Source organism: Spermophilus citellus (assembly GCF_964194105.1).
Source record: "Spermophilus citellus genome assembly, chromosome: X".
Taxonomy (NCBI): domain Eukaryota; kingdom Metazoa; phylum Chordata; class Mammalia; order Rodentia; family Sciuridae; genus Spermophilus; species Spermophilus citellus.
Window position 1 is genome coordinate 11,715,162 of NC_138190.1, and position 144,179 is coordinate 11,859,340.

Below are 144,179 nucleotides of genomic sequence, written 5' to 3' on the forward strand. Positions count from 1 at the left end.
TTCTAAATCTTTCCATGTCTGCCAGAAATGTGGACATCTATAGCAATTGGCCAAATTCCTATAAGGAGTAAAAATAGGGTTAGCAAGGAAAAATAATTGGGTAATCAAACAATAAGCCCTTTGTTGTATGAAAAGGCTAATAGTCCTTTCATTATCTACAACCCCAATAGTATAACATAACAAAAATAAAATTCAACTTTTTTTTTTTTGGTACTGAGGATACAACCCAGGGCCTCTTAACCACTAAGCCATCTCCCCAGCCCTTTTTTAATTTTATTTTTTTATTTTGAGACAGGGTCTTGCCAAGTTGCTGAGATTGGCTTTGAACTTGGCATCCTCCTGCTTCAATCTCCCCTGTAGCTGGGATTACAGGCATGCATTATCACATCCAGTTATATGCTCCATTTTTAATAAAATGCTCAGTAGGTGCTCAGTAAATGTTCTGTTTTTTATGGTCCCAAGGACCTTGTGCAAGCTAAACCCCTGAGCCATGTCCCCAGCGCTCAGTAAAACTTTAATTGATGAACTAAAACTCTGATTCCACTAAGTTTATCCTGGGTTAATCTTGGTCCGCAGGCTGCCTGAACTCTTCACAGTGTTGCAGAGGTCCATCTGTCCTGAGCAAGCTATGACATTAACACAGACCAAACACTTTTGTCTTTCCACAATGTCAGAATTGATTAATCAATTAACAATAAATTTACAAACTGTATCACTTTCATCAGCTGTAAATCACTTGAGTACTGGTGGATCATAAACTGGGCAATCATAAGTTCTTTTATTTCAGTCTTAACTACTAATATCTATAATACTCAAGTCACAGGTCCTGCTTTACATAAGTTTATATTTGCATATCTATATATACATATTATATATTAACCCTTTCTTAGCCTTTCTGTAATATATGCATTTATATTTATATATTTATTATATATAAATAATATCTTAACATTATTTATAAATAATATGTTTGTTATTTATATTATACATTTATGTATATATATTATAGAAAGGCTAAGAAAGGGTTAAGGCAGCCTGAGGGATTCTGAAAGTTGATTGGAGAGCCCTGGGGAGAGCAGATAGAAATGCAAAAGAGTCTCTGCAGGTGGTCAGATGAGGGTTTAGAACCTGCCAAGTGCTGGTGCTGTGGAGCAGGGCTGTAATCCCAGGGACTCAGGAGGCTGAGGCAAGAGCATAGAGTTCCAGGCCAGCCTCTGCAATTTAGGAAGACTCTTGCTCAAAAAGGGCTGGAGATGTAGCTCAATGGTAGAGCGCTCTGGGTTCAGTCCCCAGAACCACACATACAAAATAAGAACCAAAGAACTTGTTCAGGATGTGCAGTTGTCAGAGCTCAGAATTTATTCTAGGCTAGACAGAGAGTTGGAAGAGTTCAGAGGTTCATCCCTTGTCAACTCCCTTCACAGCATGGTCTGATGACCTCCTTCACAGGATAGTCTGATGACAGGTTGGTGTGTCTCTGTAAAGTCTTGGGGTGCTTCTCCTCTTATGGGTTTCAGATGAGGGAGGAACATCCAGAGAGGTTGCTAAACCCACCACCAGCCTGGTTTCTCTGACATGGACCAACACACCCACACAGCCACGTGCTTCTGATTTAATTTGGTAAGCGCACAATTAATTTATCAATGTGAGCCTTATGGTTGTGCTGTGCAGATGGTGGTTGTTTACTTGTACAAACAAGGTATAGAGTCATTCAACCTTGGTACTTGTACTCAAAATGGAATAACTCATGGCAGATTAGTGCTTCACAGAATGAAATAACTCAGAGCTAGGCACAGTCTGATAACTGCTGTTCTATTCATCATGGAGTAACTCAGGGCAGGGCACAGCCTGCTCTCAACTTCACTTCCAGAAGGTTCTTCAAGAGGTCACAGGAAGGGATATCACCTTGGGGAATTGAGGGTTTGGTCCTCACCTGAACAGACTCAGAAAACAGATTACCAATGCATTTTATCTCTTTGGTGGATCTTTCCTCTTTCACAGAGCTTTCTCTGTGCCTGGCATTTTGCTAAGCACCTGTGTTCCAGTCCTCACTTTGTTTACCACATGGCTGGGGACAGAGTCAATTAGACAAGCCACTGTATTGAGGAGTGGGATTGGCCTGGTACAAGAAGTACAGTATATATGATATGTCAAGAGCTTTGTAATGTTGTGAACAACCAATAAAAAAAATAAAATTAAAAAAAAAATAAGTACAGTATGCTCAGTATGCATAACATAGGGTACTTTGGGGGCCTGTGGGGCTTCTTAGAGGATAAATTCAGGTTATGCTTGTCTCCCAAGAGCAGGTGTTCATTACCCAAGCACTCAGGCCTGAAATATAAAATCAAAATGTTCCTTTAGTAACAAAGAGCATGTAGCCAGTACACACCTGTAATCTCAGCATCCCAGTGTCCCAGGGTCTCAGAGACTGAGGCTGAGGCAGGAGGATCACAAGTTCAAGGCCAGCCTCAGCAACTTAGTGAGGCTCTAACTTAGTAAGACCCTGTCTCAAAATAACAAATAAAAAGGTCTGGGGATGTGGCTCAGTGGTTAAGTGTCTCTGGGTTCAATTCCCAGTACCAAAGAAACAAAAACAAAAACAACAAACAAATAAACAACAACAACAAAAAACAATGATCAATGTAACTGTCTCACAAAATAAACACACTCATCTCTACATTTTCTATGGTCAAATCCACACAGGGAGCCTGATGGTAATGCACAGATTGATAAGTACAAAATCAAAACAAATTTTACTGATCAAAGGCATTCAATTAGTATAACCAGATCCCCCACCCCGACACTAGGGATACCTTTGCAAATGAGGCCATGACTATTTTTCTTTTTATTTTTTTAATTGTTCTAATTAGTTGAGGCCATTTTTTTGTGTGTGTGTGTGGGGGGGCACTGGGGATTGAATTTAGAGGCACTCGACCACTGAGCCACATCCCTAGCCCTATTTGTATTTTACTTAGAAACAGAGTCTCACTCAGTTGTCTAGCACCTTGCTTTTTGCTGAGGCTGGCTTTGAATTTGGGATTCTACTGCCTTAGTCTCCTGAGACACTGGGATTACAGGTGTGCCCCACAGTGACTGATTGAGGTCATTATTTTTTGTTGTTCTCTTTTTGACCAATGTTATCTATTTTCCAAACAATGTTTGGATGGACTCTGGCAGCCTGGCCTCCCTGTCTTGTTATGTTTCTAGATTTCTTCTCTTTTGATGGCCACATTGCTTCTTTAGATATGCCAACCTCTTTGATCATATTCTAGGATATGATGAGGTCTATAATTTACTGCCAGCAAAGACAGAATAAGAGGGTGAAGAGCAGTGTGTTGTGTTGAGGGTTACAGCCTGGTGTGGTGGCACACTCCCATAATCCCAGCTACTCAGGAGCCTGAGGCAGGAGATTGCAAGTTCGAGGACAGCCTGGGTAATTTTGCAAGTACCTGTCTCAAAATAATATAAATAGCTAGGCGAGGTGGTGCAAGCCTGCAATCCCAGCAGGGAGGTGGAGGCAGGAGGATTGCGAGTTCAAAGCCAGCCTTAGCAAAGCAACAGTGAGGTGCTTAGCAACTCAGTGTCTCACACATGCTTGGCAAGTTCTCTGCCACTGGGCTACAGCCCCAGTACTCCCAGTCCTTTTTATTTTGAAAAAGGGTCTTACCACATTGCTGAGGCTGGCCTCAAACTTGCCATCCTCCTGCTTCAGCCTACTGAGTCATTGGGATTACAGGTATGCCCCACTAAACCTGTGAAGAAATGGGTTTTCATTGGTGAAATAATTAGCTTGTTGGCCAGTAAACTGGGCATAAGAAATGGGCTCATATTGATGAAATTGGTGATATTCAAGATTATGTCACTTACCCTTGCTTTAATAAGGTGTAAGAGCCTAGAAAGTTTGAAGCCTGTTCCCTTTGGGCTAATATTCTAAACTAAAGCTTTCAATGGTCCTGTGTCCAGTTTTCATTTCTGTGGTTTACATTTCCCCAATACTGGCCAAAAGGCCACAGAATCTTTTCTCTGTAATATCGGTGAGTCTCTCATGAGTGCCTTGTATTTTATTAAAATGATGGTTAGACCATCTAAAAGGCCAAAGAAGCTCAGTGGGGTGGTGCACACCTGTAATCCCATTGGCTCAGGAAGCTGAGGCAGGAGGATCTGAGTTCAAAGCCAGCCTTAGCAACTTAACAAGGCCCTAAGCAACTCAGTGAGACCCTGTCTCTAATAAAATATAAAAAGGGGCTGGGGATATGGCTGAGTGGTGAAGTGCCCCTGGGTTCAATCCATAATACCAAATAAATAAATAAAAGGCCAGAGAGCTGGGACATCACTGGGCTTTTATTCACACAAATTACTTTGTGCCTGTTTGCTCAAGACTTTAGTAAACATCTGAGCATATGAATGGATATTCAGACCCCTACCCATAGCCCTTAGGGAGCCTGGAGAGAATGCCCCGCTACCCAAGAGGAACTGTTGTTCTAGTGGCCTTTACCCTACTGGCAAGGGCAATTCTTAACAGATAATAAGGACTTCCTGGAGCAAAGGTGAGAATAATCAGTGTGGACAGAACACAGTTTCCTTTAAAGACTTGGAAATTAAAAAAAAAAAAAAAAGGTAGCCTTTTGGGCTGGGGTTGTGGCTTCAGTTCCCTGGAGAATTGCACTGCTGATAGATTTATTCTGTTTCTTGCTGGGGCTTTTTCCTTAAGAAGATGAGACACAGTGGCTGAGGCACCACATATAAAAACAAATAAATGAAATAAAGGTCCATCAACAACTAAAAAAAATTTTTTTTTAAAAAAAGTGGTAGCCATTCAAGACCTAAAAAGCAACCCCAACAATGGATCCCAGCATAGATAAACAAAGTGCTTTACAAAGCCTTGGGCTAAGGTTTGACAGAATGCCTAATCTCTCTGAAGGCACTTGAGATAAAAATCTAAAGAAAATTAGTGAGACCTTGTCTCAAAATAAAGAGGGGCTGAGGATGTAGCTTAGTGGTAAAGTGCCCCTGGATTAAGTGATTAAATTCTCAGTGCACACACACACACACACAAATGTAGGGCTGGGGCTGTAACTCAGCTGTAGAGCACTTGCCTGGCGTGTGTGAGGCACTGGGTTCCATCCTCAGCACCACATAAAAATAAATAAATAACCCCACCAAAAAAAAAATATCTAAAGAAAAATGGGTTGGTCTATCAAAAATCAGTTTAGGGCTGGGGATGTGGCTCAAGCGGTAGCGCGCTCGCCTGGCACGCGTGCGGCCCGGGTTCCATCCTCAGCACCACATACCAACAAAGATGTTGTGTCCGCCGAGAACTAAAAAATAAATATTAAAAATTCTCTCTCTCTCTCCTCTCTCACTCTCTCTAAAAAAAAAAAAAAATCAGTTTAGTCTGACAGTCTGTCCTGGGAAAGAAGAGAGTGATCTAAGACTAGAGAACCAGGCAGTACCCAGGGTACATCTCATTTCTGCCTGAATATTCTTTAGAAGAAAAATCACTAACTTCCACCCACATTCAAGAGAGGAAGAGACTCACATTGCACCTTTGGAAGTTGGAAAAACTTGTGGGCAGATCGAAAAACCACCAGATCGTACGTTAAAGATGTTTGAGAAATAGTCTTCATATTTCTGGCAGGACCAGTAATAGCTATGTTTCTCTTGAGCAACCAGTTTGTTTTCATTTTGTGATGTTGTGAATCAATCTGTAAATTTTGTTTTTCTCAGCTGTTGAGAAGCTCAAAATAAAAATTTGGCTCACCTCCCACTTGTGTAAGTCTTTTTTTTTTTTTTTTGTACTGGTGATTGAACCCAGGGGTGGGTTTACCTTTGAGCTACATTCCCAGTCTTTTTTTATTTTTTGAGACAGGGGTCTCACTAAGTTGCTGAGGCTGGCCTTGAACCTGTGATCCTCCTGCCTCAGCCTCCCAAGTTGCTGAGATTATAGATGTGTACCACTATACCTGGCTCAGGCTTCTGTGGAAGGAATGCAAGAAACAAAGATGTTTGGCATGTGTTTTACAGATTCAACTCACTATGACCTCACCTTATTTTCCTGTTCTTTCATTTTAGTATCATTTCTGTGTGTGTATTTACACATCATACATATGGCAGAATTTCTATCAATACATCTACATATGTTATAGTATATTATGCATGTGATTCACACCATATCCCTTCTGAGATGTGAATGTGTGTAAATAAATACAATGAAACAATGAAAAACTTTTAATTTTGCTTAAGACTTGAGGTCACTGACATAGGTTTATATATATATATATATATATATATATATAATATACATATGTGAAATTATATATATATACTTATATACATATACATATATATGTGAAATTAAAGACTGAATTCTTTTTTTTTTTTTTGTAGTGCTGGGGATCGAACCCAGGGCCTTATGAATACAAGGCAAACACTTTACCAACTGACCTATATCCCCAGCCCTGAATTCTTTATTTGGAATGAAATATTCTTGTCTTACAAATAGGTAATAAAAGGAATAATTCATACATATTATTAACCAAAACGAAAAGGGAAAGGTTGTGCAAAATGCAGCAGACAACACATCTCTAACATTGCAAAGGCTGACTCCAGGACAACAAAATAGTTCAGAAAGGTGCAGCAAAATGGTGTATGTGTGAAAACTGAAAAATATCGAGCTTACAGGGTGCAGAATGTTTCCCCAAATCTGACGGAGTCCATACATCTCTGCACTCAGAATACTGTTAAAATAATTCAACCATGACTATAAGGACTACAGAAAATAGTATTCTGTGTATATACCTGGCCTTCTAATTGCTTCCTTATGTGTTGTTTCCTTTTTTTTGTTTTTGGTACTGGGGATTGAACCCAGAGGCACTTACCACTGAGCCATATCCCTAGTCCTTTTTTAAATTTTTATTTTGAGGCAGGGCCTTGCTACCTTGCTGAGACTGGCCTCAAACTTGCTATCCTCCTACCTCAGCCTCCTGGGTGTAACTGAGATTACAGTCATGTGCTAGCCTGCCCAGCGTTCTAAGGTAATTTTAAATAATGCTTATAATTTTAGTAGCTACCCGGTATTCTATTGTACTGTAATTTAACTACAGTGCATTTGTCCCTCAGTTCCCTGGATAATTGCACTGCTGATACATTTATTCTGTTTCTCCCTGGGGCTTTTTCCTTAAGAAGATGAGACAGGGTGGCTGAGGCCATCAGCTTTATATAGTCTGAAAATGGGTTCATTTTCAGCTGGCACCTATGTCTCAAAGTATGCTTTCGTTTTGAAATCTCAAAGCTGAACTGAGCTGTTCTGCCCATGAAATGAAATAATGGTCCTTATTTCAAATTAAAAAACAATTTAAATTAATGGATGGAATTTTCCCAAATTTAAATTTACTCTCATGCATGTTATTAAATTTCTGACGCCTGCTACCACTGTCTTGTGTTCAACTCTAATAAAAAAAATGGCATAGGATTTACACAAATTTTCATAACGAATTATTTGAGACAATATGTCAGGATCTCATGATGATCGGTGACTTTCAGCTCAGCCATTGGAGACCTTGTTCCATCAGAGGGAAACGGAATATTCCTGAGGTACATCCCCCCCATCATATCAATAAAAATAACTGATTCAGCAAACCGAGTCTGTTGAGAAATTAAGAAATGAAACGGATGGCGGAGAAAGCAGAATGCATTCAACATGAATTAAGCTGCATCGAAGTACAGGAACTATGCTAGAAGTAGGGGCGGTTCAGTCAAGGTGTACAGAATGCGGCTCCCACCCCAAAGGAGCTCGGTACTGGTAAACCGTCGTGAGAACTCTGGTGGAGGGGCTGGGCTCGCAGCAAATATCCGAGCCTAGAGCCTCTAATTCTGAAGCCATTACATCTCCCGCCTTGAAAATCGCGAAGTATCCCCCTTATCCCCAAATCATTCGCACTTAATTTCGAAGAATAGCAACAAAATAAAAAACACAACCAGGTGTCCCTGACTCTATCCCTTCTCAACACTGGAATATTTTAAAACTTTTCCTGTAGGATAATAACGAATACTTTCCGGTACCGAGACATTACCCCTAGAAACTACAAGTCCCAGTAGGCTGCACATGGAGCAGAGTGGGCGTTCCTTTCTTCTCAGAACACCGCATTATGCTCCAATCGCGATCCAGGCCTGACAGCCGTGGCCGCGCAGCCTGCTAAGACTCGTAGTCAGCTGCGAAGTCCCTTTTCCAGTCCGCGCACCCGCGCGCGGCCTCCGTCCGCCCTTCGGCCCTAGCAGAAGCCCAGCCCAGGATTCGGTGCACCCCACCCCCATCTCACTGCTTTCCCTCGGGGGCCAACCTCCTCCGGTCACGTGGCAACCTTCCCACGCGGCAATTGGCCGTGGCGTTCGGGGGCGGGGCTCAAGGCCCTGCGAGGTTCCGTGCCCCTTGTCGGGCCGCTTGTTTGGCTGCTGCCGTCACCTCATGGCGACGCGGTTGGAGGAGGCAGCGCGGGGAAGAGGCGGAGGCGCCGAGGAGGCTATTGAGGCCGGACGGGGCGGACGGCGACGTAGCCCGCGGCAGAAGGTCAGTCAGGGGGACGCCCTCGTTGTTGATGGGCCAGGGGGATCCTCGGTTATTTGGGTCTACCGCTTCACTCTCCTTGGTTACCTTTAGCCATGGGACGAACATCCGGCTCTTTTCCCTCTTGGGGGTGACGACAGTGGGAGCAGGTGGGGGGGTGGGACCGGGATGGATGGGGTGGGAAGAGACGATGGTTGGGATTTGGGGACGCACCGCGGGAGGGATGAGGGAGGACAGGGTTCACCCGGGTCTGAGGGGGAAGGGGTGCGAGGCGGGGGCGCGCCAGGTGTGACAGCCACGTGCGGCCGGCACCCTGGGGCCCCAAGCGCCAGGTGTTTTCTCTCCCAGCCCTTGCGGTCACAGTGCTCCTAGCTCTGGGCGCCGCCGTCCGGGGGCTCTGTGTGGTTGCGGGCTCGCCCTCTTTGCGTCCGGCAGGTGCGCAGGGGCGCGCTGCGGGGTGTTCTCGGGCCGCTCAAGCGAGGCTGTTGCGCAGTAAGATAACCGCGCGGGAGCCGGGGCTGCGCTTCGCCCCCCTTCCCCCGCCCCCCTGCGCTCCCCGCCACTGCGCGGGCGGGCGGGCGGGCGGTGAGTACCGCGGGGCTTGTGAGGAAGGGGGGGCGCCTGGTCTCTGGGACCCAGGGCACGGGGCTAGCCTCTGGGCACCACCGGCCTGGCGGCTGCACGTGGGGGCAAAAATGGGGAGGTGATGCTAGAGGACCTGGGTCCTGCGGAGTTGGAAGCAAGCATCGTCTGATAGCCTTCCCAGTCCTGCTATTCACCCCCCCCCCCGCGCCAACCCCAGTTTCTTTTTTTCTTTTCTTTTTCTTTTAATTTGGTAAGCGGAAACTTGAGCGCCTCCCTGACCCTGGCCTTCGGTCTTTCTTAATCTGGGAGACAGGCTGGACCGTTCTTGCCTTACTTGACTCACGTCAAGGAGTTTTCAATGTCTCCCTGGATACAAGAAAATCTAGACCTCTTTCAGAATGGGAGAATTCCACTTGTTCTGGAGCTTAGTGGGTGGAGTTTGAAAAACATTGCACAACGAATAGGGTACAGGGCTTTCAGGACCCAGGAACGGAGAATTGCGTGGAATGGGGCTGGGAAGGTGGAAACCCCTTCTCTTTTTCTATGCAGGTGAACATATTGAAACGTTCAACTTGTTGGACGTCCTGCTTGATCACTCAGGGCTATTTAATATGACATAATTATGTATTTGACTAATCTTAAAAATCACTCCTCTATGAAATTTCGTAATAATATTTTTCTAATGCGATTCATGAACTTCAAAAGGGAGAACAAAGGTCCGGTTTACATTTGAGCAGAGTGTCGAGGATTGGCTTTTTGGGGCCTGTTTTCTAAGGTCGGGTATTTTCATGTCTTTGCGTGAGGGTGTTACTCCTTCTCAATTTCCTCTCTCTTTGTATTCTAAAAGAAAGATCCAGTGCTTGGCTTGTAGGATTGAGAATGAAGCTGTGGATTCAGTGTACTTTAGGGATTCTACACTGTCACTTTGGACACTTGACTTATTCCCTGAGGGTGGGAAGCCAGTCTCAGTGTTTGATTTCATAGGTTCCCAGGGGAGAATTCTGATAAAAAGCCACTGCAATTGAGGACATAAGTGCCCTTTTATACCACTAGGTTAAGGACAAAAAGTCATTGAATTAGGATCTGAGGCTTAATCAGCTAGCGTATTAAACGACAAAGATGGGAGGTAATGACTCTTTGAGGTACTGAGCTCTGGTTAACAGCTAGATATGAAAAGTCATGTATTTCTACTGTCTTATTTTTGTTTTGCTGTAGTCCTTTCTTTGCTCATCCTTTTCTGGGAAACTTGTCCTTTTCGTTTTTTCAACTGACTATAACGTGGAATTGAGATTCATGGTTAAATATTAATTTTCATAAAAAATGGGTGACTATCTTTTGTCTGCAGAAATCATTTTTAGTTAGTCCTTATGATCCTTTAAAAAATTTTTCTCTAGGTCACTAACTTGGGAAAATATTCCTTAATTCTGATTTAACCTCTACCCTCTTTTTCAGGAAGCAGAAATGAATTGAGTTGTTTTAAAACACTGAAGAAATGAAAAGAAAAATGATTGTTTTGTCATTATTTGGTTATGTCTTGAAATGAGAAAAATTGGACATGGGCTTTATTGATTCCTGGTAGTTTGAACCCTTTACCTGCTCACTCTTTTTTGGTGGTGGTGGTAGGGGGGGGCAGTTTGGTTGCTAGGGCAGCCTTGAACTGCTGGGTTCCAGTGCCTATTCACTCTTGACCCGGGCAGTTAATTTTGGCATTGTTTCATAACTACATCTATTTGAATGGTCTCTTGATATAACTAGGGGTTTATTGGGGAATTGTCTTAAACTATGCTGGTATGGTAGCTGCTAGCCACATGTGACTATTTAAATTTGTTAGTTAAATAAAATTTAAAAATTGTGTTCCTCAGTCATACTAGTCAAATTTCAGGTGTTCCACTAGCCAGTGTGGCTAGTAGCTATTGTATTAGAGCAGATCTAGAATAATTTCCATCCAATTAAGTTCTGTTGGGCAGCATTGGTCTAAAAAAAAAAGGGTGTATGTTATCAAGCATTGCAGGCATTTTATTTATTTAGTTTTAACTTATTTTTATTTTTTGGCACTGGGGATTGAACTCAGGGGCACTTAATCACTAAGCCACATCCCCAGCCCTATTTTGTATTTTATTTAGAGATAGGGTCTCACTGAGTTGCTTAGTGCCTCGCTTTTGCTAAGGCTGACTTTGAACTTGTGATCCTCCTGCCTCAGCATCCTGAGCCACTGGGATTACAGGCATGTGCCTGGCTTATTATTTTTATTTTTTGCAGTTCTGGGGATTGAACCCAGGGGCATTGTACCAATGAACTACATCCCCAACTGTTTTTATTTTTTTAGTTCTTATTATTTTTTTTTTAATTTTGATAAAAGATCTCAAGTTGCTCAGGCTGGCCTTGAACTTGTGATCCTCTTGTCTCAGTCTCCTGAGTATCTGGGATTACAGGCATGTGCCACCATGTCCGGCACCACATTAACTCTTTTTTTTTTTTTTTTTTTTTTTTTTTTTTAAGAGAGAGGAGAGAGGGGAGAGAGAGAGAGAATTTTTTTTTTTAATATTTATTTTTTAGTTTTCGGCGGACACAACATCTTTGTGTATGTGGTGCTGAGGATCGAACCTGGGCCGCATGCATGCCAGGCGAGCGTGCTACCGCTTGAGCCACATCCCCAGCCCACCACATTAACTCTTTAAGCATCACTCAGATGCTATGGAGAAGGCTGGGTAGTTGTCATTGCCCTCATTTACTGATGACAAACTGCTCAGCAAGGTCAAGTGATTTGCCCAAGGGGTAAAGCCGAGTCTGGAACCCAATACCCTTTCATCTATAACACAGTAATAAGTAGTGTTGCAGTGGGTAAATAGTATGGATTTTAGAGTCAAGACTCTTGGCTCTCTGCCACTTACTAGCTGTGCAACCTTGGGCAGGTTGCTCAATCTGTAAGCCTCATTTGTATCATCTATAAAGTGGGGATGATGCTAATATTTACCACATTAAGCTTTTTTAAAATATTTTATTAGTTGTTGGTGGCCCTTGATTTATTTTTTTATGTGGTGCTGAGAATCGAACCCAGTGCCTCACACATGCCTGGCAAGTGCTCTACCACTGAGTCACAACCCCAGCCTCCACATTAAGATTATTGTAAAGAATAAGTCATCCCCCCGCCCCAAGTATTGGGGATTGAACCCAGGGCCTTGTGAATAATAAGAGTTGATCTGACATTTGGCACAGTGCAGGGCATGTAGACTTTTGCATGGTTTGGAGGGGAAAATATATGAAAGGTTTCTTTCTCTCAGGGTGCTGTTAATTTTGTAAATTCATCTTCTAACCTTTGTATTCTTCCCTCTTCCTAGAATCTCTGTATGATTAACATAATGAGGAGAAATTAGGGTTGGACAAGAATACGAGGTAGGAAGAAACCATTTTATTAATCTTGTTTTTTTCCTCATTTGTCAACTTGATGAACTTCCACTTTTCTGGCACAAATATTAAGTAATAAGAAGTAAAGTGACCTTCTATTTACAACATTGTTTATAACTATATTACCAAGCTTTGGTAAATTTCATTTTTTATAGGATTCCAACTGGAAAAGCAAAGAGACCAGATACAGCACAGTCTTCTAGTAATAAAACATTTTTGTATTGTAATAATGTCATATTTATTTGTTATGTTATTGGAAATTTTTTATCATTAATATCGGTCTTGACTAGAGAAGTTTTATTTAGGAAACTGTATGCCAAATACAGATGACATAAAATGGTGTGTATGATTTGCTTTTATGGAATTTCTTTGTCTTCCCCCCCTTCCCCGTTGGAGATTGGACCGAGGGTGTCGCACATGCTGGGCAATTACTCTATCACTGACCTAAATACCCAGCCCCTTTTGTGGGATTCTTTACAGGATTCACTATAAGAGGTTTCTTTTAAATAGATATACTGTTCATATTTTATACTTTTCAGATTTATATTTCAAAGGAAAGAAATTTGCTCAAATTTCATTTGTTTCATGCACTGTTAGGCAATTTAAATGTGCCTAACTCGGCAGAGTAGGTGGTACTCCGGGTATAGATAAGGCATCTGAAGCTCAGCCAAAAGCAGATTTGCTTAAATAATAGTTCATAAGGCTGGGGATGTGGCTCGAGCGGTAGCGCGCTCCCCTGGCATGCGCGCCGCTCGGGTTCGATCCTCAGCACCACATACAAACAAAGATGTTGTGTCTGCCGAAAACTAAAAAATAAATATTAAAAAATTCTCTCTTCTCTCTCTCTCTTTAAAAAAAATAATAGTTCATAGTCAGTGAAGTTTGTCTGGAGTTGATATATAATTGTGTAATTGATAGTGCAATAGACGGCCCCTCCTACAAGGGCAGTTTCTGCCTACCTAGTAAGTTTCAATCAAATAGTCCCAAGAAATCCCTTTGCCTCTTCTTTTCCTTCCTGACTTCTTCCCAGTTTCTTTTTTTGTTAGGTTCTAATATGATATGAGTAACATTTAGTTAATATAATGAATGTGTCCATATTTTAAAATTTGTGAAACTGAGCTGGCTATGTGGCCCAGTGGTAGAGTACTTAGCTAGCTTCCATGAGGCCTGGGTTCCATCTCCAGCCCCACAAAAACAAACAAAAAATGTGTAATATATACAAGTATAATATAGAAGTTATTTACTTGTTGATGGTGTTGGGAATGGAACCCAGAGCCTTGCACATGGTAGGCCAGTGCTGTACCGCTGGGCCACACCCCCAGCCAAGTTTAATGTAGTATTCATCAACATTGAGAATTAAATACATTTAAGTTTTTCCAGGTGGGACATTTCCAGAAGAAGCTAAAAATAGGTCAGTGACCTTTAAGATCCATTCAGACACAGAGAGTATATTTTTATGATTTTATTTACTTACTAGTTGAAATTCTCTTGGCACTTAGAACTACTTAAATTTTATTACCTGAAGAAGAAGATAAATAAAATGACCAGTGATGTCCTTCTATACTATTAAAATAATTTATTAGCTTTTATTGCTTTGAGTGTTGATTTGTATTTTCTCTTTTGGGCGGTGCTAGGATTGAACCCAGGGCTGTGTACATGCTAGGCAAGCACTCTGCCACTGAGCTAAGCACCCTCAGTCCCTGTTGATTTGTATTCTATTTCATTTTCAAAGTGTCCCCAGAATGACCTTCATTATCCTCCACTTCACACCCTTTAGTCTGCTATGGGTAATGTTTACTTTTAAAACCACCACTTTTTCATTTTTATTGTTTCTCTACTCTTAGAAAGGTCAAGGTAGAATGACTTGGTGAGAAGATATGCTAATAGTTTAGATTAACATTTCTTTTTTTAAAAAAAAATTTAGTTGTAGATGAACACAATACCTGTATTTATTTATTTTAATGTGGTGCTGAGAATCGAACTCAGTACTTCCCATGTGCCAGGCAGGTGCTCTAGCACTGAGCTACAACCCCAGTCCCTAGATGGACATTTCCTTAATAGGATCCTTTGGACTGAAATGTGGGCCATGTTAAAAGTTTAAAAAAAAGATGCCTTTTGTAAAATATTTGTATTAAAATATCATAATAGATCTTTGGTGCAGCTGTAGTGTATATTCATTATGTCTGATCTTCTTGCAACTATAGAACGTAGCTACTGTATATCCCTAATTTACAGGTAAAGAAACTTAAGAAGTTGACTTCCCTGTGGCTACACAGGTAGTGATAAGTGATATATTAAAGTTTGGGTTCTTTGGGCTCTAAAGGTATCATCCATATTCCCTATATTTTATGCTCTCTTCACACTTTTTTTTAATGGTGCTGGGGATGGAACTCAGGGCCTCCTGTGTGTGTGTGTGTGTGCATGTGTGTGTCTATGTGTGTCTGCCACTAAACTGTGTCCCCAGCCCAAGACATTTATTGAAGATAGTAAAGGTCAAACTTTTTCATGTGGGCAAAACTTTGTGGTAGGTAAAACAAGTAAGTTTTTGGTAAATGAAAAGAAATTATGAAGGGTGGGGTTGGGTGATTGGGGGTATGGAACATCTGTTGTGATCCAGAGACCAGGGAAATTTTGAGCCTAATAGGCTTCATACCTCTTGTTCCATTCACCTATAACCTAGGTTGACCAGATCTGCTTTGCAGGTAACTTCCTGCAAAGGTACCTTCAAATGTAATTTGGATAAATTAAAAGGTTAAGAGACCCTTTTTAACCTCTCCAAAGTCTACATAGCCTGGTGTTAACAAAGAGTTGAAGTGGTCTGGGTAAGTAGAATAAGTAAAAAGAAGGTTTGGGAGCTGGGCGTTATGGCTCAGTGGTAGAGTGCTTGCCTGGCATGTGGAAGGCACTGGGTTCAATTCTCAGCACCACATAAAAATAAATAAGATAAAGGTATTGTGTCCATCTACAACTAAAAAATATTAAAAAAAAAAAAAGAAGGCTTGGTGTTTGTTTCAAACATGCATTGGGATTGGCCCACATGGAGCTGGAGAAGTGTGACTTCATAAAATTGGGACAAGGATGTTCCATTTAGGTAACCCATAAAAGTAAAGGACCATTTTACATCTAGTAGTCTGTGACTTGAAGATGCTACTTGTGTGACTCAGCCCCTGCCCCTCTGCAAAATAGGTCAGGCCCAAGCATATTTGGACATTCAAATCTTTGGATTTCCTGTTCCTTTTGCTGTCAGGATAGGTGTTTGGACTAAAACAGCTATCTCCCAGTTTGCAGAGAATCATCAGATTACAATTTTAGAGCTAGAAAGTGATTTCTCAATTCACAGAGTCCAGCACCCTTAATTCCAAAAAAGAAATAGCCACAGAAGTTAAATGTGAAGTTAATGCAGTCATCCTCTTATTAAAAGGCAAATGATGTATGCAGTCTAATATAGATATTACCAGCAAACCCAGAATATTAGCACCTGCTACTACCAGAGAGATCATGAGAATCAAGAAGCTGTGTCCTGACTAGACCTTTTCCAGACTGTTGCTCCTTCTTGCCTTCTTCACTAGTAGGGGAAATTAGGTTCCCTCATTCGTTGCTTTAGTACTGATTTGCTCCTCTTTTCTTATTTACCCGTTAATACTTCCTCCCATGTTTTTGGACCCTTTGCTGCCAACAGTTCTGGGACCACTAGAACTTATCTTGCCTCCAGTTTAGGTCCCTCCTCAGAAATCCCATCATTGTGTTGGCATCACTCATTTTTTAAAATATATTTTTTAGTTGTACACAATATCTTTAGTTGTACACAATATTTTATTTATTTGTGTGGTGCTGGGGATTGAACCCAGGGTCTTGCACATGCTAGATGAGTGCTCTACCTCTGAGCCACAACTCCATCCCAGCTTCATTCATTTGTTTATTTTTATAGTAACAAATTTTTTTTGAGAAATAATTCAGATACCATACAGTTGACTCACTGAAAGTATATCATTCATTGGTTTTTATTTTTATTTTTGCTGTACTGTGGATTAAACCCCAGGGGTGCTCTACCTCCTCAGCCATTTCAAAGTTAAATTTTTTATTTTTTTATTTTTTGGGGTGGGGTTCCTAAGGATTTAACCCAAGGGCAACTTACCACTGAGCTATATCCCCAACCCTTTTTATGTTTTATTTTGAGACAGAGTCTCACTAAGGGCCTTGCTAAGTTGTTGAGGCTGGCCTTGAATTTGTGATCTCAGCCTCCCAAGCTGCTGGGATTATAGGCATGTGCCATCACACCTGGTTATTTTTTTTTTTAAAGACAGGGTCTATAAAAAAAGACCATTTGTTGGGGCTGAGGCTGTGACTCAGTGGTAGAGTGCTTGCCTAGCATGTGTGAGGTACTGGGTTCGATTTTCGGCACCAAATATAAATAAATATTAAAGACCAATTGTCCAGGCTGGCTTCAAAGTTGGAATCCTCCTGCCCTAGCCTCTTGAGTAGCTATCTGGGATTACAGGAATGCACCACCACACCTGGTACACTTATTTTTAACATAACTTGTGGAAGATCATTCTCTGAAAGATGAAAATTCAGTTTCTAATTTCCCTATTTTGGGTCCATGACGATGAGACATAGTATAGTATTTAAAACTACCTGACAGCTGAGGCTATCATACTTGCCTAGAAGGTAGTTTTGAGGATTGAGGAAGTATATCAAGCTTTGTTACAGAGGCTTCTGGATGAGCCAGAGAAATGTAGGTGGAGGATAATGTTTATACCAGTTCTCCCTCATTACACTGATTGGTACACCTGTCACTTAAGGAGGTTTGTTCATTAAATGTAGTTGGGGAGTAAGGAAGTGACAATCTTCTCCCTGTTCTCCCATTTAAAGTATACAGTGGCCCTAGGGCACATACCCTAGGGATGGATCTGCCTGGTTATTGCTGTCATGATGAGGACTCCTCTGTGGTCATGGTTTGACTAAGCTGGGCTTCTAGTTTTCATCCTTGTTCCCCCCACAACTAGGATAATAGCAATTCCCAAACTTTTTGGTTTGGGGATCATTTTATAAACTAAAAATTATTGAGAATCCTGAGGAACTTTTGTTCCTGTGGGCTAAACCTAATAATGTATGCCATTTTAGAAATCAAGGCAAAAAATTCAAAGTTGTTATTCATATTTAAAAGAAACTGATGTTGACTAGTTATCTATTGCTATGTAACAAATCACTCCAAAACATAGTGGCTCGAAACGTGTGATCTGAGTTTCCCATAGCTCAGGAATATGGGTATGGCTTGCTTGGGTTCTCTGCTTCGGGGTCTCATGGGCTGTAGTCATCTGAAGGCTTGACTGGGAAGGATCCACTTCCTAGCTCACTCATGTGGTTGTTGGCAGGATCCAGTTCCCTGTGGTCTATTGGACTGAGGCCTCAGTTCCTCATGAGCTGTTGGCCAGAGGCCTTCCTTGGTTCTTTGCCACATGGACCTTTCCATAAGCCTCTCACAACATGGCAACTGACTTCAATAGAGTAAGCAAAAGAGAGTGCCAGCATGAACAGAGGAGGAAGTTACAGTCTTTTCTTTTTTTGTACTGGGATTGAACCCAGGACTTTACCACTGAGCTACATCCTCAGCCCTTTTTTTATTTTGAGATGGGGTCTTGTTAAAGTTTGCCCAGGCTGGCCTTGAACTTGGGGTCTTCCTACCTCAGCCTCTAGAGCTGCTGGGATTACAGGCCTACACCATTGCACCTGGCAGTCTTTAATATTATAATCACAAAAGTATGATATCCCTTTACTTTTGCCTAATTTTCTCTGTTTTCATTTGTTGTTGTTGTTTTTGAGATAGGGTTTCATCATGTTGCACAAGCTGGCCTGGATTTTGTGATCCTTCTGCCTCAACTTCCCAAGTAGCTGGGATTTATAGGCATGTGTCACCATACCCAGCTAATTATTTCTTCATTGGAAAACACTTATTATGTTCAGACCGCATTCAAGGGAAAGGAGGATCATTGAGATCATTGAGTACCATGACAGAAGCTGCCTACCATACATGTTACCATAAGTAACTTTAAAAATAAAACAGCAAGGGCTGGGGTTGTGGCTCAGAGGTAGAGCACTCACCTAGCATGTGTGAGGCATTGTGTTCAATCCTCAGCACCACATAAAGTAAAATAAAGATATTGTATCCACCTATAACTAAAAAATAAACATTTTTATTTTATTTATTTTTAAATTTTTTTTTAGTTGTAGATGAACAGAAGACCTTTATTTTGTTTTATTTTTATGTGGTGCCAGGGATCGAACCCAGTGCCTCACGCATGCTAGGCAAGCGTTCTACCACTGAGCCATCACCCCAGCCCCTAAAAAATAAATATTTTTTAAAAATAAATAAAACAGCGAATATTCTAAAATAAAAGTAGTGTTCTTTTACATTTTTTACATTTTTGTAGTTCTCTTTAATAGAAGATAGCTGAATTCTCATATCTGTATCTGCATTTAATCTGTTGTAATATGCCATTAAAGTATATGAAGACAATCTAGACTCAAGTGTATATGTAGTCGAAATAGGGAGCATTATTGTAATAGCATTTTTTCATAATTGTGGGAATTCTTTGATTGGTTTCTCTTGTACAGTTCCTTATTTTGTATTGCTGGAGATGGAACCCAGGACCTCATGTATGCCAAACATGTGCTCAACCACTGAGATACACCCCCAGCCCTGTCTTATACATTTAATGGGTCTTTTTTTCCATGTATTATTTTGTAATACTCATTAGTCATTTGGAAAATACTAGTGTACTGAATTGTGTTGATCTTCCAAATGTTAACACATTTTGTTAAACAGTATTTAAAAAAATCACATTAATCAGTCATCACTGATCTCATCAGAAAAGTGTTTTTAAGAATTGGGAAGCTAGGGCTAGGGATGTGGCTCAAGCGGTAGCGCGCTCGCCTGGCATGCGTGCGGCCCGGGTTCGATCCTCAGCACCACATACCAACAAAGATGTTGTGTCCGCCGAAAACTAAAAAATAAATATTAAAAATTCTCTCTCTCTCTCTCTCTCTCTCTCCTCTCTCACTCTCTCTAAAAAAAAAAAAAAAAAAAAAAGAATTGGGAAGCTAGCCAGGCATGGTGGTGCAGGCCTGTAATCCCAGTGATGTGGCAGGCTGAGGCAGGAGGATCACAAATTAAAGGCCAGCCTGAGCAACGTAGACCCTATCTCAACATAAAACTAAGAAAAGGACTGGCAGTGTAACTCAGTGGTAGAGCACACCTGGGTTCAACCTATACTGCCATGAAAAATAAAGGATGTCATCAAGCACCTGGTGGAACATAGTTTTCAAAAAATTGTGTTTTTTTTTTCTTGAAAGCTAAAATTTATTATTGGCAACAAATATGGTTGGTTGGTTGCCTCAAAGTGATAGGCTCTCTTTGTATACTTTGGAGAAAATGTCTGCCAAATGCCCAAGCCTGAACAAACAACCATAGTTTGTCTTTAAAACATAACAACAACAAAAGCACAAGATGTTACTTGAAGAGTGGCTAGTTGGCTCCTCATTCAAACAACTGCACTCGTGCCTTTCCTACAGACCACTAGCGTACTTTGGTGTACAATAGAATTTGTGTGGGGGGCTCGGGATGTGGCTCAAACGGTAGCGCGCTCGCCTGGCATGCGTGCAGCCTGGGTTCGATCCTCAGCACCACATACCAACAAAGATGTTGTGTCCGCCGAAAACTAAAAAAAAAAATAAATATTAAAATTTTCTCTCTCTCTCTCTCTCCCCCTCCCCGCCGAAAAATAAATAAATATTAAAATTCTGTCTCTCTTTCTCTCTCTTAAAAAAATAGAATTTGTGTATGTTTCTATTCCTTCACACAGAACTAAAACATAGCTACTTAAGGGCTGAGGTTTTAATTTATGTGTGTATTTATTTATAGCATTGGGGATTAAACCCAGGGGTAGTTGAGCACTGAGCCACATTCCCAGTCCTTTTTGTTTTTTATTTTGAGATAGGGTTTCACTAAGTTGCTGAGGCTGGACTCCAACTTGTGATCCTCTTGCCTCAGCGTCCTGAGTTGCTGGGATTATAGGTGTGCTCCATCATCCATAATACTTTTATGTGGCTTAATCATGGGCATTTTAAAGTGAAAATGACTTTTTCTCCCTGTGAGTACATGGTTGTGGGGAAGACCAGTACTTTTATTGTAGTTTAGTGCCACTGCCATGATTTGTTCTAAGGAGCCGGCAGGTTTCTCATTACAACTTTTGCACCATCAGTGCAATTCTCAACACTGAAAAATACAAGTGATATTTATTATTATTATTCTATTATTAGTTGTAGGTGGACACAATACCTTTGCTTTATTTATTTATTTTTATGTGGTGCTAAGGATCGAACCCAGTACCTCTCGTGGGCTAGGCAAGTTCTTTGCCACTGAGCCACAACCCCAGCCCACATTTTATTATTATTATAAAAATAGTTTTTGATCTTGAAGAATACCTGGAAGAGTCCAGCAACAATACTTTGAGAACCACTGTCAGGTCCCCATGGCCCCTAGGTTTTTTCAGAAGTGGGGTCTGCTTTTCCCTGTTTTCTCCTTCCATAGGCTATTTTATTATAGAATAGGCTGATTTTTCTTGGACCTATTCAACACTTGTTTTTAACTTTAAAATGTGGTTCTTTAGGACATCCCCTGTAGAAGCATCTGTCTCCATGCAAGGCTCCATAAATATAGGTCTCAATGTCTTTTTCCTCTTATTTCCTACTCTGCTACCTAGTTTTTTTTTTGGGGGGGGTGGTACTAGAGATTGAACTCAGGGGCACTCAACCACTGAGCCACATTCCCAGCCCTGTTTTGTATTTTATTTAGAGACAGGGTCTGATCTAGTGGTTTGGCAACTCGATTTTGCTGAGGCTGGCTTTGAACTTGCCATCTTCCTGCCTCAGCCTCCCAAGCTACTGGGATTACAGGCGTGTGCCACTGCGTTCAGCCCCTAGTATCTTTGTCTACATAGCAAGGTCATATTCTCACCATCTTGGAATTGTAAGGCAAAATTAATGTATTTAAAATATCTGGTAAATAGCAATTAGTGATGTTAGGTTTTGTTTTCCTTTTTTTCTTTCACTCAAAACTTAAGTCTTGGGCTGGGATTGTGGCTCAGTGGTAGAGCATTTGCCTTGAATGTATGAGGCACTGGGTTCAATTCTCAGCACCACATATAAATTAAAAAAAATAAAGGTCTGTCAATAGCTTAAAAAATAAATAAATAAAATTGAAAAAAACACCTCAGTCTTGTGCAAGGTGTGGTGGTTCATGCCTGTAATCCCAATGACTCAGGAGGCTGAGACTGGAGAATTGCAAGTTGGAGGTCAGCCTCAGCAATTTAGAGGCCCTGAGCAACTTAGTGGGATTATAGTCACGTGCCACTATGCCCAGCCAGCTAACTAATTTATAGGCAGCCCACCTTTTCCCCAAAGATAATGTCATTTTAGAGCTGTGACGGCTTGTCTCAAATTTGTGATACTCCTGCCTCTCCAGTAGATGGGATCACAGGTGTGCACTACTTCTCCCAGCTATGGTTGTTATTTTAATTTCTTTTAAAAAATCTGGTAGGTAAAAGATGATACCTTAATTTGATTTGCATTTTGATTTGTATTGTTTTCATTATGAGCAAGGTTGAAAATGTTTTTCTATAGTAGGCATTTTTAGTTCTTTAATTGTGACTTGCTTGTTCATAAACCCTTGAAAATGGGGTCTCTGTCTCATTTGTCAGGACTTCCTGTGCTATTTGGGCTAATTTGGAGTTTTCAGTTATTATTTACCATCGATCTTCCTCTTCTTTTCTTTTTTCTCATTATGCTTCCTCACATTTTGCTTTCCTTAGAGAGGCCCTTCCCATGCCAAGTTTGTGGAAAATTTATTTATTTATTTTTTCTTTTTTTTTGCAATACTGAGGATTGAACCCAGGGCCTCCCACATGCTAGGAAGCACTCTACCACTGAGCTATACCCAAACCCATTTAAAATTTTAATTTATTTTTTTAGGTACTGGGGATTGAACCCAAGGGTGCTTTACTACTGAGTGACATCCCTAGCCCTTTTTATTTTTAATTTTGAGACAGGGGAGAGCCTCACTAAGTTGCTGAGACTGCCCTCGACCTTGGGATGTTTCCTTCTGCCTCAGCCTCCTGAGTAGCTGGAATTATCAGTGTGTACCACCATGCCTGTCTATTTAGTATTACTTCTAGTTCTTTGTGATTTTCATTTTCATGTTTCAATCTTGATACATTTTGGAGGGGTGAGACAGATAGGGTACCATTTTTTCCTCTCTCCTATGCTTTAGTAGATACTGCAAATCATTTCCTATACAAATTTGAAATGTCACCATTTTCGATGTAGAAAATTCCCATGAATGGGTCTGTGAGGTCTGCTTTTGAAAACAGTGCTATATAATTAGGATGTCTCAGACAAGTATTTCATGACTGAGAATAAATAAGATCTCACCTTTGGGAGTTCATATTTTAAGACATGAAGAATTTATCTTAAAGAATATAGGCATATTGTAGAAACATGTACACCAGAATCTAATTATATGTTACTTTACAGTAATGTATCATTTTATCTGTTAAAAATAAAAACCCTTTAATTTCATTTTATTCCTTTGTCCTAACAGTAAAATAGTCTACTATTTAAGGATGCATAATAAGCATTTTAAAGACTTTGATCTAAAATGGTTAAAAAAGATTTTGAGATTAATGTTTGATAAAGTATTAACTGTGGGGAAAACTTTGCTGTCTAGAATAATTCTTTGTAAGATTAAAATAGCTTTATTATATAAACTTCTAAATGACATATAAAGCTAGACATTTTTCTAATTTAAGTACATGAGAATGTAATTTTCTTAATAGGATTGTTTATAAAACTTTCAATGTTCTGGAAGAGTTTGGGGGGAGGTTTATATTAAAAATAATAGTAATAAGGGCTGGGGTTGTGGCTCAGTGGTAGAGCACTCAGCATGTGTGAGACATTGGGTTCAATTCTCAGCACCACATATAAATAAATAAATTAATTGAATAAAGGTCCATTGACAACTAAAAAATATTAAAAAAAAACAATAATAAGACCTGAGGATTATAGGGTATTTTTGGTATCTTTCACTATTTCCTGGTCTGGTTCTGCCTTCTCTGGCCCCCAACAGGCATGCAAATATGGTTGCACATATGTTCTTGTCTTTACTTTCCCAGTTAGTTGTTAACAGCTGTTATGGTAAATTACTTGAAACAGGGTTGGAGGAGTTTTTAGAGATAATTTAGTTTATCCTAAAACACAAATTTAAAAAAAGCCCCTCAATCCTTTAAATAATTACTTCAAATTATTTAAAGACATTCCTACCCCAAAATTAGGCCTGTCTTGCCTCCTTAAATCTCCCAGAGTTAATCACTGCTAAAAATTCTACAGTAATTCCCCAATTTTTTTCTAAATGTATACTGGTATATATAGCATGCCATATATTTTTAGACATTTCATTTCTTAGATTTATTTTGTAACTGCATTAGTGATCTGTTAGACTTTGGACTTTCATTTCTTTCATTTTCCAAGTTTTTTTTTTTTTGTTGGTACCTGGGATTAAACCCACATTTCCAGCCCTTTTTATGTATTTATTTATTTTTTTATTTTGATACAGGGTCTTGCTAAGTTGCTTAGAGCATTGCTAAATTGCTGAGGTTGGCCTTGAACTTGCAATCCTCCAGCATCAGCTTCCCAAGCTGCTGGGATTACATTCATGCGCCACCACACCTGTCTCCTGTAGTCTTTTTATTTCCATGCAATCTTAGTTTTGAGAAGATATTATAAGTAGTCTAGGAATAGAATACTTCTTTATGTTTATTTGCAAAAGTTTCCATGATAGTTCCTCTTTGCTCCTACAATTTATTGTTGATAAACTAGTGGCTACCCATTTTGAAGGCATTTCTTGGTAAGATAGTGAGTCATTTTACCTCCAAGTATTGAGAGAGTGGAAGGAAGATTGTGAAATGTATCCTTTGACCAGAGGTAGAAGCTGGGCTGTGGATGTGTTGAAGGCTCTAGTAAACACAATGCAATGGTGTCTTTCTCTAGTGTTTTTAAAACTTCTGCTACTGACAAGTACAGACTTGACAAACAAAAAATTGATAGTTCTATTTCATGATTTTGTCTACAAAAGGTTTCTATAATAAATCCAAACTGGCCGGGGACTGTGGCATTGCTTGCCCATAATCCCAGCTACTCGGGAGACTGAGGCAGGAGGATGGCAAGTCTTCCTTAGCAACTTGACAAGACCCTGTCTCAAAATAAAAATAAATAAATGAATAAATAAAATATAAAATAATTTTTTAAGGGTCTGGGGATGCAGCTCTGTGGCAGAATTGCTTACCAGGTGTGTTCAAGATTCTGGATTTAATCCCCAGTACCACACAATAAGTAAATAAAATTTAAAAGCTCTTGTAAAGGTAACCTGTATTACCTAACTTAAAAGGTAAAGTCAGGCATGTTGTGAAAGTCCTTCCCGCTCCTGGCCACCACCCATTTAGTTTCTCTCCAGTAGTATGTTTCTCTTTGTATGCTGCAAGAGATTCTGTGTGCTTCTTTGCTCATAAATTCATACAGCTTCACCATCAGCACCTACCCCAAAAATCATGGCATATGGTGCCTATGGTACTTTTCTTTTTTCCTTTTCATCCTGTCCTTACACACCAGTAATTACGCAAGTGCTTCATTCTTTTTTAACAGATGCTGTAGTACTCCATTGGGTGGATATACCACAATTTACTCATTGAGTCCATTATTAATTGACATTTAGGGTACTTCTGATTTTTTGCTACCACAAATAATGCTGCATATATATCCTTATATCCTTTTACAAGTATACTGGCTAATCTGTAGGAAAAATTGATAAGAAGTGAATTTATTTTGTCAAAGCATATGTGACTTGATGATTTTCCCACAACATATTATTATGAAAAAATTTCAGACAGACAGCAAAGTTGAAAGAATTTCATAGTAATTATCCATTTTGCCACCACCCAGATTCTACCATTGATGTTTTTTTTTTTTGAGAGAGAGAGAGAGAATTTTTTAATATTTATTTTTTAGTTTTTGGCAGACACAACATCTTTATTTGTATGTGGTGCTGAGGATTGAACCCAGCGCCGCACGCATGCCAGGCGAGCACACTACCGCTTGAGCCACATCCCCAGCCCTACCATTGATGTTTTACTGTACTTTTTCAGTTATCCATCTGTCTGTCCCTTCACCCAGAAGCATTTTAAGTGTATGAATGCTGAGGTTTACAAATACATGGAGTTCTGTAACCTATACCACTATAAAGATGTTACCCAATGTTGCCTTGTAGAACATAGAACATTCCCTTGTGCCTTTTCCCAGACAGTCCCTCCCCTATTGGACTCCTTAAGTGATTAAGCCAACTTTTCCTTCCACCAGGAATGCTTGAGAGTCCCACACCCTCGCCTACACTGTCCCAAGTTTTTTTGGTGTATGAAAAATGATATTTCTCTTACTTTGAGAAAAATTTGGCATGTTTATAAGTTGTTTGTGTTTAATTTTTATGAATTCTTGCTTTATATCCTTTGCATATTTGGGGGAGGTTGTAGGTCTTACCATTCTTTATTGCATTTGGGTATCAATTTATGATAATAAAAAGTTAATTTCAGAGCCGAACACAGTGGCATATGCCTGTAATCCCAGCCATTGGGGAAGCTGAAGCAGAAGGAACACAAGTTGGAAGGCGGCAGCATGGGCAACTTAGAGATCCTGTCTCAAAATAAAAAATAAGAAGGACTGCAGGTATATATCAGTGGTAGGATACATGAAGCCTAGGATATATGAGGCCTAGGATACATGAGGCCCTGGGTTCAGTCCTCAGTACTAGGAGAAAAAGGTTAATTTTTATCCACATGCTTAGAACTGTCAATAAAATGTACACATGATATGTTCTATGGTGCTTTTCAAGTGGCTTGTTATTAGTGCAAGTAATTTTCTTTTTGGATTTTTTTATTGTAGGCATAATAAAAATTAATTGTAATAAAACTAGAAAATATAGCAAAACAAAAGGAAGTACCACCTATAAAATTATACCATTTTAAGATAACCATTATTATCTAGATATATTTCCTTCCAACATTTTTCTTGTGTATGTGTATAAAATATATTACACATACTATTGTGTTTATTCTTATATGCATATTTTGGAAGCATCTTTCCCTATTATTAAATAGACTTTGATAAGATGGCTGGGCCAGGGCAAGGATGTTTATACAGAAGTAGACAAAGGGTGGTTATGAAGCAGTAGACTGTTGTGGTTAGGAGTGTGAACTTGGAAGCTTAAATTGTGAGGGTTCAGATCTTTGCCCTACAATTTAGTGTGACCTTTGGCCGTACACTTTATGTTGCCGTAGTTTATTTGTGAAGTGGAGATCATAATAGTACCTACTTCATGGCGTTGAGAATTACGTTAGCTAATGTAGGAAAAAGCTTACAGTGGTTGTCTGTATGTGGTATTTGCTGCGCAAACGTTAGCTGCTACTGTTGTTGTCCATATGAGATTGTCCTGAAGAAAAGGCATATAGAATGCATATTGGAGAGGGAGGACAAAGTAGGAAATTTTATTGGCCATATGACACAGAATTCTCTGAAGAGATGAGGGCTGAGAAATCATTTCTAATTTAAATACATTTAATGAAGTTTTTGGCGTAAAAATTTGCTTCATATCCAATAGCCCAGGACAGGGTCTCAAGTAGATTAAAAATGAATAGTCCTTGCATTAGAAAAATTGGAGCCCCTCCCTTCCTTCCTTCCTTCCTTCCTTCCTTCCTTCCTTCCTTCCTTCCTTCCTTCCTTCCTTCCTTCTTCGTTCCTTCGTTCCTTCGTTCCTTCGTTCCTTCTTTCTTGCTACTAGGAATTGAACTGAAGTGTCCTTTACCACTGAACCACTTTCCCTGTCTTTTTTATTTTTTTATTTTGAGACACAGTCTTGTGTGTTTTCCAGGCTGGCCTTGAACTTGTGATTCTTCTGCCTCAGCCTTCACAGTTGCTATGATTACAGGTGTGCACCACCATGCCTGGGTGGGGCCTGCTATTTCAAACATATTTGTACATTATGGTTTGAATCAAGCCCAGCTAGAATTGGGCTCATTCAAAAACAAAGATTTTTTTATAGAGCCAAAGGCTTTCATTAGCAAATGTAAAAAATACCACACAATACTACTGCATCAAAATTAGTTGCATGGGAAAGAATACTGTTTGCGTTAATGATAGAATAATAATAGTGGTGTTTTCTATAACATGTGTGTTAGGGGTTCAGAGGTAGAAGGAATGTCTGGAAAAACTAAACAGTAAGAAATATTAAGTATAAACAGGAAATGGTGACATTAAGTTAGAAAGAAAACATGAAATGTGATGTTGGTGCACTGTTCAGATTAATATCCTTTTTTAAAGATGGACACAATATCTTTATTTATTTAATTTATTTTTTGTATGGTGCTGAGGATCAAAGCCAGTGCCTCACATGTGTGAGGCAAGTGCTCTACTGCTGAGGTATAACCCCAACCCCTTATATTCTTATTTATGCTAAATGCCACCAGGTATAATTTTGAGTTATATCATTTGGGTCTTTCTCAAATCTTTTAAAACTGTATTTATTCTTCATATGATAATAGTAACTAACTTTATATACCTTTAATCTGATATCAAGAGTAGCTTTTAATTAAATCTTAAGGCATTTTGAGATAGGCGTATATATCGTGCCTTTTCTCTGAGGGGATGGAAAATCAGTAATGGGAAAAAATATTTGCCAACCATGTGTCTGATAAGAGACTAGTAACATAAAGAACTCTCACAACTCACTAGCAAAATAACAACCCAGTTAAAAAATAGGCAGTAGTACTCTTGACTAGTGTGTAAATTGCAATTCATACATTCAGAAAAACATACAAATCAAAAATATTTGGGCTTCTTAATAAGTTTTCATAATGTGAGTAGCTGAATATGTGTGTTTCCTCTCTAGATCAAGAAATCGAATATTGGGGGCCAGGGTTGTAGTTCAGTGGAGGAGTGCTTGCCTAGCATGTGTGAGGCACTGGGTTCGATTCTCAGCACCACATATAAGTAAATAAAGGTCCATTGATAACTTAAAAAAAAGAAAAGAAAAAGAAATAGAATATTACCAAGCACCCAGAAGGCCCTGCCTATTTTTATATGTAAGTGGCTTTCTGTAGAACATACTCTTCTGTTACCTTTCTCACAAGTTTAGGTCTGTGAGACTCATGTGTTACTGAATCTCATTCTCATTGCTGGATAGTGTAAATGTATTGCAATTTATCCATTTTCTGTTGATAGAAATTTGGGTTGGTTCCATCTTAGGGCCATTATGAATAGTGTTGCTTTAAATATTGTTGGCCTTTGGGCACACGTATGTACACACTTGGGTAGAATCCTGGGAGTAAAGTTAAATAGGTTAGAAGGTATTCATATTGCCTAAGAGTTTTTCAGTTGACGGTGCCAGTTTGTTCTTCCAAAAGCATAGAACTTGATTCATCAAACTAAGAAAGTTAAGGTTTTAGTTTCTTTGACCCCTCCCTTCTTTCTATCCCCTCCTACTCTAATACTTTAAATTATTTTTAGTTCTTCAATTGGATATGTTACAGCTTGAAATAACAAATCTCTGCTGCTATTATTATTATTATTATTATTACTATTATTATTTTTGGTACCGGGGATTGAAGTCAGGGGCACTCAACCACTGAGCCACACCCCCAGCCCTATTTTGTATTTTACTTAGACACAGTTTCACCGAGTTGCTTAGCACCTCGCCATTGCTGAGGCTGGCTTTGAACTCGAACTCATGATCCTCCTGCCTCAACCTCCTAAGCTGCTGGATTACAGGTGTGTACCACCAGTCCAGCTCATTAATTTTTGTTTATTTGTGATGCTGGGCATTGAACCCATGGCCTTGTGCATGTGAGGCAAGCACTCTACCAGCTGAGTTATATCCCCCCCAGTCCCTCATTAATTGTTGAAAATAACTTTTGTCCTTGGGCTGGGGATGTGGCTCAAGCGGTAGCACGCTTGCCTGGCATGCGTGCGGCCCAGGTTTGATCCTCAGCACCACATACCAACGAAGATGTTGTGTCCGCCGAGAACTAAAAAAAATAAATATTAAAAAAATTCTCTCTCTCTCCCTCTCCCCCCCCCCCCTCTCTCACTCTCCTCTCTCACTCTCTCTTAAAAAAAAAAAAAAAAAAAAGAACTTTTGTCCAGCTTTGGCAAGAGATGGATATTAGATACCAACTACTTCAGTGGTATTAAAATGTACCAAATTTACATTTGTGTCACATCACATGACCAAGGAGTGCTAACAAGTGGGAAAGCCTACATAAACCAATAGTGTTGACAATATGATAGAATAGAGAATAAGGTAAAATAACTGATTCAAAGAGGAAAAAAATCCCTGGAATAAAGATATCTTAACATATTATGTGTATGTATTATTTAGGGCAGGGAAAGAGGATTGAAATACCCCCTAAAATTTTTTCCTTCTTTCAGTTTTTAATCCCAAATAGTGGGGTTTAAACCCAGTGTACTCTACCACTGAGTCACATCCCCAGCCCTTTTTGTTTTGAGACAGGATCTCACTAAGCGGCTTATGGCCTGGCTAAGTTGCTGAGGTTAGTCTTGAACTTGTGATTTTTCTGTCTCAGCCTCTTGAGCTGCTGGGAATACAGGTGTGTGCCAGTACTACTACACCTAAGCTCCTTTTTTTTTTTTTTTTAATTTTAAGACAGGGTCTCACTAAGTTGCCTAGGCTGTCTTTGAATTTGCAGTCCTCCTGCCTTACTCTTGCAAGTAACTAGGATTATAGGTGCACACCACCACACCCAACCAGCCTCAAAAATTCTATGGCTGGCCAGGCACAGTGGTGCACAACTGTAATCCCAGCAACTCAGGAGGCTGAGGCAGGAGGATCACAAGTTCAAAGCCAGCCTCAGCAATGTGGAGTCCTAAGCAACCTAGCGAGAATCTGTCTCCAAAAAGGCTGGCAATGTGGCTTAGTGGTTGTGGGCCCCTGGGTTCAATCCCTGGCACCCCCCCCCCCACCACCACCAGTTTTTTTCCTATGGCTTAACATGAGAGAAGTTTATTACTTGTTCACCTATTAGTCCAGTTGTGGGTTTTCTTTGCAGGGAGGTTGACTTTCCTGTGTGGGATTTAGGGGTCCACACTGCTTTCATTTTTTGGCTTTGCCATCCTGTACCATGTTGGAGACCTGCATTCATCCAGAGAAGGGAAGGAGGGATGGTAGAGAAAGAATATGTGCTTTTGAGAATGAAAGTCTGGTTGCAGAAGTGACAGTCATTACCTTTGTTCACATTCTCTCAGTGAGAGCTTCACACGGGAGCCCCATCTAGAAAGTGAGTGGCTGGTATGTGTCCCACAGTGGCAGCTCCAGAGGATGGTATAGGAGCTAGCTTTTGGTGGATAGTTAGCTAGTTATCTCTGCCATCCTGTCTTAAGGATAAGACCAGAATAATTAATGTTCATTGACTTGGAGACAATTTCACTTCTGTTAAGGTGTTCTGGTTATTTTTAAATGACTTTTTATAGTGAAATAACTAAAGATTTATAACCAAATGGTATTTTTTAAACCTCTTTTGGTACAACTTAGTTGTGTGATTTGTTTTAACTTTATTATTTTGTTTAATTTAATCTGGGTTCAGGGATCCAAACCAAGACATGCTACACATGCACTTTATCACTTAGCTATACACCCCCATCCCTTTTTAAATATTTTTTTTATATTCAGGATTGAGCCCAGGGACTCTTAACTACTGAAATACATCCTCAGTCCTTTTTTAAAAAAAATATTTTTTAGTTATGGATGAGCCTTAATTTTTTAAAAAATATTTTTATTTTAGTTGTAGATGGACACAATATCTTTATTTTTATTTTTTTTTATATGCTGCTGAGGATTAAACCCAGGGCCTCATGCATGCAAGGCAAGCACTGTACCACTGAGCTACAACCCCAGCCCGATGAACCTTTATTTTTATTTATTTATTTATATGCAGTGCTGAGAATCAATCCCAGTGCCTCACACATTCTAGGCAAGCGCTCTTAGCACTGAGTCACAACCCTAGCCCAGTCTTTTTTATTTTTTTATTTTGAAGCAGAGTCTCACCATGTTACTGAGGGTCTCATTAAGTTGCTAAGGTTGGCCTTGAACTTGTGATTCTTCTGTCTCAGTCTCCTGAGTCATTGGGATAACAGTTATGTATCACCACAACTGGCCTTTTTTAACTTGTAATTTATCTCAGTGAAACTTAGAAAGTGCTTATTTACTTTGATTTTACAAACCACTAAGAAAAAAAAGCTGTCAAGCTATGGTGTATCTGTCATTGGTTATAAATATGGATTGCATTTAATTTAACTTTTTCCATCTGTTTTCTTCTCCGTCCACTTTCCTCTAGTTTGAAATTAGCACAATGGAAGAAACTGGAATTTGTGGGCTAGGGGTGAAAGCTGATATGTTGTGTAACTCTCAATCAAATGATATTCTTCAACATCAAGACTCCAAATGTGGTGGCACAAGTAACAAGCATTCACTGGAAGAGGATGAAGGTAGCAGTGATTTTATAACAAAGAACAGGAATTTGGTGAGCTCAGCCTACCGGGCCCAGGAGTCAAGAGAGGAAATTCCTGGACGAGAAGCTCGAACAGATCCCCCTGATGGTCAGCAAGATTCAGAGTGCACCAGGAACAAAGAAAAAACCTTAGGTAATAATCTCTGCTCAGTGGTTGCACATTTTCACATACTGCTCATTTTACTCATATTTTCTGCAGCACAGTGGCCATGAACTTGACCTGTTTGGAGGTGTTTAGCTAATATACCTACTGGTGAGGTCAGTCTGCATGTCTGCTGCAGTTATGTTTAGGAGGCAAAAATAGCAGAGGAGGAAGCGTAGTTATTTCTCTCTAAAAAAATCAAAAGAGTTCGGGCTGGGGTTGTGGTGCTCACCTAGCATGAGCAAGTTTGATCCTCAGCACCACATAAAAATAAATAAATAAAGGTATTGTGTCCAACTACAACTAAAAAAAATATTAAAAAAAATCAAGAGTTCACTTTTTGGGGCTGCAGTTGTAGCTTGGTGGTAGAGTGCTGGCCTAGCACATGTGAGGCACTGGGTTCCATCCTCAGTACCACATAAAAATAAATAAATAAAATGAAGGTATTGTGTCCATCTACAACAACAACAACAAAAAAGAGTTTTCTTGAAAAAATTAGGGGCCACCTTGACTGAAGTGGTATATGACTTGTTACATCTTTAATGTAGTCTGACCAAAAATATGTATTTATTTGACCAGTTTCTTTAAAGATAAGGAACAAAACTCAAGAGACAACATAATGTTATCTGTAGTTCAGAAAGCGGGTCGACTAGCTTTCAGGGTATATTTTCTCTCCTTTGCTATGTAGCTTGCAGTTTAGATCAAGAATGTGACAGGCTAAATCTCATGAAGGAAATTTGAAAACCTATTTTATTTTAGTCTTATTGGTTGTCCCTCAGTTATTCTTGTTGTTTGAACCCAGGAGTACTTTGCCTCTGACCTATATCCCTTGTCCTTTTTTATTTTTTTATTTTGAGACAGAGTCTCAAAGGGTCTTGCTAAGTTGCTAAGTCTTGCCTTGAACTTGGAATCCTCCTACCTCAGACTCCCGAGTTGCTGGGATTACAGGCTTGTGCCACTTTGTCTGGCAGGAATATGAAAATAATTTTAATTCCTTACAAACAAGACATAATTTCTTAAATTGATAGCCCTAATTACATGTGTAAAAGCATGTAAGAGTTCCAGATAATGTAATCATAACCAAGCAATTCTGCATCTAGATATGTAGCCAAGAGGACTGAAAACGTGCATACAAGCTTTTATACAAATGTTCAGAGCAGCATTATTCATAACAGCCAAGAAGTGGGAATAATAAATATATAAATAATAAATATCGAATAATAAACAGATAAACAAAATGTGGTCTGTCTGCATTATGGAATATTACTCAGCCATAAAAATGAACGAAGCATTGATACATCATACTACACAAATGAACTTAAAAACATTTTGTAAAGTGAAGTAAGTCAGACACACAAAAAAATCCACAATTGTGTAACTCCATTTTATATGTAATGTCCAGAATTGACAAATCCATGGAGACAGGGAAATAGATTTGTGATTGCCAGAGCTGGGGAGGATAGAAGAATGAGGAGTGACTGCTAATAGGTGTAAGTTTCTTTTTAAGGTAATGAAAGTGTTCTGGAGTTAAGATAGTGGAGATGGTTATACAACCTTGTGAATATACTAAATTGTACACCTAAAAAGTGAATTGTACCTGGGCACTGTGGCAAGAGCCTGTAGTCCCAGCTAATCTGGAGGCTGAGGCAGGAGGATCGCTTAAGCCTGGGAGTTCAAGGCTAGCCTGGAACTTTACAGATCTCATCTCTAAAAATAAATAAATAAATAAACAAAATGAACTTTATGGTATGCAACTTATCTAAAAAAGATGGAATTTTCAATTCTTCATAATAGTATAAGTGACATTATGATTATTTCTGATCATACTCAATAGTCATGTTTTATTGCCTCAGTGGGCTCAGGGAATCCTCCCACCTCATCTTCCTGATTAGCTGGGATCAGAAGCCCTTGCCAGCACCCCTGGTCTGAAAAATATTCTTTTTTTCCTTTTCCTTTCATTCGTTCTTTTTTTTTTTTTTTTTACATTTATTTTTTAGTTGTAAGTGGACACAATACCTTTATTTTATTTTTATGTGGTGCTGAGGATCGAACCCAGCACCTCACGCACTCTACTTCTGAGCCACAACCCCAACTCCTCCTTTCCCTTTATTTATTTATTTTTTTGTGATGCTGAGGATTAAACCTGGACTTCTGCATGGTGGTTCAGTGCTATACCACTGATGTATACCTCAGCCCAGAAGTATTCTTTCTTGAAATCGGCCTGCTTTTCCTCCATACTAGATGCCAAAGTTAGTTTGTTTGTTCTTTCTTTCTCAGTCCTGGGGATCGAACCCATGAATGTGTACTGCTGATCTACATCCCCAGCCCATTTTTTGTTTGAAGACAGGGTCTCACTACATTGCTGAGGCTGGCCTTATTATGAACCTCCTTCCTCAGCCTCTGGAATTGCTGGGATTATAGGCGTGCCCCACTGTGCATGGCACCAAAGTCATTTTAAGATATATATATATATATTTTAAACTTTGTTTATTTTTCTAATGTGGTGCCGGGGATTGAACCTGGTGCTTCATACATGCTAGGCAAGCGCTCTACCACTGAGCCACAACCCTGGCCCTAAGATATATATTTTAATGAAATATATTACATGTAAAAATAAACATTAAAAAAATAAAAATGGTACCTACCACTCAGCTTGAGAAATAATATGTTATCACTTATCTTGAAGCACCATTTTTCTGTGTCCATACTACCCTGAACATGCCTGATCTCTTCTGAGACACCACTTGTCCCCTCCTGTCTCAGCTAACTGCCTCTCCCTGCCAAAGTCCTTAAAATACTCTTGTTAAGCTCTTTGTCCCAAGGGAAGAGCTATCTTGTGCTTTTATTTGTACTGACCTTGGCTAACACAAGGAATATGCTTAGTACATCACTAAAAGATAAGTTATTTAATTGCTCACAGGAAAAAATATGGGTCACCAGTGATTGTATACATTTTGGATAGACAAGGCATAGTACCAACTGAAACTCCCTTTGAACTTGTTTCTGTAGTTGTACTTGGTTAGGAGGAAGCTTTTAAAAATATTCTGTGCCCTTTGTAATTTGCCCTTTGTCTTAACTTGGACATCAGTGGTAGGCAAGGGAATTTTCAACAAGTGTTCTTAGAAATAGCAGTGTTAATGAGTGAGTGAAGAAATTTGGGGTGTGGATGGTAGCCTGCTAATCCAGAATTTAAAAATAGCTTTTCTTTCTTTTCTTTTCTTTTCTTTTCTTTCTTTTTTGTTGGTACCACGGTTTAAACCCAGTGTATCGTGCTTGCTGGGCAATTGCTTAACCACTGAGCCACACCCCTAGTCCCCAAAATAATTTTCTTAGTTAAGCTTATTTCCAGTTGTAGATATGTTACTTTATTTTCAATATGAAAACATGGCAAGTGTTGGTAGAATTAGTAGATTGGTTAGATTCAATCATCTTCTTCTTCGGGGACTTATTTCTTATCTTGTTAATTATCAGGAAAAGAAGTTTTATTACTGATGCAAGCCCTAAACACCCTTTCAACCCCAGAGGAGAAGCTGGCAGCTCTCTGTAAGAAATATGCTGATCTTGTGAGTATTAAATCAAGGATGTGAGGGCCATATGAAATACAGCAAAATGTATGCCTTGATAATACCAATTTTTAAACTATAATTTTGCTTTAGCTTTAAATTATATTTTATTCTAAAATGGAAGGGGAGAGTTGGATTTCTTGGGGCTTTTTGTTGATTGCCTAATTTCAGTTTGCCAGGTAATAGATTGAGAACATTATAGTGCTGAGCTGTGGCATAGATTTTCTGGGGTTTGTTTGTTTGTTTGTGTTGAGATGGGGGGTCTCATTACTGTTTCCTAGGCTGGTCTCAAATTCCTGGGCTTAAGTGATTGTTTTGCCTCAGCTTCCCATAGAACTGGGACTACAGGCCTATCTATGTCACCATACCCAGCTGGCATAGATTTTTTAAAGCTCGGTTTTAGAGTTCTGAGTCAGCCTTTTCATTGCTGTGTTGAAGTTGGGGGTATAGTGGTTCCTGTATTTAACTTTTCCTAAGGGAATTCTAGAGACAAAGGCTATAACCATTTGGATTGAAATTGTGGGTTAGATGAAATGGCCTCAGGAATATCTCAAGGAATTTATTTAGCATCTACTCTGTGTCACTTGTTCATTTTTCCATCTTCCAAAGAAATCAACCTCATCAAAGAGTTTGTTCTGCATTTGTTGTTTTAATTAGCATTAATATCGTTTTGGAATTGTGAAAGCAGTCTCAATATGGAAACCCTGCCGTCCTATTTTAATTGAAGAATTGGAAAGGCATAGAGTCCTTTGATAGAAGGGTTGTGGGAAACTTTTACAATGAATGTAAATGGTAAAATTGTTGCCTTTTGTGAAATATTTAGGTGAATTATCATTAAATATTTTTATGTATTTTAATCTCTTGTTAGCAGCTATTCCATATTATAAATTATTACTTTTTGTCAATGACCAGCTCAAAGAAATTAATTTTTTATTGGCACATAACAGTTGTACATAAGGGTGGGATTTGTTGTTATATATTCATACATGCATACCATATGATGATATGATTTGGCCAACATCATTCCTCAATATTTACCCTTTCCTTCCTTCCTCCCTCGCCTGGTCCCTTTACTCTATTCTGGTCTCCCTTCAATTTTCATGAGATTCCCCCATCCACCTTAAAGAAATGAATTCTGTTTATTGATTACTCAAAGAATGACTTCCTTTCCCTTAGTTTACAGAGTGGTCCAGGCCTACTCTGCTTGGCTGATATTCCGTAGTCTGGCACCTTCTACTATTTGGAGCAGTAGGAAATCCTGTGCATCATTGAAAGTGACCCTGCAAAGTTGGCAGAAAACACAATGTAGTGGATTGCTGGCTTCAGGAAGGGATTGCTTCCATTTGCTGTGGAAGCTAGTCCCCATTATCACCATTCACATGAGAAGAACCATGCAAGAAGTGGTAGAAAAAGACAAAGACAAAAAAGGCAAAAGAAAGAAATGGGTAGAAGGATAAAAATCAGAAAAAGCAGTATAGAAGTGTAGCTGTTTGACCCAGTGTCATGAGAATAGCAGACAACCATGAGTGGATTCAGAGAAAAAAGAGCAGATAGTCATCTAGGGTATTTCTTTTCTTTTTAGTAGGAGGGATTGAACCCCGGGGCACTTAAGCACTGAGCCACACCCCCAGCCATTTAAAAAAATATTTTAACTAGAGGCAAGTTCTCACTGAGTTGATAAGTTGCTGAGGCTGGCTTTGAACTCATGATCCTCCTGCCTCAGCCTCCTGAGCCACTGGGATTACAGGTATGCACCACCATGCTTGGCTGGGATATTTCTTTGCAAGTGCACACAAATGTCTATAGCCTTACCACCTTCAGTGCACACAAATCATTGGAATTTTCATTAAAATACACACTGTGATTCACTAGGTCTGGGTCAGGCCTGAGAATCTGCACTGTAACAAGCTCCAGGGTGACGTGATGCTGCCAGACCTTGACTCATAACTTTTAAGTAGCAAGATTCTGGTCCTAGGGTGTTTTTGTGTGTGGCTTTTGTTGTCACCCCTTTTTTTGGGGGAGGGGGGCAGGTACCAAGGATTGAACTCAGGGTCACTCAGACCCCTGAGCTCCATCCCCAGCCCTTTTTTGTATTTTATTTAGAGACGGGGTCTCACTGAGTTGCTTAGTGCCTTGCTTTTACTGAGGCTGGCTTTGAACTTGTGATCTTCCTGCCTCAGCCTCCCAAGCCAGTAAGATTACAGGCATGCACTACCGGCTCGGCTGTTGTCATCATTTGTGCGCATATGGTTATTGTTAAGCACTGGTATTAATTGCTGCATTCATTTTAGGATGTGGCACATTGAAGACTTGCCTAGTGAGTAATCTCTTTTTCTCGTAGGTTTGTGCTGAACGTATGAAAGATGAATATGTGCCATTTTCAGAAAAACCCTAAAGCTTTATTTTTTAAAACACTTCATTTAAAAGGTAGAGTGTACACGTTACATAGTAGTGAGACCACTTAAGGGATTAGCCTTTTCTCAAGGATTATTCCAACAGTTTCCCATTTGCCATGACTATCCCTGTCCTTTGGTGATGGAGTCATCTTGTATCATCACTGCTCATTACACTGGTGCATAGAATTGTTCTGTGGAGCAGCTAAAATGGAGTTTTTGCTCTATAATTGGGATAGTCCATTGGGGGGACCTGGTGACCAACCATGTTCACCAGATTTCATGGGCTCCAGAAATCTCATTATTTTGCTTTTAAGTGTGGATACCATTAACTTGATCCCTAAGTACTTTGTAATGCTATTCTTTTATATTCAACAGTTTATATAGATTAATATAGTGTAATAATAAATGAAATTGGGTAGGTATATCATTTTGTTATTCTTTTAGTCAGAGTATTTTGGCTATTCTTGGCCCTTTACTTTCTGCAAATTTTGAATTCATCTTAGTAGTTCCATTGGAGGATTTTTTTTTCCTGATGGTGTATTGCTATGTGACTGGGGCTTGTTTTGAATTCCTGGGCTCAGGTGATCTTCCATTTGGGATTTTGGAGAGCATTTCATGGGATCAGCAAATGCATTTTGGGGGAGTCTTGTTATCCCTAACTGGTTTTTGTTTGTTTTGTTTTGTTTATTGGCAGTAGTAGGGGTTGAACCAACCCTTTTTAATTTCAAGACGGGGTCTCACTAAATTGCTGAGGGTGTCTTTGAACTTGTGATCTTCCTTCCTTAGCCCCCTGAGTAGCTGGGATCCTTATGATGTTAATGGAAAGTTAAAAGGCATTATCCTTATGGGGAAATGAAAGTGGTTCCTTATGTACTATATTACAATTTCCAATTTTATTTATTTTTTTTTTAAAGAGAGAGTGAGAGAGAGAATTTTTTAATCTTTATTTTTTAGTTTTCGGCGGGCACAACATCTTTGTTTGTATGTGGTGCTGAGAATCGAACCCGGGCCACACGCATGCCAGGCAAGCGCGCTACCACTTGAGCCACATCCCCAGCCCAACAATTTCCAATTTTAAATGTTAAAAGTAAGGTTTTAAAAGTTTAGATATTATTTAGATTTATTAGTAGGTAAATATTTTCCCAGTCTTAGGTAAAGAAATGATTCCTCACTACATGGAAAGTACTGTCAGAGAAAAGATTGCACAAATTGGCTTTATTGAAATTAAGACTTCTCATCAGAAGACACCTAACAAAGAAGTTCCAAAGTGAGGATAACATATCTCCAATAAATATAATACCAGCAGAAGACTTAGTATCAAGAATACCCAAAAGGATACCTACAAATAACCCAGATGATATGAAAGAGGCATTTTATAAAAGTGGAAAAACAAAGATGCATAGATAACTTAAAGTCACATAAACATGAAGAAATGTTTTACCTTCTATAGTGATCAGGGAGATGCAGATCAAGATCACAATGAGATGCCAGTTTATGTTTATTGTAGTGGCATAAATTAAAAATCTGATGGTACTATGATTTGGATAGGATGTAGAGATCTGCATGATATCTTACATATTGCTTGGGGGAATATAAATTTGTCAGCCATTCTGGAAAATAATTTGGTGATGTCATGTGAAACTGAACATTTAGAAATCATTGCCTAGCAACCCTGCTTCTCGTTTTGCACCCAAAAGAAATTCCTGCATGTGTATATGAGGAAACACATCTGAGAGCGTTCATACTGCTGTGACTGATAACGAAACCTGAACACAGTACTAATGCCCATTAATTAGAGGAAGGATCGATGAAGTACTGAAGTGTGTGCTGGTGGGAGGGGGGTGGCTTTTTGTGTGTATGTGTGTGGTGGTGCTGGGGATTGAACCTAGGGCCTTGTGCATTCTAGGAAGAGCTCTTCCATGAGCTAAAAGTGGAGATTTTACAACCTGTGGGCCAAATCCAGCCTAAAGCCTATTTTTACACTACCCACAAGTTAAGAATGGTTTTACATTTTGGGGGGGATATTGGAGGTTGAACCCAGGGGTGTTGAACCATCACTGAACTACATCCCCATCTGGTTTTATGTTTTGAGATAGGGTTTTGCTGAATTGCTTAGGGCCTTGCTAAATTGCTGAGGCTGGCTTTGAACTTGCAATCTTCCTGTCTTAGCCTCCCAGGCCACTGGGATTATAGGTGTGCACCACTATGCCTGGCTTGATTTTGCATTTTTAAAGTGTTTTAATATATGGCCTGCCTTAAATATTTGCTTTGTGGCCCTTTGTAAAAAAATTTGCTAATTCCCTGTCTATAGCTACATGCCAACAATATGGACCTGTTTTAGAAGTAGTTGAGACATGTGCTAAGGCAGTCACCATTGGCCATGTGTGACTACTTAACTTTATTTTTTATTTTTTTAGAGAGAGTGAGAGAGAGAGAATTTTAATATTTATTTTTTAGTTTTCGGCGGACACAACATCTTTGTTTGTATGTGGTGCTGAGGATCGAACCCAGGCCGCATGCATGCCAGGCGAGCACGCTACTGCTTGAGCCACATCCCCAGCCCCACTACTTAACTTTAATACAAATTAAGAATGATAAAATTCAGTTCCTCAGTTCTACTAGTCACCACAAAGTCAAAACAACTAAAACCAAAAAAGATATTTTTTAGTAGTATATATGATAAAATGAAGTAACATTAAAAAGGGAAGCAAAGGAGCTCGGCGCTATGGCACACGCCTGTAAATCCCAGTGCTTGGGAGGCTGAGACAGGAGAATTGTGAGTTCAAAGACACCCTCAGCAATTTTGAGGTGCTAAGCAACTCAGTGAGACCCTGTCTCTAAATAACATACAAAAAAAGGACTGGGGATGTGGCTCAGTAGTCGAGTACCCCTAAGTTCAATCCCCAGTATCCCCCCCACAAAAAAAGGAAGCAAAGGAATATAACATAGTATTTAGGATTGGGGTGTCATTTTCAGGGTGGGCTGGGGAGCTATATACCCAGGGGCCGTTGTAGGCACTGTGAGCTGAACCTGCACTGCCACTCACAGTCCATGGGAAGATGACTTTTCACCTTTATTATTCAAGAGCAGTGATTTTCCTACAGAAATTTCAGCAAAGTTGTTTTTAATATCCGTAAGCTTAATGCTGGTGAAGATGCTAGATGTTTTGATAGACCACAAGATGGCACTCTTGCCCTTGAAATTGTGACTCAGCATCATTTCCTTCTTCAGTAAAAGCTGTACAGAAAGGTCAGTGAGGCTGCCATCTTATCTGCTAGTGTTGATTTAACCTTGAAATAGATTCATTTGCCTCAAACCTAAAATTGCAGCAATTCTTCTTGCTCATAGAGTGCTACTTTTATCGAGTTCCAAATTCTGATGATCATTTCAGTACAATAGTCTGTGGGTATTCTTTTAGAATAACTCAGTGTTGGTTCCTAAAACATCAGCTTTTTTAAAAAAAATAAAAGAATAAAGAGATAACATGGTGTGGTGCTGCACATCTGTCATTCCGGCTACTCAGGAGGTTAAGGCAGAAACATTGCAAGTTCCAAGCCAGCCTGGCCAACTTACCTGCCCTGAAATAAAATTTTTATAAAAGACTTGCAATCCTCCTGCCTCAGCCTCTATAGAGTTGCTGGTATTACAGGTATGTGCCACTGTGCCTGGTGGAATTTGGGGCAATTTAATATCTCTGACAGCTCAGGTAATTCTTTTATAAAGCTTAGATAATAAAGCTGAACAGGATAATAAAATGTCATTGTAAAAATTAAGTATATCTAATGCCCTCCTCCCCCCAAAAAAAGATTAAGATCATTTTTTCTGACCAATCTAAATTTGCTTACTTTCCCATTGCAATTGGAAAAGAAATGAGGCTGGGAATGTTGTGTGGCATGAAACAATTTATATAAGATAACTATACTACAGTTTGTGACATTTTGGGGTGGGGGATTACTGGGGATCTAACCTAGGGCTTCACACGTTGGGCAGGTGCTCTACAGCTGAGCTACATCCCCAGCCCTCCGTATGTGGCTTTTTGAAGAGTACATAGCCCTCACTATGATTCTCCAAGCCATAATGGTAAGGTTTTTGCTGTACTTCCTAAACATCAAGTCTTTGTTAATTTTAGCTGGAGGAAAGCAGGAATGTTCAGAAGCAAATGAAGATTCTGCAGAAGAAGCAAGCCCAGATCGTGAAAGAGAAAGTTCACTTGCAGAGTGAACACAGCAAGGCTATCTTGGCAAGAAGCAAACTGGAGTCTCTTTGCAGGGAACTTCAGCGTCACAATAAGACCTTAAAGGTTAGTTGGTTCATTTTCCTGTCTTTCAGGAGGGACTTAACTCTGCTGGTTTTATAATCACATTGTACCTATTTGAAATAAGTCCAGGTTTCTGCTTGGAGATAGAAATACTACCTTCCTTCTGCTTTGCTTGGACTGATGCCATGTGTGAGGTCAGTCAAATACCCCTTCCTGCAGCAGCTCCCCAAGTCCCTAGGCATAGGAGCACACAAAAAATGGACTTTCCACTGGGGGCCTTGGCGAACGCCTGTAATCCCAGTGGCTTGGGAGGCTGAGGCAGGAGGATCCCAAGGTCAAAGCCAGCCTCAGCAACTTATCGAGGCCCTAAACAACTCAAGAGACCCTGTCTCTAAATAAAATACAAAAAAGGGCTGGGGATGTGGCTCAGTGGTTAAGTGCCCCTGGGTTCAATCCTCAGTACCAAAAAAAAAAAAAAAAAAAAGAGGATCTTCTGATGTGGGAGCCATTGATTTCTTCTTTGCTTTCAAACCCCTGGATTTAGATCTTAATTAAGATAAGTGGTATCTTTTTCTCTACAACATATCATTTTGAAGCTGGGCACAGTGGTGTTTGTAATCTCAGTGACCTGGGAGGCTGAAGCAGGAGAATGGTGAGTTGGGGTCAGCCTCAGCAACTTAGCAAGACCTTGTCTCAAAATAAAGTTAAAATGGGGGCTGTGGCTCAGTGGTAGAGGGTCGCTGGGTTTAGTCTCCAGTACAAAAAGAACAAAAGCATTTTGGTAACTGTTTAGGCATGTAAAGGTCTTTTGACACCTGTATCCTACCAAGAGTTGAAAGTAAGCTATTATTTTATTTTATTTTTTGCAGTGTGAGGGATTGAACCCAGGGCCTTGGGCATGATAGACAAGCGCTCTACCTCTGAACCATAACCCCAGTTCTAAAGTAGTCTTTATTTTTAATTTTTTGTGTTCATTATAGTTTTACATAATAACAGGATTCATTGTGATGTATTTATACATGTACAGTTTACAGTTTGGTCTATTTCATTCCTTCTTACCCCTCTCCTCTCCCCTCCTCCTTCCCCAGATCCCCTTCTTCTCATCTACTAGTCTCTTTTCTGTTTTGATGAGGTCCCTTTTCTTTTTTCTCACTAGCTTTCACACACAAAGTTATAACTCTTGGCTTTCTGAGTCTGGCTAATCTCACTTAGCATAATATTCTCTGCTTTCATCCATTTTCCTGCAAATAACATCATTTCATTCTTTATAGCTGTGTATATGTACTACATTTTCTTTATTCAGTCTTCTGTTGATGGGCACCTAGTTTGGTTCCATAATTTAGCTATTGTGAATTGTGCTGCTGTAAACACAGGATGCATGTAATGCTATAGTATGCTTACTTTAATTCAGATTTAGGGTAAATACTGAGGAGTGGTATAATTGGGTCATATGATGACACCATGCCTAGTATTTTGAGGAACATCCATACTGGTTATAGTCCATAGTGGTTATACTAATTTATAAATTATACTAATTTATAATCCACCAGCAGTGTATAAATGTTCTTTTCCCTTGCATCTTCACCAGCATTTATTTGTATTATTTTTGGGGAGAAGGTACCAGACATTGAACCCAGGGGCACTAAACTACTGAGCCACACCCTAAGCCCTTTTTATATTTTATATTTTTACATTGGAACAGGGTCTCACTAAGTTGCTTAGGGCCTTGCTAAGTTGCTGAAACTGGCTGTGAACTTGCGATCCTCCTGCTTCAGCATCCCTAGCTGCTGGGATTACAGGTATAGACCACTGCACCTGGCGACTATTTGTATTCTTGTTGATTGTCATTCTACTGGTGTGAGATTAAACCTTAGTGTAGTTTTGTTTGCATTTCCCTCATTCCTAAAGAGATCAAACGTTTTTCATTTATTTGTTGGCCATTTTCTTTTGAGAAATGTTGATTCAGTTCATTTGCCCATTTATTGATTGGGCTTTTTTTTATTTGCTTTAACTTTTGTGTAGGTGGAGTAGTGGGGATTGAATCCAGGGATGCTTTTACCATTGAGCTATATACCCCCACTCCCCGCCTTTTTGAGACAGGGTCTTGCTTAGTTGCTGATGGTGGGCTCAAACTTGTGATCCTCCTGCCTCCTAAGCTACCACACTCAACTTGAGTTCTTTATATGTTCTGGATATTAATCCTTTTAGAAGAGTCCTGGCAAAGATGTTTTTTTCTATTCTCTAGGCTTTCTCTTCACTTTTTTTTTTTTTTTTTTTTTTTTTTTTTTTTTTTGCTCATGGTTGAGATTGAACCCAGGGCCCTGCACACCCTACCACTGAGCCCCATCTCTAGCCCAATAAGTAATCTGTTTTTGAGTTTTTTAATATTTGTTTTTTAGTTTTTGGTGGACCCAACATCTTTATTTTATTTTTATGTGGTGCCGAGGATCTAACCCAGCACCCCACGTATGCCAGGCTTAAGCCACATCCCCAGCCCAATAAGTAATCTTTTAAAAATAAGGATTCCATTTGTCCTTTTAACTCCTCCAGAAGTAGAATGTGTGACCCAGTGAGTAAGCTACAAGAGGAGGTCTTATCTCCAGGTTGATGTAAGATGATGCCCTAAATACCCAGTGAGGCAGGAGAAGCTCCTCTCTTATATTTTGTCACAGTGGATTTTTGATGTTATATTGTACTTATAACAGGACAGATTTGAATCTCATGTTACCATTTACTTTGTAAAATTATCTTGCCCTGTTTTTTATGGGGGGGGGTACGGGGAATTTAGAACCCAGGGTGCTTAACCATTGAGCCACATCACCAGCCCTTTTTTATATTTTATTTAGAGACAGGGTCTCGCTAAGTTGCTTTAGGGCTTTGCTAAGTTGCTGAGGCTGGTTTTGAACTTGTGATCCTCCTGCCTCAGCCTCTCAAGCTGCTGGGATTTCAGGCATGCTCCACTGTGCCCAGTGTATCTTGCTTTTAAATGAGAATCTTCTGGTCATAAGTAAGGGGGTGGACTTGTAGCTCAGAAGCAACATTTCAGAGAAGCAAAAATGAAGCCACATCAGGAGCTTTTTGTGAGTATTTTATCTATAGGTCTATTAACAGAAATTATTTTGAATACTAAGGAGGAAAATATGCAGCAGGCACGAGAGGAAGAAGAACGACGTAAAGAAGCAACGGCACATTTCCAGATTACTTTAAATGAAATCCAGGCCCAGCTGGAACAACATGACATACACAATGCCAAACTCCGCCAGGAGAACATCGAACTGGGAGAGAAGCTGAAGAAGCTCATTGAGCAGTACGCATTGAGGGAAGAGGTAAAAAGGCACACTTGGTTTATTTAGACAGCTTGTCACAAATATCACCATTCACAACTACAGAAAAACTACTATCACAGAATGTTTTACGACTTATAGTGGAAGTTATTTATTTACTAGTAAAAGATCAGGCATTATTCAGCCTGGAGGGTTAATTAGGATTACTCAATACCCAGAAGCCCTTGGATTTGGTGATTTTTTAAGGAAACATTAAATAATATTTATCTTCCACATAATACTGAAAGATGGCAATTTTCACATAAAGATGATTTTCCTTATCCAAATGAATAATGAATAAATATTTGGCCCCCTAAATGGCCTGTATCCCAGATAGTTGTGATAATCTGTATACTATCTGTACGTGGTCCTATGTTTCAGAATTTTTTTAAAAAAATTATTTATTTATTTGTATGTGGTGCTGAGAATCGAACCCAGTGCCTCATGTATGCTAGGTGAGTGCTCTACCCCTGAGCCACAATCCCAGCCCCACGTTTCAGATTTTTTATTTTTTAAGTCATGGTCTTGCTATGTTGGCTTGGCTGATCTTGAACTCCCAGGCTCAAGTGATCCTCCTGCCTTAGCCTCCCAACCAGGAGGGACTACAGGCCTGCACCACCATGTCCAGTTTCAGATTTTTAAAAAAAGTTCTAGGTTGTTTTTTTTGTGGTTTTTTTTTTTTTGAGATTGAACCCAAGTCCTTGCATATACTAGGGAAGTACTCTTCTACTAAGTTATCCCCCAAGCCCTTTTTTATTTTTGGTGCTGGGATCTACCCAGGGCTTTGTGCATGCTAAGCCGGTGCTTTACCATTGATCTCTATCTCCAGCCTCATGATTTTTTTTTAATGAGGGTTTTTATATATATAAGTAGTTGGACACAATATACCTTTATTTATTTTTATGTGGTGCTGAGGATCAAACCTAGTGCCTCACACATGGTAGGCGAGAGCACTACCCCCAGCCCCTAAATGAGGGTTTTTATACTGTTTGGGAGAAAAAGGGAACCTACTTCTAAGCCCTCACACATACATTCATTGAAGTAATGTTTACTGGAATGATCCAGGCTATAGAACTTGCTCATTGACTTCCACTTCAGACACCTGCAGTCATTTTATGTTAGTCTAGAAGTTCATGGTGGTAGCCAGATTAGTTCATGGTGCATTCTGTGCTTTTAAAATTAGTAAAATGATGTGCCTTTATAGGTTATATCCTTTACACAAATAAATTCAAATAGCTGATTCAGATTGAAAAAATAGAGATTGTGTTATCTTTGTCACTTTTTCCAGTATTGAACTACATTTCATATTAATTTATAGTTTTACTTCAGTCTTTCGAAAACTGTTAGTCATGGAATTGGACATGGTACCACACACCTGTTATCCCAGCGACTCAGAATGCAGAAGGATCACAAGTTCAAGGCCAGCCTTGGCTACTTTATCTAAAATAAAACAAATAGGGCTAGGGATGTAGCTCAGCAGTAAAGTACCCCTGAGTTCAAATCCCAGTACCAAATGAAACAAAACAAAAAATCTCACAAAAACTTGTTAGTTTTGTTAAAAGATTTTATTATTATTTTCATTGTTTTGCCATATTAGGGATTGAACCCAGGGCTTTGCACATGCTAAGCAAGCACTCTGACACTTGAGCTATGTCCCCATCTCATTTTTTAAAAACATATATTTTTAACTGTTGATGGATATTTATTTATTTATTTATATGTGGTGCTGAGATTTGAACCCAGTGCCCGACAAGCACTCTACCACTGAGCTACAATCCCAGGCCCCCATTTTATTTTTGACAGGGCCTCACTTATTTGACCAGGCTAGTGTTTAACATGTAATCTTCCTGCCTCATCCTCCCTCATATCTGGGATTACAGGCAGGCACTACCATATCTGAAAAAAAAAATTTTCATTTTGATCATTCTCACCAAATTTTACTTTTTAAAAAAATACTTTTATGGAAAATTGAAAACTTTAAAAGACAGAATATATTACCTGGCTTGAGCATATGGAACTACTCTCCTATGTTGTTCTGAAGCAAATCTAAGTTGTCTTACCATTATTTGTAGCTCATTTTGTGTGTGTGACTACTAGGGATCAGCCCCAGGGAGGGTCTTTTGATGCTGAGCAGGCACTCTGCCACTCAGCTACATCCTCAACCTTAGGATTCTTTTTAAGCATAACCACAATATTGTTTTGTTTTGTTTTGGTACCAGGGATTGAACTCAGGGGCACCATTGAGCCACATCCCCAGCCCTATTTTGTATTTTATTTAGAGACAGAGTCTCACTGAGTTGCCGAGTACCTTGCTATTGCTGAGGCTGGCTTTGAACTCACGATCCTCCTGCCTCAGCCTCCTGAGCCACTGGGATTATAGGCATGTACCACCACGCCTGGCCACAATATTATTTTGACAACTAAAAAATTATCAGTCATTTAATATGATATATTTAGTCACTGTTCAGAGTTTTCTGCTTATTTTTTTATTATTCCCCCAAAATTATTTGAATCAAGATCTAAATAATGTCCATCTATTTCACTGGCTCATATGTCTCAAGTTTCTAAAATATCTTTTTTATTTATGTATGGTGTTTATTGAAGATAGTTTTTTTTTTTTTTTTTTTGGTCTGAGAGGTTAAATTTTCTCTTGCTGAATGCCATGATATATTTTAAATGAATTTTTTGTTGTTTAATATGATAGACTTGTAGAAAATTTTAAAATCACATGTTTAAATTGTATTTTATGTCTTATTTATTTTGAATATTATCAGATGCTTCCTTTGCTCGGGATATAATTAATAGTGATTAAATCATTTGTAGGTGATGATAAATCATCTTCTGTGTTCTTCTCATTACTTAGGCTGCCTTACTACCAACTAGCATTTCCTTTCTCGCATAGAGTATTACAACTGAAAGAGTACTATTTTTGATGACTTTGTTGTAGATAAATGATATTAAGTGACAGTTCTGTTTGGAAATGCTAATGAGTTTGAACCAAATGTCTAATATGTTTTGGGCACCAACGTGTTATATGATTTGACCATTGCAGTTACTGTCACAGGTGTGCAAGATGATCATGGTTATCTTGAAGCTCAGATGTGGGTAAATTCAGAGGAACAGGAATTTGCCCAGGGCCACACATCACCCAGACTTTGACCTTGACCATACATGCTGCCTCCATCTGAGAAGTCTGGAAAAACTTAATGGATATAAAAAAGGAATTATGTGCATGATGTATAGATTTAGTAGTTTGATCTCCTTATCTGTCTTTGTCTTGATGCAGTCCAAGTTTTATTTTCAGGGTTGGGCAGAACAGGAAGTACAAAGGTGGTGATGGGGATGGCCCAGGTCCCACAGGGCTGGCTACGGGGCAGCGCTTCTGTAGGTGAGGGACCATTTGCAAGGTATGTTGAGCAGTGCTTCTTCAAGCACAGGGACTGAAAGTCCTCTAGGGTCATATGAGGAAGACAGCAGGGTGTTGTAAGTGGTGGTACAGGTCCTCCTCATTGTGTTCATTTCTTCATGAAGTGATAGAAGGAATTTTACTTTTCCTGTAGCATATTGATAAAGTATTCAAACATAAGGAACTGCAACAACAGCTTGTGGACGCCAAACTTCAGCAAACAACACAGCTGATAAAAGAAGCTGATGAAAAGCATCAGAGAGAGAGAGAGTTTGTAAGTTCTGTTTCTTAAAAAAACTCATTGCCAAAATTGTAACCAAAGCCATTTAAAACATTTATACTTAACAATGCATTTAATGTTGTACTTGGGCCATGTTAGTTGTTTTTTTTTTTCTTCTAGAAATTTTCTGTGTGTGTGTGTGTGTGTGTGTGTGTGTTTGTGGTTACTGTGGTTCTAACCCAGGGCTTCACACATGCTAGGCAAGAGCTGTACCACTGAGCCACATCTCCAGCCCTTTTTATTTTTTATTTTGAGCAAAGATCTCACTAAGTTGCTGAGGTTGGCCTCCAACTTGTGATTCTCTTGCCTCAACCTTCCGAGTAGGTGGGATTACAAGCATTGGCCACTGCACCTGCTTTCTTTTTCACTTTTTATACCAAAAACATACTAGAGAGATCAGACCAAGTTATTGGAAAGACCTGTACTTGTTTGATTTTTCTGTACTTAAAATATTTATTTCATTTCTTTTTAAAAATTTTTTAAAAAAAATTTTTAGTTGTAGGTGGACACAATATCTTTATTTTTATTTTTATGTGGTACTGAGGATCGAACCCAGGGCCTCACACATGCCAGATGAGCACACTACCACCTGAGCTACATCCCCAGCCCCCTTATTTCATTTCTTATCAGGTTTAAGAATTGTGGTAATGTTTAACACATGATAATTTGTAATTTTATTGAAATCAAACAGGTCTTCTGTCTACAGTCACATTTTGTTTTTAAATAAGCAGTTTGAATCTAGAGAAACCATTTGTTTACTTACTCATCCGAAATTTTTAGTAGTATAGACTTGGCATTATTCTGAGTGTATGCTCACATTATTGTAGCCTGTCGATACTTATACTGAATATGGTGGCATTTCATTGGTATATATTGATCATATGCAAATTCAATAAAATGTGCTTATACAAAAAAGTAATAAATGTGGACTGTGCATTCAGCATTCACTCAAGTAGCCCAGGCTCCAAAGGTAAGTGTGTTATGAAGACCTTTCTCTAGTGGCCCTCATGACATTAGTACGGAATGCTGAGCACAAGTCTAGGGTTCACAGACACATTTTTAACATGGCTTGGTTTTTCCACGTTAATTGACAATAGTATAGCCAATGCTATGTTTAAGAAATGTTTATCGTTTCCAAAGTTGGGGTGTAAAATTTTACACATATTATAAGTATGTGCTGTCTGGTTGATTCAATAGGACTTTTCAAGGCTTCTTTGACATTTTACTTTAACATTTTACTTCACTGAATTTTACACTGAGCACTATATAATTGTCTTAAAATCTCAAGTATAGAAATTAAAGGTCCTGTTCTTTTCTCCCCTGTGTATTAAAAATATGCTTAGAAACCAGGTCTCAGATTTCTTTGTTGTACTCTACACTTTTTTTTTTTTTTTAAGAGAGATTGTGAGAGAGGAGAGAGAGAGAGAGAGAGAGAGAGAGAGAGAATTTTTTTTAATATAGTTCTCGGTGGACACAACATCTTTGTTGGTATGTGGTGCTGAGGATCGAACCCGGGCCGCACGCATGCCAGGCAAGCGCGCTACCGCTTGAGCCACATCCCCAGCCCCTACTCTACACTTTTTTATCAGGTCTCATCTGTCCTCTTGGAATTAGATGGGCTTTCTTAATCTTGAGAATAATGTTGAGAACTCCTAGTTGTGTTTTCTGCTAATATTAGATGTAATTATTTTCACCTAAAACAAAAGGGTTTTTTTTATAAATTTTTTTAGTTGTAGATGGACACAGTATCTTTATTTTTATTTATTTTTTATGTGGTGCTGAGGATCGAACCCAGTCTCTATTACATGCTAGGCAAGTGCTCCACCACTGAGCCCCAGCCCCTAAAACAAAGTTTAACCTGGAGTTTTGTAAATCTTTTCAGGCCTCCAGGGTACTTTTTCTTTCTTCTTCTTCTTCTTCTTTTTTTTTTTTTTTTTTTTTTTTTTTTTGGTACTGGGGATTGAATTCAGGGGCACTTGGCTACTGAGGCACAGCCCCAGCTCTATTTTGTGTTTTATTTAGAGATAGGGTCTCACTGAGTAGTTCAGTGCCTTGCTGTTGTTAAGACTGGCTTTGAACTTGTGATCCTCTTGCCTCAGCTTCCCAAGCTGCTGGGATTATAGGCATGTACCACCATGCCTGGCTTGAGGTACTTTTTCTACTCATACAGTAAAAGCTAACAAGTGGAACAAATGGAAGATATAGGTAAATGGCAACTGATTGAACAAAATGTTCCTTGTTGGTTTGTACTAATATGTGAGAACAAGGATGAGACCTGCCTGACCAGTATAGTCATTTGTAGTTACTATTAGTGTTTTGCCAGAATGTTTTTGTTTTCTAGTTATTAAAAGAAGCAACAGAATCGAGGCACAAATACGAACAAATGAAACAGCAAGAAGTACAACTGAAACAGCAGGTAACTTGACAGCAGGGGATAGGATTTCTAAGAAAAATCTGTGGTTTGTTTCATACATACCTTGAATCACCTCTAAGATCATTTGCTTGTTCCTAGCCAGAGCTACCAAAACTGAGGAATAGGTCACATGTCCTTGAAACTTTCCTCCCCACTTAGGGTTACCAGGATCATCTCTAGTACTAAGGACTTGCCTGGTTTTAGTCCTGAAAACCCATGTTCCATTACCTCCTGACCTATATCCACTATCTCAGGTCAACTGGTATGGCTGGCTACCCTATCTTGTGTCCCCTTTCCAAGATTCCAGATACTTGTCTCCCTTTCTCAGTCTGCTCCCATGTGTGTTCTTCTAATTCCCACTAAAGAAATATTGATAAACTTCCATATTTTACTTTTTTTGTACCAAGTTGAATTATAAAATGTCAATTTCATAGACTTTAATCTTTTTGTGCAGTGAGCATGTATGCTGTTTTACAAACCATTTCTAACCACGTAGTTCCCTCCCAGGTAGTCTTACAGTGGTGGTTTTAATCAGGGCCCTTCTTCCTTTTTCAGTCCAGACCCTGTAAATGTGTTGTATTATAAACTCTATGTGGTTGTTTTGTGGCATCAGTGTAGCAGATGCCATCTCCTTACCCCAAGAAGAGGAATAAGGAAGGCTTTCTGTGTCTTCATAGACAGTTGAAATTAGGTATATCTATAATTCACCCCTTTTCTGTTAACTGGATTATATTCTGTTGAAAAAAGTATTGTTTATTATATAGATTTCTTGGATGTAACACTCTAGTACTAAAATACACTGATCATTAAAACTGGGATAAGTCCATGACCATCTCTTTTAGGTGGTATTTTTCTTTGGGAACATTTTATAATGTTGGTGGCATTAACTTCCTCTCAATTTTTTGGGGGGAGTGCCATGGATTGAATGCAGGGGTGCTTAACCACTATATCCCCAGACCTTTTTTTTCATTTTGAAGCATGGTCTCATCAAGCTGCTTAGGGCCCCACCAAAAGTTGATGAGGTTAGCCTCAAACTTGGTGATCCTCCTGTTCAGCTTCCTGAGTCACTAGGTTTATAGATATGGGCCACTGCACCTAGCAAGCTAACACTTTTTGGGGAGGGTACCAGGGATTGAGCCCAGAGGCACTCAACCAGTGAGCCACATCCCCAACCCTATTTTGTATTTTATTTAGAGACAGGGTCTGAATTGCTTAGCGTCTTGCCATGCTGAGGCTGGCTTGGAACTCACGATCCTCCTGTCTAAGCCTCCCAAGCTGCTGGGATTACAGGTGTGTGCCACTGTGCCCGGCAAGCTAACATATTTTAAGAGTAAAAATTCAAGAGGTGTCAGATACAAGTCTTTAGAACATTTCGTTCTCAGTTACAATCATGCCAGAATGCTGCCAGGAGATTGGAACCCCTTATTTACCAACCCTATCCTTTTATTTGTCTGTGTAAATTGAGCCAAGAAGTAACACAGAGAAAAGGTATGGCCTCCGAAGATGTTCTTGAATTTAGGAGTCACAGATAATGAGTCACCTGAGGGCCCCTTCACTAAGGCCATAGGCCAGCTCTGATTCTTTTATAGTCACCAGTATAGCCTCTGTTGTCTGTGATCTGTGCTTCAAAGTCCTCTTTCCCAATTGTTATTTTCTTTTGCCATCCTTCTTTTTCATTTTTTCTTTTTGCTACTTATAAATATAACTGTCCTTCCCAAGTCTGTCTTTTCTGTTCTTACCATGTCATCTCACGACATTTGCTGAAGACACTCAGTCTTGTTGCTGTGCTTTGGCCCACTGTTTTGGAATCTAGCCATGTAAGCCCAGGTGTGACGGTAGTTGCCCTTTATTCACTGTTCACTGTGGGCCAGCATTGCACTCTAGGTTGGAACAGCCATTACCTGGATGTTCCACTTTAAATCATGGGCCATACAGCTTTGAATCTCCTTCAAGGCCAGTACTGCTCCTTAGCAAGAGCACCACTGTTATTTGTGACTCCAGGTCTCAGTGTTTGCTTCTTTTACCTCTGCTCTGCATTCCATTCCTTCCTCTCCTGGCCCAGGGACTTGCCTTTTTACAGGCCTGCCTGGTTTGCTTGTCTTCCTCTTGGAGCTTTAGCCGTACTAGAACCAAGTTTTCAAAGTTTGCTGCTGCCTCCCACATCCAGCAGCTCCTGTTTCCAAGTGCTTCCCATGTGGCCCACCCTACCTGGCAACTGTGGGTGGGCTGGGTTCCATCATATTCTACTGCCTGCCCCCCACATCCTGTGAGTTGGTGCTCTTTAGTATTCCTAATACAGTGCTGCTTATGAGATTTCTTGGCCTCTGATGAACTTTTTGATTTCTCTGCTTATGTGTATTTTGTGATCTTCATTAAAACACTATTCCTCTGGGTCTGTTTCCTCATCCTGAAAATGATGCATTGACATTAGACAGTCTTGAGTTCTCTCCTGGTCTATAGTAAGTCCTTCAGTGCACCCTTGAGGCCTCGCCCAGGCCTCTTCCACATGAGGTTTTCCTTCTCTTTCTGACCTATGCTGTGTGCCTTTCCTTCCTGTAGCTCTGAATGCGTATTCTAGGGGGAGAAAAAGGTGACTGCATTTTATATTCTGCTCCCTTGCTTTTTCTCAGCTTGAATACGAATTCTTTGAAGGTAGGAGTTAAAGAAAAAAATTGGTGTTTCAATCTTGGGTTTCTTTTTCTCTTAACTGTACTCCAACCAAACCAATTCTTGGACTTCTGTTGCATTTTCCTGCATGCATTCAGGAAAGAGAGATCCTTGAGAGCAAGCTACAAACTATGCAGGTGGTATTCTAAGAGAACACTCTTTTCTCAAAAACAGTTTTCAAATGTCAGGAGAGGAGGATTCATAAAGCATTACAGGTGTATGAAATTTATAGCTATATGACATTCTTTAGGTTTTATCATTGATGGGATGGAGGTAGTAAATGTTTCTGTATTTTAAACAAATTATAATAATGTCAACACAATTTCTTGAGTTTTAATGCATTTCTGAGAGTTGTTAGAGCTTTAGCTGTCTATATCTAGTGCCCAAGGATTGGCTGTGCATTTGTTCACATGTAACAAGTAACTTGACATTTAACCACATAGTTTTAGAAGTTTGAGGATTTGTATTTTTTACCTAGGACCATATTTACCTGATTTTATTTTATTTTCTGTAGCTTTCTCTTTATATGGATAAGTTTGAAGAATTCCAGACTACTATGGCAAAAAGCAATGAACTGTTTACAACCTTCAGACAGGAAATGGAAAAGGTATTTGTATATTTTTAGTAGACTGTTACATCAAATGGAATTTATATAAGCTCTTTGAAGCATGAGTACTGCTACTTGGGTGGGTTTGTGTTATTATGGTACTCTCTTTGGCGGGGGGGGGTACTGGGGATTGAACTCGGGGACACTCAACCATTGAGCCACAACCCCAGCCCTATTTTGTATTTTATTTAGAGATAGGGTCTCACTGAGTTGCTTTGGGCCTCCCCAAATTGCTGAGGCTGGCTTTGAACTCGCAATCTTCCTGTCTCAGCCTCCCAAGCTGCTGGCATCACAGGCGTGTGCCACCATGCCCGGTGGTACTCTTTTCATTTTATTTTATCTTTCCTGATATTCCAGTGGCATATTTGGTCATTTTGCACTCAGTGAGTGGTACTCCAAGAAGCTAATGATCTCTCCACTCTTGGAATTCTTGGTTACAATGAATTTTTCTTTTTTTTTTTTAATACAATTTGTCATTATAAATAAGGGGGGGAATCTTTGTTTTTATCACTTGAGAGGATTGCTCCCAGGTCCTTGCGGAAAGTTCTGTCCTTAGAAATTAGACATCTGTGCCCAGAAAAGAAATTATGTATTTTGGTTTGTTGAGAATTCTCTCTCTCTCTCTCTCTCTCTCTCTCTCTCTCACACACACACACACACACACACACACACACACCCCACACGTCTTTCTATTTTAAGCTTCTCTTTTTGTCTTAACTTTAATTCTTTCTCTGATCAAACAAATTCTTTGGCTTCTATTGCATTGTCCTGCCTGCATTAAGGAAAGAGAGACCCTTGATATCAAGCTAAGGATTAGTATATTTAAATAACTATGTCCATATATATCCCTACGTCCTCATTTTGGCAAGTTTCCCTTAAATTGGGAGGGTTTTTTGTTATTTTTCTTTTTTAAGGTACGGTTTGCCATGTAGCCCAGGCTAGCTTTGAATTCCTGAACTCAAAACAGTCCTGCTGCCTCCACCTTCTGGGTAGCTGGTGCTACCAGTGCACACTACCATACTTGGCTAAATTTGGGGGGGTTTAATTTTTTAAATTTTTGTGATGCTGTGGATTGAACCCCAGGCCTCGCAAATGCTATGCAAGTGCTCTACCACTGAGTTACATCGCCAACCCCTACATTGGGGTTTTTAAAAATATTTAGAAGATACACGGCACTTTGTAAGCATTCAACAGATGCCAGTCATGAGGATTATTGGATCTTACATCGGGGTTGAGTGGGTGTGCTCTGGCTTAATGTTCCTGTTGCATCATGTAATGTGTAACTGTGGACAAGTTGACCCTTTGCCTTTCTATTCCTTCACTTTTAAAAAAATGGTTAAAAAAATAATACTGTCCTTCATAAAATAGAATATCTCAGACAGTGTTTGGCATTAACATGTGCTTAGTAACCCTGAGCTTAACGGTGTTCACATTACCATCTTGAGATATTTTTAGACCTAGCAATCTGGAGAATTCCATGAGCACATGAGTTCTGCCTGCCAGTCCTTTCAGTTGATGCTCTAATTGAGGCAGACCTGTCAGGCAAAGTGAAAGTATTTTTTGGGCTGTAACACGTGTTCATCTTGAGGTGGAACAGAGTTCAAGATAGAGACTCCCCAAATTTGCTGTCCTTCTGGAGAATACTCTGGCAATGTTAGTGGCTATAGGGAATCCTGTGAGTCAGTGCTTAACCCAGATCTTCCATGAGCTCTTTCCATGGCCTTTGTCCCAGTTTGCCTTGTGTTACTGTTTTGTGGGTCATGACCTAAGGCATAGCACACTGGCTCTGTCTTATCCTTGTTTCCCTTAACAACACCTGGCTTAGTGCCCTTACTTGGATTGGAGCTGGCGTGCAGTCAGTAGTAGGTAAAGGAATATTGAGAATGTGGTTGATTAACAATTTTCATTCTCTATTTCTGAATATCAAGTTCTTGTAGCAGAGGTTTAAGAATATTCCTCTAATTTTTGGACCCAATTTATCTTTAGCAAAATCTGAGGTAAAACAGTCTTGTGAGATGTGAGGATGAATTACTTTGGCTTTTGCTGGAATCTTACCTAAATTGTGCTGGGTATAGTTCTAAAGTGATGTGATGTTGTATATTATAGCAGAGCACCAATACTTAAACCTCTTGTGGGGCTGAAAAATCTATGTCCTTCCAAGAATCTGAGAAATTGATTTAAAGGCAGGAAACCCACAAACATGGACTCCCCCACCACACACAAATATCTTGGGGAAAAAGAAGTCATGTCTCTTGCTCTCCTGAGGTGGATTGGAAGTTGTACTGAACTGAGAGTTCAAAGCATGGTGCTCAACAACTTCCTCAGTTTCCTGTTGCCTCTGAAATTTAGGAGATTAAGTTTGTTTTTCTCATATGAAACCCCCACTTTTTTTCCATCCTAGGAGCTTCTGAGGTCAGCTCCGCTACTGACAGCTATTTCTATAAAGGCACACACAGCTGTCTGCTGGGCGAGGCAGATGCAGTGATGGGGGAGGGAGCAGTATTAAAACATTTCTTGTATGACAAGGAGTAAAGATAAGAAATGGAATTTAGAATTTAAATTTGCAATTGTGTTGATTCACAGATGACAAAGAAAATTAAAAAACTGGAAAAAGAAACAATAATATGGCGTACCAAATGGGAAAACAATAATAAAGCACTTCTGCAAATGGCTGAAGAGGTGAGGTGGTTTCCTATGACTAAGGTGTTGTTTTGTGGTGTTTTTTTTTTGGTACTGGGGATGATTGAATCCATTGGTGCTTAACCACTGAGCCACATCCCCAGCCCTTTTTAATATTTTATTTAGAAGAGAGGGTCTCTCTGAGTTTCTTAGGGCCTTGCTAAGTTGCTGAGGCTGGCTTTGAACTCGCAATCCTTCTGCCTCAGCCTCCCAAGCCCATGGGATTACAGGTGTGCACCACAACATCTGGTGACTAAGGTGTATTCTTAGATAACTGAACTTAATGACTATCAGGGTAAGGGACGTATATTGGAACACTTGCTGAGTAGACTCTGTCTTTCCTGACAGTGGTGGACAAACATAGGGCCCTGAGTGAGAGATTGAGCTTCGTACCAGCATTTAATTCACCAAGGCTTGTGTTAGAGGTAGCTGCAAAGCATCTAGATTTTTGCTTTCTTCTACAGCAGTGATTTCTTAAACTTGAGCCTGTACAAACCCCTGTTATAAAATCAGGATGGCTAGGCCCCAGCCAGAGGTCCTGTCCCACTAGGTCTCTGGTGGGTCAGGACACCTGTTTTTCTAAAAAGCATCTAGGCAATGCTGATGCCAGTCTAGGGACTGGACCCTACACTTTGGGAAACAACAGTAGAGAGCCTGCAAGCAAAACACCAACTGCCTCTTTCTGCCTTGATATAGTCTTTTCAGAAAAGTAACAAAATACTTTTTTCCAGTTTTGTAAGGTAACGTATTGCTTGCAATCACTAAATTTCACATTTTAGAAACTTGACTAGTTTACAATATTTCACAAGAAATTGAATGTTGAGTTGGCCAAGATAGCTCAGCGAGACTGAGGAAATAGAATGTTGGCACATGAATACAAGTCTTATTGAGGCATTTCCTGTTCTTAGACTCCTAAGTTTTCTGCTATTCTTTGTGAAGAAAATCATAAATTTCTTTAACAGTTCATCAATGTTTTAGAAAGGAGATTTTAAAACAGTATTGCTAAATATAATTCATATACTTAGATATGTATTCAGTGAAGTTAGCAGCTAGAATGTCAGCAAGTACCTGAAGAAAGTGAACATGTTTAATAGGTGATAAAATAGGCAGTTTCCAGTGTGGCTTGGTTCATTTTTGGTGTGTTTGTACAATATCCTGATTTGTATTTAATGAGGTTATGGAACTCTCATTTGTTTTTTTCCTTACAGAAAACTGTCCGTGATAAAGAGTACAAGGCCTTTCAAATAAAACTGGAACGCTTAGAGAAGCTGTGTAGGGCTCTTCAGACGGAGAGGAATGAGCTTAACGAGAAGGTGGAAGTCCTGAAAGAGCAGGTCTCTGTCAGAGCTGCAGACGGGGACTTGGTACCACCTGTGCTGCAGCCTTGCACCACCCTCGATTCTCACCAGGAGCCGAACACTTCCTCAAGAGTGCGCCTGGAAGTGGAGGCCAAGGCGGCAAGTGAGAGAAGCGCCGCACAAAAGCTCTCTTCCCCAGGCTCTGCTCCAGGCATTGAGTCAGTTGACTAAAGTGAAGTGTGATTACTGTATTGAGAGATATATTTTGTGTATAACTTTCTCTGTTAGTAGTAACTATTGGTTTTGTGGTGAAAATTTTCTTACTTTTTCTACCATATCTGTATTTTCTTAGAACTACTGGACTTATGTGGTACAGGAGGCTGCTTAGCAGTTTTGAATAGTTTTATTCTATAAATTTCCCTCAGCTGTGTTGCACATCTGCCTCATTTCCCCCCTTCATTGGAATGCATGTGTTCATTGCCTTGTCCTTTCTCTTCCCTGCTTCTTGCACATAATTTTTCTAATTAAAATTTCACTCAAGACGGGGCCAACCATTACAAAGGAACTCCATTTGGATAATGGTTCCTTGATGTGAAGACAATATTCATTTAAATATCTTGGCTCCCATTAATGCTACTAAAAAATATCAAAATGATTAGTTTTGTCTAATAGCCCATTTAAATGCCAAGTGAAAAAATAAATCACTAGTGTTGGGTCAGAAATAAGCATAGCATACTTGATTGAGATTAGCTTTTTGATAATATTTATATCATTTGACAAACTGAGATGGCCGTGAGTCTTTACTTCTAGGTTTTGGCAGAATATGTACATAGAGATGTCATTTGTGAACAAAGTAGAATATGTAGGCAAAGCATCGGACAAACAGGTTTAATGTATACGTGAGTAAAGTCATACTGCTTTGATTTCAGGGTAGAACCCACATGTGGAATTTGAACCACTTGGTGCTCGCTATAGAGCATGGTGGTTTCTATTCGATTTGGGATTTAGGTACATATTCTCCACTTCTTCAGAAAGCCAATTATTTGAAAACCACTGGTCACGTTTACAGGCCCTTATTGATCTAAGACAAGGAGGGTAAATTAACGTGGTCCTTTCACTACGCAAAAGTTCATTCACTACCTTCTGGCTATGTGAAAGTTGGTGTTCAGTTTTATAGGAGTCCCACCAGCAAGGTACTCTATCTAGGTCTTTTTAAAAGACAATTTAAACAATGGATAGCAGTAACTAACACCATTTCTATTTCTAAAACAAACACTGGAACCAGCATTTTTACCTTGGGAAAACTTGGCAGAGTGTTACATAGTCAGGACTGTAACTTATGCTTCCCCTCATTTCTTGTTCCTTTCTTTGTTACTGTCATTTTTTTCCCAAAGAAAAAAACACAGTATTAAAATATCTACACTTGTAATGGGGGAAATTTTGAAATTAAGCACATAACTTTTGCTTTAGTTCTTTAACTTCCCTTTGTTTTCTTCAATGTTGAATGTGGTTCAGTTATGCAAATGACTAATCAGGCTGCACTGAAGCAAGTCTTGACTGGTGTAATTTGCATTGAAATACTTTATGAAATAAAAAGGTTCTACTAGAACTGCTGTTAGCACATTCCACTGAGTGAAACTATCAAACTGACACTTGTTAAATTGCTTACTGGACTGAATAAACTCCGTTTTGTCCAGTTAAAAGGGTTTTCTCTTTGTTAAAAGTTTTACTTGTAAAGTCCTGTCACATTCGTGGTCTAAACTGGGTTGAAAGAATTGAAAATTGTTCAACAGATACAAAACGGTGCCTGGAGTAGAGAATTACATATAAGCTTCTACCATCAATTATGCTAATCAAGGGGCCATATAGTAGAAGAAATCCACCAAGTAGGTTATCTATAATTACTCTGGTCAAAATGAGTTTGAAGTACAAATAACACCCTACAACAGCCTCTTATAAATACCCCCTTCAGCTATTAAGTGAAATACTGGACTCATTCCCCTACCCCCAGGGGAAATGAAGACATATATCAGAAATATAATCTATTTTAAAATTAGTACTAACAATCACATTTCACAAGAACTCCGCTGGATGTACAGCTCTTAACATTTTATCAAACCATGTGTGTAGCCCACCACGTTTCTTTGTGGTGCTTGTCCTGTGTGGAAGACTGTAAATCTTGGACCTGTTGCATATCTTCAAGGGCTTCATAAAGCAATGTGATTAACAGTACTTGGCCTGCTGCTTTTGGCTTACATGTATTTAGCTAGATGCTATCATTATGTTTAAAGGATATGGATTCTGTCTGGGATGCATTCAGAATCTTTCCATTACCCTGTGAATAAAAACAAATGGGGCCCTCTGAGGACACCCTCCCCTAAAGTGATCACCTCACCAGCCCAGTGTTGTGGCTTTGTAGCACGCCCTATATCTATCATATTCTAGAACACTGTAATGCTACTAGGCTGGCCCGGAAAAGGTTTAACTGTTGAATTCACTTAAATTGCATTTGTTGCACCATCATGGAATCTTGATGTATATTATTTATAGTGGCAGTAGACCCCAAGGTGTAGCGAAAACTTGGGTCTTGGATAATGGACCATTTCATCCTCAGACTTGTAGGAATACATTTCTTGGTCTTGAGACCAGTATTTTAGTTATGTATGCAACTGCCTTTATTACACCTGGTTATCACAATTCAATTCTCAGGTGTTGCAGAAAAATCTACCTCTTTCAGACTGTAGATGGAAATAACTGTGAAAAAATGATGCAGATATCTTCTAGTTTGTGCTAAACACACTGCTTTATTTTTACAGCCCACGTCTTTCATGAGGATACGAATTGTTAAGAGGCAGTCTTGTTTTGCTTTTCAAAGACATTTTGTAGAGATTTTTCACTAATGTGAATCTGATTTTATCTACTCGATTCTGTATAGATTAAGTAAATATGTATGATAAATTTAACAGCTTCTGTGTATTCTGTTACCCAAATGGCCTTCATTCTAAAGAACATCCCAAAGATACAACCTTACCCATTTCTACTCAAGAAGGGGATATGTGCATACATATGAACCCACTCTCAAGCTTCTAAAAGAATGACACGATTTTTATTTTAAAACTTTATTTCTGCAAAGCCAATCAAGAAGTGTTGGAAGGAAAAAGTGTAAAAGTTATCCTTGCATATTCAGGAACAGCAAGCACTTAGTTTGAGAAAATGAGGACTTAAAACAGTTGAATCAAAGGCAGTACCCTGCTACTTGTATTTTAAAACAATGGTGATATTCTTTCTTAAGCAACATTCTTTTCTTCCCTAACAGCTACAATATGATACAGTACGCAACAGCTCACTTGAAAGTGCTAGAATCAGAATCAGAAGGTAAAGAACGCCATAAGCCATCCACTTAACATTTCCTACTATACAATGCCTTTTTGGCGCTTGATAAATCAAGCATTCATGTAGCATTACATTCATCAGAAACATTTCTCATACTTTGGGTTTAAGATCCTTGTCCCTCCAGTTCCGATGTTGTGACATCTGACTCTTCGTCATTGTAAATATTTTCAGCCTGGGGATAACAAATAAATTCACAGGTAAAACTCCCCAAGGGTTTCACAAAATCATCTAAAAATAGAATTTAATCCGTCAATTCTAATTTTAGGATTTACTGTCAATGTGTTTTAGTGTTGGAAATTACAGGACACTTTTTTTATAGTAATTTGTTGATTAGTTCCATTTTTGCGTTTTCCAAAGACTGATAATTAAGAATATTGGCCTGCCTTAGGTAATTCCAAAAACACAACTAGCCACTCAGGCGTTATTTAATCATTGTTCATGAAAGGTCTTTTCTGAAAGCACTTTTAGGTATCACTTAAAGAGTGATGACCCTGATGTTTTTATGAAAGGCTCGGTTAACAACTCAGCATCTTAGAAATGGCAAATATTTAGTACTCCTCATCATAGAGCTTGGTATCATTTGAACATTTCAACATTTCTCTCTGATATCCTTCATGCCCATGACACACAGACACTGCAGACAGCAGTGAGGCCAATGCCAAGACCCCAGTGCACAAAGAATACAGCAAAAATGCAAAGCAACAGATGCTTTGTGTGTCTGCATATGCATCTTAAACAGACATGCAGATATTTCTCCTGACCTGACAGGTGTAGCAGACAAAAGTACCACTATGGAACCAAGATCACTGTTAAAGCAGAAAAAGTTCTTCAAACTGTTTCCTTCCTATGAGTACATATTTAGGTATAATATGTACCTAAATATATGAAGTATTTCTATTACATTGCATCACTAGGGAAAATAAACATTTCAGCTTACCATTTGCCATATCTGCATGATATTATCCTCAGACACTGAGCAAATGACCCAAGGCTCATTGGGGTTCCAACTGAAGTCCGAAATCTTGGCAGTGTGTCCTCCATGAATGAACTGTTAATAAGAAAAGTGTCATGGTTTCATACCTTCTCCTTTTGATTCTAATACTTGGATTTTAAAATAATTTTTAACAGTCTTTCACTAGAGATGCAGCTCAGTGGTAGAGAGCTTGCCTAGCATGCACAAGGTCCTGAGATCAATCACCAGCACCACTGAACAACGACAACAAAAAACACCACCAGCTTTCCAGTTTGGAAGGGCACTGACCCACAGTTTAGAGGGTAGGCAGTACAGGCCTTATAAGCTATATTTTGCAAACTGGCTCAGTATAGTGTGCATATCTAAGTTGTAGACGGGATGCTTCACTTCTGTGTTCTTTGGCATGTGTCCCCTAAGAACATTTTTCTATATTACCATTTCTATGTCATTTCCAGAATGCCATTTTCATACCAAATACAATGAACGTAAATGCAGCATATAGAGTTAGGTGCAAATGTCTTTTTTTTTCTTTTTAAAGAGAGAGAGAGAGAGAGAATTTTTAATATTTATTTTTTAGTTCTCGGCGGACACAACATCTTTGTTGGTATGTGGTGCTGAGGATCGAACCCGGGCCGCACGCATGCCAGGCAGCGCCCTACCGCTTGAGCCACATCCCCAGCCCCAGGTGCAAATGTCTTAAGGTGATATTTTTCCAGTGTGCCAGGTCACATACTCTTTCCTATACTAGCCCACCTGCCAGAGTCTCCTGATTCTTCTCCGGCTCCCTGTCTCTCTTCTCCTTTAACTTAAATAAAGGCATAGCTCTCACCCTTCTCAATCTTCCCGAGGTACACTGGGCCAAAGGAGAGAAACTCTTGGCACTTTCCAACTCCAGGGTCCCTCACAAGGTCCAAACTACAACAGCTTTGCTACAAAATGCTGAAGGGGAACAAAGTCTTATTTCCTTTAAGAGACAACCTTATGGAAAAGCAATGTCTTTTATTATCTTTGAAACAAGATTCGCAGGAACCAGTTCTTTGCAATGATAAAAATATAAACACAATGTTTTGAACTGGGAAGTCAGTCTTCCCTGATAAACTTTTAAATTGACTAATTTGACAATGATATCTCTGTCTGATTAGGTTATATCCAATGTTACTGTTTTACCTATTCATTTTATCCACATAAGTGAAAGGGTAAAGAGCTTTTCAAAATACTCAAGGGGTACACAAGTGAAAATATTTTAAGACCACTGGCTTGGAATATATATAAGAGATACTGTTATATTAAAATTATATTTATGTAATCCATCACTTTTAAGTGCCCCTTGATTCAGGCTTTCTTGAGAAGAGCAAAATCCTAGCAGACTTCTTTAAAAGATCATGAAAAGTTGTTGCAGAGTCATAATACACAAAGTAATACACTTTTCTCTCAGTATCCAAAAAAAAAAAAGCTAAAACCTTGAAAAGGTCATGCTAAGTAATCAGTCACAAAAGACCATATTCTTGTTTATGTAGCCAAAATTATACCAACAAAAAGCAGATGGGGGACAGGGGAAGAATTGGAAGTTGACAGCTACATTGTTTTATTTCCTCAAGGACAAAAATGTTCTAGAATTGATTTGTGGTGGTTGTACAACTCTGAATATATAAAAAAATCAGTGAATAGTATACATTATAGATGTGAATTGTATACTATGTGAGTTATCTCAATAGAGTTGTTACCAAAACATATAAGTGAAAATTGCTAGACAAAAATAATTGGGAACAATGCTCTTTCAAGACAATACCTTAAAAAAAAAAAAGACTTTTCAGAATAAGTCACCGCATATAGAATAAAGCATTTAGATGCTACCCTCAGGCCAGGGAATTTATTTATTGAGAAATACTCTTTTTTATATAGCAGTGGTACAAACACTAAATACACTGGTTCATCTGAGGCTTATTCTGGTGCTTTGCTGATTTCTGCCCAGAATCCCAGGGCACGGGGACCAGCTAGTTGAGGAGGAAAAGGGGCTAAGGATATTGGTATAAGTTGGGACTTAGTGAGCATCTGTATGTCAGGCTTACTCTCAAGGGCTTTAACTTTTCAAAGTTGAAGCACAAGTATACAAAAAATTAGTACTGGCTTAATAGCTAAATAAAACGTATGCTACAGAGTGATGAATCATTATCTGCCAAATGACCGGAGGAGAAAAATGTTGAATTCAGAGCAAGGGCAAAGTACCATGGCTAAGTCTGGCAATACGTCATAGGAAAATTTTTCCATACTTTTAGAAAGTATTAAGTATTTCTAACTGGAAAGCAAGGGTATTACCCCTCCCAAAAAAACTGTTAGAAAATATACTTTAAACCATTGAGAAATTACTATACAGTATTTTACATGAGCTCAAACTGCTATGTCATTGAAATATTCATAAAAACCTACTGGCCTCTATTTACTATTTTCAATAAATGTCAAAGCTCAATAGCTATAACCTCTAGGACTTCCATTTTGAAATCATCTGCAAGAGCAAGAATTTGAAGTTGTAGACTCATTCTTTTTTTAAAATATTTTTTTAAGTTGCAGCTGGACACAATACCTTTGTTTTATTTATTTGTATGTGGTGCTGAGGATTAAACCCAAGGCCTCGAATGTTCTAGGCAAGTGCTTTACCATTGAGCCACAATCCCAGCCCCTGAAATTGTGACTCACCCTAGAGATAAATGGATAAAAGACAAATAATCCAATCTGTATATAACATTTTGTATAAGAAAGCTAATGCATACCAAGAGTTCTGGAGGCCCATCTTCTGCATCTTCTGCTGATTGTTCTTCTCCAATTTTACTATTAAGAAAGAACATAATGCTTTCATTATTGAAAATTTTTTAGCATAAATATACATGAAACCAGTAACAGACCAGAAAATTCATCTTAAAGCATGCACACACTACTCACTCCCTCTCAATTAGGGATTTTATATTAATTTTTGGTGGGAGGGTAGAATGTTTACTTTCAGGAAATAGGTAAGAGCTATTCATAATTGAAGTCGCAGAATGAGGAATTGTTCAAATAAACTTGACTCTACATTAGAATTAAAAGGTGAAACACGTTTTAAAAATCTACAAGCAAAGAATGCACATTCTTTATGGTCTTAAACCCTTTATTCTTCTTTTTATATGGGGACTGAAGCCAAGGGCGCTTTACCACTGAGTTACATCTCCAGCCCTTTTAATCTATTTTGAGATAGGGCCTTGCTAAGTTGCTGAGGCTGGCTTTGAACTTGCCATCTTCCTGCCTCAGCCTCCCAAGGTGCTAGGATTACAAGCAAGTGCCTGGATGGCCAGAATTCTTAACACCTTTTGCATTCTAGGAGTGAAATACATTACGCATCAGTACTTCAGATCTGTCTAAAGATATCAGCAACAAAACATTATGAAACATATAAAATGGTGTAAAAATGGTACTGGGGATTGAATCCAGGGGCTTGTGCACGCAAGGCAAGTACTCTACCAACTGAGCTATATATCCCCAGCCCCCCCTTTTAAATTTCAATTGTTCTTTTTAGATATGCGTAGAGTATATTTTGACATATATACATGGAGTCCAGCCTAAATTTCTTAGGAAAGCAACTCTGAAGTCAAGAAAAAAGCAACTCTGAAGTCAAGAAACCTTAAAAACTGGAGAAACTATACAATGAGCCCCAAGAGAACATAAGCTCTGGATAGCAAGGGTTGTCCCGGTCTCCTTCACAAAGGATTCCCCAAGTGGTTATACAACCTACATTGGGAGCTCGTATCTGTGGAATGAGTCAATAAAAAGCACAGAAGAGGGGCTGGGGTTGTGGGCTCAGCAGTAGAGTGCTCGTCTGGGATGGGTGGAGCCCCGGGTTCGATCCTAAATAAAATATTAAAAAAAAAAAAGCACAGAAGAGCAAAATGGCAGAACTGTAAGAACAGCCTTGCTGGTGTACTGTGAAATCCAATGAGAAATGATTATCTCTCACCTTTATTCCTTTCTATAGTAAGAGTGTTTTATAAAATTATCTGGATGCACAGGCTGGGATTGTGGCTCAGCAGTAGAGCACTCACCTAGCATATGCAAGGCGCTGGGTTCGATGCTCAGCACCACATAAAAATAATAAAATAAAAGGTACTGTGTCCAACTACAACTAAAAGAATATTTTAAAAATACCACTTCATGGCTGATATCAAACATGACTCACAGAAATTTATTTTATCATAAATTGCTGATTTTGCTTTTATTTTATAGACCAGGAAAGTACTTAAAAGTTACTTTGTAACCTGCCACATTAGCATAGTCATGCAGTATCCTGTCACCAGATTCTAAATTACCTTAAATCCCACACATTCAGGCGGCGATCAGTACCACTTGAAGCCAGAATAGTTTCATTATGTGGAGACCAGTGGACCTAACAAATAGATATTTTGAAAATGTATTTAAAGGACACTCTGTTCCTGGTTTTGTGGCTATTTTTCTAATCCAGAGTATTTTCCCATCTCATGATGTTTCCACTTCTTGGACTAGAGCCCTTGCATCCTGTCCCAGCCTTTCCTTAGTACTGAGAACACAGGTAGGGGGCCCCATTAAACTTGTTCAGTTCCAGAAGCACCCCAAAAGCCTTAAACTTTTCAACAAAGTGTATGCTATGGAAATCTCTGTGTTAAACCAAGTATATTTTTTTTTTTACTACTGGACCTGCCATACCAGTACACCTAACTGAAAATCCTTAGATTTCACATTTTTTTGGTACCAGGGATTGAACTCAGGGGCACTCAACCACTGAACCAACCCCCCAGCCCTATTTTGTATTTTATTTAGAGACAGGGTCTCACTGAGTTGCTTAGCGCCTCCCTGTTGATGAGGCTGGCTTTGAATCTGGGATCCTCCTATCTCAGCCTCCCAAGCTGCTGGGATTACAGGCATGAACCACTGCACCCAGCAGATTTCACATTTTAAACCAATCCTGCTTGCAAGCCTTTTTCTTCTACTTCTGAACTAAGGGCGTGTAAAAAAATCTCCCAGTTATTTCCCACTTGTGTACATAATTATACAGTGGAATCAAGTGGCTTTGAAAAGAAAAAGTATCTCACGCCCACCATATAAAAGAAAAAAATGAAAACTTTTATGTTACAAAGCATGCAAACACTAAAACCTGACATACAGACACCAAAAAACTATCACATACCTGGAAAATTTCATCCTTATGAGATTCGAAGGTATGGAGTTTTAACTTTAAGTTACGCAGATCCCACAAAGCTACAGTCTAAAACAATAATAAAGAAGTGAATTCATTTCTGTGCTTTACATAAGACCTTTCAAATATCTGATTAATGTACAGAACAACTGAGTTTTGTAAACACCAAATACACAAAAACTTTAAAACCTTATCCGCAGAGCCAGTTGCTAGAATGAACTCGCTGTAGGGATTGAAGGAGAGGCAGTTGACCTCGGCGGTATGCGCATCCACCAAATGGCTCGGTTTAGAAGTGGTATTGGACCTGGTGTCCCATCTAAAACACAAAGGTATAAGGCATACAGCACCCGAGGAGTATGCTGAGCCTCCCAAACCTCTCACACATTCATGCCGGATCCAGTCAAAGCCATTCCACTCTGCTGTAAGATCTGCTCAATCCTGAGCAAAGACACCATTACATAGAGCTGGCAATCTGGATTTTGACCACACATTCTAAACCTAGAGCTATTATTTCTGGATCTTCTTTTATTAGATTCCTGACTTAATTACTATTTCAAGCACACACAAAATAAGACTGTAGAGAATAATAATTTGATACATACAACTGGCCTTGTCAAATTTCAGTATTTTACCATATTTGTCTCAGTTCATGACACAAGCAGTGTTCTAGAACTGAGGATAGAGATCAATGGTAAAAGCACTTTCCTATCATGTGTTGAGTCCTTGGGTTCGAACTCCAGTACTGTGCCCCTCACCAAAAATAAAATAAAATAAAATAAAGGTATTCTAGGTGGTTGAATTCAGCCCTGTGGCCACAACCCTCACAGAATCACTCTCTCCTCGGACCTCCAACTGAAGTAATTCTGGGTCCCAATTTTAATATGTTTTTGTAGTGCTAATACTACTATAAGCATTTTCTTTCACACTATCTTTCATTTTTAAACAAAAAGCTATTTATTCATATTGAACAGTAAACCTTATTAAAAAGGCAATTATAGACATGTAATTCATTGTATTATCTATTGTACCTCACCTAAAACTTAAAAAAAAAAAAGACCCAAATCAGTCTACCACAATCACTAATGGTCATTCAGATCACCTATCAAGGTCCCACTGATCTTTCCATCTTACATCATAAGTTTCTGATCATCAGCGACAGATCCAAACAATGACTCATGCAGGAGATGCCAGGCCACATCCTCTACAACAGCTGAGTGGCCAGTAAAGATTGCTTTAGCATCCACAATTTTGCCTTCCTTTGGTCCTGCATTTATATCCCACAGGCAGACAGTCTGAGGGAGAAAGAGGGAATGAAAAGCTATAAGACAATGATTCTAAAGGTTAACATCTTATTTAAAAATCTTCACTAAAACCCAAATTTACTTAATAAAAGTTAGAAATGCACATAAGAGAGAGGTAATAAACAGAAGAGTGTGTTGGTGCAGAATCCATGTGAGTTTGAGTGAAAAGAAACTAGATTTTGGGAGTGGGGGCGCTAAGTATGATAGCAGGCAAGGAATGGACACTTAAGTTGTAGTTTCTATCTCTGTACATTCAAGTATTTACAACTCATGGCAATGGCACAACAAATCAGAGCCAGGAACATGGTTCTGTTGAGCAGGAGTGCACATCTTAAAAATTCCTACTAGGATTGGAAGATTGAGAATTAAAACTAAAACATGACTCTCAAAAAATAAAGCTTTTTGGACAAGTTTTTCACTTCATGGCAGAAACAACCATAGGCATCAAGAGTTGTAACAGTGGAGAAGTCATGGGGCCTTCCTCAGGCCTTAAAGATCACAAGAGCCCCAAAATTCTGTGTCTTCATGATCAAGGTTTTCTCTTGACATTTCATCACAAAGAGTTAAGAGCAATGTATTCAGTTTTTATAAAAAATATTTTAAGCTATAAGGCAATGATTCACACTTGATGGTTTAAAATAGGAAGCAATTTTTTTTTTTCTTTCTGCAGTGCTGGGGAACTATCACCTCAGCATCTGCTAGGCAAGTACTATCATACCAAGTCCCCAGCCTAAGAAGTAATTCCTTTAAGGTATAATTCTATTGATACTGGTATTGGCCTCATCTCTTTTTCTTTTAATTGTACTGGGTATTGAACCCAGGGGTGTACTACCTCTGAGCCATGTCTATCCCTTTTGATTTTTTTAGATAAGGTCTTGCATGGTTGCCCAAACTGACCTCCAAATTGTGATTCTCCTCTTAATTCAGCCTCCTGTGTAACTGGGATTACAGGTATATAATACCTAGCTCTGCAGGCCTTATTGCTATTGCACGCATGCTCTCTCTTTTGGCACTGGGGATTGAACCCAGAGGTGCTTAACCACCAAACCACATCCCCAGCCATTTTTATATATATATTTTTTAATTTAGAGACAGGATCTCACTGAGTTGCTTAGGGCCTTGCTAAATTGCTGAGACTGGCTTTGAACTCACGATCCTCCTGCTCAGCTTCCCAAGCTACTGAGATAATAGGCGTGAGCCACTGTGCTGGCCCATCCCCGGCCTTTTATAAATTTTTATTTACAGACAGAAACTAAGTTGCTTAGGGCCTTACTAAGTTGCTGAGGCTGGCCTTGAACTTAAGATCCTCCTTCCTCAGCCTCCAGGGTCTCTGGGATTACTGGTGCATGCCACTGCATCCAGCATCTCATCTTTTAAATTTCATTTTATTTATTTTTTAAGTTTAATTTCATCATCTTTTTAAACTGCTTTTAGTGTTTTGGTTTGCAGTGCTGAGAATCATGCATCCTAGGTAATTGCTTTACCACTGTGCTATGCCCCCAACCTCTTAATCCACCCTCTTTTATAAAAGGGTTGCTGTAACAAAGCTGTTTCCCAGTCATAGGTATTTTCCAAGTTAACAAAAACATTTAAAAAATTTTTTAGTTGTAGATGGACACAACATCTTTCTTTATTCATCTTTATGTGGTGCTGAGGATCGAACCCAGTGCCTCATGCATGCAAGGCAAGTGCTCTACCACTGAGACACAACCCAGCCCCACAAAAACACTTCTTTACATAATACATGTGCCTTAGTCTCTGCTGTCACCTAGACTAGAGTACTCTAGCATATAATTTATATATACCAAAGAAAAAGGAATGTGTAGAAAGCTCCTGTCATCCACTCCTGCTTCCTACCTCAGAAAGAGCCTGGGAAGCCAGGTGTGGTAGCACATGCCTGTAATCCCAGAGACGTGGGAGGCTGAGGCAGGAGGACTGAAAATTCAAAGACACCTTCAGCAACTTAATGAGGCCCTAGGTAATCTGAACCCTGTCATAAAATAAAAATTAGAAAAGATTGGGGATGTGGCTCAGTGGTTAAACAACCCTGAGTTCAATTCCTAACAACAAAAAAAAAAAAAACCCCAAAACCAGAAAGAGCCTATGAAGATTAACACCATGTGAGGCACTTGGGGAGCCCTTGGTAATTGACAACTATTATTATTACTAAAAATTCTCAGTCCAGTATCTTTAAAAGGTACTAGTTATTAGATTACTCTTGACTTGAGGCAATTCTCTATTTTTGTTATTTAAAATAGCTTGAGAAAAATGGTGATCAACAAAAATATAAAGGTCTGACACATGACAGGCCATTCTAGGCACAGGGATGTATTAAGGAAGGTGGCAAAGAACCTGCTCTCCTGAAGCTGACACAAAACACTAACTATGGCCAAGTTATATGAACTTTGAAAAGCCTCAGAAATTTAACTCTTACTTGGAATCATACCAAATACATTTTGCCTATTGTCAGGGATCCACCAGAAAAGATATGGGGGCTGTTAGTGTTCAGAATGCTATAAACATTGATCTATGATAAACTATCAAGATCACTTTGCATTTGAGTGATACTTTTAATTATTAAAAAGTAGCTTTTATAGCTGGGTGTTGTGGCATACACCTGTAATCTCAGTGACTCTGGAGGCAGGAGGATGGCAAGTCAGAGGCCAGCCTCAGCAACTTAGTGAGATCCTGCCTCAAAATAAGAAATAAAAATGGGATGAGGATGTTGCTCAGTGCTAAGTACCTCTGGGTTCAATCCCCAGTACCAAAAAAAAAAAAAAAAAAAAAAAAGATTTGAAAACATTTTGTCCAAAAGAGAGATACAAATGGCCAATAAGCATAAGAAAAGATGTTCAATATAATTAGTCAGAGTAATGCGAATCAAAACCAAAATGAGATACTACTTCATATCTACTGGGATGGCTAAAAATAAAAAGTATAGGGTCTGGGGATATAGCTCAGTTGGTAGAGTGCTTGCCTCACATGCACAAGGCCCTGGGTTCAATCCCCAGCACCACCACCACCAACAAAAAAAAACGGGGGGGGGGGCTGGGGTTGCAGCTCAGTGGTTGAGTGCTTGCCTTGCATGCATGAGGCACTGAGTTCAATCCTCGGTACCACATACAAAAATAAAGAAAGAAAGAATAACAAAAGCCAAGTATTGGCAAGGATGTTGAGAAAGGGGACATTTATATGTTGTTGGTGGAAATATAAAATGGGCAGCAATTCTGGAAAAGTTTGGCAGTTCTTCCAAGTTAAACATAGTGTTACCATAAGAACCAGCAATTCCACTCCTAGGTAATTACCCAAGAAAAATGAAAGCACATCCACACAAAACTGGCACAAAAAAGGTCATATCACTCAAAATAGACCAAACAGGGCTGGGAGACAGAATAGACCATAGTATAGATACAGAAAATTAGTGTCAATGGTTGCACAACTTTTAAATATACTTACATTAATCCCACCCTGTAAATGTCTAATAGAATTTCCATCATAAAGGCCTAGAGGTCCTCTTTTAAAGAATGGGAGATCTTCCCATTTTTCCTCCATTCTAAGGCTAGTTCAAAAGAGCTTTGCAGGGGCTGGGGTTATGGCTCAGTGGTACAGTGCTTGCCTAGAATGTGTGAGGCATTGGGTTCGATTCTCAGCACCATATATAAATAAATGAATAAATATAGGTCCATCAACATCTAAAAATATTTTTTAAAAAAAGAGCTTTGCAAGGGGCTGGGGATTCAACTTAGTAGTAGAGTAGCATGTGTCAGGGTCTGAGTTTAATCCCCAGGAGTGAAAAAAGAAAAAAGAACTAGCCAGTGTGTACCCAGGAGTTCGGACCAGCTAGCAAGACACTGTCTGAGTGGTGGTGGGATTATGAAGTCCTAAGGCTCATGTCTGAAAACCAATGCTTTAACATCTGGGAAATGTTATAATAAGTGTTATTTTAGGAAATCTTTTATCTATAAAAAGGTGATCCTTCACCACAGCTCCACCAAAAAAAAAAAAAATCCTTCAGTATAAAGGTGTCTGTACATAAGCAGATTAGAAAGAATATATTTCTCACATGGTCATCAGATGCACTTAGGAGATGTCCACTCAAATTTGAATTCCAGGATAGACCATATCCTTCCTTTTGGTGACCTCTTAACCTAAGATCAGGATTACATTCTCCACTTGGGTCTACCAAAAAAAAAAAAAAAACACATTATTATTATCTACTTATAATATTATAAGTGGTGAGAACAAATTCTTGCTCTTTTGCTCGTGAACCATAATAGCAATTCCATATAAACAAGGACTTGGTCTGACCTGGAATTGCTTTGAAAATTTACTCTCTTGCTTCATATTAAATATTCTATGCAAACTGAGCCTCATGACAGTTAATTAAATGGCTAGTTTCTTACCTGATATGATACTATCTCCAACATGGAAATACTGAAAAGTAGTATATCTAGCCCATAAATTTGTGTAGTGGCAACACCCACACCCCACCCCTTGCACCTGAGTCAATTTTTAGAAATACTTCTAACACAGCAGGTCTGGTTACTCAGTCCTCGAATGTCTCTATGGTACCCTGCAACCATGAATGACCCTTGGCTAAGTCCTGAGAATGTGACCTTTGGAGAGTTCTTTATGTCAATGTGATGAAGTTGTGTATACCCAGAGCACTGGGGCATGCTGTAGTGACTTGTCAAGACTTGTAGGACTGTTCAGCAAGAATTCATGATGTATCTGGCTTAACTGTTGGGGTCCTGAATTTTCATTACCATGGCCAGTCACAGAACACGATATGCCTAGACCTCCATTAAAATCCCCAGACTCTGAGGCTCAAAACAGGCTTCCTTGGGCACAGTCATTTAACATATGTTATTGGGGTTTGCTGCTAAGAAAAACCATGTTCTTTGTGGCCCCAGAGAGGAAGGACTCAGAAGCCCTTGATCACTGAACTTCACCTCATGTGTATCTTTTTATTCCTGCCTTGCTCTGGATCCTTTGTCATAGTAAACCTTAGATGTAAGTATAACTTGCTATTAGGTCCTTTTGGCATATCACCAAACTTCAGGATGGTTACAGGACCTTCAAACAATTTTTAACCTTATAAAATACTGTAGAGCATAATACTTTGATCTTAAAAACATTATCATTTTGAATCAAGAAAAATGCTCAAGTAATGGCCTGGCCTTGTTATTACTTACCTGGTTTAGCAGGATGTTTTGTATAGTCAAAAACCAACACATCAGAAGATGGTGTTTTTGTAGCAATGATGTGAGGGTTCTGTGGCATGTAACGAGCACGGTTTACTTCTCCTTCATGATTAATTTTAATTTCACATTCAATTTTCCCGGTTACAGAACCAAAGCCACCAAATTCTAATGTGCATAGAGAGAAATAAACACATATACTTAGGATTAAAACTCACAAGTCTCTGTTTAATCAACCCAACAGATTTTACCATGACAAAACACTATAGTGCAAACTGATGAGACAGAGAAAACCCAAAAATATGCATCTACTTGCTACTTGAATTTATTATGAAAGTTCATTTGCACTGGAAAATATCACTAGCTGCCTGATGTAAGTTAATTCAGTTCCACCTTGGATTTAAAACAATTAAAACTACCCTCTTTCAATTGTGAAGACTATATAGTTATTCACAAAAATTTTAAATAACTACATATTAAACAGGCCAACAGTTTTTTAATTCAAATTTAACTCATTTGGAACTGTCAATTCATCAAAACAAAACTGAAATGGAGCAAAATGTCATAGGCACTTATGAATGTCAAAATGTATTTCATATAACAATGCACTAAATCAAAAAAGAAAACAGGAAAGGTTTTACCTGAATGTGAACACTCAATCAATCTAAAGGCAGAAACATTCTCACATCAGAAACCCATGTTGACTAATCCCCACTTGTCCTTAAGACACATACATATATGTGGTTCATCTACACGTGCAGTGCCAAAATTAAAACAAGGGGGTAGGGCTGGGGTTGTGGCTCCGTGGCAGAGCACTTGCCTACCACGTATGAGGCAACAGGTTTGATCCTCAGCACCACATAAAAAATAAAGTTAAAAAATATTTTTAAAAAGCACGTAAACTTCTCCATCTAGTACTTAAATAGAACTATAGTGTTATAGTCATGAAAAAGGCCTTGTAAAGTAACAAAACTGCATAAAAAAATAAGATAACTTCTGAAAAGTAGCAAGATGTTAGCAGAAAGAATACAAGTAGAGGACATCTAAGCAGATAAAGCATAACAAGAACATTTTCTTTTTTGTGCTCCTAGATAAAAACTTGAATTCCATGCTGACACTTCAAAAGTTAGCAGGCTTTATATTACAATTTTGTTATTTCTTTCTGACTGGTGTTATTGCTTCTTTGCACATTCTTTTTCAGCTTACCCTGTGTCTTGGGTCAAGGACCACTAACTCAAATGTCTAAGGGAATCATGCAGTTAAGAAGTGAGAAAGGCAGCTGGGTGTGGTGGCGCACGCCCGTAATCCCCACGGCTCAGGAGGCTGAGACAGGAGGATTCCAAGTTCAAAGCCAGCCTCATCTAAAGCATAGTGCTAAGCAGCTCAGTGAGACCCTGTCTATAAATATAATGCAAAACAGAGCTGGGGACATGGCTCAGTGGGTGAGTGCCTCTGAATTCAATCCCCGGTACCCCAACGGGGGGGGGGGGGGGGACGTGTGTGTGACAGGGGCCTGGGGAAAAAAACAAAAGGAGTACACCATTTCTCAGTTCTAGCCAGTTCTCCTTCTCTCCTCTTTTTTTCCCATTGGCACTGGAGATTGAACCCAGGACTGTTCTGCCCCAGAACTACATTCCCAGTCCCTGTTTTCACATTTAATTTTGAGACAGGGTCTTTCTAAGTTACACAGGTTGGTCTTGAACTTGCAATCATTCTCTCTTAGGCTCCTGAGTAGCTAGGATTTCAGGTGCGCATCATTGTGCCTGGCTAGCCAGCTCTTGCTATGAGAATGCTTTATAAACATTGGCTCCTACATCTTAATATCAGCATCTAGTGATTTGTCTCTGAGGCAAACACAGCTTGCTACTTCAGTGGCAACTACTCCAAAGCTCTTCCACCCAGTCAATGGAAAAAATGTCCTTCAACCTTCCTGACTATCCCCTTCTACTTATAGATATGGTGATACACGCCCATAATCCAGCTATTCAGGAAGCTGAGGCACAATTGCTAGAGCCTAGGAGTTCGAAACTCCATTAAGAGAATTCAATGAACCCCATCCCTACCTCCTGTGTCTCTGCTCCAAAGATGTCCCTCCTTCCTGACTTTCAACATCCCATCGCCACGGACTCCAGTGGCTTTAATCTTCCTGCTACAAAGACTTTCAGGTCTCCCAATTCTTTTTTTTCCCCCATTCACTGAGCTACATCCCCAGCCACCACCCCCCTTTTTTCTTAAATTTTGAGATGGGGCCTAAGTTGCTTAAGGCCTCATTAAGTCGCTGAGGTTGGCCTTACATTTGGTGATGCTCCTGTCTCAGACTCTTTAGTCACTGGAATTACAGGTGTGTGCCACCATGCCTGGCTCTCAATTCCTATTTAAAACAACTCTCCTTTAAAAAAATTAGAGCTGGACACATTGGTGCATATCTAGCCAATCAGGAAGCCACTCAGGAGGATCCCCTGAGCTCACGTGTTGAAGATCAGCCTGGGCTACAGAGAAGACTGTCTCAAAAAAAAAAAAAAAAAAAAAAAATATATATATATATATATAAATAAAATAAATTTAGGTGTTCAGGTATGTTTTTCTTTTAATACAGAGCTTTGACTTCCACAACAATAAACATGCTTTAAAAAAATAATGATTGAAAATAAAGATGTTAATTGGAATTACTTGTCATTTGTTAAAATGCAGTAACTGGAAATATAACTTTAATAATTGAATAGATCCACATGTTATACACAGAGGCTTTTTTTAAAAAAAAACATTACTAGGGCCTGAACCCAAGGTTTAACACATGCTAAATCTCTACCCTAAGCTTCACCTCCAGACCTTTTATTTTGAGACAAGGTCTCTCTAGGTTACCCAGGCTGGCCTTGGATTTGCAATCCTCTTGTCTTGGCCTCTCGAATAGCTGCAATTACAGGTATGTGCCACCATGCCTGGCTAAGACAAATGATTAAACTGAAAGCCAGTAAGTATTCCATGGGTAAAAGCTACATTAAAATTTCTGATTTTAGCTGTTTACAAAACAATCCATCAGAGGGTGTAGGAGAATGAATTATAAATTGTGAGACAACCTGGGTAAATCATTCTGGGTAAAAACTTAAAAGAACAAAGCCTTTTAAGTTGACAACGAATATGCCACACAACCCAGCAATTTCAATATACTAGATAATGTAATACTTTATGCCCAATAATAGTCATAAATATTTTAAAAATGTTATATGATAAAAAGTCTGAGGCATCGAAGAATTAACCCAACAGGTTTGGTTACTTAGCCATCACACCTGAGGGACACCTCTGAGGGACACAAGGACCATTACTGACCCTTGGCCAACTCCTGGGAACATGGACCTCAGAATGTTCTCTATGTAATTGATAGATTGATGATTTTTTTTTTGGTGTACACCTGGAGCAATGAACCATGATGTACCAGTTTGTCAGGGACACTTTGCACAAATGTCAAGATTGATGATATGCACTTGCTTTCATTACCGGGGTCCTGACCTTTAGTTGTAATGGCTGGTTGCCAGCAGGATATGCATATGCAACCAGCCCTCCAAGAAAGCCTCAGACCAAGACCTAAATAGCCTTCCTCGGACAGAGATATTCCACACATGTCCCTATAGCTTGCTGCCAAAAAGAAAACATATCCTGTGTGGTGTGGCCTTGGATGAAACTTGTGCCAGACCTCCTTGAACTCACCAATGCATATCTTGTTCCTGCTGCTTTTGTTCTGTATTCTTTACTGTAACAAACTTCAGCAGTAAGTATAATGTGCTATTGAGGTTTCTGAGTACTTCCAGCAAAATTATCAAACTTTAGGTGGTTGTGGGAATATCAAAACAGGGAAGTGTTGTTAAAAACAAAAAAAAAAGTTAGGGGCGAAAGTTACAGTGTGTACCTAGTACAGCTGACCCCTGTGTTAGAACCCCAGCACACACAAAAAAACAAAACAAAAATAAATCATTCCTTTTAAAAAAAGGTTATAAGAATCCCAAATTAAACCTGCCACTACTGTGTCTCTCCCCCTACAAAAAGAACATCACTTTTAACTCTTTGGTATATACGCCTGATTTTTTTCTGTACGCATATCAACACATTACTTTCACCAACATAGTATAATAACACATAGCAGTTATTCATTTTATTATCGTAGATAACATTCCATACCAGTGTATGTAAATTTTTCTTACTCTTATTAATTGATGAATATTATTTCAAACATACCATAATGTGTTTAACCAATTTCCCACAAACCAACATCTGGCTTGCTAGGTTGTATAGGATAAAGTCATATAAATTACAATGCTGAGACAAAATCTGATAGTATCAATTTTTAATAGCACGTTTTGAAAGAGGCACAACTCTCTTTGACAACAATATTAGAATATGTTATACCTACCACCCTTGTCACTGTCACAATGGGAAGCATCAAATTGTGCATCATCATTTGGAATATGAACTCGAGCCACCACCAGATGATTCTGCTCATCAGACGTATGAGTGCCCAACACTAGCCAATGAAGGGCATAATCTTTTCCTTCCGGTCTGTTCAAGAAAGAGAATTAATCACACTAATCCTACAGGAAATTTTCAGTTGCTATGAAATTCAGTCTAGTCCCCACAAAATACATTAAAATTTCTTTAATGAACATACACTAAACATCCACTAAGTACTTCCTTCCCCCCTACATCAACTTTACAATCCCCACATTTGCAAATGTAAAGAAATAGTCTTTTACTTATTTATTTGGGTCCTGGGGATTAAGCGTAGGACTCAGGGGCACTCAACCACTGAGCTACATCCCCAGACCTATTTATTGTATTTTATTTAGAGACAGGATCTACACTGAGTTGTTTAGTGCCTCGCTTTTTGCTGAGACTGGCTTTGAACTCAAGATCCTCCTGTCTCAGCCTCCCTATCAGGCATGCGCCACCATACCTAGCAAGAAATAGTCTAACCACAACAAGCAGAGGACTTGTTTCTTTTTCCTTTTCTTTCTTTTTTCCTTATTTTGAGACAGGGTCTCCATAAGATGTTTAGGGACTGGCTAAAATTGCTAAGGCTGGCCTCAAACTTGCAACCCTCCTGCCTTAGCCTCCCAAGTTGCTGGGATCACAGGCTTGCACCACGGCACTGGGCTTGCTTCTTTTTTAAAGAGTCATCCTTCTCTTCCTCAAATGTCAAGGTGAATACCACCTTTTTTTAGAGCATCATTCTGGGGAAGGCAGTTTCAACTCAGTAAACCACAATAAATATCTACATAGTAGTCCATCACTGATCCCCATACTCCTATATCCTGATTTCTTGCCTATAGTCCTATTTTAATGTACTAAATGTTTCTGATTTCCGAATAAGAAACAAGGCAGAATAGAAAAAATAAAGTGTTGAGTCAGTAAAACTGGGTGTAAATCCTGAGTCATACTAAAATTAGCAACATAAAATTGCTTTCTTCACCTAAAAAACAGATTATAAATGCAAATGGTATGATGTCAAAAAAACCCTCATTTGTGTTTATGATGCCTATAGTTCTATAGAGGTTTTTGTTATCTTGTTCTATGGAAACTTACTTTAAAGATGAAGAACTTGCCAGTGCCTCTTGGCACCTTGGTCCAAGCAGTGATTTTTCCATTGGTATCTACCAATAATACATTTCCATTTGTATTATCTAGAATAGCAACTTTCAACGGTTCTAGGCCCCAATACTAGATAAGCCAGTTACTGTCCTTAATTTCAGTTGTACAAGGAAACAGTTTTTAAAAAAAAGTTTGGAGATTACATCTAGGCCTGTAAGTTAGTAATAGGTTAAGAACTACAAAATGTAATTTTACCAAGTTATGATGTGGCTTATGGTAAAAAAAAGAACACACACAACACCAAAAACAAAAGAGGTAGCCATGGCTAAGCAATACCAATCTGTTTGGGGGGAGGGGTGGCAAACAACATGGAACTTAGTTGATGCATGCACAGTAGGCCAAGAATATGATGTGACTATCAACAAAGGTAATTAATTCCATCTTATATAGTCATTATATGGGGGGGATGGTAATGTGCATAAGCCTATTTATTTTTAACTGAAATCAGGCTCTAAACAAAGTACTTTAGGAGGACTTGGACAAAATGAAACCTTTACAAGGAATGCCAGTTTAAAATGAAAGGAGATATAGAACTCCTAAGAAACAATTTGAAAAGAAATAGGAATGTTTGACAGGAGGCACCACAGAGCAATGTTAGGGCTGACATAAATGACTTATTGGGAGAGGAGAGAAAATAACAAAAGTTATTTTAAGCAGGAAAACTAAGACCAACAGGTAAAAGTGTCAGCTAGATAGGCTAGTTTATCATTGGACCTAAGGAGCACTGTCTCAAGTGGACTGAAGGATTTTAAAAGATTCCTCTTTACTCAATTATTCTAGTTTCTCCTGACTTATCATAAGTAATTTTTCTTTTTACTACAAACCTTTTCACCTCTATTATTAAAACACAGCTTACCTTCCTAAAATCATCAAAATGATATGATTTTTCTCTAATACTGGACATACCTTAAAGGTTTGCAGAAGCACTAATGGTAAAAGATCTTATCTATCTTGAGTACTAGAATCCTTTGACCCAGTAACTGCCACTAGAAAATTCACCCAATAATCAGAAAAATGTGCTCTTTTAAAAGATTATTCTCAGCAGCACTGTTTGAGAAGCAAAAGACTGAAAACAACCTACACACCCATCAATAAGGAACTAGTGACAAAAGCTATATCCATAAATAGAATTCTTGGTGCCCTTAAGAAGAAGGGAGTAGCCCGGTGCTTTGACCCATGCCTATAATCCCAGCAGCTCTGGAGGCTGAGGCAGGCAGATCGTGATTTCAAAGCCAGCTTCAGCAAAAGCAAGGTGCTAAGCAACTCAAAATAAAATACAAAATAGGGCTGGGGATGTGGCTCAGTGGTTGAGTGCCTCTCTGAGTTCAATCCCCAATACCCCACCCCACAAAAAAAGATAAAGGGAGTATAGCTGGGCATGGTGGCACTCGCCTGTAATTCCAGCAGCTCACGAGGCTGAGGCAGTATGATTACAAATTCAAAGCTGGCCTCAGCAACTTAGGGAGACCCTGTCTCAAAGTAAAACATAAAAAGGGCTGGGGATGTAGCACAAGGATTAAGTGCCCCTGGTTCAATCTCCAGTACCAAAAAAAAAAGGGGGGGGGGGAGGACAAGTAATAGCTAAGCATGTTGATAGGGAAAAATCTCTTCAATATTCACTCTAAGAAGACAAGTGAACAACTTGCTATCATAAAAAAAAAAAAAAGAATAAGAGCTGGGCTTGGGAGGCTGAGACTGAAGAATTCCGAATTCAAAGCCAGCCTCAGCAAAAGCAAGGTGTTCCGCAACTCAGTGAGACCCTGTCTCTAAATAAAATATAAAACAGGGCTGAGGATGTGGCTCAGTAGTAGAGTGCTCCTGAGTTCAATCTCAGGTACCAAAAAATATTGTCAGAAAAATTATCTTCAGCTCCATGTATATAAAATACAAATCAATCTCACGTTCAGATTTGATCCCACCCAGGGTATCTCATTAAATATATATGCAAATATTCCAAAATCAAATATTTTTGGTTCCAAGCATTTCAGATAAAGTTTTAAAAGATAATGCAGGCCAAATATTCTTTAAGTACAACATATTTTAGGTCACATTTAAAAAACTTCAGTAAAGGGCTGGGATTGTGGCTCAGTGGTAGAGTGCTCGTCTAGCACGTGTGAGGCCCTGGGTTGAATCCTCAGCACCACATAAAAATAAATAAAGGTATTATGTCCAACTACTTCTAAAAAAAAAATGTTAAAAAAAAGACTTTAAAAAAACTTCAGTAAATACCTTTCACTGAAATTCAAGTAGTTATTTCAACTCTTACAAATTATTTTTGAACAGGAAGGGGTGGGAGAATCAATAGTCACCACTTAATGTTCCTATGCTGTGGAAGGCACTTTAACATGCAAAATTTTATTTGATGGGGCTGGGGATGTGGCTCAAGCGGTAGGGCGCTGCCTGGCGCAGCGAGCGGCCCGGGTTCGATCCTCAGCACCACATACCAACAAAGATGCTGTGTCCGCCGAGAACTAAAAAATAAATATTAAAAATTCTCTCTCTCTCTCTCTCCCCCCTCTCTCACTCTCTCTTTAAAAAAAAAGAATTCACATTTGAAAAAAAAAAGATTTTATTTGATTACTTCTAGTGTAGGCAGTCAGTACTATCAATTCCTCCACTTACAGACGGGACAACTCAAAGATAGACTGAACAACTTGCCCTAGTTCACAAAGGTAATAAGTAGGGGCAGAATTCAAACCCAGGTGTCTTGACTTCAAAGCCCCTGTTTTTTTTTTCTATTATGGTACAATAGGTCAAAAAGATTTAAAAAAAGACAAATCAAGTTGCTAGCAAATATTAAATCTTCTTAACAGGAAGATAAAAAGAGGCAAACACACAAACTTCCAAACCAGAACCTGAATACTCTTGAGTATCAGATACTCAGCGCCCCCCCCCCCCCAACCTCTTCAGGTCTGGGGATTGAACTCAAGGGTGCTCTGTCACTGAACTAAATCCCCAGCTCTTTTCTTTTTTGAGATAGGATCTCACTAAATTGCTGGCCTCGGGAGTTGGAATCCTCCTGCCTCCATCTCCCAGGTAGCTAGGATTACAAGCCTACACCACTGCAATGGACTTTAATCTATTTTTAAATCTGTTCTAAAGTAGCTGTAAAGCCAGGCATAGTGGCGCTGGCCTGTAATCTCAGCAGCTTGGGAGGCTGAGGCAGGAGGATCCAAAGTTCAAAGCTAGTCTCAGGAACCTAGCAAGGCCCTAAGCAACTTAGGGAGACCCTGTCTCAAAATTAAAAAAACATAAAAAGGGCTTAGGATGTGACTCAGTGGTTAAGCACACCTGAATTCAATCCCTGGTACCCCAAGGGGAAAAAGAAAAAAAAAGAGCAAGCAAGCAAACAAGCAGTTGTAAAAGTCAATGCTCAGTGCTGGGGGTATAGCTCAGCTGCAGAGCATGGCATTCACAAGGCCCAGGGTATGATGCCCAACACCAAAATATCAGTGCCTAGAAGTTTCCATTATTTAGTTCAAGATGCTTCCCACATTTGTACATGTACATTTAGATTTTTCAAAACTCCAATGGAAGCCCATCTGTATGTAAGTCAAAGTTTGCATATGGAATCTGGCCATTATAAGAGCAATTTTATATAAAATTAGCTTACTCTTATTTTTATAACTTGCCGTAAAATCCTCTTTTGAATTAGAGTCTGATTTAATCCTCATTAAATTATAGGTTCACAATATGCAAACCAATAATATCTCCCCACCCCAGCATTGGGGATAGAATCCAGGGCCTCCCACATGCTAGGCCAGCACTCTATCACTGAGCCACACCCCCAATGCCAAATTCAATACTTTTTTTTGTACTGCCCCTTTACCACTGAGCTACAGTCCAGCCCTTTGTTTTTTATTTTGATCCAGGGTTTAGCTAAATTGTTTAGGCTGGCCTCAAGCTTTTGGTCTTCTCATGCCTCAGAGTTGCTGGGATAACAGGGGTGTGCCACCACACCCCGCAATTCAATACACTTTTAAAGGTATGTGTCCAAGTTCCTACTAGAAAAGTTGCAAGTCTATGAGAAAGGTAGTCAAATACTGGCATTGCCTCAATTCTGGAGCCAACCGGTTTGGATTGGTTAAGCCCAGAGTGTAAACTGGAAGTTTTTAGGCTCAGATGTGTAAACCAAGGTTTGTAAGCCTGAGCAACCACTCACTAGCTGTAAGTTTTGGGGTATGGTACTTAACAGCCGGGCGTGGTAGCGCATGCCTGTAATCCCAGCAGCTGCGGAGGCAGCCTTAGCCATGTAGGAGGAGCTAAGCAACTCAGGGAGACCCTGTCTCTAATAAAATACAAAACAGGGCTAGGGATGTGGCTCGGAGTGCCCCTGCCCCGAGTTCAATTCCAGGTAAACCCGCCCCAAGAAAAATGTACATACACCATAGTATTGTTATGCAGATTAAACCCAAATAACAGAACATAAAATTTATCTGGTCCAGTTCTAAGAGCTCAATAAAAATCACCAATTCTTAAACTCTTTCATGCTATAAACCAATGACACATTTTCTTTTGGTTAATTGCTGTCAATTTTTTCCCTTTGCCAATTAAAATGTATTCACCTTAGGTGTCATTTATTTACACTTGTGTTCATTTTGCAAAAATTTAGAAAGCCATATGCTTGTAATTTGGGCACTTTATGCTGTTTTTCCCCATAGCTCACATGCCAAGCAGGCGCTCTACCTCTGACCTACACCCCTAACCCTTTTCATTACGTACGCTATTTTTCAATAATTTTAAAGAAATGCATTGGGAGATGCTGATCACTGAAGTCCAAGTAATGTCAACCATATTCAGATGTTCCTCTCAACAGGTTTTCTCTCCCATTACCACACCCCACTTTTATGCTAAAAATCATCTAATAAATCACAGAGTTTTGAAAATAAAAACCACCTGCCACCTTATCCAAGGGTATGCTTATGTTCTATGTATAAAATGCCCAAACTAGGATATTCAAAAGGACAGTTAAATTTATGCAAAACAAAAGTTGCCAGAAACCCTTACTTAGTCACTTCAGGAAGCCACTGAACCGTAAGACTAGGCCACTGAAGAGCATGGGTCATAACCAGGTCATACAGAAACGGTGTATTCTTCTTCCAGATTTTATATTCTTCATTGATGACACGCTCCTCCACAGTATCTTCAAACACTGAAATTTGGAGAAAGCCCACACGATTAAGTGGCTGAGAGGGATGGAAGTCAAATCCATACACAAATACTAGAGGTCACCTCGAGATGGCCACACCTTATCTTCTTCCTTTTACCTATAATGTGGACCCAAACAACTAATTGCTCTTTCACAATGTGGAGAGAATAATAACCAGGAAGCTCATTTTTTCCACTTTCGAGATCAATACGTACGGCATACACCAAATTGGGTCATTAATTGCACGGACTGCGAGATTGTTTAGCATGTTACAGCTGTTCACACCTGTTCTAAGATGACGACCTGTATGTACAGGGGGCTCCACAACCCACTCGGAAGGACAAATCCACGTGTAGCAGAAACCCATAGGCCCGCTTCCTGGATCCCCCTCCAGGAGAGGCCCCAGCTCACACAACGCCATCTCTGGCAGCCATAGGCCGGCGGACTCCACAACCCCCTGGATAAGGGCCGCGACCCCAAGACGGACTACGAGCACGCGCGGAAGGAGCCGCCGCGCTCGTTTCCCAGCGGTGACCGCCTCCGCCCGGAGGCCCAGAGCGCCGTAGGGAGCGAAGCCTGGGGGGGGGGGCGGAAAGAGGGGGGCCTAGTCTTCGTCCCCATGCCCGGCTCCGGAAGTGCTCGGAGCCCTCCGTATGGCGGCCCCGTCCCGCGCAGGCCCCTCGAGGCGCGCGCCCAGTCTCGCGCCCGGCCCCGCCCCCTGCTCCTCACGCCAATTCGCGCCTTTCGCCGGCGCGTGCAGCGGCCTCTCGCGCCCGCCGCCCCCCGCAGCCACGGCGCGCGCCGCCCCGCAGGGCCTCTTACTCTCTTTACTCGCCATCTTGCGTCGGGTCGTTCGCCCCTCGTTGCCTCCTCGGACTCCTCTCGCTAGCCAAGAGCAGCCCGATTGCTGGCGCTCCTTCTTTTCCCAGGCGCGTCACGCACTCCTAGCTCTGGAAGCCTGAGCTCCGTCTTGCTGCCTGAGTGCTCCCCAGACGCTGCGTCCCTCTCTCCCGCCTCTTCCCCGCTCGCGGGTATCGAGGTCTGAGGCGCTCTTCTCTCTCTCTCCAAACTTGGAACGAGACTTTTCAACCCGCGCCTCCCAGCCCGCCCAGGCAGCTGAGCGCAGGCGCATCCGCCCTGGGAAAAATGAGAGGCGGTGGAGAGGCGGGCCTGGGAGCCAACGGCTGGGCCGCCTCCACCAATGGTGTGCGGCGGGCGGGTTCACGCGTCACTCGGAGGTGGGCTTTCGGAGGTAGGTGGGGCGCTCCGCGGCAGGAAGTTGGCGAGGCGCAGGCGCGAGGACTCGCCCGGCGCTCCCAGGGCCGGTCGCGGGGGCGGGTGGGGGCGCGCGGGGGTGGGGCGAATGGAGGCGCGGCGGGCCGGCTGCGCGGGGGCCGCTATCCCTGGGCTGGCGAGCCCTGGGGCCCGCGGGGCGTGGTTGCTCGAAGCAGCAACAGCAGCGGTGGGATTGGGAGGGGGCAGGGAGGCTGCAGCCGCTTAGCCAAGCAAAATCTCAAAAGCAAGAGAGGAAAATGGTTCCAATTCTCGAGAGATTACTGTGCCCTCAAAATCTTCCCCATAATCACGGACGTGCAATTCTCTGCACCCCGCAAATGTTCCCATCCGGACGACCAGCCTTTCCTGGGGCCTGGTCAGGCCAAGGCCGTGTTTGTCTGAGGCAAAGGGGACATTTTGCAGAGGCCTTGGGCGTTTTCTGCCTTTGGTCGCCTGGCCGCCCTCCTTAGGCTCAATGTGAGGCCTATGATAGTACAGGCCTCCAGGCCGCTGATAGCTTGAAGCTGACTTAAATTACATTTTCATTTGTTCTCACGTTTGGACCTTAAAATGTTGGTTTGCGGCCTTATGGCTTCAGGGATTTTGCTCCTGCACTGGTGTTCCTGTCGGCCAGGGCCCTGGTCCCTGCTGAGTCATTGTCACCTGCAAGGGTTGCAGGGCGAGCCCACCCCAAGCTGGAAAGAACAAGGTTGGGCTGACCCGGACGGTTTACCTGAGTCCGCTCAGCCCAGAAGCTTAGCTCCTGAGGGGCGGGGTGGGGGGAGGTGGGGAGAAAGGGGGCAGCAAGGCAAAAAGGGGAATAGAAGAAATTGAAGATCAGACCATACAGGATGAGGTGGTGGGAGGCGGCCGAGGTGTCTACGTGGAAAGGGAGCCGCAGTCTGCATCCAGGCTCCCCTTGGAAAAGCACCCCCGGAACATTTGCTGCCTTGATACTTTTCCAAGTGCCTTCATGCTCTTTAAAAGCAGCTGTGCAGATGCCGCTATGATGCCCACTTTTGTGATCGGGAAACAAACCTAGACCTTTCCCTGGTTTGTGGCACAACTAGTAACGTTCCCTAACAAAGAAACCTTACTGTCTTGTGTCTCTGGTTTCCCCTTCAATACAATTCATTATTCTAATGCCCTCCCTCCATGTTAAAGTCCTGGAATCCTGTTAGTGACTAACGCTGAGGGGGTGGCTGGAGAGGGAAAATAGTTACAAGGGTGTTTCAGCGTACAGTCCTCATATTCTAGAACACTGGTTGCCAAACTTTTTCTAAAAGGTACTGGATAGGAAATATTTTAGGTTTGGGGGGCAACTAATTGATTCCGCTGTGTTATAGCGCAAAGGCAGCCATAGACAATGTGAAAAACCTGGCCCTGTTCCAGGAAAAGTATAGACACTGAAATTTGAGTTTCATATACTTTTCACGGGTCACAAAATATTCTCTTGATTTTTTTCAACCACTCGAAAATGTACAAATCATTCTCAGCTCGAGGGCCATACAAAAGCATGTGGGTTAAATTTGGCCGAAATTCTGCAGTTTGTCCACCTTGTTCTAGAATAATTGTCCTACAGTTCTGCTTCAAAGAGAACTTCATGTGCTCAGCAAGAGAAGACTTGGGAGATGATTTCCTGTCTCCCTTTAATATAGTTTACTCATTTCTGATAGGTACACGTGATTTCCAAAACATATTAAACGTTTAAAGGACTGAGAAGAAAGAAATCTTTCCAGACAATATGGCTTTAAATTCTCTATATTGTCTACCTCACTTAGGGCCAAAGAATAAAGTATGCATGGAGCAGATATTTGGGGAATTTCTTTTTTTTGGGGGGGGAGAGGGAGGGGGGAGAGGAAGGGGGGGTGGATACCAGGGATTGAACCCGCATGGAGCCACATCTCCAGCCCTTTTAACATTTTATCTATCTAGAGACAGGGTCACTCTAAGTTGCTTAGGGGCACACTAAATTGCTGGAGCCAGCTTTGAACTTGTTTGTAATCCTCCTGCTTCAGCCTCTTGAGCCACTGGGATTACAGGCATGCACCACCATGCCCAGCTAGTTGGGGAATGTATGAGAGGATTCATGTACTATCTGTCTTATACTTAATCTGAAAATACCATGTACAGAATATTTTGTTAGCTTTGGATTTTTTGTTATTGAATTTGTCAATTTTGTTTCTATAACTTTTAGTTTTTTCCTCTTAAGGTGCTTTTAAAAAAATTGTAGTTGTAGATGGACAGAATGCCTTTATTTTGTTTACTTTTATATAGTGCTAAGGATTGAACCCAGTGCCTCATATAGGCTAGGCAAGCACTCTGCCCACTGAGCTACAGCTCCAGTCCCCATCAGGTGCTTTTTTGTGTAAAAATATAATAAGAAATATCTCTCTTGGATTACTTAATGGTTCAGTTTTGTTTGCATTTCTCTCTTCAGCTCTGGTCTCTCTATTTTTTTTTTTTTGGGGGGGTCACTTTTTCTGTGCTTGTCTCTTTGTCTCTCCTGTACTCTGCTAAGTCTGTTAATCAAGTAAGGCACAAATATGTGTGCACAAGAGGCATGGATTATCTTAACCAAGGTACCTTAACCCTGTTGAGGTACCTTTGCCCAAGACTGCTTACCTCAAGGTTGCTTGTTCCAAGCCTGATTGTGTTTTGCAGATTAGTGCACAGTGCATATAAATTGAAACAAGTTATACAAAGAAGTGCTGATCTTTAATATGTGTGATGCACTCTTGTATTTTATTCCATTTTTTAAAAATACAGACCATTCTCTAAACTGATTTCATGATTACATTTTGTTACAACTTCGAAAAACATTAGGATATTTTTAAAACCTCTAGCTCTCCCCCATCACCCTTTATAAGATAACATGTCCTCATCTGCCTCTACACGTAATTGCTTTCCATCCCCTTTATTTTGTTATTTTTGTTTTGTTTTGTTTTTCATAACATTTACCACCACCTGACAAGTGTTTGTTCCTCTATACTGGACTACAAATGTTTTCAGGCAAGATTTTAGTTTTGTTGTGCCCACAGTGCCTGGACCAGTGCTTATCGGATGAGGAAGCCAAGGCAGGGTGGTGATGTTTCTTACTAACGTCACATAGCAAGTGAGTATTAGAAGTGGAATTTGAATTCAGTCTTGTGTTTAGATAGCATGTGTGTTAGAACAAACTACTATTATTTATTTTAGTCACTATTCTGTGCAATAGATCATTAAAGCTTATTTCTCCTAACTATAGAAAGAAAGAATACTGGTACATAGCTGCACATTGACTCTGTTCATTAGCAACCATATCTCACAAGTTCTGGGGCAAAAATCTTCGGCATTCAAAAAAGATTTTTCTGGAGTATCTATTGTGTTTGTTAAGCACTGTTCTGGGAACTGGAGACATCTGGATGAACAAGACATCCAGAGATCCTGCTATTGGATACATTTTCTTTCTTTCTTTCTTTCTTTCTTTCTTTCTTTCTTTCTTTCTTTCTTTCTTTCTTTTCTTTTCTTTTCTTTTCTTTTCTTTTCTTTTCTTTCTTTTCTTTCTTTTCTTTCTTTTCTTTCTTTTCTTTCTTTTCTTTCTTTTTTTTCTTTTCTTTCTTTTCTTTCTTTCTCTCCCTCCCCCCCCCCTTTCTCTCTTTCTTTCTTTCTTACTAGGGATTGAGCCCAGGGCGCTTAACCTTGAGCCACATTCCCAGCCCCTTTTAAATATTTTGTTTAGAGACAGAGTCTCCCTAAATTGTTTAGGGCGTTGGTAAATTACTGAGGCTGCCTTTGAAGTTTTGATCCTCCTACCTCAGCCTCCAGAGCCACTGGGATTACAGACATGGGCCACCAGGCCCAGCTGATACATTTATTTATTTTTTGTTTTTCTAGAAAAACAAAGTTCATTACAGAAAATCTGTAAATTATACACACAAAAGAAGAGCATAAAGAATACAGTTTTAGGGGCTGGGGTTGTAGCTCAGTGGTAGAGCACTTGCCTCGCATGCATGAGGCACTGGGTTTGATTCTCAGCACAGCATATAAACAAATAAATAAATAAAGGTCCATTAATAACTAATAAAATACTTTAAAAAAGAATACCAGTTTTAGCCAGGCATGGTGGTGCCTGTAATCCCAGCAGCTCAGGAGGCTAAGACAGGAGAATTGCGAGTTCAAAGCCAGCCTCAGCAATGACAAGGTGCTTAGCAACTCAGTGAGACCCTGTCTCTAAATAAAGTACAAAATAGAGCTGGGGATGTGGCTCAGTGGTCAAGTGCCCTTGAGTTCAATACCCAGTACTCCCCCCACCCAAAAAATATCAGTTTTGTTTCTTATCAAATTGTTTTTCATCAAAATCATTAGGAGGAAATGAAAATTTACTAAATTGTTAATAGCCATTGTCTCTTGGTACTTATATATGGAAAATGGTTATTTCTTCATATATTGCTCTATTTAAATTTTTATCCAGTGGAAACACATTACTTTTGTAGACCAAAATGGCCATACATTTTAGAAAAAATATATAAGGAAATGGTAGAGGAGTAATACAAATGAGAAGAGTTGTCTTAGTGTGATTGAATACTAAGTACTTAAATACTGTTTAATGTAATGTGCAAGGAGTTAAAAGAAAATACTATAATGGAATATACACTGTACTCGTTTGAACTTACTTTTTCATTTACTATTGTGATATTAAGTAAAGTGAAATAATTGTTTTTTATTTGTAAATGCATTAATATTTAACTTTTGTGAAGTGTCCCTCTGGATTTTAAAAGGCCAACTTACCCCTTCATGCTAGCTGTTAATGTTAAGCCACACAAGCTCCACATTGGTGACAGTGAATAAAGGAAATGACCTAGGCTAGAATCACTGGGGCTTAGACTTAGAGTCACTGGGGCGTAGTAAATAAATATTTGTCAAATGAAATCTAATGAATAAGAAACTCCTCTTGGGCTTGGCCCAACCCAGAAGCAGAGATGAGATTGCTTAAAAGTAAAACCTCCTTTTGCTGTGGGTGTACACCTGTAATCCCAGCTACTTGAGGCTGAGGCAAGAAGATGGCAAATTCAAAGCCACCTTCAGTAACTCAGTGAGACTGTGTCAAAATAAAAAATAAAAAGGGCTGGGAATGTAACTCAGTGGTAGGGCACTCCTGAGTTCAATTCCCAGTTCTGAAACAAACCTTCCTTAAATTTGTTTTTAACTAACAAATAATTTCATATATTCATGGAGTACAACATGGTGCTTTGATATGTTTATGCTATAGAATGATTAAATCAAGTTAGTTAACAAATTTATCACATCAGATACTTTCCTTTTTTGTGATGAAAACATTTAAAATCTACTCTTCAATTTTTTCTTGTTCTTTTCTTTTCTTTTTTTTTTAGTACCAGGGATTGAACTCAGGGGTACTCAACCACTGAGCCACATCCCCAGCCCTATTTTGTATTTTATTTAGAGTCAAGGTATCACTAAATTGCTTAGTATCTTGCAGTTGCTGAGGCTAGCTTTGAACTCAGGATTCTCCTGTCTCAGCCTCCCAAGCTGCTGGGATTATAGGCATATGCCACCACATCTGGCTCTTATAGCAATTTTGAAATATAAGATGCATTATTATTTATTTTAGTCACTATTCTGTGCAATATATAATTAAAGCTTATTTCTCCTAACTGTAGAACCTTTAAAAACACTGCTGTGAGCCTTTACCCTAAGCATATTGTTTACATTGCACTCTGTTTTCTCTTTTTTTGTGGGGTGTGGGGGACTGGGAATTAAACCCAGACCTTCTGTGTATGATAGGCAAACACTCTACCCCTGAGAGCATCACCCCCAGGCCAATGCTTTCTTTTCATTCTTTTTTTGCATTACTGAGGATTGAACCTTTTTATTTATTATTTTGAGACAAAGTCTCACTAAATTGCCCAGGCTGTCTTTGAACTTGCAATCCTCCTACCTCAGCTTTCCCTCAGAATTACAGGCCTGCAACACTGTACCAGGCCCTGATGCATTCTTATTTATAACTGAAGACCTCTTCTAAAGTTCACTATAGTGAAAGTTTGTTATCATAACTGGTCACCATCCAATTTTTGTTTCTCCAGGAAACAGTATGCTACATTTCTTTTGGGTGAACTGTTTTTCAACCAGTTGTGGTTTGGGAGGACTGTCCATCAGGATGTCCTGCTCTCTGCCAGCCAAAGGGTAGGGACCTGACCCCAGCAGGCCACACCTTTCCTGGAATATGGATTCCATACAAGTATGCTGGGGAAGCACCCAAATGGTGCAGCCCACTGCTTCCTGCTTCCTAGATCTCTGGAATGATTCAGATTTCCACACTTTCCAAATTTGCTCCTTTGATTTTGTAAGCTCATCACATCCTCACAAAGATGCCATATTTTGCTTAAGTTACCCCAAGTCCCTTTGTTGCTTTTTACTAAATAACTCTTGACATTTGCCTAGCCTTATCCCATTCTCTCTCCAAGTCATTAACTCAGCCACAGATAGTCTTGAATAAGGGACGTGACCCTTAGCTGGAGAGGATATAGATAAGATACTAAAAAAATTTGCAGCCAGGCATGGTGCTGCATGCCTGTAATCCCAGCAATTCCGGAGGCTCATGCGGGAGGATCAAAAGTTCCAGGCCAGCCTCAGCAATTTAGTGAGGCCCTAAGCAACTTAGTGAGGCCCTTTCTCAAATATCTAGATAGATAGATAGGCTGGGGATATAGCTCAAGGTAAAGTGCTTGGAGTTCAATCTCCAGTACCAAAAAATATAAAATTTTTTTAAAATTGCAGAATTTGGTTTGCAATTGGAAACAGAAGCCATGCTTAGTATTTAAGAGAATGAGGAATTGGGTACCTAGGTATTAGAAAGCTGAAAGAAGAGATAGAAAACTCACATATGTGACATTTGTAACTGCTTCCTGTACCCCTAGAACTAATACTAACTGCAAAAAGCAGCTACCTCACCAGGCTGGTGGTGTGTGTGAATCTTTTGGAGGCACTCCCCATAGCCACTGATCACATGTCTGAGGCACATACTGTTAGGCTTAGGCTCAGACCACCAAGGAAGGTACAGCTGGTTGGTGCTAATGCTGGGAAGGCTGCAAAAAAGTAGAGGCTGGAGCCATGAGGGCAGGGGCTGTTGGGGGAAGCCGGCAACAAGTAGTCCCTTCTCTCTTCTTCCAGTCTCCCAACAGAACCCTCCATTGATAGGACCTAAAAGGAAAACTCTCTGCATGGGAGTTTGGGAAAAGCAGTTTGTGACCCTTAGCATCACAGAATGGAATAAAAAAGATCAGCATAGACTAGAAGACAGCAGGTAAATAACCAGCACAAAAACACACTTCACTTTTAAGAGGATCAGTAATGGTTTTTGAAACAACATTTTGTCTTTTGCTTTTTGTTTTTATTTTGGTACTGGGGAATAAACCCAGGGGTGCTTAACCACTGAGCCACATCCCCAGCCCTCAAGAATGGTTTTTGAAAATAGAATTCCCTAGTAAATTGGAACATTTAAATGTATCTATGGCTGAATGTAAATTACATCATTATTGTACTATGCTGAAAGACCTAAAGGCACAGAATTCAAACCTACAACATGTTCTCTGGCCCTTAGTGATGGCATATGGGTATATTGATTGGAAAATTTGTCTCCTAGTACATATCTATGAGGTACAGGAGGTACAGCAAATTTGTTCAGTATGATTATTACAAAGAGGAAATGGCCATTGATGTAAAGCTATCATAGTCATTAAAGGATCTGTAATTGTAAAGTCACTTAGAAATTCCTACTGAGAATTGCTTTTTGGAGTAAGTGAGAAGTGGGCTAAGGATATAACTGAGTGAGAGAGTACTGTGAGGCCCTGAGTTCAATTCCAAGCAGTGCAAAAATAAAAATAAAAGAATTAGAAGAGAAATTAGAAATTTATTATATAATTCAAAAAATACTTCAAAATCTCTTTTTTTATTGGTTGTTCACAACATTACAAAGCTCTTGACATATCATATTTCAATTACATATTTCCAATGTATAGATTTATTAAGCCAACAGATTTTATTTGAAAAATTTGCAAAATTGGGCTGGGGTTGCGCCTCAGCAGTAGAGTGCTCACCTAGCACATGTGAGGCTCTGGGTTCGATCCTCAAGCACCACATATAAATAATTAAAATAAACGTATTGTGTCCACTTACAACTAATTTTTTTAAATTTGCAAAATTACCAATCATATGAGAATAATCAATCAGAAGGAAAATTATACTAATAGCAAATTATACTAATAGCAAAACAAAATGACAAATACATCTATGAATGTTCACAGCACCTTTATTTGTAGTAGCCCAAAAGTGAAATCAACTTGTCCTTCAACTGGTGAATGGTTAAACAAACTGTGATCCATATATGCCATAAATACTACTCAACAATTAAAAGGATGGAACTTTTTTGTTGTTTGATACACAACAACTTGGATGCAACTCCAGGGAATTATGCTAAGTAAGAAAAAAAGCCGATTCCAAAGGTTTATATACTTTATGATTCCATTCATACAACTTTTTTTTTGGTACCAGGATTGAACCCAGGGGTGCTTAACCACTGAGCCACATCCCCAGCCCTTTTCTTTATGTTTTATTTTGAGACAGGGTTGCACTAAGTTGCTGAGGCTGGCTTTGTACTTGTGATCCTCCTGCCTCAGTTTCCAGAGCCACTGGGATTACAGGTGTGTGCCACCACTGCTGGCCATGTAACATTTCTGAAATGACAAAAGTTTAGAAATGGAGGACAGACTAGTACTGCCAGGTTTTAGGGTTTGGCTGGGAAAGTGTGGTAAGGTGGGTATAGTTATAAAAGGGAAAATTGAAAAATCCTTCTGCTTGTAGTATTGGAACTGTTCAGTATCTTGACCTGTGGTGGTAGATACATGAACCCACACAAGTATAAAATTGTATAGCACTCCCACACAAATGAGTACAAATAAAATGGGAAATCAGAATCAGATGAAATGGATTGTATTATATTAATAACCTGGTTGTAATATTTTTATATGATAGTATAGTTTTGCAAGATGTTACCTTGTGAGAAACTGTGGAAAGCATACTTTCTCTATAATATTTCTTGAAACTGCATATGAATCTACAATCACCTCAATTTTTTAATTAAAAATTAAGATTTCACAAGTAACTCTTTTCTGAACGCAGATGGGTATTTGGATTTATTTTTCTAGGTGGTAGGTGTAATGTTAAACTGAAAAGGCTGGGACTCAGGTAAATTTCCCCAGTTGGAATTGGACTTTCTCATTACCGAGTGGGTGTATCTCAGAACCAATGTTTTCAATCCACTGATTGTTTCATTGTAGATTTAGAAGAAATTCAGGATCTGAAAAAAAACCTCAAATAAGAAAAATAGTTCCACTAAGAAATGTGGATTTTGTGTTTCATTCATTATAGATTGAGAAGAAATTCAGGGTTTGGGGAAAAAAACAAGAAATATGGATCTTCCTTTTTTCCCCTTTAACATTAGTTATCTGATGAAGACTAGAGTGGAAAACTGTTCTTGCTTCCAAACAAACAGGAGCATTGTATGATGTCAAGCCTTTCATAAGAAGCATGAACACTTTATTAATGATTCTTAGTAGAGAAAGAATTTTAAACTTACTAGATGAAATTAAGAACAGGTAGTATAATTAGATCATCTTTGTTTTCTGGAATGGTTGCTGAGGGCCATGGGTGCAATGATGCTGGGAACACAGGGCAGATTTACCAAAAATTGAGAGTGATAGAAATTTCCAAAAATGGGAAATGTTGAGCATTGTTATGATTAGATTGGTGAACTAATTTGATTTAGAATAAAAAAGCTTTTTCACAAGAAAAAAATTAAGATTAAGCCAGGAGTGGTAGTGCATACCTGTTATGCCAGGCTGAGGCAGGAAGATCTCAGGTTCAAAGCCAGCCTCAGCAAAAGCAAGGCACTAAGCAATTCAGGGAGACCCTGTCTCTAAATAAAATACAAAATAGGTCTGGGGATGTGGCTCAGTGGTTGAGTGCCTGAGTTTAATCCCTGGTAACCTGCCCCCACCCAAAAATGGTATGTATGGCCAAGTGTGGTGGCACATATCTGTAATCCCAGCTACTGGGGAAGCAAGAGGACCACAAGTTCAAGGCCAGCGTGGGCAATTTAGCAGGATCTTGTATCAGTATAAAAACGGGGTGGGGGCGCTGGGGATGTGGCTCAAGCGGTAGCGCGCTCGCCTGGCATGCGTGCGGCCCGCGTTCGATCCTCAGCACCACATACCAACAAAGATGTTGTGTCCGCCGATAACTAAAAAATAAATATTAAAAAAAATTCTCTCTCTCACTGTCTCTCCTCTCTCACTCTCTCTTTAAAAAAATTCTCATTCTCTCTCTCTCTCTCTCTCCCTCTCTCACTCTTTCTAGAAAAAAAAACGGGGTGGGGGTATACCTCAGTTTTAGAGTACTTACCTAGCATGTGGGAACCCCTTGGTTCAATCCCTAGTACTGAAAAAAAAAAAAAAAAGTGTGCTAGGCTGCGGATGTAGTTTCATGGTAAGGTACATGCTTTAAGCTGGATACCATGGCACATGGCTGTAGTCTGAGCTACTTGGGAGCTAACATTTATCAAACATTTACTATGTACCAAATGCTTTACTATACTAATTTGTCTCACGATATTAATAATAATATGATCATTATTAATCATTATTATTATCAAACCCATTATACAGTCGAGGGAATTGAGGCTTGGAAACTTGCCCACAATCTCATAGCCTGTCTCTGAAATGCTTAAACAACCAGGTCATGTGACTCCAGAGATAATTTCCTTTAACACTAAACTGAAAGAACTGACATGAAAAGAACACCTGGATATGTTGCTAAAAAGCTCACCCTCTTTGGGACTGGGGATATAGCTCTGTTGGGTAGAGTGTTTTGCCTTGCATGCATAAGGCCCTGGGTTCAATCACCAGCACCAAAAAAAAAAAAAAAAAAAAAAAATTCACCCTCTTTGACAAAAGCAAACAAAGACAACTCAATGAATGAAGGAAAGTTTTTTTTTCAACAAATCACACTGGAACAATTAGATATTTACATACAAAGAGTTGAATCCCCCCCCCAAAACTGCTGGGGATCCAGCCGGGGGGCCTCCTGTATGCTAGGCAAGTACTAAAAAGTTCAATCTTGATGTGGGCCTTACAACTTTTCACCAAAATTAACTCAAAAGGGATAAAAGACCTGAATGTAAAACCTAAAATTATGAAATTCCTAGAAGATAACATAGGAGAAAATCTGAATGACTTTGGGTTCGATGATGTCTCCTCAGAGATAACACAAAAGCACAATCCATGAAAAAATTGATAAATTTGATTCCATCAAAGTTAAAAACGTTTGCTTTGCAAAAGACATTGTTGAGAGAATGAGACAACAAGCTACAGACTGGGAAAAATATTTGGAAAACGCTTATCTAATAAAGGACTGATGTTCAAAATATATAAGCAACTCTTATAACTAAATAAGAAAACAAACAACCCTATTTAAAAAATGGGCAAAAGAGGGGCTGGGATATAGCTCAGTGGTAGAATGCTTACCTACCTTGTCTAAGGCTCTGGGTTAGAGTCCCAGCACCAAAACCCAAAAACAAAAGATAAAGACGCCTTATTAAAGAAGATTGAGATGGCAAATAAGCATATGAAAAGATGCTCCAAGCCAGGCTTCTAGCATGTCTCTGCAATCCTGGTGACTTGCAGGGCTAAGGCAAGAGGATCACAAGTTCAAAGCCAGCCTCTGCAAAAGCGAGGAATTAAGCAATTTAGCCTGTCTCTAAATAAAATACAAAAAAAGGGCTAGGGATTTGCTCAGTTGTAAAGCACCTCTGGGTTCAATCCCTGGTACAAATAAATAAATAAAAAGCCTAAGCCTTGTTTTCCTCATCTCTGAAATGAGGAGTAGGACTAGATCTTGGAATGAAATCCTTTCCCTATAAAGTAGGCATTAAATTGTCTTTTTAAAAAAATTTTGTAGTAGTAGATGGACAGAATGCCTTTGTTTTGTTTCATTTTTATGTAGTGCTAAGGATCAAACCCAGTGCCTCACACATTCGAGGCAAGTGTTCTGCCATTGAGCTACTGCCCCAGCCCTTAAATTGCCTTTTAATCCCTTATTATTTTTCTTTTTAAAATTTTTTTGTAGTTGTAGATGAACGGCATGCCTTTATTTTATTTGTGTATCTTTTAATGTGGTGCTAAGGATCGAACCCAGTGCCTCCCACGTGCAAGGCAAGTGCTCTGCCACTAAGCTACACAGCCCCACCCCAATCCCTTATTATTTTTCTATGTCCCTGCCATGAGACTTTTAATGATTTCATTGATATATTGGCCAAGCTAGCATCATTTGGCTGTGGGTGTTCTGGCAAAGAATAGACTCAATCAAAATTTTAAAACATTTTATCTTTAGCAAATCTTTTTGGTGCTCTTAAAAGTAAAAAACTTTGGGGAAAAGCTGTTTCTTATGTCTATCAAATGGCTTCTGTTCATGTTAGTTTGAAAGTCATTTTGCATATTCATCTGTGATTTGGGCTTCAGTGGCCCAGAAAATATGATTTCAAGTTAGAGTAAATATGCTAACTCTGGGGGAAATCTTAATTATATTATGATTTTAGTGAACTCATTAGCCATATCTTGTAACTGAACAGCTCAATAATTTAGTCTTAACTGAAAACACAAATTTAAATAATAATATAAATTGGTCACAGGGACCTTGTTGTGTTATCCTGATATGAAATAAAAAGTTATTCAAGAGCATCATGGCCATATAAACTCTTCCACTCTAACTTCCTGTTGCTGAGGGAACGTACAACATTTTTATAAGCCACCATGCCCAATGTTCCCTACAGATAGATATAATAATAAATGTTTTTTGTTTGTTCATTTTTGCTGTGCTGGGGATTGAACCCAGGGCCTTGCACATGTTGGGCACACATTCTACCACTGAGCTATGCCCTCGACCCCTGACAGTCATAAATGTTTGGTGATGATGTTTAATGAGTAAAACTGAGTGGATAAAGAGGTATAAGACAATAGACTGAAACACATAAGCAAATACCTTAATGTATACTTAAATGTTCTTTAAATTGTAAATGTGAAAAGGCATTGTGGTTGATTTTTTTTTTTTTTTTTTTTTTTGGTACCGGGAATTGAACACAGGGGCACTAAACCACTGAGCCACATCCCTAGTTCCTTTTTGTATTTTATTAGAGACAGGGTCTCACTAAGTTGCTAAGGCTGGCTTTGAACTCGCAATCCTCCTGCCTCAGCCTCCCAAGCTGCTGGGATTATAGGTGTGCACCACCGTACCTGGCTTGTGGTTGATTCTTTTTTTTTTTTTAATATTTTTTTAGTTGTAGACAGACACAATACCTTTATTTTATTTGTTTGCTTTTACGTGGTACTGAGGTTCAAACCCAGAGCCTCACACATGTAAGGCAAACACTCTACCAGCTGAGATACACCCCCAGCTCCTTGTGGTTGATTCTTTTTAAATTAATTAATGAGGAGTCAGGGCAACTTGCTCAGATGGAACACTGACCTTAAATTTACACTAAATACTATTTATTACTATATAAGAATTAGTATTGTTTTTCTCAGAGTGACTGTTAACATAAGGTATTTTTGCTTATGTTATATTAATTTTCCTATTTTAATCAAGAAAGAAGAGACTTCCCCATGTACCAATTTACTCCCATTCTAGAAAAGAGGTGTGTGTGTGTGTGTGTGTGTAGATAGATAGATAGCTTATAGTACTTGGTTTTAAATTGTTTTCTTGGTTACAAACCACAGTAAATATACATTTTACATTTGCCTATCTATCCTATCTATCTGATACTGAAACAAATTTCTCATAAAGCAGTACTTTTCCTTATGTTAATACACTCTGATCTGATTTGTACTATTTCATTTTTTTAAAAGTGCTGCCATGACAACCCTTTAATTTGATTCCACAAATGAGCCAAGATTGGTGGTTTGAAAAATGTGGCTTGAAGAGGTCCAGATGAAATATTGCAGCAAAAAGACCAAATTATCACATGTAGAATAAAAATGCACTAACAGGAGATTTTTGCCATTTCACTTCTGCATCAATATAAAAATTTAAAACCAGTATACCGTAGACTGTTTCTGGGTGGTGGGATTGAAAGATAAAGGCTTATTCCAAGCTGTTTGAAATTTTTTTCACATGTATAACTTTTTTTTTTTAGAGTGAGAGAGGAGAGAGAGGGAGAGAGAGAGAGAATTTTTTTAATATTTATTTTTAGATTTTGGCGGACACAACATCTTTGTTGGTATGTGGTGCTGAGGATCGAACCCGGGCCGCACGCATGCCAGGCGAGCGCGCTACCTACCGCTTGAGCCACATCCCCAGCCCATACATGTATAACTTCTATAGTTAAAAAAAAAAGAAAGTCTAACAGGATGTAGCTATTTACTTTAAGGAGCTGATGTCGTATTTTTTTTTTTTAAAGAGAGAGTGAGAGAGGAGAGAGAGACAGAGAGAGAGAGAGAGAGAGAATTTTTAATATTTATTTTTTAGTTCTTGGCGGACACAACATCTTTGTTGGTATGTGGTGCTGAGGATCGAACCCGGAGAGAGAGAGAGAGAGAGAGAGAGAGAGAGAGAATTTTAATATTTACATTTTAGTTTTCAGCGGACACAACATCTTTGTTTGTATGTGGTGCTGAGGATCAAACCCGGGCCGCACGCATGCCAGGCGAGCGCGCTACCGCTTGAGCCACATCCCCAGCCCTCATGTTGTATTTTTTAAAAGTTATGTTTTTTAAAAAAATATCTTTCTAGCTGTAGATGGACACAATATCTTTATTCATTTTTATGTGGTGCTGAGGATTGAACCCAGTGCCCCACAAGTGAGAGGCAGGCACTCTACCACTGAGCCACAGCGCCAGCCCCTCTAAAAGTTATGTTTTATAAAAATATAGTGAAAAATTGTGAATAGCAGGAATGTGCATTTATAGGGTATTAGGTGCATAATTTGTAAATTATTCATGGCATATACTGTGTGACCAATAAAAATGACTATGTGAGCCAGGTGTGGTGGCTCACACCAGTAATCCCAACTACTCGGGAGGCTGTTGCAGGAGAATTGCAAATTTGAGGTCAGAGCAATTTAGTGAGACTGGTATAAAAAATCATATAAAGATTTAACTCAAAAACAAAAAAAAAGATTTAACTCAATTGTTCTCAACTAGGAGAAATTTTGCTTCCCTGGGGACATTTGGCAATGCCTGGAGACATTTTGGGTTGTTATAACCAGGGGTTGGGAACAACTGGCAACTAGGAGGTAGAGGTTAGGGATGCTAGTAAATATCCTTCAACATACGTGATGAAGAATAATCTCCAAATATCAACAATGCTGAGGCTGAGAACCCTAGTTTGGTCAAATGGCAATATCTATGTGGAAGCTTTGCCTCATGCTTTATATGTGTAAATAATCTTTTTTCTTTCTTTCTTTTTTTCTTTTTGGTACTAGGGATTGAATTCCCAAGGCTCCTGCATGCAAGGCAAGCACTCTACATTTTATCTACATCTCTCATATTTGGAGTAATTTACATTCATGATTTATTCTCTTCCTAGGTGAAAGCTGTTTTTTATAGGTGAATATGTATATGGTTCATCTCTGTATACCAAATAATATAAGACAGTCACCAAACTAAATTTTCAATAACTCAATATAAAAATGGGCAAAGGATCTGAATATACATTTCTCCAATAAGTCTGTACAAATATATTAGTGAAATTATATTGTTATAATGTGTGTATGTATGTATATAACAACAAAATGCACCATTGTGTACAACTGTAGTATGCCAATTTAAAAATGTGAAAAAAAAGATATGCAAATAGCCAAAAAGCATATAAAAAGGAAAAATGTCAATCAAACCAAAATGAGATGCCACTTCCCACACACAAGAATAGCTAAAATAAAAAATACAGACAGTGCTGGGTTGTGGCTCAGTGGTAGAGTGCTCGCATAGCACATGCAAGGCGCTGGGTTTGATCCTCATCACCACATAAAAATAAATAAATAAAATAAAGGTATTATGTCCAAATACAACTAAAAATATATTTAAAAAATACAGACAAGGGCTGGGGTTGTGGCTCAAGCAGTAGCGTGCTCGCCTGGCATGTGCGGGGCGCTGGGTTTGATCCTCAAAACCACATAAAAAAATGAAATAAAGATATTGTGTCCACCTAAAAACTAAAAAATAAATATTTTAAAAAATTCAGACAATAATAAATTTGGTGAGAATGTGAAGAAACTGGAACCTTTATACCTTGCTGATGGGAATGTAAAATGGGGTAGCAGAATTGGAAAACAGTTTATCAATTCCTGAAAAAGTTTTGAGTGCAATTCTCCCAAGAGAAACTAAAACAAATTCACACAAAAAGTTATACATGTTTACAGCAGCAGTGTTCCCAGTCGCTAAGAATTGTAAACAATCCAAGTGTCTATTAGTTGATAAACAGATAAATAAAAGGTGGTATATCCATACAGTGAAATATTATTTTGTGATAAAAAGAAAGTACCAATACATGCTACAACATGGATGAATCTTGAAAACATTGTACTAAACGAAAGAAGCCAGGCACACAAAAAGCATGTTATCTGATTCCATTTATATGAAATGGCCAGAATAGATCAAATCCAGAGACACAAAGTAGATAAGTGATTGACTGAGTTGGAAGGTTTGGGGGAAAATGGGCAGTGACTGGTGATTTGTCCAGGGTTCTTTTAGGGGGGATGTAACTGTTTTAAAATTAGATTTTGAATATACTAAAAGCTAGTCACTTTTACACTTTAAATGGGTGAAATGTATAGTATGTGAATTATAGCTCAGTAGAGGGGAAAAAAAAGAGAAAGCAATACTGTAATTGCTCCCTGGAATGCAGTGAGCTCAGATAAATTTGGAAAGTTAGTGGTTCAGCGTGTACCTGGTTTCCAAAAACATTCATTGTGAAACCCCTGACTGATGAGTTTCAGCTGTATTAGGAGGGATGTGACTTGGCACTTCCTCCCAGACAATGTACTGACCCTAGTACACACGTAGGGGCTCAATCCAGCTGTTGCACTAAGCAAGCCCTGCGTGACGCAAGGACCCGGAAGCTGCACCTGACCACACGGCCAGACCCCATGAGGAAGCTTCTTTTTGGCCTTGTGCACTGATTACTACGTGTCTTTTGAAGTTGAGTGGGCGAAATATCACTATGTGTATGAGGGCCTTATATTTAGCTATATTAGTTAAGTGATCTCTCTTTGGGTGCCAGGATTATGTGTGATCTTTTTTTCTTTGTATTTCTCTGTGTTTTAAGATTTTTCGCGTGCGTGTGTGTGCGGATGTGTGACATATTGATATTGTCTTCAGAAAATAAACTTTTACAACGAGATTAAGCTCTCCCCGCCAATATCAAGGGGCCCTTAGTGAGGCTGGAATGCCAGGCAGAAGCGTCAGCTGTCGCGGGGCCTCCCAGGCTCCCAGCATCCTGTGGCCTAGAGACTTGGCAACAGCAGCACTCCAGCGCCCACTGCTCCGCGGGAAGCCCCGCCTTGCGCCACGATCTCCATTTTTATTGCGCAAGCGTGAAAACGGGGTGGGGGAGGTGGAGCATAAACCTTGGGGCTCAGAAAGCAGGCAGGCTGAGTTTAGGTGTCAGCTAAGGGAGTGCCTGTAAGGCCCGAGGGCCCAGCACCAAAAAACAGGGGTCCCCTTCATGCAGCGGGAAGTGGAGTCTCAGTTTAGCCCTCCTACTCTCCATAGAGGGAGCCATAGGTACCCATTTGGGGTTTTTTTTGCCAGCTACCTACCAGGTACCGTGGGTTATTTGTTGAATAATCCTTGTCTGGCCACACTTTTAAAGAGCTATATAGTTCCATCCTTTGTTTAAATGTCTTTACGGTACAAGTGTAGGTAATTCACAAAATATTGAGATTTAGAAATAATTTCATTACGTGGTACAATCTTCTCAAACATATTTTCCTTAGTAATCTCTATAGAGTTCGGTATGCATACACTGTATCATGTCACCTTCCTTTCCAGTGTGAGATTGTTAAAGATTTCTAAGATGTCCCTTTTATAAATGTACAGCTTCACCCCAGTAAACGAACACTCGTTCCTACCTCTCGCCACAGGAGGGCGCACAAATACATTAGTCAAGTGATGTATGTTTGGCATAAAATGTTGGGACATACTTGAGCTAGGAAAAGAAAAAACAAGGGCAGTGTTAAACTCTTACTAGTTTAGAGCAGCATTGTCCAATGAACCTTCCTGCGACGATGGAAATGTTCTTTTTTTTTTTTTCAGAGTAGAAATTAGAAGTTTATTAAAGGACAGCAGAAAAGACTTCTCCCGGAGGAAGAAGGGGACCTAAGAGGTGGAATCCCGATGGAAATGTTCTGTACCTTTGTCTCCCAGCATATCAATCACTAGCCACAACCATGCATGAATATTAAGTTCTTTTTTAAAAATATTTTTTATTTGTCACTGTACCTTTATTTTATTTATATGTGGTGCTGAGAATTGAACCTAGTGCTGGGCAAGCGCTGTACTGCTGAGCTACAACCTTAGCCCGAATATTAAGCTCTTGAAATGTAGCTACTGTGACTGAGGAAATGAATTTTTTTTCCATGCTAGGGGTAGAACCCAGAGCCTCACTCATGCTAAGCAAGCTACCTACCACTGAACTACACCCCAGCCCTAAATTTTTTAATTTCACTTAATTTTATTACAAATTTAAATAGCCACATAGGACTAGAGGATACCATACTGGACTTCACAAGTCTTAGAACTTTGTACTCTATAGCAAGGTGGTTTTTCTGAAAGGCTTTATCAAGTTGGCATCTAAATGAATAATAGCAATAACTTAAGACATGAAGGAGACTAACATTGATATTCCCACTATTGGCTAGTTTCCGTGCCTGGCATACTTACATACCCATCTTGTTTAATGCACGATGTACTTGAAAGATGGTTATTAGTATGCCTACTTTGTAAACCAAGAAGCAAACTCAGAGAGATGAAGTAACTGGTCCAAAGTCACTGGTAGTCATTAAGCCAGATATAATCATCTAACATTTATTGAGTACTGACACTGCTAATAAATATATCAGCTAGTCCCTGGAAACCTATGATGGAAACCAGTGCTTGATTTGGGGACTTTTTAGCAGATGCATTATTCTGCTGTTCTATATAGCATCTTCTGATCTATCAGAGAGTGATTTATACCCTGTCTCAAAATAAAAAATAAAAGGGCTGGGGATATAGCTCAGTAGAACAGCACCCATGGGTTAAAAAAAAATAGTTCTACAATGGCTGATTTCAAGCTATGGACATAATATCAAGAGCCTTGTATAATTTCTTAAAATTTCAGTTAGCTTTCAAGAGTTGTTATGCCCCTATTTCATCCAGCAAACCACCACTTGGTACAGATCTGATTATTTCATTCTTCTACCAGAATCCTATTATGGTTCCTAGTTGTTTCCCAGGTTAAATCCAACTTCTCCATCTTGACATTAAAGAACAGAGGTTGACGGGGCTGGGGATGTGGCTCAAGTGGTAGCGCGCTCGCCTGGCATGCATGCGGCCCGGGTTCGATCCTCAGTACCACATACCAACAAAGATGTTGTGTCCGCCGAGAACTAAAAAAATAAATAAATATTAAAAAAAAAAAAAAAAGAACAGAGGTTGAGCCAGCCTCAGTGGCTCACGCCTGTAATCCCAGCAACTCAGGAGGCTGAGGCAGGAGGATCACGAGTTCAAAGCTAGCTTTAGCAAAAGCAAGATGCTAAGCAACTCAGTGAGACCCTGCCTCTAAATAAAATAGGGCTGGGGATGTGGCTCAGTGGTCGAGTGCCCCTGAAGTTTATGAAGTTTGTGGTCCCTCTTTAAGAACATATAAAAAATTTAGCCAGGTGCATGAAGTAAAATCAAGAATCAATAAATGGGATGTAATCAAAATTAAAAAGCTGCTTCACAGAGAGAAATTAGTTTCAACCTACCTCTCAACCTTATCTGATCTCACCCTTATATGTTTTTATTTATGTTTCTGACCCTCTGCTTCTGTGGGTCTGGCTGGTTCTCTATCACACAGACACACATACACATTTCCTGAGCTCTGTGTACTAGGCGTGTTCTAGGTACTGGGGATCCAGAAGTGAACAAAACTGACAAAAAAGCCTATCCTCATGGCTTTACATTTCTAGTGGGGTGGAGCAGACAAAGCTAAGAAGCCTGTATGTACGTTGGATGGTTGTAAGGCACCAGGAATTTTCTTCTGACTTCCAGAACCTCCTGGTGTGACAACCCAAGAAGAATACAAGGTTTTTTTATGTATATCCCCATCAAAAATGCACAACTCAATATGATCAAAAGAAATTATCATACAAATCCATATTAAAGGACCTTCTGTAGTGTAGAACAACTGGCTCATATTTCTCACAATCATCAATGTCAAGAAATAAAATTAACTTTAATAGTAAAAAAAAAAAAGAAAGGTCAAAAAGGTTGAGAAACTGTTTCAGATGAAAAGACATTGAAGAGACATGACAACCAAATGCCATGTATACAAATGGATTGGGTCCAGCCTTGGTCATTATTGGCATAGTTGGAAAATGTTGACTATGAACTGTAGATTTTAAATAGTATGATATCAACATTAAATGTCCTGATTCTTGTAATTGAATTATGGTTATGTAAGAAAATATTCTTATTTTTGAAAAGTACACTCTGAGGTATTTAGGGGGTAAAGGGACATCTTTTTATGTTTTATATTTATTTTTTATTGGTGCATTATAATTACATACAATAGCAGGATTCATTATGCCATACTCTTTGATCTACACTATCTATCTGTCTTAGAGAATAATAAAGCAGATGTGGCAAAATGTTAAATGAATTTGAGTAAAGGGGGTATATGGGAATTCTTTCTACTATTCTTACAACCTTTCTGTAAGTCTGAAATTATTTCACAAATAAAAACTTTGAAGAAGGTAACTACAATTTTAGAATTCTAGATAAAGGAAATGGAAGTTGGAATCTTTATAGCAGATATCTCCTTTACTCTTTTTTAAAGTAGGATTTTTTTTTTACCTTTATTTATTTGTTTATTTTGATGTGATGCCGGGGATCAAACCCAACGCCTCACACATGCTAGGCAAGCATTCTACCACTGAGCCACAGCCCTGGCCCCCTTTTCTTTGTTTTTGAAATAAACATGAGTGTTATCAAATAGTCATCTTTCTACAATAACAAGAGGAGAATAAATCATTAACTTTTGGATTGCTTTGAACTTGCAGTTCCCATTTGTATCTCAAATATACTAGCTTTGATGGAGTAGGCAATTAATAAGGTACAAACAGTTATAAGTTCAAATGATAAACAACCTGTTTAATTGCTTGAACGGACATTTTCAAGGAAAAATTACTTCATGTAAGAGGAGCATGTTATTAATAATCAAAGTACCTCCATATACAGGCACACAATTTATGTGTTTTTACAGTGCTAGAATTTAGCATAGGACTTTTTTTTTTTTTTTTTTTTTTTTTGGTACCAGGGATTGAACTCATGGGCACTTCACCACTGAGCCGCATCCCCAGCACTATTTTGTATTTTTTGTTTAGAGACACGGTGTCACTGAGTTGCTTAGCACCTCACTTTTGCTGAGGCTGGCTTTGAACTCGTGATCCTCCTGTTTCAGCCTCCCAAGCTGTTGGGATTACAGGCGTGTGCCACAATGCCAGGCTTCTGCATAGGACTTTGATTACAATTGTAGTTGGTTGACTTTGAACCATGGCTGCTTGTTGGAATCACCTGGGGGATTTTTTTCTTATAGGCGAATTTTTGCTCTATGAGCTTCTCAAACTCTCTCTTGCTCAGTAATTCCCAAGATGAAACACGCTTCCGAAAAGTATTCAGCCAACACAGATGATGTTATTAATAGGGATAGGGATCAATTACACAAAGAAGTCAGTGAATCTCATTATAGCAAATCCTATTGCTGTTGCCATGGCAATCTTCTGAAATTCTTTGCTGTTAGGTTTGGTGCATCTTTTTATGTTTTATATTTATTTTTTATTAGTGCATTATAATTATACACAATAGCAGGATTCATTATGCCATATTCGTATATGCATATAACATAAACCTAGGAAAGTTTCAAAAATGCTGACACTTGAGTCCTGGCTCCCAGATTTTTACTTAATTGGTCCATGGTGCATCATAAGATCATGAATTGCACCCCAGAGAGTCTAACATGTGGTCAAGGAGAAGAGCTGATCTAGAGTCTTTTTCTTTTTTGGATAATCATAATAACATAAGATGTTGCAGAACAGAGATGACTCATCCTGCGAAGGCAGCATCTTGGGAAGGTGATATGGTCAGCAAAGATCACCTCTCCTTCCTCTTCCATAGAATTTTCTTTCCCTAGTACTTTTTTAAAATTTCTTACATACATGACAATAGTGGAATGCACTACATTCATAATTATCCATTCACAGCACAATTTTCATAACTCTATGTATAAAGAATGTTCATGCCAAATTATGCCATTATACATGGACTTTTTTTTGCATTAGAATTCTTATTTTTTATCTTGAAATTTATTTACTTTTTATTCATACATTCTTCCTCCTAGACTGCTCATTCCTGGAGCACAGTATTCATAGAAAAATTATATTTTTGTGAAGTAAGATAAAAGGACCCCTACTCTGAGGTCTTGGGAGATCAGACACTGGCTTTTAGCTCTTTCTCTAGTACATTTTTAGCTTTTTCCTGAAAATATATTAGAGTACATGTACATGGTAGTTGTTCACATATATGTTGAAGAAATGCTAAAATGTTTACAAGAGACTAGAAGAAAATAAACCAAAATGATAACAGTGGTACCTCTGGTGCATAGGAGTATGGGTGATTTTTTTTTCATTTTAGCATTTTATATGAATATGTATTAATTTAAAAGTGTTTAAGACTAGAAGCTAAATATTAAATGTGGAGAGTAGTGACAGTGATTAATCGGGAGACCAGTGCCTGAGATTGGGGTCCCTGATGACTTCATGGCTGTGGCATGCTTGGTGACTGGGAAAGTTTCTGTGCCAAGGTGTAGGATGCCCGGTTGCTATGGCAATGCTCTCCATGGGGAGACTCTGTTGGGAGAGTTTTATCGGCTTTGACCTTGCTCTCAGGCACACAGTTCCTGGGAATGAAGGAACTTCCTTGCTGAGATAACCACAGTGTTTCACCAGTTCCGCTGCTCCTGAATCTGCCCGCGAATTAGTAACTTTAAACAATGGGCCCTCTTGAGAGCTGCACAATGCTCCTAACGTTGCACATTGCAACTGTAGAATGTAACTGAGGAAATACCTGCATACTGTTGCTAACTTTCATGAATACAAAGAATAATGCTTGCATAGTCTTTAATCTAATTAATGAGACATATAATAATAAAGATTGGGGCTGGGGATGTGGCTCAAGCGGTAGCGCGCTCGCCTGGCCCGGGTTCAATCCTCAGCACCACATACCAACAAAGATGTTGTGTCCGCCGCAAAACTAAAAAATAAATATTAAAAATTCTCAATCTCTCTCTCTCTCTCTCTCTCTCTCTAAAGAGAGGATCGAACCCTGGCCGCACGCATGCCAGGTGAGCGCGCTACCGCTTGAGCCACATCCCCAGCCCCTCTCTCTCTCTCTCTCTCTCTCTCTCTCTTAAAAAAATAATAAAGATTGCTGGTGTAATTCTTTTTTTTTTATTGGTTGTTCACAACATTACAAAGCTCTTGACATATCATATTTCATACATTAGATTGAAGTGGGTTATGAACCCCCAATTTTACCCCAAATGCAGATTGCAGAATCACGTCGGTTACACATACACAATTTTACATAATGCCCTATTAGTAATTGTTGTATTCTGCTACCTTTCCTATCCCCTACTATCCCCCCTTCTCTCCCCTCCCATCTTCTCTCTCTACCCCATCTACTGTAATTCATTTCTCTCCTTGTTTATTTTCCCATTCCCCTCACAACCTCTTATATGTAATTTTGTATAGCAATGAGGGTCTCCCTTGCTGGTGTAATTCTTTAGACCTGTTTCCCCATCTGAGAGCAGTGCTCTACCTGACCCCAGCTTCAAGATCTTCGTATGTGACTCTTTATTTTTTTCTAATCTCCCCTCACCCCTCATCGGAACCTGCTAATTTGGCCATGCTGGTCACAGCAATTAAATATGCTTCAATTAATGAAGTCATGATGATTACTCAGAATTAATTGAGGTGGGCGTGGTGGTGCAAGCCTGTAATCCCAGCATCTTGGGAAGCTGAGGCAGGAGGATCTTGAGTTCAAAGGCAGCAACTTAGGTACTTGGCAATTTAATGAGACACTGTCTTAAAATAAAAAGAGCTAGGGATGTGGCTCAGTAGTTAAGTGTCCCTGGGTTCAGTCCCCAGTACCAGAAAAAAAAATTGTTTTAAATCCATGGGTCATTTTGGTGGATGTTGGGAAACCAAATGATTATTTTTAAAGCTGGTAAAATAAAGGGAAAGAAACAACATTTATCCAGCTTTCCTCAGTGAATGGTACTTCAAAATACTGCATTTGGTCTATCCATTCACCAGTTGGTGACATGTTTTGTTTCACTTTGGGAATGTATCTAGGAGTGGAATTACTAGGTTGAATGGTAAATTTTTGTTTAATTTAAAAGTAAACAGTGAAAACCATTTTCCAAAGCAGCTGCACCACTTTATGTTCCCATCAGCAAAGTATGAGGTTTCCAATTTCTTCACATTCTTGCCAAAACTTGCTGTCATCCTTTTTTTTTTTTAATTCATAGCAATACTTCCATTGTTTTTTTTTTTTTTTCTTTCAGTACTGGGAATTGGACCCAGTGGCACTTAACCACTGACTACCCTCCTCCATTTTTTTTTTTTGTGGTACTGTGGATTGAGCACAGGGGAGCTCTACTACTGAACTATATCCCCAGGCCTTTTTATTTTTATTTTGAGACAAGGTTATGGTTTGAGTTTTAGGTGTCCCCTAAAAGCTCATATACAATGTAGCAATGTTCAGAGGTGAAATGATTAGATTATGAGAGCTATAACCTAATCCACTTGATAGATTAATAATTTGAAAGGATTACTGAACTGGGTGGTCACAGTAGGCAGGTAGAGTGTGACTGGAGGAAGTAGGCCACTGGGGGCATGTCTTTGGGGTTTGTATTTTGTCCCTACACCTTGAACCCTCTCTGCTTCCCAGAAGAACTATACAGCTTTACTAGGCAACACCTTTCCACCATGATGTTCTACTTTACCTCAGGCTAAGATAATGATGTTGGCTGACCATGAACTGAACCTCTGAAACCAAGAGCCAAAATAAACTATTCCACCAAGTGTGGTGGTGAACACCTGTAATACCAGCAGCTCAGGAGGCTGAAGCAGGGGAATCACAAGTTCAAAGCCTGCTTCAGCAATTTAGTGAGGCCCTAAGAAATTCAGAGAGACCCTGTGTCTAAATAAAATACAAAAAAGGGCTGAGGATGGGGCTCAGTGGTTAAGTGCCCCTGAGTTCAATACCCGGTACCAAAAATAAAAAATAAACACTTCCTCCTCGAAGTTGTTCTTGTCAGATGTTTTGGTCACTGTGACATGAAGCTGACTAACACAGCGTCTGGCTAAGTTTCGGAGTCTTGATGAGAACTTGATCCTCCTGCCTCAGCCTCCTGAGTTTTTGGGATTACAGGCATGGGACTCCACGCCCAGTGACTTTGTATTATTATTTTTTAATATTTTTTTTAGTTGTAGAGGGACATAATACCTTTATCTCATTTATTTATTTGTTTTTATGTGGTACTGAGGACCGAACCCAGTGCCTCGCACGTGCTAGGCAAGCACTCTACTACTGAGCTACAGCTCCATGAAATATTAAGTTGAAAGAGTTATATATTCTAGATACAAGTTCTTTCTCTGATATATGACTTGCAAATATTTTTCCTGTGTCTGGATTATCTTTTGCACTTTCCTTAGTGCAAAATTTTCAATTCTGATGAAGTCCAACTTGCCAGTTCTTTTTAAATTTTTTTTTATTGGGCTGGGATTGAGGCTCAACGGTAGAGTGCTCCCCTCAATTGTGCGAGACCCTGGGTTCCATCCTCAGCACCACATAAAAATAAATAAGTGAAATAAAGGTATTGTGTCCAGCTACAACTAAAAATAAATAAATATTTTAAAAAATTTTATTAGTGGGGCTGGGGTTGTAGCTCAGTGGTGGAGCGCTTGCCTAGCACATGTGAGGCACTGGGTTAGATCCTCAGCATCACATAAAAATAAACAAATAAAATAAATGTATTGTGTCCATCTGTAACTAAAAAAATAATAAAATTTTTTATTGGTCCATAATAGTTACATAGAATAGTGGGTTTCATTGTGGTGTATTTGTACAGGCACATGATATGCTTCGAGTAATTTCATTTCCCAGTAACTCCCCTTGCCTCCTTTCTCCCTCCCCCTAATGTCCTTCTACCCAAGTGGTCTCCCTTCTATTTTCATGGGATCTTCTTTTTTTCCCCTTTTTTTCTGTCTTCTACATGTAAGAGAAAACATGACCTTTGACTTTCTGAGTCTGACTTATATCACTTAACATGATGTTCTCCAGTTCTAGCCAGTTTCCTGCAAATGACACAATTTTGTTCTTCTTTATAGCTGAATAAAACTCTTGTTATGTGTGTGATATATATATATATATATATATATATATATATATATATATATATATATATAAACATTTTCTTTATTCATCTGTTGACAGATACTTTGGTTGCATAACTTGACTATTGCAAATTGTGCTGCTATAAACATGGGTATGCATATATTGCTAAAGTATGCTAACTATAGTACTTTGGGATAAATACTGAGGAGTGGTTATATCTAGATCATATGTTGGTTTCATTCCTAGTCTTTTAAGAAAATGCCAGACTAAAATAAAAAAAGAAAATGCCAGACTGATTTCCATTGTGGTGCTAATTTATAACCCTACCAATAGTGTATGAGTTCTTTTTTTCTCACAATTTGCCAGCATTTATTTGTATTCTGTAATTTTAATTAAAAAATATTTTGAGACAGAGTCTTGCTAAGTTTCTCAGGTTGGCCTCAAACCTGTGATCCTCCTGCCTCAGCTTCCCAAGTCAATGGAATAACAGGCATACACTACCACACCCAGCATATTATTTGTATTCTCAATGCTTGCCTTTCTAACTAGAGTGAGATGAAATCTCAGTATGGTTTTGATTTGCATTTCCCTGATGGTTAAAGATGTTAAACTATTTTTCATATAGTTTTTGGCCATTTGTGCTTCTTTTGAGAAAAGTTTGTTGATCAACTATTTGTTTAATAGTTTTTTGTGCTTTTGGTATTATGTCTAAGAACTCTTTGCCTAATTCAAGGTCATAGAAATGCACTCCTCTATTTTCTTGTAAGAGTTTTAAAGTTTTAGCTTTAACATTTAGGTCCATGATCCATTTTGTGTTAATTTTTTTAATATGGTGTGAGATGAAGGCCTGACTTCAGTCACAGCACCATTTATCACAGCACCATTTATTATGGAAACCATTCTTTCCCCATTTGATGGTATTGACGTCTTGTCAGAAATCAATTGGCCACAGATGTTTGGATTTATTTCTGGAGTCTCGATTCTCTTCCATTGATATATATGCCTATCCTTATACCAATGCCACACTACCTTGATTACTATAGCTTCTAGTGAAAGTAAAAGTCCTCGACATGCCCAGAGACTGTGGCATGACATGGCCCCTTCCTACTTTTCCAGACTCTTCCAGATCACTCCCTTTCACTCTTTCCACTCTTGGCACTTTGGCTCTTCTGCTTTCCCCTATTAACCTATGCTCTCTCCTAGCAAATGACTTCCTCTCTTCCCTTCTCTCTGCCTGGAAAGCTATCTGTGCATGCTGTAGATCTCAGTTCAAGTGTTACTTCTTCAATTAAGTTTTCCCTGTCCTCTCTGACCCTGTCACATACCCTATTGAAAGCTGTCATGGAGTATGTGCTCGTGTGATTGTTTAAGCAACATCAGATTTCCCTTTCAGATGGTAAACTCCAGTAGGAAAAGACTCTGATTTTTTTTTGGGGGGGTACCCTCCCTATTCCTGGCTGCTATATTGTGCTGCTATAAACATGGGTATGCATATATATAAGAATATATTAAATTAGTGAATAAATTAATGATTTCATGAATTAGGCCTACTCCACCAGGATGGTTTGTGTCATGGCCACAGGCTGTGCCTTAACTGTTTTGCTGCTGAGCTTACAAAATTTTATTTAGGATTTAGCATCTCTATTTATAAGTTATATTGTCTGGTATTTTCTACTTTTCAGGCTTGTATCAGCCATGGGTGTCATCAGACAGATGACACATTTATCACTTAAATAGAATTTAATATAAAGAATCTTTTTTAAAAAAACTTCAGAGAATGGTACTTTTTTTTTTTAACGACTTGATTTTTTTTGCCATGATTTTCTATTGATTCATCCAAGATGGTATTATTGTCTTCAATAGTAACCAGAACCTTCTTGCCCACCAGATTAAGGGCACATACCCTTTGGGCTCACCAACGTTCACAGTAAGCATGTCCAGTGTGAGAATGGTGCCTTCTGGAATTTTCACTTTGGCCACCACTGACTTGCCCAGCTTCTCATTGCAGGCCATCTCACAGGGCAGCAGCTGCTTGGTTGCAGAGCCCAGTGCCCTCTCTACAAGGCACTCGGACTGCACCAGGTCAGCCAGTTCTCTGGGCAGAATTTAATATAAAGAATATTTTTTAAAAATATTTACTTTTTTAGTTGTAGTTGGACACAATATCTTTATTTTATTTATTTATTTTTATGTGGTGCTGAGGATCGAACCCAGAGCCTCTCATGTGCGGGGCTATGGGGCTAGTGCTCTACTGCTGATATATATATACATATATATAATCTTTAAGTAGGAAGTCAAGTCAGGTGGTGCACACCTGTAATCCCAAGTACTTGGGAGGCTGAGGCAGGAAGATCGAAAGTTACAGGCAACCTGGGAAACTTAGAGACCCTGTCTCAAAAAGGGCTGGGGGTAAAGCACCAGTAGTAAAGCACCACTGGGTTCAGTCCCCAGGACTCTCCAAATATCTTTTAAGTCTGAAAGGATAAAACAAGCATGCAAAAGTGTCATGGCTGAGTGAACAGAAAGAAGATTCTACTTATTAAAACTTCAAAACTTAGAGGAGGGGCCTGGGACCCAGACCTCATAGGAAGGGTGGGGGGATTTTTCTCTCTGGGAAGAACTACTAGAGCCAAGGTGTAGGAAGCAGAGGGGGAAGAGTAAATTTCTTCTCCATATTTACAGTTTCTATCTAGCTCCCTCTGGTGGCAGAGCCTAACAGCGAGCAGCTGGCAAAGCAAAAATGTAGATTCTCAGCCCTGACTTCATCAGCCAAACACAGAAGGAGCAATTCAGAGCTGGAAGACAAGGTCATAGGAAAATAAGGTGATATTTTACACATTTATTATAAATTATACAATTTATATAACCCTAGCTTCTTTCTTAATTACCTGTGTAGTTTAGGATGAGTTTTTAAGTTTCTACTAGTTTTGTTTACTTATCTATTACGATAGAGCAATAATCCTGTGCCTACCTCACAGTTTAATTATTCGACAAGTTCCAGGTGATTTTATTTTGGGGCGGTCTTTTACAAATTCCACTCTCTTCCTCCACTGTTATTAGTTCTCAACTTGTTGTTGTGCTAATTTAGGCCACATTTATTTTCATAAAGAACCACCTTATGTTTGCCTTATCCAGATTCAAGAAGACTAACTCCATCTCAAACTTAACCTGTCCAGAACTGAAACTTTAATCCCTGTGCACAGCCTTTACCCTGTGCCCTGCTTACTTGTCCTTATCCCAGTAAAAGGCAGTGTCAATCAACTAATTACTCAACCAAAACCTTGGGTGAGTCATCCTCGATTCCACTTTTTACATTCAATCCATAAGCAATTTTCTTTTTAAAAGTTTATTTTTCCAGATTAGACATTCTGTGAGTCATCAGTCATCCAATTATAAATTTCATCTAAGTCTTTTAGAGTAATTTCTGTAAATCACAAATGGCAGGATAAATTACTTTTTATTTCTGGAATGCTTTTAACCTATCTTTTTGCCATTTTAATCTAGAGATATTTAATGAGATTTATTATTTAAGAAATATCTCAGTATAACTTATCTTTTAGAAAAATTTTCACCTATCTTATTGTCATTTTAATCTAGGGATATTTAATGATATATGTAATTAAAAAAATATTCATGAAACAAATCAGTCTATTTCTATTTGGTGAAAGTAGATTTTTTAAAGCATTTTTTTTTTTTTTTGGTACTGGAGATAGAACCCAGGGGAGCCACATTCCCCAGCCCTTTTTTTTTTTTAAAGAGAGAGTGAGAGAGAGTGAGAGAGGGGGAGAGAGAAAGAGAGAATTTTTTAATATTTATTTTTTTAGTTTTCTGCGGACACAACATCTTTGTTTGTATGTGGTGCTGAGGATCGAACCCAGGCCGCACGCATGCCAGGCGAGCGCGCTACCGCTTGAGCCACATCCCCAGCCCCTCCCCAGCCCTTTTTAAAATGATTTATTTAGAAACAGGGTCTCAATGAATTGCTTAGGGTTTTCCTGCTGTGGCTGGAAAACAAGAGAAGAGAAAATTCATACAGTGTGATAAGCGCTAGAAAGAAAACAGTGTTAGACTAGTTTAGAAGGTCATGGGAAGGGATGGTTGACAAAGGCCTCCCTGAGAAAAATGACATTTAAACAGAGACTTGAAAAAAGAAAAGAAAGGGAAGGGTTGGGTATATAGAGAGGCTGAAAATGAACAATAAATTTGAACTCAGGATCCTCCTGCCTCAGCCTCCTGATCCTCTGGGATTACAGGCATGCACCACCACACCAAAGCCATTTCTTTTGATTTTACCTTTAAAATGTATCTTAGGTCCCTTCAGTTCTTTACATCTTCATGCCACCAGCCCAATCCCAATCACCATAATCTTTCACCTGGCTAGAGCCATAACTTCCTACCCGGGCTTTCCACCACTACCCTTGCCCATTGCAACTCATTTACCACAAAACATCAAGGAATATTTAATGATTTCTCTTCCCTTATTTAACTCATCAGTGCTTTCTCATTTACTGTGAATAAAATCCAATGTCTTTTACCATAGTCTCTAAGACCTTGCATGATTGGAGTCTTGCTTATGTCTCAGGTACATTTCATGTTAAACTTCCTCTTTCTCACTGTGCACCAAGAATGTTCTAGTCTTTTTTCAGTTCACTCAATTTGCCAATTTTTTGTTCCACCTCAGAGCCTTTAAATTGATTGTTCATTTTCAGCCTCTCTATATACCCAACCCTTCCCTTTCTTTTCTTTTTTCAAGTCTCTGTTTAAATGTTATTTTTCTCAGGGAGGCCTTTGTCAACTATCCCTTCCCATGACTTTCTAAACTAGTCTAACACTGTTTTCTTTCTAGCGCTTATCATACTGTATGCATTTTCTCTTCATTTGTTTATTTACTTTAGTCAGTATATCTGGCTAGAATGTAAGTGCCCAAATACTAGGGTCATTTATTTCCTCCTCACTGTCCTGTCCCTAGTACATAGCACATTTCCCATCCCATAACAGATATTCAAGATTTATGGAATGAACAAACATAAGGAAGGTTTTTTCCCTCCATGTTGTAGGCTGGGAATTGAACAGGTGAGGGAGGCTATTAAAGGTTGCCTAGACAATAACCAAGGTTCTTTTCCTATCTAGGCATGGGAAAGGCTCAAATCCTATAGACAAGGAATGGGTTGATTTGGGCTTATGCATTTACATTTTTCCCACTGAGGGGGTGGTGTGTAACTAAAAATGTGTCAGAGGAGGCTGACCAAGTCACTATGCAAGTTTCCTTCTCTGTCAAATGAATAAAGGAGAAAGGGAGATTTCTGAAGTCTTCAGGAGCATTGACTATAAAGGAGATCAGATGGAGTTGAGAAGACATTGTAGTAATCCAGGTAAGTACAAATGTGTTTCAGATAGGATGGTGGCAGTAAAGTTGTGGGAAGGCTTTTTTTTGAGATAATTGTATAAGAAAAATCTGGTAATAACATTTTTCCATTCTTGCTACTACATTTGATTTTTTGTTCTATGAACCAAGAACCCCCCTCCTAAGAGTCTGTTCACATTATCTAATATTTATGTATCTATGGAACTCTTGAACAAAATTCTTAAAAACGCCAACAGTTGGGGTATTTATAAGTGCAAAAAATATTGTGGTATGGATTCCTGGCAAGGGGTAGTATTGGGGGAGTTTGGGCCTCCTAGCAATAAAATTCTTGTTGATAGGCCCATTCTTGGATATGGACAGCTGATGTTTTCTCCTTTTTATTTTTGTTTGGGTATCAGGGATTGAACTCAGGGGCACTTTCCCACGGAGCCACATCCCCAGTACTATTTTCTATTTTATTTAGAGACAGGGTCTTCCTGTGTTGCTTAGCATCTCACTTTTTATTGAAGTAGGATTTGAACTCGCGATCCTCCTGCCTTACCCTGCTGAGCCACTGGGTTACAAGTGTATGCCACCATGCCTGGCCCCTGATGTTTTCTCAGTATTTGTAAATTGCTGTGCAAACACAGAATAAAATAGATAGCTATTTCTAGGCACTTACTGTATACAAGATTTGAGGAAGCTATTGTGTAGATTATAGGAAGAAAGACATATAAGAGATATATAAGAGATCAACTGGCCTAGTACTCTGATAGGGACTGAGAATATGTGACTTTCCAATTCTTCAACCTCATTAATATTGGAGAAGCAATTGAAATGGGAACCAGAATTTACTTCTTTTACAAATTAACAAGATGAAAAACAAAACAAAATGAATAGCATCAGAAAAACCCACAGGGCCATGGTGCACCTGTAATCCCAGCAATTTAGGAGGCTAAGGCAGGAGGATCACAATTTTAAGGCCAGCCTTAGCAACTTGACAAGATCCTATCTCAAAAAATAAAAAGGGTTGGGGATGTAGCTCAGTGGTAGAGCACCACTGGGTTCAACCCCCAATACTACTAAAACATAACAAAACAAATTGGGTGTGGTGGTACAGGCCTATAATCCCAGCATTTAGGGAGGCCAAGGCAGGAGGATGGCAAGTACAAAGCCAGCCTCAGCAATTTAGCAAGACTTAAGCAGCTTAGTGAGATCCTGTCTCAAAATAAAAATTTTAAAAAGGGCTGGGGATGTAGCTCAGTGGTTAAGCAGCCCTGGGTTCAATCCCCAGCAGCAAAAAAAAAAAAAAAAAAAAAAAAAAAAGAAAGAAAGAAAGAAAGAAATCCTATATGAAAGTTGCCAATATGTACTGATCCTGAAAGATATTCATGTCTTTTCTTTTCCAGGATCGAAGACTATACTCAGAACCTTTTACGTGCTAGGCAAGTGCTCTGCCACTGAAACAAATCCCCAATCCCAAGATATTCATGCCTTTTGATCCAGTTACTCTGCTTGATGGGAAAATTATAAGGAAATAATCCTAAATTTAGAAAGAGTTTTATGCTTATGAAGGTTTATTGAATCATATACCTCATTCCCCAACAACAGCAAAGAAATTATATTTCATTCACTGGATAGACTATTATTCAGCCATTAATCATGGAATATTTGAAGAGTAATATATGAGAAAATATGCTTGTTTAATACAAATTGAAAAGTAAGATATAAATGTGTCCTTTAGAAGGATTATAACCATAAAGAAAATGCGTTTTACCAATAAAAAATAAATAAATAAATAAAATGAAGATATTGTATCCACCTAAAAAAAATGAAAATGCGTTTTTGCAGAGGGAAAAATGGAAATAAACTAAAAAAGCTTATGATGGTTATAATTAGATAGTATGATTATGGTTAAAATGTTTCCTTCTTTCTATCTTTCTGCTTTTCCCTAATGAGTATGCATTAATAGAAATGATTGATTTAGCATGCACTACTCACATATTTGGCTGGGGTGATGAAGGTGACTGGGTTACATGGTAATGGTTCCACGGGTTCCAGGTACAACCTCAATATGAAAGCACTTCTCAAGTCTCCTGTTTATTATTGTCCCATTCTCCAAAGCAAGTCACATGACCAAGCCTAGAGTCATAGTGAAGGGGGCTGACTACCCAAGGCATGAACAGAGGGAAATGAATGATAGAAAGCATTTTTCAAATAATCTGTCACAGTAATCATTGATCACAATGATTACTTCTCTGAATCAGGATGATCTAGGGTAGGAAATAAATAGAAAAGACTAGTCCATGACTTATGAGTCCTTATGAAATAAAGTTCAAAGTCCTTAGTTCTTACAAATGACTGTCTGACACATACTATCTCATGATGCTACTTCCCCAGCCTCAAACGCATAGATCCCAGGAATACTGAGCTTTTTGCACCTTACCATTTCACTGCATTCTGGCTGCTCCTGCTGCTTTACTTGGAATATAGTAACCTATCCTAAGTCCCAAAGACCAAATGACCATTGAATATTTTTAACATTTTTCAAGACAGAACAAGGTTTACCTCCTGAAGGAAGTGTACCCTACTGTTTGGATAGAATAAACATTCCCTTCTTCTTCCTTTCTTTAATTATTTTTTTTTTTGTACCAGGAATTGAACCCAGGGGCACTTAGCCACTGAGTCATATCCCCAGCCCTTTTTATTTTTTATTTTGAGACAGGGTCTCGCTAAGTTGCTGAGATAGGCTTTGAACTTGTGATCCTCTGCCTCAGCCTCCTGAGTCACTGGGATTACAGGTGTACACCACCGCACCTGGCTGAACATTCCTTTCTTTAGAACGTAGAACTGCATACAGATTTCTGATTAGCACCTAAATAATATCAGTACTCATTTGCTAACACACCCTTCTCCCTTTTTGTAGATGCTAAGATTCCCATAGTTATGGAATGGATATTTCTTATAATTATATTTCTAGAGTATGACAGTTGGTAATTGTTATATGGTTAATATTGGGATAAGTTATTATAATATACATTTTTTTTTTGCAGCCTGGGGATCAAATTCAGGGCCTTAGCATACTAGGCAAGTATTGTATCACTGAGATACACTTCCTCAACCCCCATTTTTTTTTAGCTGGGTCTCATTATGATGCCAATGCTAGTCTTCAATTCCTGGGCTCAAGTGAGCTTCCTGCCTCAGCCTCCTGAGTAGCAGGGACTGGTCTCATGCAGGCTGAGCTACATTCCCAGCCCTTCCATTTCTTTTCTTTTCTTCTTCTTTTTTTTTTTTTTTGGTACTGGAAATTAAACCCCAGGTTGCTTAGCCCTTGAGTCATACCCCCAGCCCTTTTTATATTTTATTTAGAGACAGGACCTCACTAAGTTGCAAAGGCTGGCTTTGAACTCATGATTCTCCTGCCTCAGTCTCCGGAGCAGCTGGGATTTCAAGCATGCACCACTGCGCCCAGCCCTTCCATTTTATTTTGAGACAGAGTCTTGGTTAGTTGCCCAGTGTGGCCTTGAACTTGCAATCTTTCTGCCTCAGTCTCCCAAGAAGCTGGGATTACAGATGTGCATCACTATCCCCAGCTAATATACATTTTTATATCTCTGGTGAAATCAGGCATTTTTTATACATACTTACTATTTGTACATCTTTCCATGAAATAATTTAATGACTCATGAATTTGAGAAGCATTTTTTCATATATGTACTTATATCTATACTTTCTCATGGGATGAAAGTTTACTTTTATTTCACTGAATTATACATAATTGTGGGATTGTATGTGTTACATTTTCACATCACATATATTTTGTTTTATTTACTTTGTAAAACAACAGACTTAAAATTATGAAAACTACATAGCAAACTTTGTTGGAAAAAACCCTGCTATTGGGCTGAGGCTGTAGCTCAGTTGGTAGAGAGCTTGCCTATCACATGTGAGGCACTGGGTTTGATCCTCAGTACCACATAAAAATAAAATAAAGGTATTCCATCTACTATAACACTGTTACTAGTTCTAACCTGCTATTATGATGAAAACAGAAATATATTAGCTCTGCAGCCCTAACAGAAAGAACACTGAAGCTGGGCATGGTGGCAAACACCTGTAATCCCATTGGCTCTGGAGGCTGAGGCAAGAGGATCTCAAGTTCAAATCCAGTCTCAGCAATGGTGAGGCACTAAGCAACTCAGTGAGACCCTGTCTCTTAAATAAAATATAAAAAAGGGCTGGGGGATGTGGCTTAGTGGTTGAGTGCCCCTGAGTTCAATCCCTAGTACCAAAAAAAAAAAAAAGAACATTGAGCTTGATATGAAATATTAAATGTGATCCAGGTGTGGTGGCACATGCCTATAGTCCCAGCAACTCAGGAGGTTGAGGCAGAAAGATCACAAGATTGATACCAGCCTCAGCAATGTAGCAAGGCCCTCAGCAACTTAGTAAGACCCTATCTGTAAATAAAAAAATCAACTGGGCTGGGGATGTGACTCAGTGTTAAAATTGCCCTTGGGTTAAATCCCCGGTATCCAAAAATAAATAAATGAAAAAAGATTAAATGTAGAAATTATTAGGTGAAAAAAATAAAAACTTTGTCAATTTCCTTTAGAATGGGCACTTATTTATTAGCCAGGTTCTGTGGCTAACACGTGTATTCCCAACAACTCAAGAGGCTGAGGCAGGAGGATCACTAGTTCAAATGCAGCCTCAGCAACTTAGCAAGATCCTGTCTCAAAAATAAAAAAAAGTCCGGGCACACTGGCACATGCCTGTAATCCCAGTGTCTTGGGAGGCTGAGACAGGAGAATTGCAACCTCAGCAATGGTGAGGCCCTAAGCAACTCAGTGAGACCCTGTCTCTAAATAAAATACAAAATAGGGCTAGGGATGTGGCTCAGTGGTTGAGTACCCCTGAGTACAAAAAAAAAAAAAAAAAAAAATTAAAAAGAACTGTTGATGTGGCTCAGTGGCTATGCACCTTGGGGTTCAATCCCTGGTTACTTCCCCGCCCCCAATAAAGAGTTATTACAATACTTAAATTAAGAAAATTAGTCATCTTGAAAAAATTAAACAGCCTAAATAGTTTTCATATTTTTATTTCTAAAAGAAAGAAATTTGAAAAACCCAGGAAGCGGGATAACACTGTTACTAGTTCTAATTTCTATTTTTAACACCCTAAACTGCTTAGTTCTCATTTCTTTTTGTATGTCAGCCTGTGGTTGGCTTTGCAAAGCTAACATTTTTTTTTTGGTGTCAGTTTTTAAAACATAAGCCAGAAAGAATTTGGTCAGTAGCTTCCCCATTCCATAGAACATCTGAGAACTTAAAATAATGGCATTTAAATTGGAGTAAGAAGAAAAAGTAATGTGATATTTTAGTGCTTGTTTGTTTGTTTGTGTTTTTGTATGTGTGTGTTTGTTTTTTACTTCTAGACCTATCCTCATATTTTCTAGGATCCTCAGAACTTGTGAGAGTGGCCTTTTGTTTTTAAAATAACTGACAACATTCTTTTATAATGGAGTAACTTATGGATAGATTTTAAATGTGCTTATTTTTATTTTGTCTGATTTTTATGCTGTGGACTCCTCAGAAATATGATTAGGAAGATCTTTTCCTTGTCTCTCATTATGGCCAACTGGGCTCTGCAGTCTGAATTTCAACCTTTGGGTCCCCATGTTAGTTTTCATCCCTGTGACCAAAATACATGATGAGAACAACTTAAAGGAAGAAAGATTTATTTTGGTCTGCAGTTTCAGGGCTTTCAGTCCATGGCCAGCTGGTTCCAAGGCAGAAACATCATGGTGGAAGGGCATGGCAGGGAAAAGCTGTCAGCTCATGGCAGCCAGGAAGTAGAGAGAGAAAGAAGGAGAGAGAGAGAGAGAGAGAGAGAGAGAGAGAGAGAGAGAGAGAGAGAGAGAGAGAGAGAGAGAGAGAGAGAGAGAGGAGGGGATGGAAAGAAGATAGACCTTTCCAAGGCATGCCCCTGGTGACTTACTTCTTTCAACGAGGTTCTACATTCTAGTAGTCAATTTAGGCATCAGTGAACTAATCCACTGATGAAACCAGAGTCCTCATTATCCAATCACTTCCCAAAACCTCACCTGTAAACACATTTTAGAGGTGACATGCTTGCTAGAATCCTTTGGGGGACATTTCAGATCTAAACTATAATAGCCCGAAAGGGAGGTGAAGGTTTCTTTGTTGTGTTCATTTTCCAGAGGGACAAGGAGTGGAAGGGATGGATTTGACTAAACCCCAAAAGGGATAGTTAACCTCTTGGGGTTTGAGAAGAAAGGCTGGCTTTGTGAGCGAGTCATTCATGTGGTTGCACAGGGCCCCATGCTTCATTTAATGCTCTGCTGTTACCCTCATGAAATTCTTCATAATTTTAAAATAAGGAGCCCTGTATTTTCGTTTTGCAGTGGACCTACAAATCATGTCACCAGGCTGTTAGGAAGACCAAATGGTAAGAGGCAACAGTGGTAAAGACTTTCTTCTTCTCTGATAGGGAGGCCATGGGATATTTGAGGACAGTTCATAGTGTATGCAGCCTTAGGATCCACTGTGAAGATCCCCAAAATTCAGATGGGTAATGGAAAAGTAGATTGACCAGAGGAACTACTTGTTCTCATAGGGACGTAAGAGCTTGAATAGTGACTGTGGTGGACTGAAAAGAAGCCCTTTCCTAAATGTCCTAGATTTCACAAGCTTCAGGGATTAAGTGTGAGCTAAAAGATGGTCTCCCTTCAAAAAGACACATTAGGCTGGGGCTGGGGATGTGGCTCAACTGGTAGCGCGCTCTCCTGGAGTGTGTGCGGCCCGGGTTCGATCCTCAGCACCACATACCAACAAAGATGTCGTGTCCGCCGAGAACTAAAAAATAAATATTAAAAATTCTCTCTCTCTCAAAAAAAAAAGACACATTAGGCCTTTGTAGTGGGTTAAATGGGATCCCCCCAAATATATGTCTGCCTGGACCCTCAAAATATGACCTTATTTGGAATAATGGCCTTTTAAATTTTTTGGGTTTTGGTACTAGAGATCGAACCCAGGGGCACTTAAACACTGAGCCTAATCCCCAGACTTCTTTTGTTTTTTGACTTAGAGAGAAGGTCTTTTTTTTTTTAATTTTCAGTTTTCAGTGGATACAACATCTTTGTTGGTATGTGGTGCTGAGGATCGAACCCGGGCCGCACGCATGCCAGATGAGCACGCTACTCCTTGAGCCACATCCCCAGACCCAAGAGAGAAGGTCTTGATGAGTTGATAGGAGCCTTACTAGATTGCTGAGGCTGGCTTTAAACTTAAGATCCTCTTCCCTCAGCCTCTTGAACCACTGGGATTACGGCCATGCACCACCTGGCCCTGCCCTTTTTAGATGTAATTAAGATGGAAATATAAAAATGAGATTATACTGCCTGTTATGGTTTAGATATGAGGTATCTTCCAAAAGCTCATGTGTCAGTGCAAGAGAGCTAAGAGGTGAGATGATTGGTTTAATGAGAGTTTTAACCTAATCAGTGAATGAATCTCCTAACAGGGAATGAATCTCTTAATTGGTGAATGAATCTCCTAACTGGGTGATAACTGCAAACCAATAGGGTGTGGCTGGAGGAGGTGAGTCACTGGGGGAATGACTTTGGGGTATATGTTATGTCTGTGTTGAGGGGAGTCTGTATTTCTCTGCTTCCTGGTTGCCATGTTCTGAGTTGTTTACACTCTTCTGCCTTGATGTTCTGTTATATCTTAGGCTCAGAGCAATGGAGTCAGCCATCTATGGACTGAGACCTCCGAAACAGTGAGCCCAAAATAAACTTTTCCCTCCTCTAAAATTGTTTTTGTCAGATCTTTTGGTCACACTGGTTAAAAAGTTGACTAAAACATTGGCCTAGCATGGGTTCTAAATCTAATGAGAGCCATGTCCTTATAGAAGACAGAAAAGGAGAAGACACACACAAAAGAAGACCATATGAAGTTGGAGGCAGAGATGATACGTCTATAAGCCAATGAATTCGCAGGATTACCAGCAAACCACTACAAACTAGGAGAAAGAAACCATGCCTGACAGCACATTGATTTCAAATTTCTGATTTCCAGAATTGTGAGAGAATAAATTTCTGTGTTTTTGTTTTTGTTGTTGTTGTTTGTTTGTTACCAGATTTGTGGTAATTTGTTATGGCAGCTCTAGGAAATTAGTACAACCAGTGTCAATGAAGCGCTTGGTTGTGAGATTTAATTTGAGTTAGGGAGCAATAAGTGTTGCTTGCATCACAGTCTTTCTTAGCAGGAAAATAAAAGCTTTCACAGAAGCATCCTAGCAGAATTCTTCCCTTCCATCCCATTGGGCAATGTTGGGTCACAGGGCCACTGTTAGATGCCTAGAAATTTGGGAAAATGGATACTTAGCAAAACGAAGCAGAATAGCTCACATTTTATTGCTGCCTAAAATAAAATAGGAGTCTATTAACAAACAGAAGATGGGAGGGTAAAGGAGGTAAAGGAAAATACAGCACTGTAGGTAGATAAAGACTCTTTCCAGCCATAATGTGATATTTATGTAGTTAAAAATATGGAATGATAAATTACATTTGAATGTCAATAGAAATGGTGATAATGATTATTTTATAGTCTCTTGCTACTAAAGTGGGATCTGTGAGCAAGCAGAATAGGTATCCCCTAGAAATTTATTAAAAGTGGAGACTCTAAGGCTCTACCTTAGATCTACTGAATTAGAATTTGCAGTTTAACATGATCTCCAGGTGATTTCTATACAGTTTAAGTATTTTGTTGTTGTTTTGCTTTGTTTTTACTGGGGTTTGAACCCAGGGCAACTTAACCACCGAACCATACCCCCAGCCCTTTTTATTTTTTATTTTGAGACAGGGTCTCACTAAGTTGCTTAGGGCCTCAAAGTTACTGAGGTTGGGTTTGAACTTGTGATTTTCTTGCCTTAGCCTCCTGAGCCTTTGGAATTCCAGGCTTGTGTGCCACCACACCCAGCACATTTCAGGGTTTAAGATGTACTAGTCTAGGTGACTCAGTAAAATCTGCCTAAACTACTAAGAAAAACAAGTTGCTAATGTAAAGCAGGAAAGAATTGTCATCAGTAGTCAAACAGAAAGTAGGCAAAACTCGGAAAACGTTAAAATGTTAAAATGTCTGCATAATGCAATAGATACACAAGAAGATAAGAGTTTTTTTGGGTCAAGTTTAAATGGAATGAGGCATATCTAATGGCCACCATACCACCCTCTAGCATCACACTTATGACTACATTCAGTAATGTTAAGTTCCTTACAGAACAGAAATACCAACTAATAAGCCATCACCAGCAAAGATGTAATAATCATCAAGCATTCAAACGGACTAATCCTTAAGTATGAAGAGGAATCCAGAGAAGCCAGTGAGATCCAACATTAAAGTTAGTTCAATTTCTATAATCCTACCTCAGAAATCCAAGACTTTCTTTGTATAAGATTTTGATCCTTATTGCCTGTGATAGTGCATGTTTGTAATCTCAGCTACTTGGGAGATGGAGGTAGGAGAATCCCAATTTTGAGGCCAGTCTGAACAACTTAGCTAGATCTATCAAAAAATTAAAAAAAAAAACAACTTAGGATGTGGATCTAGTGGTAGAGCATCCATGGGTTCAATCTCTGTACTGCAAAATATATATGTGTGTTTTATTCTTTACTGAAATACTTTGTAGTAGGCAAAATGAAGTTTTCTTGCTCATCCTTTAATGAAATTGTATAGTTTATTTTATGACAACCATTCTAAAGATTTGGAAGACTCATTGATTTATATATATATATATATATATATATATATATATATATATATATATATATACTTGTTACCTCAGCCTCATTTTGTGGGAATAGAAATAGCTATGATTTGCAGTGTTCCCCCAGGCCAGTGTTCATTTAAAAGCAAATATATTGGTTTTTGAAAAACATAATTTATTTATAATAGATCATAGCCTCTAGTTGTCATGCTTGTGACAAAACTGATTATACACCAAAGTTGGAAAAAACTGCTAGAGTCAGCATTTTACTTTGGGAAGGTAACATCCAAAATTTATTTCCGCAAGGGCATTTAATTTTTTTTTGTGGGGGGGTATACCGGGGATTGAACTCAGAGGTACTTGACCACTGAACCACATCTCCAGCCCTATTTTTTGTATTTTATTTAGAAACAGGGTCTCACTGAGTTGTTTAGCACCTCACTTTTTTAAAAAAATGTTTTTGTTTTTTTTAGCTATAGATAGACACAATGTGTTTACTTTGTTTTTTTTTTATTTTTTTTATTGGTTGTTCACAACATTACAAAGCTCTTGACATATCATATTTCATACATTAGATTAAAGTGGGTTATGAACTCCCAATTTTTACCCCAAATGCAGATTGCAGAATCACGTCGGTTACACATCCACAATTTTACATAATGCCCTATTAGTAATTGTTGTATTCTGCTACCTTTCCTATCCCCTACTATCCCACCTCCCCTCCCCTCCCATCTTCTCTCTCTACCCCATCTACTGTAATTCATTTCTCTCCTTGTTTATTTTCCCATTCCCCTCACAACCTCTTATATGCAATTTTGTATAGCAATGAGGGTCTCCCTCCATTTCCATGCAATTTCCCTTTTCTCTCCCTTTCCTTCCCATCCCATGACTCTGTTTAATGTTAATCTTTTCTTCCTGCTCTTCCTCCCTGCTCTGTTCATAGTTGCTCTCATTATATCAAAGAAGACATTTGGTATTTGTTTTTTAGGGATTGGCTAACTTCACTAAGCATAATCTGCTCTAGTGCCATCCATTTCCCTGCAAATTCCATGATTTTGTCATTTTTTAATGCTGCATAATACTCCACGGTGTATAAATGCCACATTTTTTTATCCATTCATCTATTGAAGGGCATCTGGGTTGGTTCCACAGTCTAGCAATTGTGAATTGTGCTGCTATGAACATCGATGTGGCAGTATCCTTGTAGTATGCTCTTTTAAGGTCTTCAGGGAATAGTCCGAGAAGGGCAATAGCTGGGTCAAATGGTGGTTCCATTCCCATCTTTCCCAGGAATCTCCAAACTGCTTTCCAAATTGGGCGCACTAATTTGCAGTCCCACCAGCAATGTACAAGAGTACCCTTTTCTCCACATCCTCGCCAGCACTTGTTGTTTGACTTCATAGTGGCTGCCAATCTTACTGGAGTGAGATGGTATCTTAGGGTGGTTTTGATTTGCATTTCTCTGATTGCTAGAGATGGTGAGCATTTTTTCATGTACTTGTTGATTGATTGTATATCCTCCTCTGAGAAGTGTCTGTTCAGGTCCTTGGCCCATTTGTTGATTGGGTGATTTGTTATCTTATTGTCTAATTTTTTGAGTTCTTTGTATACTCTGGATATTAGGGCTCTATCTGAAGTGTGAGGAGTAAAAATTTGTTCCCATGATGTAGGCTCCCTATTTACCTCTCTTATTGTTTCTTTTGCTGAGAAAAAACTTTTGAGTTTAAGTAAGTCCCATTTGTTGATTCTTGTTATTAACTCTTGTGCTATGGGTGTCCTATTGAGGAATTTGGAGCCCGACCCCACAATATGTAGATCGTAGCCAACTTTTTCTTCTATCAGACGCAGAGTCTCTGATTTGATATCAAGCTCCTTGATCCATTTTGAGTTAACTTTTGTGCATGGCGAGAGAAAGGGATTCAGTTTCATTTTGTTGCATATGGATTTCCAGTTTTCCCAACACCAATGTGTTTACTTTGTTTATTTTTATGTGGTACTGTGGATTGAACCCAGTGCCCCACATGTGATAGGTGAGCAGTTTACCACTGAGTCACAACCTCAGCTCCCTAGCACCTCGATTTTGCTGAGACTGGCTTTGAACTTGCGATCCTCCTGTCTCAGCCTCCCAAGCCGCTGGGATTACAGGTGTGTGCCACTACGCCCGGCCAATGGCATTTAATTTTTACCATGAAACTGGACCGGTATAAAAAGTTATTTTGGCTATGCATACTGCTAGAATTGTTCTGTTTCATCATGGAACTGTTTCAGGCAGCAAACTTGGATAACAGCTTCTTTAAGGGATATTAAAGCAGACAGTAAAAAGAGGATATTTAGTCTCATTAAAAACAGACAAGTCTCAAAAGAAGATTTAGGAATGTCCAATCAGCACATGTAAAGGTGCTCAACATCATTAAGTTATCATGGAAAGGGAATTAAAGCCCAATTAGAATAGTACTATGGTAACTGAAATTTTAAAAAACCAACAATGGCAAGAATGTGAGATAATTATCTTGAATTGGTGGTAGGAATGGTACAACTTTGAAAAACTTTTTGTCAGTTCCTTATCAAGTTACATATATACCTGCCCTAGTAGCCACAAATCTCATGTCTAAGTATTTCCTTATGAGTCATGAAAACATTTGTCCACACATACCCCAAAACTATACAAAACAATTCAATAGTAACTTTCCTCATAAGAACCCCAGTTGGAAACAACCCAAATATCCATCATTAGAGAATGGATAATTGACTTGAGGTGTATTGTACAGTGGAATACTGTATAGTAATAAAAAAGGAGACAAATAGGACACATGCAACAACATAAATGACTCTCAGAAACATTATGTTGCATGGAAGGAGCCATTCTCTTGGATACCAAATGAAATTCTATATAGAACTTTTTTTTTTGAGTGTGGTAATGGGGATTGAACCCACATCCTGGGCCATTCGAGGCAAGTGCTTTACCCCTGAGCTAACTCCCCAGCCCATAAATGAAATTCTAGAACAAGCAAAACTGAATGAACATTTTGATGAAAAACATTCTTTTTTTCCCTCCTTTGGTACCAAGGATTGAACCCAAGGGAGCCTAACCACTGAGTCACATCCCACTGAACCTGTTATTTTTTATTTTTTTATTTTGAAACGTTCTCACTAAATTGCTTGGAGAGCCTTGCTAAATTGCTGAGTCTGGCCTTGAACTTGCAGTCCTCCTGCCTTAGCCTCCAGTGCTACTGGGATGGCATGTACCACCATGCCTGGCCTACCTCAACTTTTTTTTTCTTTGGTACCAGGGATTGAACTCAGAGGCACTCAATCACTGAGCCACATCCCCAGCCCTATTTCATATTTTATTTAGAGACAGGGTCTCAGTGAGTTGTTTAGCACCTCACTTTTGCTAAGGCTGGCTTTGAACTCACAATCCTGCCTCACCTTCCTGAGCCGCTGGTATTACAGGTGTGCACCACCATGCCCAGCTCAACTTTTATTTTTAATTTGTTGTCTTAGCTTTTCCTTGGACCTATGAGTACAAGCATTTGTTGGTGAGGCACAATATGTATGAAAATTAAAAGAAAACAATTGTTTCTTTTGTGTCTTAGTCTCTTGTTTTCTTTAAAGAAAAAATAATAGTGTTTGACTTTTCTAATTTTCAGGTCTGATGCTGTGTAATTACTTAACTAGATCAGATTACTGTTTATATTAAACTCAAGTAATGATTAAACTGAAAAATTTCATAACAAGAGCTTACAGGTGAAATCAGTGGAAACCAGCCAATGCTTGTCTTAACCTGTCTTTGTGTATGCTTTCCCATCACCCAAAGGTATACCAGGCTGAGTTGACAGATGAATGGCCCTAGTGAATGAAGTATATATAGTTCACAGCTGAGCCCACATATAAAGCCAAACATGAGCAGTGTTACTTGCCAATCTCCCTCCCTCCCTCCTTCCCTCTCTCCCTCCCTCCCTCCCTCCTTCCCTCTCTCTCTCTCTCTCTCTCTCCACTAAAGATTGAACCCAGGACCTTGTACACACAAGGCAAGCACTCTACCAACTGAGCTATTTCCCCAGCCACCGCCAATCTCTTTTTTAATGCAACCACATGGCACAAACCAGGTGGTGTTTTCCAGAAGTTCCACTCTGGTGTTGACTTCCACAGTACACTCACCTCCAGCTTGACTGCAAGGCCTCTATTTTTTAAAACATTTATTTTAGTTGACAATGGACCTTTATTTATTTATTTATTTATTTATTTTTGAGAGAGAGAGAGAGAGAGAAAGAGAGAATTTTATTTTTAATATTTATTTTTTAGTTCTCAGCGGACACAACATCTTTGTTGGTATGTGGTGCTGAGGATCGAACCCGGGCCGCACGCACTCCAGGAGAGCGCGCTACCAGTTGAGCCACATCCCCAGCCCTGGACCTTTATTTTATTTATTTGTATGTGGTGCTGAGAATCAAACCCAGTACCTCACACATGGTAGCAAGTGCTCTACCACTGAACCACAACCCCAGCCCAAGGCCTTTATTTTTTTAAGAAAAACTTTAAAAATTGAGGTATAACGTATGTACAGTTTTGGTAGCTAGTCTCTAAAGGTGGCCTCAGTATTCATGGCAGGCTGTAGCTCAGTGACAGAGTGCCTGAATCCCTGGGTTCCATCTCCATCATCACAGACACAAATACTCATGCTCTGGTAGTCCCCTCCCACATCAAGTTAGGCTGACTTGTGACTTGAGTTAAATAATAGAATGTAGCAGAAGTGACCCTGGGTCAGTACTGGGCCTGGCTTTTATGACCACTGGTTAGTTTTTCTTCTTTTCTTTTGGAATATTTGTTTTGGGGAGCCCCATCAGTTTGGATCTTCCAAGAAGCAAACACTAAAACCAAATTATATGTGAGAGAGATTTATGAAGGGAAATGCTAATGAAGGAAAAAGGGAGAGAGAAAACAGGTGTACCCTGGGAAAGAATTCAGATTCTGTTGTGGATTTGACACTTGCCAAGGGTGAGAGGAAGAAAGGAGGGTTGGTTAGGAAGCAGCTCTGAAAAATTCTTGGCCAGGCTGATGAGGAGCTTCAGAAAAAAGACTGCCCATCAGAGAAGTCCCTTAATGGGCAGGAATGGTTTGGCTCTAGTGTCCCTACTGTGTTAAATAAATGGCTATATGAAGGCCAGAGAGAATATGGTCTTAGTAAAGGCTATAATGGATTCCAGAGTTACAGCACCTAGAGGCTGTGAGGTAACTACATTTTTCACAGCAGGTTCTCCCTTAAAGGGAGGTCTAAGTGGCATGCTTTGTGTGGATGCTACATATTACTACTGGAGAGGCCATGTGGTGACAACAGGTCCTGAGTCTACATAGAGAAAGATTGAGGCCCAGCATGCAGCCCAGGTGAGCCTCCAGATGACTCCAGCACAGCCGCCATATGATGGACTGCTCAGTCAACCCACAGAATTGTGAGTGATAATAAGTGGTTGTCATTGGTTCAAGTTAACAGGTTTTTGGGTGGTTTGTTATGCTATAATAGATGCCCACATAGGGACTGTGATTGTGGCTCAGTGGTAGAGCACTTGCCTAGCATATGTGAGGCACTGGGTTCGATCCTCAGCACCACATAAAAAAATAAAATAAAGGTATTATGTCCATCTACAACTAAAAAAATTAACAAAAAATACCCCAGACAATAGTAAAGTGTACAAAATACATTAATTGATGTGTACAGCTCAATGATTTTGTTTACATATGTAAACCTATAAAGATCACTTGGATCAAGTTATAGAACATTTTCAGCAACCCTAGAAGGTTCCCTCATATCCCCTTCTCAGGCAATATTGGTGCTCACCCCAGAGGTAACTACTATCATGAATTCTATTACTGCAAATTCGTTTTGCCCCTTCTTGAACCTCAGCTAAATAGAATTATGCATTATTATTAATGATAATAATAATATTTATAGAATAGAATAATAATAATTTTTATAAATAGAATTATGTAATAATAATAATAATAATAATATTGCAGTAGTAAGGATTGAATACAGGGCCCTGCATGCTAGGTAAGTACTCTGCCACTAAGCTACATCCTCTTCTCTTTTTATTATTTATATATTTATTTTAGTGCTGGGGATTGAACTCAGGGGCACTCAATCACTGAGTCACATCTCCAGCCCTATTTTGTATTTTATTTAGAAATAGGATCTCACTGAGTTGCTTAGCGCCTTGTTTTGGCTGAGGCTGGCTTTGAACTTTCGATCCCCTGCCTCAGCCTCCCCAGCAGCTGGGATTACAGGTATGCACCACTGCATCTGGCTCTTTTTTTTTTTTTTAATTTTGAGACAGGGTCTGGCTAAGTTGCTGAAGTTGGCCTTAAACTTGTGATCCTTCTGCTTCAGCCTCCTGAGTCTCAGGGATTTCAAGCATTTGCCACTACGCCAAGCACGTACTTACTCCTTAGTGTCTGGCTTCTTTCACTTATTATGCCTATGATTCACCCATGTGGTTGAGTGCAACAGGAATTTATTTTTATTTTATTGCCATGTAATTTTCTATTTGTATACCATATTTTGTTTATCCATTGTCCTGTCAATCAGAGAGTTGTTTCCAGTTTTGGCTATTATGAACAAAGTTGCTTTGAACATTAAGTCTTTTGGCGGGCACATGCACCATTTTTCTTGAGTTTCTACCTAGCAATACAATTGTTGGGTCGTGGGACAACATATGTTTAGCTTTAGTGGGTATGGCCAACTTGATTGAGCATTTTGAAAATACATTTTTATGTAGTTTTATACATGGTAATGACACATCAAGGGCATTTAAATAAGAGCCTCCCTGCTTATTGTTTTTCTCAGATACTTGACTTCAAGCTCCATGAAGTCATGAATCACATTTTTTTTTTCTTTTTCATGTAGTCCAGTACCTGTTGTAGGAGGGTATTTCAACTTATTTGTTGAAACTAAAAGTAAAAGTGAGATGTCTTAGTTTAACACTGAGAAATACATCTTGTGTGTGTGTGTTGTGTGTGTGTGTGTGTGTGTGTGTGAGAGAGAGAGAGAGAGAGAGAGAGAGAGAGAGAGAGAGAGACAGAGAGAGACTGGGGATTGAACCCAGGAGCACTCTACTACTAACATCCCCACCTCTTTTCATTTTTTATCTTTTTTCTTTCTTTTCTTTTCTCTTCTTTTTTTTGGGGGGGGGGTACCAGGGACTGAACTCAGGGGCACTTAACCACTGAGCCACATCCCCAGCCCACTTTTTTTTTTAAAGAGAGAGTGAGAGAGGGGAGAGAGAGAGAGAGAGAGAGAGAGAGAGAGAGAGAGAGAATTTTCAATATTTATTTCTAGTTCTCGGCAGACACAACATCTTTGTTGGTATGTGGTGCTGAGGATCGAACCTGGGCCGCACGCATGCCAGGCTAGCGCGCTACCGCTTGAGCCACATCCCCAGCCCCCCCAGCCCACTTTTTAATGTTTTATTTTGAGACAGGGTCTCATTGAGTTGCGGAAGGCCTCATTAAATTGCTGAGGCTGGCTCTGAACTCACAATCCTCCTGCCTCAGCCTCCAGAATCGCTGGGATTACATGGATGTGTCACCATGCGGGGCTCATTTTTCTATCTTGAGACAAGGTCTCTCTTAGTTGCCTAGGCTGGCCTTGAACCTGGCCATTTTCCTGCCTCAGTTTTTCAAGCTGCTGGGATTACAGGTGTGTACCATTGCACCTGGCTCAAGAAATATATCTTTAAGGGGCTGGGGTTGTAGCTCAGCGGCAGAGCGCTCATCTAGCATGTGCAAGGCCCTGGGTTCAATCCTCAGCACCACATAAAAATAAGTAAAATAAAGGTATTGTGTCCAAGTACACCTAAAAAAATAAATATTAAAAAAGAAATATATCTTTAAGACTGGATTTCAGGTACTCTGGTGAGCCAAAGTAGGAAAAAAGACTAATTTTTTTCTAAAGTTTTGAAAGGTATTATAAGCACTTGACTATAGGTATATGAATAGTAACTTTAAAAACAATATTATATGGCTGGGGATATAACTCCATTGGTAGAGTGCTTGCCTTGCATGCACAAGGCCCTGGGTTCAATTCCCAGCACCACACACACACACACACACACACACACACACACACACACACACAAAGTTATATTTCAGTGTTGTGAAGACACACCCAGAGTAGAATGGTAAATTAGTAAGGACTTTTTTTATTTTTGTTTTTGTTTTGGTACTAGGGATTGAACCCAGGAGTGCTTAGTCACTGAGCCACATCCGCAGCCATTTTTGTGTTTTATTTAGAGACAGGGTCTCACTGAGTTGCTTAGGTCCTCACTAAATTGAACTCATGATCCTCCTGCCTCAGCCTCCCAAACCACTGGGATTATAGGCATGCACCACCACACCCTGCTATATTAGTACATTCTTAAAATAGAGCCTGTTTAATCTAGAGTTCATGGATGGGTTTTGTGAGGGCCTAAAATTTCATGCAAAATTTTGTGTGTAAATTGATTTATCATTCAAGACTCTTTTTGTTTGGGTTCTGGGGATTGAATCCAGAACTCAGCTAACTGAGCCACATCCCCAGCCCCTTTTTTGTTTTGTTTTGAATTTTGAGACAGAGTCTCACCAAATTGCTTAGGGCCTTGATAAATTGCTGAGTTGGCCTTGAACTTCCAATTCTCCTGCCTCAGCCTCACAAATTTCTGGGCTTTTAGGTGGGCACCACCACACCTGGCTCCAGGCCTCTTGATTATAAGAGTAATTACCTAAGTAAGAAAGAAAGGGGATTTGGCCAGGCACAGTGGCACACACCTGTAATCCCAGCAGCTCGGGAGGCTGAGACAGGAGGATCACGAGTTCAAAGCCAACTTCAGCAACGGCAAGGCGCTAAGCAACTCAGTGAGACCCTATCTTTCATAAAATACAAAATTGGGCTGGGGATGTGTCTCAGTGGTTGAGTGCCCCTGAGTTCAATCCTTGGTACCCATAATAAATAAGTAAAGGGGATTCGATGGCAAGGTTTTGGTTTGGTTCATGGAATTCAAGGAAGACAGGCACAGCCATGCTCCAAAGGGCACCACCAATACAGCTCCAGTTTGGGGAACATGATCAAGAGATGCTTCATGTCATGCTGGGCAATTGGTTGGCAGATCCCAAACATCTCTGGAACCTTAGTTTTAGAATATAGGAAATGCTGTTTTTAGCTTTCTTGTTTCTGTAGAACAGGAAGCACACAACGAATGTTGCAATACATCCTGGGATTCTTTCTTTAAGATTCTTGAGAGCCTCAAAATCCTTCTCACTGGTGGTACTGTGCTATCAGTGGCACTGAGTTGGATCAATGGTTGAAACCTATTTGTTGTCCCTGCACCATATAATGTTGCTCCCAGACATTATATGTGTAGCTCTTATTTTCAAGACAAAAATACACAAAACTTAGATACTGACAAAATAACAGCTGCATATCCTTTCAATGTCATATTAGAATGCTATTTATAGCATAATTTTCTATAATGAATAACATAATTGTCCCAGAAAGGCAGATCACAAACTTGCAACAAAAACTGCTTAAGCCCAAATAGTTTTGGCACCAGCCTATTCAACCCATGTGTTGCAAGGTTTAGCAACTCATATGGTTTACAAATTCAGACATGTGTTCATTCCTGCCTAGCCCAGCCCTAGTCTGAGCTAAACCCTGTAATTTTGTCTCTCTCTCTCTCTCTCTCTCATGATGCTGTGGATTGAACCCAGTGACTTGTGCATGCACTCTACCAACTGAGGTATAACCTTAGCCTCCCTAACTCTCTCTTTTAAGTCATTTTGGAGACTTTAAAATCAGGCCTCTCCCTTACTGAGCAAGTTTAGTGACCCAATCTTTGTGTCATTAAACAGTGGCTCTGGTGGACTTTGTGAGGGTTTTTGACAAAGTCAATGGTTATATTGCTATACAGAAAGTGAAGTCGGGCACCATGGTGCACGCCTGTAATCCCAGTGGCTTAGGAGGCTGAAGGCATGAGGATTATGAGTTCAAAGCCAGCCTCAGCAATTTAGTGAGGCCCTAAGCAACTCAGTGACACTCTGTCTCTAAATAAAATAACAAAAAAGGGCTAGGGATGTGGCTCAGTGGTTAAGTGTCCCTGGGTTCAATCCCTGGTACAAAAAAAAAAAAAAAAACAGAAGTTGCCTGGGGATGTGGCTCAAGTGGTAGCACGCTTGCCTGGCATGCATGGGGCGCTGGGTTCGATCCTCAGCACCACATAAAAATAAAGATATTGTGTCCTCCTGAAACTAATATATATTTATAAACAGAAGGGTGGAAGCAAATAACAAAACAAGGACAACACTAAATATAACTTGAAGCAAGGTTCTACTAATATAGACTTCTTGGAATCAGCAAGAAAACAATAATAATGACCATTATCCTTGATGTGCAGAGAGTGGGCTCCTCCTTGTATTTGCAGTGACAATCCATGGATGAATTATGGAAACTACGATAGAAGGAGAACATGCAGGAAGTGTTCAATGCCAAGTGGCTGCAGTTTCTCTCCAAACAAATGAACCCCTACCTGCCAAAAAGTACAGCATGGTTTTGGGTCCTTATCTACATGCAGTATTTGACAATATTGATAATTTCCTCCTTTTAAAAATTCTTCTGTTGACTTCCATGATGTTGTGCTTCCTGGATAATCTTTCATCCTGCCTAAAAATTCCTTTGTAAAATTTTATTTATTTATTTATTTATTTATCGGTAGCAGGGATTGAACTCAAGGGTATTTAATCACTGAGCCACATCCCCAACCCTTTTTATTTTTTTATTTAGATAGGGTCTCGCTAAATTGCTTGGAGCCTTGCTAAATTGCTGAGGCTGGCTTTGTACTTTCAATCCTCCTACCTCAGCCTCCTGAGCCACTGGGATTATAGTCTCAGGAGATGGAGGCAGGAAGATCCAAGATTTTTTTAAAAAATATTTTTTTATTGTAGATGGATCTTTATTTTATGTATTTATAAGCAGTGCTGAGGATTGAACCCAGGGCCTCATACATGCTAGGCAAGTACACTACTACTGAGCCACAACCCCAGCCCCAGGAAGATCCAAGTTCAAAGCTAGCCTCAGCAACTTAGTGAGACCCTGTCTCAAAATAAAAAAAAAAAAACAACAATTAAAAGGGCTGGGGATGTGGCTCAGTGGTTAAGTGCCCCTGGGTTCAATTCCCAGTACCAAAAACCAAAAACAAATAAATCTGTACACTCTGATGGGCAGAATCACAGCCTCAGGGACAGGAGCAAAGTGATAAAACTTGTTTTTCTCAAAATCTTGTCCTTGTTATTGAATTGGCATCTGGGACAAGGACTGAGCTTTTGGCAATAGTGTGACTTTGAGGCCCTGGAGGTGTATGTGAAGAAGAGAGTCTGGATGACTTTCAGGCAGAGTCAGGGAGCCACATGGGCAGTTGTGAAACCTTTCTTCACTAAAGCATGTTTCCTAAGAATATGGTCAGAATCGCTTGGGTCTGAATCTGCCTTTTTAAAAAAAGTTGTTCTTTTTAGTTACACATGATAATAGAATGTATTTTGACACATCATACATATATGGAGTATAACTTCCTATTTTTGTGGTTGTACAGATGTGGAGTTACACTGGTCATGCGTTCATATATGAACATAGGAAAGTTATGTCTGATTCATTCTACTGTCTTCCCCATTCCCATACCCCCTTCCTTCCCCCAACTCCACCCTGTCTAAGCTGGTGAATAACCACCCCCAACATCCCTCACCTATTGTGAGTCAGCATCTGCATATCAGAGCCTTTGTTTTTTGGGGGATTGGCTTATTTCAATTAGTGTGATAGTCTGTAGTTCCATCCATTTATCATCAAATGCCATAATTTCATTCTTCTTTATGGCTGAGTAATATACCGTTGTGTATATATACCATATATATACCATTGTGTATATATACAACATTCATCTGTTGAAGGGCATCTAGATTGATTCCATAGCTTATCTATTGTGAATTGAGCTGCTATAAAAATTGATGTGTCTGTATCACTATAGTATGCTGATTTTAAGTTCTCTGGGTATATGCCAAGGAGTGGGATAACTGGGTCAAATGGTGGTTTCATTTAAAGTTTTTTTCAGTAGTTGATAAACATTAACACTTCATATTTAGTAAACATTTGAATATCCTCTTTTGTGAACCCAATTTATGTCTTTTTTTTTTCTTGGATGGTGTTTGCTTCTATTTTTACATTAAAATAAACATGGTCTTTTTTTTTTTTAAAGAGAGAGTGAGAGAGAGGGGGACAGAGAGAGAGAGAATTTTAACATTTATTTATTCTTAGTTCTCGGCAGACACAACATCTTCGTTTGTATGTGGTGCTGAGGATCGAACCCGGGCCGTACGCACGCTAGGTGAGCGCACTACCGCTTGAGCCACATCGCCAGCCCCTAAACATGGTCTTTTAAAAAAATATTTACTTTTAGTTGTAGTTGTGCACAATACCTTTATTTCACTTATTTATTTTTATATGGTGCTGAGGATTGAACCCAGGGTCTTGCACGTGTGAGGCAAACGCTCTACCGCTGAGCCACAACCCCAGCCCAAACATGGTCTTTATTAAGCATATTTAACACTGACAAGTAGTGAATATTTCCTTCAAGTTTTACATTTGTCCTTCTAATGACCAACAGATGATTTTGTTACCTAGGGTTTTGGAGGAACCATGGATGTGTCCTGCAGATTTGCACCTACTGTGAATCATCTTTCATCTGTGAATTTTCTTTGATGTTTTCTGAGATCAAAATCTTATATCCTCCTCTCCTCTATATACTGCACACTTCCTCAATAAACTTTTGATAAATGCTAAATGGAACTACTTTTCTTACCCTTGAATATCTCCAAAGGGTTCCATTTTCTTCTTTTAAACTGGTTGACAGTTTTTAACTATGACTTCATTGTCATCCAATATCCAGCATTGCTGTTATTTTTTTAATTGATTTTTTACATATGACAGCAGAATGCATTACAATTCATATTACACATATGGAGCACATTTTTTTCATATCTCTGGTTGTATATAAAGTACAGTCACACCAATTCATGTCTTCATACATGCGCTTTGGATAATAATGTCCATCACATTCCTCCATCATTGCTAACCCCCTGCCCCCTCCCTTTCCCTCCCACCCCTCTGCCCTGTTTAGAGTTCATCTATTCCTCCCATGCTTCCCCTCCCCACCCCACTATGAATCGGACTCTTTATATCAGAGAAAATATTCTCTGATTTTTTGGGATTGGCTAATTTCACTTAGCATTATCTTCTCCAACTCCATCCATTTACCTGCAAGTTTTCTGAGGAATCTCCATACTGCTTTCCAGAATGATTGCACCAGTTTGCAGTATGGGTAAACCCTTTTCCCCTGAGCCAACATTTATTTTTACTTTTATTCTTTTTTTTTTTCTTTGTGGTGCTGGTGATTGAACCCAGGGCCTTGTGCATGTGAGGAGAGCACTCTACCAACTGAGCTATATCCCTAGCCCTCCATACTTGTATTCTTTTTTAAAAAATTTTTTAGTTGTTGATAGACCTTTATTTTATTTTTAAAAATTTTTTTATTAGTTGCTCAAAACATTACAATGATCTTGACATATCATACATTTGATTCAAATAGGGTATGTAATATTATTTTTCCACGTGTACAGATTGCAGGATCACATTGGTTATACAGCCACGTTTATACATAGGGCCATACTAGTGTCTATTGTATTCTGCTACCCTTCCTATCCCCCCTCCCTTCCCCTCCCCTCCCATCACCTCTTTCTACCCAATCTACTGTGACATGTTTCTCTCTCTCTGTCTTTTTTCTTCCCCCTCACACCATCTTATATGTAATTTTGCATAACAATGAGGGTCTCCTACCATCTTCCATGCAATTCCCCTTCTCTCTCCCATTCCCACCCACCTGCACCTCTCGTCCCTATTTAATGGTAATCTTCTCATGCTCTTCCTCCCTGCTCTGTTTTGAGTCGTCCCCCTTATACCAAAGAAGACATTCTGCATTTGTTTTTTTAGGGATTGGCTAGCTTCACTCAGCATAATCTGCTCTAATGCCATCCATTTCCCTGCAAATGCCATGATTTTGTTATTTTTTTAGTGGATAGACCTTTATTTTATTTATTTATATGCAGTGCTGAGAATTGAACCCAGTGTTTCACACATGCCAGGCGAGTGTGCTACTGCTGATCCACAGCTCCAGCCCCATACTTATATTCTTGATAGTTGTCATTCTGAATAGAGTAAGATGGAAATCTCAGTGTAGTTTTAACTTGCATTTCTCTAATTGCTAATGATTTTGAACATTTTTTCATATATTTGTTGACTGATTGTATTTCTTCTTCTGTCTATTCAGCTCCTTTGTCCATTTATTGATTGGGTTACTTGCTTTTTGGTGTTGAGATTTTTGAGTTCTTTATATATCTTGGAGATATGCTCTATCTGAGGTTCAGGTGGCCAAGATTTTCTCCCTTTCTGTAGCCTCTCTCCTCACATTCTTGATTGTTTCCTTTGCTGTGAAGAAGCTTTTTAGTTTGATACCATCCCATTATTGTGAATCTGCCTTTTTAAAACAAATACTTCGAGGTTATGTTTTACACATTCAGTTTTAAGAACAAGTGTTCTAAGTGGAAGAAGCAAAGTAGAAAAGGTTAAAAACTCATGTAAGATAATGTTATTCTTACTATTGTAATATGGAGAATGCTTGTAAACATTCAAATTACGGCACTTAGGCAGGGGTGGCCAGGCAATTGGTTAGGATCCACTCACTGATAGCCTGCTAAACCAACTGAAGGTTTCAGACATCTATTATTAAAACCAGCTCTTTGAGTTGCACACCTGTAAACCCAGTAGCTTGGGGGGC

The 144,179-nt window shown here is 39.4% G+C and overlaps 2 protein-coding genes and 1 long non-coding RNA gene across 6 annotated transcripts; 2 read left to right on the forward strand and 1 right to left on the reverse strand.

Annotated features, from left to right (window-relative positions):
- Nucleotides 1-8,397: 8,397 nt before the first annotated feature.
- TXLNG (taxilin gamma) lies at nucleotides 8,398-62,134 on the forward strand. Of its 2 annotated transcripts, XM_081276344.1 has the most exons (11): nucleotides 8,490-8,566; nucleotides 12,487-12,541; nucleotides 32,059-32,365; nucleotides 35,846-35,937; nucleotides 42,463-42,633; nucleotides 45,723-45,917; nucleotides 49,475-49,594; nucleotides 51,942-52,016; nucleotides 55,195-55,287; nucleotides 57,871-57,966; nucleotides 59,175-62,134. In XM_081276344.1, exons 3-11 carry the CDS (start codon nucleotides 32,074-32,076, stop codon nucleotides 59,493-59,495), a joined length of 1,455 nt encoding a protein of 484 aa, XP_081132470.1. In that variant the 5' UTR covers nucleotides 8,490-8,566; nucleotides 12,487-12,541; nucleotides 32,059-32,073; the 3' UTR covers nucleotides 59,496-62,134. The 2 variants fall into 2 exon arrangements, with proteins under 2 accessions (XP_081132471.1, XP_081132470.1); XM_081276345.1 differs by lacking the exon at nucleotides 12,487-12,541 and having other exon boundaries at nucleotides 8,398-8,566; nucleotides 59,175-62,131.
- A 233-nt stretch (nucleotides 62,135-62,367) lies between these two features.
- RBBP7 (RB binding protein 7, chromatin remodeling factor) lies at nucleotides 62,368-87,265 on the reverse strand. 3 transcript variants are annotated; one of them, XM_081276347.1, is made up of 12 exons: nucleotides 87,133-87,265; nucleotides 85,977-86,121; nucleotides 79,735-79,880; nucleotides 75,324-75,497; nucleotides 74,192-74,307; nucleotides 69,959-70,119; nucleotides 69,017-69,143; nucleotides 68,819-68,896; nucleotides 67,965-68,041; nucleotides 66,399-66,456; nucleotides 63,595-63,705; nucleotides 62,368-62,829 (listed from the first exon to the last, which is right to left on the reverse strand). In XM_081276347.1, the coding sequence occupies exons 1-12, from the start codon at nucleotides 87,248-87,250 to the stop codon at nucleotides 62,761-62,763; spliced, it is 1,380 nt and encodes a 459-aa protein (XP_081132473.1). In that variant the 5' UTR covers nucleotides 87,251-87,265; the 3' UTR covers nucleotides 62,368-62,760. The 3 variants fall into 3 exon arrangements, with proteins under 3 accessions (XP_081132473.1, XP_081132472.1, XP_081132474.1); XM_081276346.1 differs by lacking the exon at nucleotides 87,133-87,265 and adding an exon at nucleotides 86,941-87,107; XM_081276348.1 differs by lacking the exon at nucleotides 87,133-87,265 and adding an exon at nucleotides 86,404-86,767.
- A 29,574-nt stretch (nucleotides 87,266-116,839) lies between these two features.
- On the forward strand, nucleotides 116,840-120,977 carry LOC308639396. Its single transcript, XR_014020072.1, has 3 exons — nucleotides 116,840-116,963; nucleotides 119,429-119,512; nucleotides 120,894-120,977. It is a non-coding gene; the product is annotated as an uncharacterized lncRNA (long non-coding RNA).
- Nucleotides 120,978-144,179: the final 23,202 nt, after the last annotated feature.

Excerpts from the sequence above, each read along its gene's own strand:
- RBBP7 (XM_081276348.1), bottom strand. The coding sequence starts at position 86,539 with ATGGCGTTGTGTGAGCTGGGGCCTCTCCTGGAGGGGGATCCAGGAAGC. Across the intron at positions 68,897-69,016 it reads CAACTGGCTCTGCGGATAAG|ACTGTAGCTTTGTGGGATCT; the intron begins GTTTTAAAGTTT and ends TTATTGTTTTAG. Across the intron at positions 63,706-66,398 it reads ATGGGCCTCCAGAACTCTTG|TTCATTCATGGAGGACACAC; the intron begins GTATGCATTAGC and ends TCTTATTAACAG.
- TXLNG (XM_081276345.1), top strand. The coding sequence starts at position 8,465 with ATGGCGACGCGGTTGGAGGAGGCAGCGCGGGGAAGAGGCGGAGGCGCC. Across the intron at positions 35,938-42,462 it reads GTAAGAAATATGCTGATCTT|CTGGAGGAAAGCAGGAATGT; the intron begins GTGAGTATTAAA and ends TGTTAATTTTAG. Across the intron at positions 49,595-51,941 it reads ATCAGAGAGAGAGAGAGTTT|TTATTAAAAGAAGCAACAGA; the intron begins GTAAGTTCTGTT and ends TTTGTTTTCTAG.